This window comes from Neolamprologus brichardi, chromosome 18, assembly GCF_056152115.1.
Source record: "Neolamprologus brichardi isolate AB-2024 chromosome 18, ASM5615211v1, whole genome shotgun sequence".
Taxonomy (NCBI): domain Eukaryota; kingdom Metazoa; phylum Chordata; class Actinopteri; order Cichliformes; family Cichlidae; genus Neolamprologus; species Neolamprologus brichardi.
This window is the reverse complement of record NC_142121.1, coordinates 19,416,078-19,537,973: the sequence shown is the minus strand read 5'-3', so window position 1 is coordinate 19,537,973 and position 121,896 is coordinate 19,416,078. Positions and strand designations below refer to the sequence as shown.

The 121,896-nt window shown below is 40.7% G+C and overlaps 5 protein-coding genes and 2 long non-coding RNA genes across 9 annotated transcripts; 4 read left to right on the top strand and 3 right to left on the bottom strand.

Moving 5' to 3' along the window:
• The first annotated feature begins 373 nt into the window (after nucleotides 1-373).
• Nucleotides 374-18,918, top strand: mapre2 (microtubule-associated protein, RP/EB family, member 2). 2 transcript variants are annotated; one of them, XM_006786376.3, is made up of 7 exons: nucleotides 374-461; nucleotides 12,511-12,638; nucleotides 13,903-14,048; nucleotides 14,174-14,390; nucleotides 14,630-14,775; nucleotides 17,209-17,367; nucleotides 17,508-18,918. In XM_006786376.3, the coding sequence occupies exons 2-7, from the start codon at nucleotides 12,518-12,520 to the stop codon at nucleotides 17,604-17,606; spliced, it is 888 nt and encodes a 295-aa protein (XP_006786439.1). In that variant the 5' UTR covers nucleotides 374-461; nucleotides 12,511-12,517; the 3' UTR covers nucleotides 17,607-18,918. The 2 variants fall into 2 exon arrangements, with proteins under 2 accessions (XP_006786439.1, XP_006786438.1); XM_006786375.2 differs by lacking the exon at nucleotides 374-461 and adding an exon at nucleotides 9,322-9,624.
• Nucleotides 18,919-23,831: 4,913 nt separating this feature from the next.
• On the top strand, nucleotides 23,832-66,227 carry spidr (scaffold protein involved in DNA repair). Its single transcript, XM_087831366.1, has 20 exons — nucleotides 23,832-24,007; nucleotides 24,333-24,494; nucleotides 24,590-24,653; nucleotides 25,712-25,918; nucleotides 27,244-27,383; nucleotides 31,098-31,333; nucleotides 31,974-32,083; nucleotides 35,051-35,270; nucleotides 41,170-41,374; nucleotides 42,989-43,218; nucleotides 52,770-52,928; nucleotides 56,082-56,169; nucleotides 57,318-57,458; nucleotides 57,551-57,610; nucleotides 58,144-58,342; nucleotides 61,161-61,346; nucleotides 62,454-62,547; nucleotides 62,630-62,744; nucleotides 65,205-65,261; nucleotides 65,729-66,227. The coding sequence occupies exons 1-20, from the start codon at nucleotides 23,993-23,995 to the stop codon at nucleotides 65,846-65,848; spliced, it is 2,808 nt and encodes a 935-aa protein (XP_087687492.1). The 5' UTR covers nucleotides 23,832-23,992; the 3' UTR covers nucleotides 65,849-66,227.
• LOC148097738 (uncharacterized) lies at nucleotides 42,484-52,984 on the bottom strand. The gene is made up of 2 exons (XR_015716752.1): nucleotides 52,761-52,984; nucleotides 42,484-43,196 (listed from the first exon to the last, which is right to left on the bottom strand). It is a non-coding gene; the product is annotated as an uncharacterized LOC148097738 (long non-coding RNA).
• Nucleotides 66,228-66,323: 96 nt separating the features above from the next.
• cebpd (CCAAT enhancer binding protein delta) lies at nucleotides 66,324-67,792 on the bottom strand. Its single transcript, XM_006786374.3, has one exon. The coding sequence runs from the start codon at nucleotides 67,539-67,541 to the stop codon at nucleotides 66,660-66,662; it is 882 nt and encodes a 293-aa protein (XP_006786437.1). The 5' UTR covers nucleotides 67,542-67,792; the 3' UTR covers nucleotides 66,324-66,659.
• Nucleotides 67,793-73,561: 5,769 nt separating this feature from the next.
• mcm4 (minichromosome maintenance complex component 4) lies at nucleotides 73,562-80,701 on the top strand. Of its 2 annotated transcripts, none has more exons than XM_006786372.3 (17): nucleotides 73,562-73,631; nucleotides 74,391-74,459; nucleotides 74,552-74,710; nucleotides 74,795-74,958; nucleotides 75,042-75,143; nucleotides 75,236-75,331; nucleotides 75,498-75,593; nucleotides 76,089-76,227; nucleotides 76,329-76,549; nucleotides 76,668-76,788; nucleotides 77,023-77,282; nucleotides 77,519-77,884; nucleotides 77,982-78,109; nucleotides 78,253-78,460; nucleotides 78,562-78,790; nucleotides 79,044-79,177; nucleotides 79,452-80,701. In XM_006786372.3, the coding sequence occupies exons 2-17, from the start codon at nucleotides 74,396-74,398 to the stop codon at nucleotides 79,545-79,547; spliced, it is 2,583 nt and encodes an 860-aa protein (XP_006786435.1). In that variant the 5' UTR covers nucleotides 73,562-73,631; nucleotides 74,391-74,395; the 3' UTR covers nucleotides 79,548-80,701. The 2 variants fall into 2 exon arrangements, with proteins under 2 accessions (XP_006786435.1, XP_006786436.1); XM_006786373.2 differs by having other exon boundaries at nucleotides 73,582-73,631; nucleotides 74,394-74,459.
• A 3,335-nt stretch (nucleotides 80,702-84,036) lies between these two features.
• ube2v2 (ubiquitin-conjugating enzyme E2 variant 2) lies at nucleotides 84,037-90,673 on the top strand. Its single transcript, XM_006786371.3, has 4 exons — nucleotides 84,037-84,121; nucleotides 89,240-89,388; nucleotides 89,478-89,603; nucleotides 89,792-90,673. The coding sequence occupies exons 1-4, from the start codon at nucleotides 84,106-84,108 to the stop codon at nucleotides 89,936-89,938; spliced, it is 438 nt and encodes a 145-aa protein (XP_006786434.1). The 5' UTR covers nucleotides 84,037-84,105; the 3' UTR covers nucleotides 89,939-90,673.
• A 3,699-nt stretch (nucleotides 90,674-94,372) lies between these two features.
• Nucleotides 94,373-95,731, bottom strand: LOC148097737 (uncharacterized). Its single transcript, XR_015716834.1, has 3 exons — nucleotides 95,302-95,731; nucleotides 95,108-95,158; nucleotides 94,373-94,763 (listed from the first exon to the last, which is right to left on the bottom strand). It is a non-coding gene; the product is annotated as an uncharacterized LOC148097737 (long non-coding RNA).
• Between the last annotated feature and the right edge of the window lie 26,165 nt (nucleotides 95,732-121,896).

Here is a 121,896-nt window from a genome sequence, read left to right as displayed (position 1 = left end):
AACAAACAAACACCGAAATGTATGTACATAGAGTGCAGTAGGTGTGGTAATGTGTACAGATAAATACAGCCAGTATTTATCCTGTGTGGGTGTTGTTCATTTTGAGATCTTTCATTCGTATTATTTTACATATTTATTTTATAAACGGTGGTGTTCAGCTGCGTGCATCTTCAGATGGACGATTTGCATTTTCCTGGAGTAAAAGTGAAGTGACACGAGGCGACAGGACAGAAAGCTGTCTGATTGTTGTGAACGATCAACGCATCACAACTCGATTGGTCAAAATCATGACAGAGGTCGGCGACGCACCAATCAGCAGAAAGAGCGATGAGACGCTGTCCATTCAGCTCTCCGCTCGCACTTCACCGTCTTACGAGAATGGGCGTTTGAGGGTGGGGTGACTCAGCCGGAAAACAGCCTTTTTTTTTAACACCTTGTAACCTGCGGATCGGAGTTCACTGGTGAGTGAGATTTGCTTTTACTGAACATTTTCACTGTGGAATTTGAATTGAAACGTGCAACGGCGAAAATCAAAGCAGAAATATGAACGTATTTAAGCGGCGGTCGCTGTTTTGTACGGTGATGTTGCCCGGGGTCAGGACATACGTCGGCTGTCACAGCACTGTCAAAGTAATGGCAGGAGGAAATATTAGCCAACTGTAACTTGACGGTTAGCCGGAGAAGATGTAATACTGTATTTATAAGTCACGTCTACATTCGTAAAAGTCTGTTTGATAGCATTAGCTTGCTTTTCCAGTCAGTCTGTCATTTCTAATACAAAGTTGAGTTAGCTTCATTTACGAGACTTGGTGCAGCAGCTAGCTGCTCGGTGGCGGTGGAGGCGCTTAAAAAATCTCAGAAAAGAGGAGCACTGTTTGGTGTTTTCCCTCATCAGCAACCACAGCTAAAAGAAGGGGCAGAAGAAATGAAGAAGGGGTCACCATAGACTAGTGTCACCTTTTGTCTTGGGTGCAGATAATGCCCTTTCTAAATGCCAAATGAAAACTTTCTTTCTAAAGTAGCGGGTTAACAATCTCTCAGGTCTAAGGAAAAGACTCCTCGCAGTCTAACAGGGTTTTTCTCCCTTAATATCATCCTAACCCGTTTTTTCTGGAGATCATAACCTCTACAACCTGCAGCTCGGATTAACAGAGGTGCATTTGGGATCCTCTACCAAAGGTTGGTTAGCTCTTAGTGGGGAAAGGGCAAGCACAACTCTGCCTGATGCTTCACAGCCCAGTGTTGACTCATTGCAGGCTAACGTATAGCAACACTTACTGTAAGAGCATCATCTTCCAGATGTGGGCTGACATGCTACCCCACCCTTACAAACCCTCAGCAAGCAGCATTCACAAGACAAAAAAAGCTCTCGGCTGTCTGGCTGCTCCCTTACACTTAAAGACTTTTTATGTTAAAAAAAAAAAAATTATTCACTTATTGCTCTATATATGACGTACTGTGTAGGAATGTGGGGAAACACAAGGCGGGCAGTCTTTTTACTATTAAAAAAGCCATATGAATGATAACAAACTCTATGACTAGTCAGTAAATCCATTATTTATTCAATTAAATACACAGAAATTCAAAGATTATATTAGATTAGACTATAACATAGTTTAAATGATATACAAAGCATGCAATCCACAATTACCACTTAATATCCAGAAGCTGTTTAAAATGAGGGATAACAAACACAAATGACGAGGTATGATGAGGATTATTCAGTTTAGTGTGAAGATGCTTTAAGTACTGAGAGTTTATCTGTAGCTGGATTTGACATGAGCGATTTATTTCTTTTTCTTGTTTAGTTGCGATTCTTTTTAAAATGTTCCTTTTTTTTTTGCTGATTTTAGGTGTTCCAAAAGTCTTACCTTTAACCTATACCCTTTTGGATTTCTCATTAATTTCTTGTCATATAAATAAACTGAATAAAGATAAAGAATTTGCAGCCTAAATGCGTTTTTACTCATAGTCTTACTCAAGTCTGACTCAACTAACATATTATTAGGTTAGTAAAACATGAGTTAACTTATAGTTGTACTCCTACAATTACATGAATGAATGTTAAATGGTCACCATATTTCCACTCTCAGTATTCCTTGTCTTACCCTATTTAAAACTATATCAAGGGATTATATAAGATTGCTGTTTCTCAAGATTACATTATGTGACACATAATTTGATTGATGTGTATCCTTTCATTTTAGTGTTAGGGTACATCCATACTAAAAACTATGCTTTAGTTTTTAAAACATGTAATTTTTCCTAATCTGTCTGCATCCACACAGCTTAAAGAGACCATTTTAAAAAAAGCTTCTGACACACTTTTAGTTGGAAAACTCCAGCATTGGATATTTTAGTCCAAACATGCTGATGCTTTTTGTAAAGGGATGACTATGTATGATTGGGTCTTTTAAAATTAAGCCAAAACAATCTAGCAAAGCTCACAAACCTTTTATTTCTACCGTCCCATTGCCATGACTTAATCAAGCATTGTCGCTGTTACTTATCCACAGTTTTGGTCAGAAGTTTACATACACTCATCGTGGGCAGGAATATCATGGCAATTTGTGATTTCTTTGAACTGTTCTTTTTCCAAGGTGGAATTATTGCACACCATACATCTTTAATGACTTAAAAAAAAACAAAATTAGGTGCACAAGTTTGAATTTATTTTAGATTTACTCTAATCCACACAGCCTCAAACATATATATGTACACCCACACTAATGATTTGTTTAAATGTCTCTTAGCAAAAGCATCTAAACCAGATGCTTTTGGTAGCCATCAACAACCTTCAGTACCACTTATGAAAAGATTTGAGTGAGTGAATATTTGTGAGCCTGTATATATACTTTGATCCTGTGTGAATTAGAAAAAATGTGCACTTTACGCTTCCCTGTTCCTGATCCTTTTTTATTTTTATAACCTACCATACAGTGTTTTAGCATCTAATAGGCGTTCATGTTAATGGATCTACTCTACTTTTTATTTCAGTCAATAACTATAAGTGTGTTGTTTTTTTTTGTAATGTAGTGGTAAGTATCAGCTACCTGCCTCAGATTGCGATGATACTGTACATTTCAAAATGTTGGTCAAATGGCACTTGGACATTTTGTGCTCTTGTGTTTCACTCTTTAAGAGAATCTTTATTTCAATTTCTTTTTGTCAAGTGCAGCATGGACGAACATCCCTCTGCAGTTGAAGTAAGCAGTAATAGAACCAGAGGATGTGTGTGTTTATATTTCGTTCTTAGGGCTTTACAAGCTGACCATATATTTAGAAAAAGCTATGCATGCTCCACCTCTTCAGGCCCTTCAGATTGGGAAGTGATACATTTATTCCTGTGACAGCCTAGAGTTAACATTAACCCACCCACCTTGCAGTGACACGGTATGGTGGGGGTACAGTTTCTGGCCACTGGGACGAGCGCACTTTCCTGTTTTCATGCCTTCCCTGAAGTTTGACCATGACATGCTTTCACTGTGTGCTGCTGCCAGACACAAAGCAGACCTCTGTGCCTGTGTTGTGCCCAGTGTGCTACGGTATGGCTGTCACTTGTCAGTCTGAAAGGGCTTCTAGCGTTACCATAGCGGAAAAGTAGCATTGCATGCCTGTGGCTGGCAGTGGAAGTGTCTGCAATTCAGTCATTAATGAGATTAGTCTTGGTTATGCCTTGTGTTCAGCTCTGCAGGAATTTGTGTAGACTACTACACAAAGACTACTTTTGACCCAGCAGAGCAGTGGTGTCAAATTCATTTCAGTTTTGCGGGCTGCTTGCATTTGAGTTTGCTCTCAAATGAGCTGAGCCCAGTAAAACCAACGACTAGAAATGTGGGCTTAGTTCTTAATATCTCATTTAAAATAAAATAAAAAAAAACCTCACACCAAATATATTCAGTAAATTAACAAATAATGAAGTGCAGCCTCAGTCTTTATGAAAAATAAGAACAAACTCAGCTTTCCACACTTAGTTTACTGCCATGACATAGTAATGAACTTTTTTGTACTCTTTAATGACTAATTGGAAGTATCGATGACTTCTTTACATTTTGGACCCTTGGGTGTTCCCTGTGCTGGATGTTTGACACCCTTACAGAAGAAGAAGAGGGAATGTCTTTCAGGGTGACCACACAAGATTCCCAAGTCAAATTAGAGATTAATATTATGCATACTGTTCACTGCCTTGATTTATTTCCGTTACCTCCATCTGAGTGATTCAAATGGAAAAAAATAGGACTCATAGTGTAAATTATGGGGCCTTTATCAGGGCCTTCAAATTATGTTGAAGGCCCTGATTTATACTGATGTGGACATTTGTAAGGGGGTAAAAACTGATCACAGAAGGAGAAAACAACATACACCTAAAGCAATAAAACTGTCAGGAGAAACTGCTGTAAGACCTACCTGTCCTGTCCTGTGTTCTGGGCCAGAAATGTACACATCCTTCAGCAAGTGACATTTTTGTCATTTGTTTGGGAAGAGTTAGCGGGTGCTTTCCAAGCTAACAAACTGACTGCACCCCCTGGGTAGTACAGCCTTCAATGCCTCAGCTGCTTCTCCAACAGAGATGGATTTTTTACATATAAACAACTATTGGCTGTGTATGTCTGTAAAATACAAACTGGAAAAGTTGATGTCCACAGCCTTCAGCAGATGACATAAAAGAAAAAAGAATTTGAAACAGAAAACAGATTTGTTTTCTTTTTGTTGTTGTTGTTGTTGTTTTGATTGTATTAAAGCTGTTTGCTAGTGGAGCAAGAAAGATAGGTGTTATATTCAAAAGCGCTTTCATCACCTGGCAGTATAATGAAAAAAAGAACTAATGAAATTTCAGATGATAGAGAACAGATGACTATTTTCTGCACATGTAAGCACAAGTGTTCTTTTTAAACTTTGACTTGCCCTTTGGTATCTCTTGGATACAAAAAACGTTAAAAGCTGTTGTCCTATATCATTTCATAACTAAGTTAATAAAACTCTGTATATTCACTGGCCACTTGCACCATGCTAGTACAGGATTGGATCTCCTTTTGCTTTCAAAACTCTGGAGTTTGAGCTTTGTGACATAGTGTGTTATCTGTTGGAAGCAGCCATTAGAAGATTGGTACACTGTGGTCATAAAGGGATGGACGGGGTCAGCAGCAGTACTGAAGCAGGCTGTGGCATTTAAACAATCCTCAGTTGGTACTCAGGAGCCCAAAGTGTGCCACGACAATATCCCAAAAACGGGTTAAACCACTGATGCAATGCTGGATGGCTCTATGGTTTTGTTTTTTTACACCGAACTCTGACCCTACCATCTAAATGTTGCAACAGAAATTGAAACTCATCAGACTAGGTAACATTTTTCCAATCTTCTGTTGTCCCATTTTGGTGACTGAATTGTAACCTCAGTTTGCCTTTTTGAGTCTGACCATTCTCTTGTGATCTCTGGTATCACTGAGGCATTTTCAGACAATGAGCTTTTCTTTTTCTGACCATTTATTTAGTCTATAAACTCTAGAGACTGTTATGTTGGGAGTTGATTACATTGCCTTTCCTTCCCATTCTCAACTTTTTGAAATTCAGCAGGTCGCCTTGACCCTGTCTGCATGCCTAAATGCATCGAGCTGCTGCTGTGTAATGATCTGATTAGAAATTTATGTTAATGAGTAGTAGGTGTACCTAATGTAGTGGCCTGTGAGTGTATATATGGGGCAATTAAAAAAGAAAGTCCTTATATTTATACTGAAAATTGTATTATCAAAAGACAAGAAGTGAATAAAACTGGACTATATATATCGTTTTCCATTTTTAAAACATAGATCTAGAGTTAAATTTATTGATTTATAACTGTGACCTCAACTTTGGCCTGATGGTGGCACCAGAGTTCTATTTAAGAGTTTCAGCTGAGCACAAAGACTGTTGACTCTGAATTGTGAGCATTTGACATTAGAAGCAGTATTGTTGATTTTGACAGAAAATTGTTGGCCCCTGCAGCAGAGTGAGTGTTGACTTGAGGATCAAATTCCAGTAAATAAGCCCTGCTAATGTTTAACGGAAGTTGCTCCCTTACATTGCAGGCCAAAAACATGCTGACATGAAAAAGTCCAGTCGCCTCAGGTGTGAGTTTACCTTTGGACCGATGATGGTGGTGAATAGATCGTAGGATAGACCTCAAAATCTGTACCTGTATTTCTTGCACCATCACCGTTTAAGTTTACATGTAAACTGTAAAGGCCTGTCTTCAGACTCAAATAGCAATTAGGTCTTCTAAATAAAGGAGTGGCAGAGAAAATATAAGAAACAGTAGGAAAGAAATCAAGGCAATAGAACAGAATAGCAGAAATGCTTCATCTTTGTCCTCTGAACATAGTTTGTGCATAAAATCCCTGCATCTTTGCTTAAATGTTTTCAGCAGGTAGCGTAGTCCCCTGCTGTTATAAAACTTTTCATCATCCCTGTTAAATACCATCATGTGTACTATTGCATTCTTGATTACTAACCATAAAAGGCTGGACTGACTCTGCTATTTTGATATTATCAGATTAATACTAATTTGCACAAATCCTTATTATTCTTATAGTGTAAAAAAGAAATTCATTTTTAAAATCAATACAAAAAATTAGTTACATTTATTTATATAATGCCTTTTACAGACATAAAAGTTACAAAGCGCTGTACAACAACTAAAACCAATAGAGAGTGACTCACACTTGCGTTTAAACTATATAGAGCTCACTTTTTAGACCTTATTTCTGTGTCCCATTTCACTGTGGTTGCCCAGCAGTGATAAAAGCAACACAAAACAAAGCAGTTTAACACCAACACATTGGTAACACAAACAGAAGAGAGCTTAGCAACCACAGGACTGTTGTTTGCGCTTAAACCACAGACCCGTGCATACTGATTTATGATGTTCATGTGGTTAATAATTGCATCTATTACACACATTTTATACATTTTAACGTATGTTACAGCTGAATTATAAACTGATTAATTGGTTTGCTGTTGAACAGAAAATTAATCTGTAAATGTTGAAATTGGGAATGGACCTATTCTCAAATTATGGTTGATGCTGATTTATCATATTTGTTCGTATAGTCTTGTTTGTTATTCATTTCCCCTTTTGTGTCAGGCAATCAAATAATAACAAAATAATACAAAATAACAGTTTTAAAGGCTTTACATCCTTTTTATTACACTGTCTTTAACTACATATCCAGCTTAAAAATGCAGTGATACAGCTGCCAATGCCAAATATAATCTTAGTTTATTTTAGTAGGCAACACTATGGACTAATATGTTGATGCAAAGCTAGTAAAAGCTAAAATTGCAAAAGGAATGCTTTTTCCACTTTCTCAAAGAAAACTACTTGTCATAATTGTTAATATACTGCTGTTTGTCTTGGATTTCATGACATTTGAAGACACCACTTGCATTTTGGGTAATGGTTATAATGCACTGATATATAAAGGCCAGTATTTGTCCTTGTGGCTTGTATCAGCGTATCAGTGATTGAGGTGGTGTGTTTATATTTTGTGTCATATCAGTTTTTGATGGCTAAATGATTTAAAAAAAATGTACTAAAGAGCTAGAAAAGTATAAGCAAGGAAGCAATTTATTTATATAGCACTTTCAGAACAACTCCCAGCTGAACACGAAGTGCTGTACACTTGACATGCCAGAAATGATACATTGAATAAGTTAAAATAAATAAATAAATAAATGAATAAATAAAGATAAAAAATAAGATGATAATTAAAATTACATTTAAAATAATAAAATACCCTGGCTTTCACTGTATGACCACTAGGGTGGACTCCAGCCCCCCTGTGACCCCAAATTAGGTTAGCGGTTTAGAACATGGATGGATTGCTTTGTTTCTCTGGAACAAAGGTGAAATGACTATCGTCAATGACATAATTTTGATTTTCACATTAGCTTCACAATTGGTACATCCCAAATAATGGTGATATTTTTTATTTTATTTTACTGATTGGACATTTTGTGATTATAAGTAGATTCCTCGGATCATTTAAAAAGTAAAATAAAATGGATTCTTGTTCTCGGTTGATTTACTGGTGATGATGCTGAGTAATTGATGTTGATTAGATCGATAGTTTGCATACATGCATCATGGTCATGAGGGTTATGCTAATTTGTAGCTTTTAAAGATTCATTTGAGCTGTTCTTTTTCCATGGTGGAATTGTTGTAAACCATTAATCTTAAATGACTTTTAAAAAGTTTTGTGAACTGGTTTGAACTTATTTTGGATTTACTCTAATCTGCAGACCCTCAAAAAAATTTTGGTAGTCATCAACAAACTTCTGACATAACTCTGGCTGGATATTTGAACACTTCTTACGAGAATTGGTAGAGTTGTTGGTTTCGTGGCACAGACCCAGCTTTAAGTGTAGTGCATACATTTTCAATGGCATTGAGGTTTGGGTTTTGGAAGTCTATTCAAGTCTATTTTAGGTGAAGTTGTACAATTTGGAGATAGTCTTCCTTCATTATTCTGCCCACTTTGTGCAATATACCAGTACCACTGGACATGATGCCCCAGAACATAATGCTACCACTACCATATTTTTAAAAAATGTATCCTGTACAGTATTTCCACCCTGGAAAAAGAACAACTCAAAGAAATCATTAAAAGTTAACTTGATATTCATGCCCATGATGAGCATGTGTAAACTTCTGACTGAAATTCAAGATGTTTTGGTGTTCCAATAAAGTAAAATCCCCAGGACTGTTTATTGGGGTTTAATCAACTCAAACAAAAATGGTCAAAAACTAACAGGAAATGCATACACTTATGTTAGTAAGGTAACAGACTCTTTGCTTTAACTGTATGCGCACAGTCCCCCCTCCCCACGGGCCCATATTGAGCCAACAAAGCAACCTCTGATTTTCATGGACACAATTTAATTGATTCAATCATGTGGTTAGTAATCAAAACAGCATTTTATCACACACCATGAATGGACGTGATTTCATCATCAACACTACTGGGTATCGTTTGCCTACATCTGCTTTAATACCAATCAGCTATCTGATGATCTAAATCAAGGTGAAGTGGGTGTGCTGCGTCTTCCCTTTAATCCCATCCCTTCTTTTTAGCTGATTGGTTGTCGCCTCTGAGTTTTTTTTTGTTTTGTTTTTTTTCTTCTTTTAATAAATCCCCTCGCCGCATCTCAAAAAGCGACGAGCATCACACATCGATCTGACCTCCCCGGCGATACTTTTCAGCACTCAAGTAATCAATGAAATTTTGGTGTACTGAAATAGCCCACCATAGGGAAAACCGGCAGCCAACCCCGCGAGTCACGTGGTACAGGGAGCAGCAACGTCATTAGGGCAGAGATTTGTGAGGAATAAGCAGACAGAAGGAGAGAGAGCCCCGGAGGTGCGGCACTTTCTTAGCATTTTGCATCGTTCCTCTTGCTTTTTTTCCCTCGTCCCCCCTCGGCCAGAGAGAGAACAGAGTTTCTGTTCAACATTTTAGAGACCCAAATGCCCGGTCCCACCCAAGCCCTTTCCCCAAATGGAGAGAATAACAACGACATCGTCCAGGACAACGGAACCAACATCATTCCTTACAGGAAAAATACAGTGCGAGGAGAGCGCGCCTACAGGTAAACCAGTGAAATGTCGCATTTGGTTTAATGTCAGGAAAAGAAAATCACACCGCTGCAGACCCCCCCAAAAAACCCGCAATCCGGCCTCCTCCTCTTCTTCGGCGTTTTCCTCCCTGCACCCATCCGCTTTTTCCCCCCACTCACCAATCACACTCCCCTGTCATGTTAGCCCTCTGTACCCGACACTGTGTCGTAAATCGCTCTTAAGTTAGCTTAAACCCTCCCCCTGCTTCTCCAGTAGCACCCGAAACCACTGCTGGGACTAGCATGTAACGCTGTCAACTGTTTTATTGTATTAAGTGGTGCGCAATGGCACAGGCACGTTTTTTGGAGGAGTAGGTCCAGCTTGTCAGATGACAGGACTACACAGACAGCTCCTCCTGTTCCTCCTCCTGCTGCTGCTGCTAGAATATTCCCATCGTGACTTGACACTCCGCAGCTACTGAATCCCCCCACCGCCATTAATATGTGTCTGGGTGATGTTGTACTGTGGGTGTCTGTAAGGGGGGGACCCTCTATTAAGACTTGCCGCACAAGCCCGGTTTCTTCTTATTGAATTGAAGCATCAAGCCCAGCCCTGGTGTCGGCAGGCTATCCCTGCAAGGCTAACAAAGCATGCTAAGCGGCGCATACATCCGCTTTGTTGACATGGAGAGGGGCTGGCCCAGTTTCCTTCCTAGAGCCGAGGCTCTGCTGCTGCTGCAGTGGTCTGATAACCCAACTTTAACGCTGAATGGTTGGGGTTATTATTATGCTGCATAACCTGGTGTCTGTTTGAGGGGGATGATTTGGCACCATATTATCGCGGTTATAAAACCACCAGATGGGTGTTTCTTTTAATGCAGCTGTTCTTGTCTGTGAAATGTTGTAAAAATTAGAATCAGTATTGAGATCAGCTCGACTTCTTGCATTGAGGACTGTAGACCTGCTAACAGTCTTTGGAGAAGTGAGATTGTGGGTTTTAGAGAAGGCCTCAAGGCAAAAACAGCAGTCAGTGAGAAAATAAATGCTTTATCTTGCATTCCTTGCTGTTGGAAGTCAATATTGTAGTTGAATTTAGGTTTTTTAATTCATTGCACAGCTTTGCTCCTTGCACAGGAACATTATAAAGCTGCAGTAATATGTGCAATGACATATTTGCATGTTTATATATTACTGATTGTGTTTTAAAGAGCTCATTTCCATTATTATGATGCTCTGTTGCAATTCTCTGAATGATCATTTTTTCATATTTCAGATATTCTCAGGTGGGATGTCCACTCATGTGCAGACTTTCCTTCCACAGTGTCTCACTCTAAGAGTTAACAAATGAATTAGGAAGAAATAACTGTTTTGTTGACTTCTTTTAAATGTGTAGCTTAAGGGTCAAAGTTTGAGTTTACTGATGTATCTTTGGCACATTGCATGCTTTCAGTATGCACACTGCAAGTAGAGCAGGTGCCCTGAGGCCTCCAAAGTCACAGTTTTGCAATCGGATCAAATCTAATCAGCCTTTGCAACAGCTTCTATCTGCTCCGCTGTGCAGGAAAAGTCAAATTAAAAGATCCCTTTTTCATCCTGCAATGTATTATAAGTATCTACAGGAGATCATCACCTCACTCAGTCATTCATTTGGTTAAAAAAAACTGCTCAGATATTTTAAGGAGCTTGGAAATAAAGGGACTGGACTTCTTAAAGACATTTCACCTCTCATCCGAGAAGCCTTTTCAGTTCTAAAACCAAAAGGCGGAGAGTCCCTATTCAGATATGACTGTTTCTCAAAGTGTATAGCAAAGAACTGTTTATGCTGAGATAATTGAATCTGCTTTGAGTTTGCAGACAAAGTTACCCCCACAAACCCAGGGTAATTTCTTGAATTTATTGCTGTGCTTTTGTCCCGTGTTCCACCGCTGTGTGGTTATTTTAATGTGACTTAACTTGTTAAGCAAATAGTCTTGCATACAGAGATCATTTTGCCAAAGATAACATTGATTCGTGCCAGATTTCAATCTCCAAGCCCAAACTTGTATTTCCAGTATCAAACTGTGATCTTATTTCCACCTCTACTGCTTTGTGTTATAGTTTGCCTAACAGTCTATGACAGACTGTTAGGGAGGGCTTTGGACTCTGTGTGTCACACCTGAGGACGATAATGCGAACATTAATATTGTTGACATGTAGCAGCCAGGGGTCGGGTGGCATTGGGGGGGTTCAGAGTATGTTTTATGCTGCTGGGCTTCTTTGCGGGTCAGTCTGGGCATGTGGAGAAATGCTAAAGATCAACTCACGTGCTATGTCTAGATGCAGTCTCACTGTTTGGTTTCCAGGCTGAAGATTTTATTTAAGAGATTATACCAATCTGTATAGTTTAACTGATTGGGCTAAACATGAGCAAAGCAGTTAGGATTTGTTTGGCCAGTAGTTGTTCTAATTAACCAACATTAACTGTCCAGCAGCTCTTTTTTTGTGGCCTTTTTTAGATTTTAAAGTCTTGAGACATAATTTTAATGTATTTCATGTGAAAAGGAAATGTGATTTAGATCTAGTCTTTGTGTTTTGAAATAATTTAAGCTGGGCTGTTTTATTGTATATTGAATAGTCAACTGAATTTGCATTAGTATAAACTGTTTATTGATGGTTTTTGTGTATTACCAATTCTTATTTCACTTTCCAAGGGACTGCAGATAGCTGAGTCTCTGAGAAGACTTTTTAAAAAAAAAAAAAAAAAATACATCGTCTCACAGTAAATAGCAGCCCCTTGTCACCATGTCTTAAAATCTTAACCTATTTGAGAAGTTGTCCCATTTTTGAAGACCAACAAACTGACTTGAGACAGAAAGAAATAGGACTTCTATCACAGCAACCTAGCTTTTGTTTTTCAGTGTTGTTTCCTTTCTATTGCAGTTGGGGGATGGCGGTCAACGTATACTCTACCTCAATAACCCAGGAGACTATGAGCAGGCATGACATTACTGCCTGGGTTAACGATATCCTCTGCCTAAACTACACGAAAGTGGAGCAGCTCTCCTCAGGTGAGAACAGACGGACCTTTAAAAAGAAAGGAAAAAAAAACTTGTTCATCTCTCTCGCTTCAGCTCATCCTCTTCCTTCCTCCTCCTGTGCCCGAGTCGCTGTCTGAAATGGGGGGTGTGTGTTTTTAGTGGTTGGTCTTCGCCTGAATAGCTTTCGGTGTAAGCTGGCGGTTAAAGCAACCTGTGGAAACATGTTCACCTCTCCCTGGAAGAGAGTTGTCTATAAATAAACTCTGCCGTGTGCTCTCCTGCTGTGACCAAGTAATCCAATTTCAATCACCCTCTGCCTACACAAACACATGCACACCCACCTCCTTTTCTCAGGGTGTGGTTTGGTTTAGATGGTTTTTCTCATGAGCTCCTTGGTTGGGTTCATGTGAGCTTTACCTAAGGTTGAACTGGTGTCCTCTTTTCAAATGGATCGCTAAACTTCAGTTAATGTGAGCCATGTTAACGTGAACGCTCATTAATATTTGTCTTTTTAAAGAAATGAGGTCAAGGATCTGGACAAGCCTCACATGTACAAAGGCAGGCATAAAAAAAAGAATCCTAGACTGTGTGCAATAACATAAGATGTACTTTATTTATCTCCAAACTTTGTGAATGCTTTTGTTACAGCAGCTAAAATTTAAGATTAAACACTGCCTTTAAGAAAATGGGTTTATAGTATATAGATCAATAAGATAAAATGTGGTCATTCAGGAGGAAATCTGAGTACAGCTGCTACTCCTCTGAACAAGTTGAGGTGGTTCACCTAGGATGACTCCTAGGTGAAGTGTTTTGTACATATCTTGCTAGCAGGACAGACCCAAGACAGGCTGGAAACATAAAATAATAGGTAATATAATATAACAAAGTAAATATCTCAAATTTAACCAAGAAAAGAAAAAAAAAAGCTGGCTAAACGTAGTAACAACACAGTAAATATCAAATCACATTCAAGTGACTCCGTATAACAGTGCAGTGCAATAAAGTTGCTTATTGTACACAGTTTTAAGTGTTGTGACTGCAGAGTTTATTTAAGCTGTTAACATGGGAGAACAGATGATTCGCTGCCCGACAGATGTGTGTATTTAAAGAGTTATTGCACGAGTAGAAAAGATTTCCTGTAACTGTGGCAGCACAATCAGTCTGTTAGAGAGTAAGTGGTGTAGAGTGTGGTCAGGATTATTCACGGCATGTTTTTCAGTGTTCTGCTCTCCACCCCCCCTTACATAATTATTCTTGTGGTGCTTAACTATTTTTATTATTAATAATTCTTTAGGAGCTGCTTATTGCCAGTTCATGGATCTGCTCTTCCCTGGCTGCATCAGTCTTAAGAAGGTCAAGTTTCAAGCTAAACTAGAACACGAGTACATTCACAATTTCAAACTGCTGCAGGCATCCTTCAAAAGGATGAACGTGGACAAGGTGAGTGTCCTGAATATCTTTTACCTTTGTTTTTTTTTTTGTTTTGTTTTGTTTTGTTTTTTTCACCTCGTTTTACTGTTCGGGGGTTTTAACAGAGTCTTTTTTTTTTTTTCTTTTTTCTTCAGATTATTCCTGTGGAGAAACTGGTCAAAGGCAGATTTCAGGACAATCTCGATTTCATCCAGTGGTTTAAGAAATTCTTTGACGCCAATTACGACGGCAAAGATTACGACCCAGTTGCAGCCAGGCAGGGTCAGGATGCCATCCCCCCGCCTGATCCCGGTGAGCAAATCTTCAACCTGCCAAAGAAGTCTCACCATGCAGCCAGTTCTCCTACCGCAGGTAAGATTCAACTGATGAATAAAACAAAATGAAGGTTATAAATTATGCATGTATGCTTACTTTTATTTGCACATTTTTTTTTGACACCTTTGCACTGGATGTATATGGTATCAAATGGCTAGACTGTTACTTTTCCTGTTCATATATCAGCTCCTGTGATTATTGGGTCTGATTTGTCAAGTTTACACTCAGATATGGTGACAAGCGACTCTTTATTCATAAATATTTCTTCGCTGCAGGAGCATCCAGGTCGAGCTCTACTACTCCTAAGTCTTCAACGCCAACATCCAGACCCTCGTCCGCCAAAAAGATCCCCGCATCCGTGTCAACTCCTGCCAAAGGAGAGAAAGAACTGGAAGCACAAGTCACGCATCTTACTGAGCAGGTACGTCTGTGTAAAGCTCAATTGTGAGTTGTTGTTTTTTTTTTAATTTTTAATTTTTTATAAACCTTTCAGCTGTAAACGGCTGGTAGGGCGATAACAATACCGTAACGGGTGGCGGCATGGACATCCATTTGTGAATGTGATAACTTGAAAGTGAGGAAATGTAGGATTTTGAAAGTGATAACACAGGTGTATCTATTTAAAATCTTGGATGAGTTTGAATCTCAGTGACCTCAAGGTCAGAAGTCAAGTTTTCTAAAAATCTTTTGAATGCAATAACTAAGTAGGAAGTCACCTAGCATTTTTAAAATTGTTACTCAATGTTATTGTGACTCAAATAACTGGATCCTAATTTATTAACATCATAGAATGATAGACTGTAGAATTTATTCTATGTTTATCTAAGGGCCAGTTTATGCTCACTGCTCTCACCAAATGACAGAAGTGATGTCACTTGCAGTAAGGCATGGCATGTTTTGGCATTTTTTTCGGCCAGCCGTGCACCTTTTCGGATGTTTGCTATTGCAGCCTCAGCTATTTAAAAAAATTGACAGGCTTGAGGCAAGGTTGTCTATATGGGCATATATATGACACATGTATGCAGGAGCGCAGGGATTCCCATATGGTACAGAACTCATGGAGCAGCTGAAGAAGATCGCAAAAAGACAAAAGCGCCACAGTGACGAGTAGAAATGGACGTAGCTGTGCAATATCAGCACATCGGTGTGAGACGTGACCAGTGCGGCGAGCATAACTAGGGTTGAAGACTCTGTCTCTGTCAGGCTGTCAGCCAGCTTCCCTGCACTGAATCTCCCATATGTTACTACGGTGATCACTGTGTAAATCAGCCTGCATGAAGCTGCAGAGACACACAACCACTAATCAATGTGAATTATATTTGATGTGTCATAATCAGTTGCACTAATGGAAAACTGCCCGTCACAGTTGGCATCGTGTTGGAGTTGATGTGAAACTGAGTCTGAATTTACTATGTATATATTTTTGAATGGAACTAAATTTGAAAGACGGAGTCATTTCATGTTGAAGTACAGTCGTTAAGTGCAGGAGTTTTGACACATTTTTCACTCCAAATGGCCCAGATTTGTATTACTTGGTCAAATATTACAGGTCGGTAAGTAAACTGTCTTTTCTCTTTGATAAGATATAGTTTTATCTTCAGTTGTCTGCATGTTGTCCCTCCAGGCTTTAACTATTTGGTCGTGTTTGTGGTCCAATGTAAAATTGGTTGGTTGGCCCTCACTGAATCAGGTTGGTAATCAGTGTGGGCGAATGACAGAATAAAATTGCTGTTTTCTAGCTTCCTGGCATGGTCCTCACTGACACTGATTCGTGTTCCTCCGTCCACTGGATTAAAATGGAGGGTCGTCTCTTCATTTACTCGTTGCCATGGTGAATCCTGGTATTGGAGCTCCATTGATGATGGCTGTTCTTCTGCTACACATACGCTTGACTGAGAGAGAACATACTCAGAAATGATTCAATAATAACTAATAGCTGTGATCAACTTCTGTGGCACTCAAAACTCAAACTGAGTTTGTTAAACCTGCTTTGTGGAACATGACCAAAGTCGCCCCCTGCTGGCTGTAAGAAAGGGTGCAGATTTAAGGCACTTGTACATTTCACTTTTCAGACCTGGAGCTACATCTATCTTTTATATACAGTCTGTGTCAAATTAGGAGTCAGACCTAAATCCACTTCTTACTCTGGATAGACTAATGGTTCCTTAGAAAGCTGGTATAGCAATAGGCTGTGATTGATGTTACACCTGACACATCATATTTGGAGATTCAAAGTACTATAGATTTAAAATCTTAGCAGACATTCAACTTGTTTCCAGATATTAAAAATAGCACTGAGGCATTTTAAAGGCACTGTATGTGGTTGGGTTAAAAAAAAAAAAACTGTGCATACAAAGCTGCTAAATGCTTTGTGGATATTGTGTAGTTGTTCCACTCTGAGATCCAAAATGTTGCTGGCTGCATTACATTTGGTACAGTACATGTCAGATTCAAGCCAAGGATTAAACTAAGAAGAAGCGGGCTTGGAGCTCTTGTGCAGTGACCACAAGCCAGAAAATGCTGCCAGGCAGCATTTGATTTAATTATTTATTTATTTTTATGTACATTTGTTAAGCAGAAACTGGTGAATAGAAGACAAAGACTTAACTGATCGGTAGATCCTTTACTGATATAATGATTGCATTCAATCATTCAGAGCTGCTCTAGTGCTCAAATCACATGTAACTGAAGACAACTTGTATCAATTAAACAGTTTATCTTGAGTCGTTTTCTTAGAAAGAATCATCCGGATCAGTTTTAATCAGCTTTGTCTTTCTCCTCTGCTTATCTTTTAACGTTGGGAGTCTGTTCAGAGTTTGTGTGTTTTGAAATGCTTGAACATTTATTTTTGCAGGTGAACACACTAAAGTTGGCACTGGAAGGAGTGGAGAAGGAGCGAGACTACTACTTCAGCAAGCTGCGAGAGGTGGAGCTGCTCTGTCAGGAACAGGGGGAGGAAAACGCCCCATTTGTCGATCGGCTAATGGAGATCCTGTACGCCTCCGATGAGCAGGTCAGTCTGGGCCTTTAGATTGATCCGAGCAGGATTCGGGGCTCCACGTGCTCATTCTTTGTTGAGGAAATCATGTGGATTTAATTCAGTGTTTGTGTGCAGTCACATGCGCTTGCCTCAACTCTCGCTTTCTTTTTTAGGAACGAGGGGAGCTAGCTGAGGGCGACGGACAGGAAGTGGACCAGCAAGCCCACGAAGAGGTGCCAGACGATCAGCAGGAGGAGCAGGATGAATACTGACTGCCATCATCCTTCACCGCAGTTACACCCCACTCTCTCTTTATTTTATTTTTTTTAATTTAATTTTTTTGACTATGTGAGAACTGTTACAGGATTTTCATTTGTCCTCATTTTTATTTTTCATCCTCTCCGAAACTGAGCACATGAAGAAGCCTCCTGAAAGAAGCACCATCACAGGTTTTTGTTTGGGTTTTTTTTGTACCCCTCTGCTCACTGTTCAATGTTTCTTGTGACTTTTGGTGAACTGCTGTGGCGGGTTTGTGGCAATGACCTCCACCAGCGGACAAGCTCAGACCATCAGAGGACTGTGTGGGCGCAAAGTCAATTCAAATCCTGCAGTAGATGTGATGAAATGCTGAAGTTTAGACAGGTAACCACTACCTGTCAGTGCAAGTGTTAGACTCCCTGCTATTTTTATTTTTTTCATATCAACAATATTAATCATAAGAATGCAATAAGCAAAGCCCTGGAAGGGCTCGTAGTAGCTCTTATTTAACCTCCTTCCATATGTTGCACTGACATTTGACTTCGTATTGGACAATCTGTCCATAGACCCTCACCGTATTTATTATTGTTGTTGTTATTAAGACTTAGGAATAGTGCAAGGATCTGAATTGCATCCTCGTGAAGGAGGATAATAAAATGTAGTTAAATCCCAACTGTATGACTGTGTCACAGCTGTCATTACAAATTACAAGATTTCAGATAATCAGTGTGCTCGGCTTAGCGTTTGTTCCCACCACACAAGGTGGCTTTAGTGATAGAGATTTAAACCGTAAACATAGGGAAGGAAGAAACATCATTGTGGAGTAGTCTTATGATGAAGCAGCAGTTTTAAGTTGTAAACCTCCGCTGGAACTGTTGGGATATTTTTTATTATTATTTTTTTTAATCACAGGTCTTAGGGAGATGTCAGTTCACTGAGCAATTTGTTACACTATATTCCAGTAAGTACATTGTATACCCTTTCTTAATATTGCATTTACTAATATTGAACTGGGCAGTGCACCACGATGCTTTAGTCATATATTATTGTGTAAATGAAAAAGAATGTAAACATGTACTGTCAATAATTAATGAATGGTAAATGTTTTGTTTTCTTTTTTTTATGTCCCACTCATTATGCATTCCCCGACAAAAAATCGTGTTGCATGTTTGCATTTTATTTGTGAATAACTTGACCTGCTTTTTACATATTTAATAAAAAAATTTAAAAAAAACATGTTAAGTGAGCTTTTGTATGTTTAACCTGCTCTTTGAAAGATGTTGAGATTCGAATGGATTTGCTGTAATAAAAATCACCTTTTGAGTCCACGGGAGGTTGTTGTCCGTCAATCCATTTTCTTCCACTTATTCGGGGCCGGGTCGCAGGGCAGCCATCTAAGCACACTAGAGGCGAAACTATGAAACAGGAAGTGAGAACATAACTACAACAAGAACTAAAGATGCCAGTATACTGAAGAATATATAAAGATTATGAATGACAAAAAAAAGTCCCAGTCATATCCAGTATCATCACAGAATGACCCTAAATTCATTTAGCATGGCCTGAGATTTAATTTATTCTGTAGCTGATTTCAGACAGAAGGAATTACAAATTAAATTTTATCTTCATTTTCTAAATTAATCTGGGGCTTTAAGGGGACAGGTAGAAGGTACAGGACTTCTTTACATCTGTTCGGCTGGCACTGAGCTTTGTTCTTCAACTCTTCTTCAGTTTCTTTTTGGAGGGGTTTCTGCCTCTTTTCGAGGCTTCAACTCTTCTGGGAAAGGGTTTCCACAAGTTTTAGGAATGTTTATGGGAATTTTTGATCATCCTTCCAGAAGCACATTTGTCAGATCAGATATTTCCTGAGAAGGCCTTGATCACAGTCTCTGCTCTAAATCATCCCAAAGCTGTACTATCGGGTTGAGGTCAGGACACTGTGCAGGCCAGTCAAGTTCTTCCACACCCAGAATGCCAGAAGTGGGATTCATCCTTCCAGAGAACATGTCTCCAATGCTCTAGAGTCCAGGGGTGACGTGCTTTACACCACTACATCCATCGCTTTGCATTGTGCTTGGTAACTAAAGCTTGGATGTAGCTGCTTGGTCATGGAAACCCATTTCATGAACCTCTCTGCACACTGTTATTGAGCTAATCTGAAGGTCACATTAAGTTTGGAGGTCAGGAGTTATTGGCACTGTAGAAAGTTGGCGACTTCTGCCCACTATACCCCTCAGCATCCTCTGACCCTGTTCTGTGATTTGGACGTGACCTGTCACTTAATGGCTTAGTTGTCATCTAACCTAATCCCTCCCACTTTGTTACATTACCAGGTGGCATCCTATCATGGTACTACGCTGGAATTTACTAAGCTCTTGACGACTCTTTCACAAATGTTTGCAGAAGCAGTTTGCATGCCTAGGTGTTTGACTTTACACACCTGTGTCTACGGAAGTGATTGGAACACAGCGAGTGAGTGAATACTTTGGGCAATATAGTGTATCTAGTACAGCATTTATAGTTTGTTTTAACCAGCAACCAAAAAAACCTCTTTCTATATTATCATTTATTAGATTTACTACAAACCATTTTTTCCCCTTTGCCTTCAACAAGTCAAATGTTCTTGAGAAAATCACAAACATCTATTTATTTCATTTTCTGTTTAGTTTTATTTTCCAATTAAGATGCAATTTATGTGAACAACTTAGAGTGTCCAAAAAGTGCAAGGCAAAGACCTCACAGTATTAGGGAGGAAATTGACAATCAGACAAATGTTATCTTTCCAGTGTGTCACCTAGGACCACCAAGGACTAGGTGGGAACAGTGGGAAGGAAAAACTCCCTTTTACAGAAAGAAACCCCTGGCAGAACCAGGGTCAGTAAGGGGTGGTCATCTGCTGCAGCCTATGCATGTATTTTGAAAAGAGGGTTGTAACTTCACATGTAAATAAATATTTCCTTGTCTCTGTTATTCAGTGGTTATGCAGCAGGCGACTGTCTTCCTTAAACCACAAAACATGGAAGAGAAGATTCTTGAGTTGATTTTTTGAGCTGTGCTTTTAAGGCCTCCAAAATGCCTGGAACGACAGTCACATCATTGTTTCAAGCACATATTTTGATCCAAATTTGTGACACAGTTCTTTGTAGATTTGGATGTGCTAATTTTTTTTTTACAGTATTTGGTACCGTAACTCAATTCTTCTACAATCCTCTCCTTCACATAAGTCACTATTTGATGAAAAAATATGTTTGCAACTGATGTGTAGGTTTTGCTAGCAGTGTGACAGACTAATTTTGCAAGACACACAGTTAGAAAAGTCTGGTCAACTCAACATTTCGTAGTCGAACATCCCAAGGAATTAGCTCCCTCTGTTGTTGAGGTCTCTGCACAGTCCTGCTCAAGATTTTTTACTTCAGTGATGCAAAAATCAAGATTGTGGCCATGCAAAGTTTCGCAAGCTATGACTCATTTCATTTCTGTCATAATTTTCAAGCTCATATGGAGCCCTGGATCCTATCACATTCTTATTGTGTAAAAAGAACCTTTCACACAATAAAGCATAGTATTTAAACCAAAATTTGTGATGGAATGTTCAGTTGCAGAAAAAAAAGTGTTTAGATATTTTACTTAAAGTAGGTTAATAGTTCAGAGGTTGTACATTGTAATATATATGAAGTAAAATGACAGTTTTTAGAATCATATACAGTGGGGCAAAAAAGTATTTAGTCAGCCACCGATTGTGCAAGTTCCCCCACTTAAAATGATGACAGAGGTCAGTAATTTGCACCAGAGGTACACTTCAACTGTGAGAGACAGAATGTGAAAAAAAAACCGATGAATTCACATGGTAGGATTTGTAAAGAATTTATTCGTAAATCAGGGTGGAAAATAAGTATTTGGTCACCTCAAACAAGGAAAATCCCTGGCTCTCACAGACCTGTAACATCTTCTGTAAGAAGCTTTTCTGTCCCCCACTCGTTACCTGTATGAATGGCACCTGTTTGACCTCATCATCTGTATAAAAGACACCTGTCCACAGCCTCAACCAGTCAGACTCCAAACTCCGCCATGGCCAAGACCAAAGAGCTTTCGAAGGACACCAGGAAAAGAATTGTAGACCTGCACCAGACTGGGAAGAGTGAATCTACAATAGGGAAGCAGCTTGGTGTGAAAAAATCAACTGTGGGAGCAATCATCAGAAAATGGAAGACATACAAGACCACTGATAATCTCCCTCGATCTGGGGCTCCACGCAAGATCTCATCCCGTGGGGTCAAAATGATCATGAGAACGGTGAGCAAAGATCCCAGAACCACACGGGGGGACCTGGTGAATGACCTGCAGAGAGCTGGGACCAAAGTAACAAAGGTCACCATCAGTAACACACTACAACGGCAGGGAATCAAATCCCGCAGTGCCAGACGTGTTCCGCTGCTGAAGCCAGTGCATGTCCAGGCCCGTCTGAAGTTTGCCAGAGAGCACATGGATGATACAGCAGAGGATTGGGAGAATGTCATGTGGTCAGATGAAACCAAAGTAGAACTTTTTGGTATAAACTCAACTCGTCGTGTTTGGAGGAAGAAGAATACTGAGTTGCATCCCAAGAACACCATACCTACTGTGAAGCATGGGGGTGGAAACATCATGCTATGGGGCTGTTTTTCTGCCAAGGGGACAGGACGACTGATCCGTGTTAAGGACAGAATGAATGGGGCCAAGTATCGTGAGATTTTGAGCCAAAACCTCCTTCCATCAGTGAGAACTTTGAAGATGAAACGAGGCTGGGTCTTCCAACATGACAATGATCCAAAACACACCGCCCGGGCAACAAAGGAGTGGCTCCGTAAGAAGCATTTGAAAGTCCTGGAGTGGCCTAGCCAGTCTCCAGACCTCAACCCCATAGAAAATCTGTGGCGGGAGTTGAAAGTCCGTGTTGCTCGGCGACAGCCCCAAAACATCACTGCTCTTGAGAAGATCTGCATGGAGGAATGGGCCAAAATACCAGCTACTGTGTGTGCAAACCTGGTAAAGACCTATAGTAAACGTTTGACCTCTGTTATTGCCAACAAAGGTTATGTTACAAAGTATTGAGTTGTATTTTTGTTATTGACCAAATACTTATTTTCCACCCTGATTTACGAATAAATTCTTTACAAATCCTACCATGTGAATTCATGGATTTTTTTTTCACATTCTGTCTCTCACAGTTGAAGTGTACCTCTGGTGCAAATTACTGACCTCTGTCATCATTTTAAGTGGGGGAACTTGCACAATCGGTGGCTGACTAAATACTTTTTTGCCCCACTGTACATGACGTCATTGGATAACAGTTACTGATTTATTGCTGTCTATGTCTTTTTCATGTTACAGCTATTGATAATTTTAACTATTTATATGTTGCTTAGTAGCTTGAGTTATAATAATCCACTTAATTTTCGGAATAATACATAACTAAAGCATTTTAAAAAGTAGTAAGAAGTAGAAGAGTAAGAAGTGCAATAATTGGATTCAAAATGGGAGTGGTTGTAGCTCAGAAGGTAGAGCAGGTCATCTACTACTTGGAAGGTTGGTGGTTTGCTGGTTGCTCTATTCTGCACGCCAGATATCCTTGGACAAGATATTTATCCCAAGTTGCTTTCCGATGCATCCATCGGAGTGTGAATATATGTGAAAGTGCTTAAGTGTTTGTATGTAGGTCTGGGCTACTCTAACATTCTTTGTATGAATGGGAGAATGAGGCATAAAGGGCATTGAATGCTTGGGTAGGGAAGAAAAGCTTGAAAAGCTTAAAGACTTTTAAACGGTTATTGTTATTATTAAAGAGAAGGTCCCTTTGCTTCCCTGCAAAAAGGAGAAATGCATTAAAGAGGCTTCCAACATAGATTCCAATTCCAATTAATAATAACAATAACAACAACAACAACAACAATAATAATAATAATAATAACAGTGTGATATGACTCTTTATAAAGAGTAGTAACTTGGCCTGTATATTTACTGTAGTAATGATTTTTGGACTTTTACCTGTATCAGTAGAATAATATACCCTTTGGTACGTATTTAAACTTGTGCAGTTCAGCCTAGTGCAGAAAAGCAAACTCAAGAAGAAAACTGTATTAAGAGTTTGAAGAAAAGTGAATCAATCTAAATTTTACAGGCATAATTGAGTGATTTGGTGTGAGAATCTCACCCATATCCGCCTCCGGTCCACGCTGGTGAGTTATGAAACGCACCTCCAGATTGGGTAAGCGCCACTAGTTTGTGCTTAGCAAACTAGTGAGGGAGGAAACACCGGTAACTTCACAAAGATGGGTTCAAGATATATTATATTGCTAATGACGCTTTGGGGACACGCACACAGACCACTTCAGTAACTCTGCATTGACTGTTTTTTTTCTCAATGAGTTCCAGGAAGGTAAGAAGTATGGTAACTAGCTAGCCAGTTAATGCTACTCAGTGGAGTATAGCTAGTTAGCTTTAGCAGCCCATGTTATCCGGTTTTGCCCGCCCACAGCGGAAAGGGGTTTACCAGCCAGGCTTGTGTTGCTAGAATCATATTTTAACTATTAATAACAGCAAATATAGCCACTGTCATTTGTAATTCGGTTGTCAGAGTAAATACAGGTGAAATTATCATTAAAGCCTCCAGCAGGGTTATTTTAGCAAAAACCGTTAAAGGCTTTTAAAAAAATTATTATTATTAAGCTAACCCCTTTTACTTCTTCACTAATTTTCTGCAGCGTAAAAGGTACTCCAGGGACATAAAGTGCGTTTTCTTTCCCGATGATATCCAAAATGCTCTCGCGAAAGTGGGCAGGGAACCCTCTTCGCTCTCTTCCCTTTCATCCGCTAAGAGCTGGGAGAAGTGTGGAGACAGTTTTTTGGATAGTCCGGTGACAAAGGTGATAAAGATCAACAGCTTTCCGTCCATCTCTTAGCATTATCACCCTGCTACTCCAACTGTGTTCATACTGTGGATTTCTATTTTTTGTTGCAGATCATTCCGTCTTCAGGAAGAAAACTATCTACTCTGAAGAAGCTGAAACAGTTGTCTGCTGCAGGTATCTTGCTCAGTTTGCTGGCCTTTCTTGCTATGGTCCATCTCAGACTTTTCTATCTTCTATCTAACGTCACAACTTTTGATACTCTGTAAGTACCTCATACTTAAGTGTACAGTGCTGTTCACAAGTCAGGGCCCACTCATTTCTTTTAAGTTTGTTAGGAAAATGGGAAATATGTACAGCAGTTATAAAATCATTAGTCTGTGGCAACAGACTAATAGCTTCTTATAATAGCTGTCCGAAGCTTTCCAGAGGAAATGATGTTTCAGAGGGCTTTTACTTTGTAATGCACAGTTAGACTGGATGACAGTGTGAGGGTGTATCCTATTACTCCAGGGCAATTACTAAGTAGAAACAGAAGGTTTCCTTATCATATTTTTCTGAAGCTTTCCAGATGAAAAAGAGCTCATATATGCCATTCCTTTTACTTTGAAATACAAAATCATACTTTTGTGTTACTGACTGGAAAACACTTTAGGGGTGTGTGCTCTTAATCTAAATCGAAATTAGTCTGTGGAAACGGTGAATTTCTTGTACGTCTTTTAAAATGTAAATGTTTAAAAAGGGTTATTAATATATTTGTCATATTTGCATATTTTTAGTTGTCATTTGAAATTTACTTTTCATATTGATTTCTGCATCATTGCTTATTTAATGAATCATTACATCATTAATGACAGATTAAATGTACTGGTCAATCTTGAAATCACCTTCACCTGAAAATCACTTTTAAGTGGGTTTTTCTTAACGTGATACCTAGTATATGCGCACATAACACAAAACATGGGGCATGCTTGATTTATTGTAATTATTAAAACATGTGCAAACCTAAATGGAAATAGTATCTGAGGCAAAAACAGAGTTTGTACAATACTAACAAGCTAGAAAGTCAGTATTTATACAGCCACCTTTATTTTTCAGCACAGCCACAACTGTTATAGGCCAGCTTTCTTGTAATTTCTTCAATAGTCTTCAGAAGTAAGTCTCCAGTTTTAACAAGCACCTCATAGTGATTCAATTCGAACATTGCATTGTCCCCTTCTGCATGTGTTTCCCAGTTCAGAGCAGTTCCCCTCACCGTGAGGAGGACCCAGTGAACATTGCATGGAGCTCCAGTGACTCTGAGCAGCCTGTTGATGAGACCCAGGAGCAGCATCCATCCAGAGTTACTGCACAGAGGCAGCAGCAGTGTAACAGTCGAGGGAGACCCACAGCTTCCACTCAGTCTTACAGCAGAGCACTGCTCATGCTCAGCACTGATAAAGGTATAAAATTAAGTTGTGACTTGCTGAGGGAGAAATTTTACATTTCAGGTTATTCTAACTGAAGTTCACCTTTAAAAAGATCTTCAAACATTTCTTTTTTTTGTCAATTTTTTAACGACAAAACAAATAGTTTCTGACCTTTGGAGATGCTTTATGGTCAAACTAGCACCTTCTTTGTTTTAGTCTTTATGACAAAAAAAGCATATGTCGGTGTACTATCAGTCTTCTTCATTTACAGTTACTTTTTTTATAGTTTGCCATTTTTAGAAGCTCAAAATGAATTGGACAAACCAACATAACATTTAAATGTAAAGGTAGTTCTTAATATTTAGATGAAAATCCTTTATAGTCCGTGACTGAGTACTAGAACCCATGGACTTTACTAAATGCTGTGTTTCCTCCCTTGAGATGTTCTGGTAGGCCTTTACTGCAGTCACCTTCAGTTGCTGTTCGTTTGTGGTTTTCTCTGCCTTCAGCTTTTTTTATTTAATAACTGAAAAGCGTCCCTTATTCAGTCGAGATCAGGTGACAACCATTTCTTTGCTCTTGGATTGCTATTGCAGTATGTTTTGGGTCATTATCAAGGTCAAGTCAGGTGGCTTCATTGTCATTCCAATCTTTTGCAGTGGTACAGCACACAGTGGAACGAGACAATGTTCCTCCAAGACCATGGTGCTATAAATGACATATAACAGACAATCAACACAGGACTACATAAAGTGCAAAAATTGTCAAAAAACACAACAAAAACAGTGCAACACCAGAGAGAACAGAACGATACAGACACAACAGTGCAATTGAAATGTGCAAAAGAGTGAATATTGTGCAAAAAGTGAAAGCACGTCTTTATTGTAAACTTTAACTCCTTGAGAAAGTTGTCTTCTGTTGTTTTCCAGCTCCGTTGGTGTTGCTGAGCTGATCAGTGCATTCCTGCTTTCCAAGAATGGGCTAGTTGGACTAAGTGTACTATTGGCTATAATTCGTGACTAGTTAATGCACCACTTTCGTTAAACCCCTTGTGGCCTTCAATCAGATTTTCATTATTTAACCTACTGTGCTGGTGTACAGATGCAAATCTACAAAAAAAAATGCTTATTGTCTGTAATGCTGGGTAATACAGTAAATTAACTAATTTCTTAGAAAGCTTAACTGTTCCTTTAACTCAGTCTACTTTGTGGTCCATTTCCAGATTTTTCTCAGTAAAAGCAATTGACTTAAGGTTATAAACTTCTGTTATATATTAACAGCTCAGTTATCTCTATAGCCTGATAAACGCCATAAGATAAAATTTACAGCACTAGCACAGCTCTTTCTTTCATTCCTAGATGACCTTCCCGTTATTGACACAGACAGCGATCTGGGTGATGAGTCTCAGGAAGATGTTGAAAAGCACAGTGGGCAACAAATCTCAGACTGTGATTCCTCTGAAGAGAAGCCAAATGACTTCCCTTCTAAAACTGAAGATGTAAGTAAACATTAAACTATCTGTGCCGTGAAAGTGTTTTTTTTTTTTTTTTTAAACACCTGCATAATGAGGCACACTGATCTGTAGATCAGTGCTGTTTGTGTTAGGGGACACTAGGTGGGGCTATAAGCCTTCCTAAGCTCTTACTAACTTAGTCCAGTATATTACCAACTGTGTTTCTAATTATCAGCTGACTGCCAGTTGATGCATTTGTCTAAGAAGTGCTCATCTGTGTGTTTTAACAACTTTTCTGGCGTCCTGCTGGAGAATACTGTTCGCTGCTAATCTGATGGCTTTGTTTGCAGCTGTAGCAGATGCTGCATGAAAGCCTGTGTTCTTGCAAGATACTATGTAGATATTATATTTTAGTGTTTGTGTCAAAGTTGTTGGGTTTTTTTCCCAGTAATTTTTTGTTCAGTTTGTTGCAGTTGAATGTTTAGCCTTGAAACCACTAGGTGGAGCATTGTCTCAGCCATGTTTTGATGTCCTAAGAAGGCCCCATAGGCTCAAACCAGAGTAGTTTCTAGATTCAGGTTGTGTTCTGTCAAAGTTCAGAAGCTGAGCCAGCAGTAAAACACAGGTTTAATGTGAAGGGCAAAGTAGATCTGAACACTGGGGCTAATTTATGCGTGACGTGAAACTCACAAAAAAAGCACCTGCCTCTCTTTAAGTACAATATGTAAAGAATTGCATAGTTTCCACTCGTGTTATTTATAGAAATAAAAACACTGTAGAGCTGCGACACAGAGAAAATGGAAATTATTGAGTAATATTTGAACCTTTCAGGTTTACAAATGTGCAGATTTGCGCTCCTTTTTTGTACTTTGTCAAGTAAAGTAAATTAAATATTTTTGAAGTGTTTGTTCTTTTTTTCTTAAAGCCAAAACACAAAACATAATTCATGCAAACTGAACCATCAGATTCAATGGTGTAATGAAAGATCACCCCCCCCCCCCACACACACACACACACACACACTGGCTCGACTGCTCCCGCTCACAAGCCATTCAGAGGTACTGTTTGTTGAAGGCAGGGCTGGCATGGTGAGAATGTACAAGGAGTGGTGACAGTGTTTAGCTCATAGACCACACACATACAGTTTAGTTGTTAGAGCACATATTCCAATTTAAAAAACAAAAAGATCAGCAGGTTGTGGCAAAACTGAATGAATGCGGTTGACTAGATAGCGGTTTGTGAGAACACCGTTGAACACGAGGATGGGTCAGATTGAAGCCGGTGATCATTTGTCTCGGTACTGGTATAGCCTCTGCCTGCCGCTTACGCTCCTTTATTGAGGCTGCAAAAAGCACTAACTCGATATATCGAGAGGAAGCCTGACGAGAGATTAACATCAGTCCCGCAGACCCCAGCTACTTCCTCTTGTCACACTTATAATTTGCTGTTATCAGCTCTTTGGGGTCAAAAAAATATAAGATCAACAAACAGGAGGCTTGTGGTCAGAGGGCCTCTAGAAAGAAGCCTTTAGAGTCCTACTTTTATAGTTTAATATAGTCGCACTGAAATATGTGCACGGGGTAGTTTTGGCAGATCAAATGTTACATATTTGAAAGTAATAGTACGTAGCTTTCTTGCATCCGATTATCAGTGTGATTAAATTTAGTATATGCACAGTAAATATTGACTTAATTAGAATATCAGAATGTTCTGGCCTATTTGGACTTTTTATTTGCTGCCCGGAAAGCTCACTTACACATTTCCAATTGTAAATCAAACCGGATCTAACAGGATACGGGAGGGGGAGGGGGGAAGGATCCTAATCCTAGGCAAAATTTACTATTCCAGATAAACGCATGGCTGAGTCACTTAATGTGCCCCTGCCAGATTTCTGTGTTTTTGTACTAGCCGCTAAGAGAGGACAGGTGGAGCTGTATAGGCGACTCCGTGCTTCAAGGCCAAAGGGGATGGCTGCTTCCCAGATGAAGTGTGTTGCTCGGTCCGACACCCACCGACATCGGCGCTTAAAGGGTCAACCACCCACACCACATAAGAGCTCGAGAAGGGCTATAAACAACTTTTTTACTACTGTTTGTTCAGGAGAACTTGAGTGAGTGGAAGAGGCTGCGTAGAGCTGTGTACTTATAATGCTTTCAGTGCTGGTGAAAACATTTTTGAGCCGGGGCCAGGAACATAGTGTTCCTTTTTCTCTGTAGCTGGTTGGAGTGTGACGTCTGCTGGCACGCTGCCTAGCAGGGTCAAGTTGACTCAAAGAAGAGAGCATATTGGCTGACAGGGCCTGGTATGCTGGTCTTGTCTGCACATGACAGGAACTCAGGTTTCTAGTGGATTTTTCCATGAGAACAGATTCCTTCAGGTGTAGCCAGCAATGATACAGCAAGAAAGATTGTTTAGTGCACTAATTTGACAATTAATCAGCCTGACTGCATGTCGGTGTATCATCCTCTTGATTTTTGATATTGATTTTATTGTTTTTATTAATCATTAAGTACTCATGAATATGTTACAGATGGATGAACCATTTTAAAAGCCTTACTTTTTGCCTTTATATATACTATACACACTTACACTTTTATAGGGATTGGTGCTCCTATTGTTGAAATGAGTGTATAAGCAATAAGCTTCTAACTTCTGATTGCTTTAAAAACTGTTTCAGACAGTTTTTCTATTTCAGCTCTGTACAGGGAGAGGATATCCTGGTCATTAACGCAGCAGCCTCACTCACCTGCTGACACCTTCTGTTTACAAGGGTTAGCCAATCAGAAGAAAGGGGAAGGAATTTAACACTAGGAGGGTCATTTTGACCCCAGTAACAACAGCAGTAATAGCAAAGGCATCATTTCTTGAAGAAGTTAGGTTGTTAATTTTCATCTAAATTTTTATAATATTAAGGAAGATTTGACAAAATACATATTTAAGATTCATTTTAAGGGGTTTTATTAGTTTTATTAATGATTTACAGCATTTTCTTACAGAATGTGAAATAAAAATACACATTAGAATAAATGTAAATGAGATTGAACAGCTGATTGCCTACATTTTAAAATTAACCTCACAGGTAGCTGTGCTCTGGATTTACTTTACTTGCTCTGCACAGCCAGCAACCTGCCCTGTTCGGTCACACAGTCCCCGCTCTGCTCCAACTCATCATGTGCCCAGCAATAATTATTCATGTGTTATCTAACTACAGTCCCTCTCTATATGTATTTATCAGTCACATCTACCTAGCTGTAACTCGTTTTGTGGCAGGCTTTACACCCAACCTCACAATGTGTGTAAAGCAATCATGTTTCTAAGCAACATGCTGTGCTGCAGTAGTGGTTTTACATTACATAACATTTCGGCTTTGGTAAAAGTTGTCCTAATTCTTTTGATCGCCCACACCCCAAAATTGAGTATTTGATGAATAAGCCAATTTTTGAAAATATGAGATGATTGAGTTTTAATTTAACAAACCTACAGGATTTTTAAAATACCAAGGGGCTCAAAATGAACCCTTGGCAGTTTCTAGTATGAAGTTTTTTGAGAGGTTGCACCAAGACAAATAAGGGTTACTTTGAGATGTAAATCATTCAGAGCGTGTTTAGAGTCCTAGAATAAAAATGTGGAGCTGGATGTCAGCATATAACATACAGTTGCATTTGACTGCAAGTTGAGCATTTTTAACGTTTTCATTCAAGAATGTCAAACTACAAAATTACAACTGTTCTTCCCATCAAATGCTCACTTTGTTCCCAGGTTAAAGAGCTTGAGATCTCAGGGTATGTATCTGATGGAGAGGATATTGGCAGCCCAGTGACTTCAAGCAGACTGGACTCTGAGATCTTTCATCTCCAAACTGGTGAGGGCAGCAAAAAGTCAATCAGCAACTGGGTGAGATCTGCTCAGGCGATGCTGCAAACGCCCCAGAAACCAGTCAATATACAACCCAAGACTCCAGAAGACTCTGCCAAAAAGAGAAGAAAGTTTCAAAGGTGTGACTTTTGTTCCAGTCCACTGTTTTTAAATGCCTAGTACCTCTGCTGATACACAGCATATGAGCGTATCATATTACTGCACCGAATTTAGTTTTATAGAAGTTTGATATCAGTCAAGTTACATAACATTAACCTCACACAGTTGAGCCTTCAAAATTATCATAAAGTTATGTCAGTGACGCTCAAGAAACCGCACTGGTCTTTGCAGCCTTCATGGAGTTAGAGTTTCTGCAGGATGGTGTTAATTTTAATAAAAATTGCACCTGAGCGTATAATATGTGTGATAGTGCATTGCTTCACAATACGAACAAACAAAGCAAGATGTATTGCTTGCAGCCAGGTGATAGACAGACTTTGGTGACAATGTTTCCACGGCAGAACTGATGATGAAAGGGACACCTGGTGGCACAATGTGGGTGCTAAATGTCGTTTGCAATCTCTAAGCCCACCAAATCTGACAGATGGCTTTCTGTAGTCTTTGACAGCTGGTTCTGTGCATCAGAAAATCTTTTACTTCACTTTGAAATAAACATTTCTGCTTGTGCGTTGGTTAGACTGCTTGTGCTCTGTGAGTTTATCACATTACATCATCTACCTCTGTGGGGGTGGGGGGCGTGCGTGTGTGTGTTTTTCGCAGTGGAGGTCTGGCAGAAAGGCTGAATCGACTTCAGTGCAGGCAGAGGTCAGCTATCAGCTTCTGGAAGCACCAGTCCGTGTCTGATTCCTCGGCAGCAACAACCACAACAGGTGATCCACGTCACACGAGTCCTCTGCCAGATCACACCAGGATCATGCACACATAAACCTGTGAATCATCACTTAAAGTTTAACAGTGAACTTTGATTTGTGAGTGGGATGAAGCCTGGCTGAAAGGTGTGATTTTTTTTTTTTTACCATACATGTGATTGTACTTAGGGGCCACGCTGAGGAAATGCTGGCTGAACTGTGAACTCGACATGTAGGTGACAGGAAGCTGCTTGCCTACCTTTTTTTTTTTTTTTCCTTTCCGCGGCGTACCAAACCACTTGCATTGTCTTGTTGTTAAGTATCTCCTCGTAATAGGACACGAGCATTGACTCAGAGGTGACAGTTGATTGTGGAAAATGAAAACGCCCACCTGATCTAACTTAGAGTTTGTGGTCAGTCGATGGTTTGACTAGCGTAACGAGCTACGAAGATGGGTTGAAATGTAGGAGTTTATTTTGACTTGACCTGGTTTCGAAGTCTAATCAATATTTGATCTTTCTTTTGTCTTTTTTGCACAAAGACTTTTGTTTGTTTAGTCTTTTCAACCCATTAACGTCACATGGCTGACATCAGGATTTTTTTAAATATAAAAAAAATATATCTTTTGGTGCAAAATGTTCTTTTTCCGGAACATTTTTCACAATTTAATCTGCTACACTCAACCCGCAAACTCCAGGCCAAACAGTCGCCATGGAATCAATGGTTCAAATCACCAATTAAGTAGCATTAAAAGTCATGTTTTCAGCCTCATACAAAGGCAGTTTTGGTCTCTCTGAATAATTTCCTTCATTATAATATATATGGGAGTGAACTTCTTTCTGACTCATACATTTGGATATTAATAAGGCTCAGAGTTCACAGAATGGCCAATTTGACTGACACTTGTGAAGACACACACATGCAGAGGGTCTCTGTCTCCTAGGCCTCTCTGCTAATTTGGACCTGGTTTGCACCTCTCCACCACGTTTGTGTAGTTGGTGCCTTTCGGAGCATTTTAATGGCATTTATCTGGTAAATGCTACGCTGTGTGGTAGAGTTCAGCCGAGGAGTTTGTGCTTCTGTTTTGTTGAGTGAAATTCTGGCATTTTAAGCAAGATTTAGCAGGTTATGGATGCAGGTTGCTAAAGCCTCAGTCACATAGGCCTAGACACTTGTCTGCGATGCCCTTGAAACTTCTGGTCAAAAGGAGAAAAAAAGTGCATTCCCGACTCATTGCGAGTGTTTCTTGGAGGTTGCTGTCGGTTGCTAGGTGAACCTGGTCACGAAGACGGTACTGCATTAAAAAACCTTCTTGTGATTGCTTTTGTTGCCCATGTTTTGCATGACACACATCGAATTTCTCTGTAGACAGTGCTAGCTAGCTGCTGAGCAATAGTGAAAACTGAAAAAGTGCAACGCAAACTGGAAATGGAGAATGTTCGTGAAACTAACACGTTTTAAAAGGTGCTACTTTCACTTTTAAGGCAAACAGTCTGTTCCCGGTTTGCGTCGCACTTTTTACAAATTTCACCGCCATTCACTCAGTAGTTGGCAAGGGTTTGCAGATAAGTTGGTGGCTTCCATATAAACTAGGGTTTCGACTGTGGAAATCAGCTTGTGAATAAAACATTAATTTTGAGGCCTCAGAATGGGGTTAGACTTTAAGTTAGCAGTGTCGCTAAAGTTGTTGTTGTTGTCCTTTTGCTGTCCCCCCAACCCCCAACCACACACAGAATATTGATGCCCCTCCCCGTGCCTGGTTCTCCTTTAGGTGCTTTCCTGTTGAAAATGATTTTTTTCCTTCCCATTGTTGCCAAGTACTTGATCATAGATGGTTGTCCAATTATTGGGGTCTTCTCTCTATTATTGTAGAATCCTTACTTTACAGTGTAAAGTGCCTTGAGGCAACCGTTGTTGTGAATTGGTGCTAATTAAATAAAATTGAATTACAGTAATTCGAAGGAACATGTCTGTCATTTGCTTAAGTCCAGTGAAGCCTGCCAGCCCTAACTGATAACTTAGGACTCCATATTTTCATCTGAATATGATAACGTTGTCCAAAACCAGGCAGTGACTTGACATTGGTTTCGTTTATATTTTGGTGAACACATAATTACCAATAACAACACTGATGCAGACCGGATCGCCCTGTTCTGTGACATCTGATTGTGATGGTGTGCGACTTATCTACGGTTAATTTAATTCAGTTTTATTTATATAGAGCCAAATCACAATAACAGCCACCTCAAGGCGCTTTATATTGTAAGATAAATACCCCACAATAAAACAAGTATGCAGATGTTGAGTTGTTTCCTAAAATATTGAATTTGCAGGTCAAGAGGAGGACTCGAGTACTCTCTCGGTTTTGGCGTGCTGCCTGGTGTTATTGTAATGATTTTGTTATTTGGGATCTCAATGCACAGAGCACAAATGAACCACTTAACATTCATGTTTGGACAAATGCTTGTTAAAACCTAATACCTCTCCAGCAGTGTCCTTGATCTGATTTATTCGTATCATATTAAAATTCCCCCTCTGGCCACTTACCTACACACACACAATGAGCTGCATTGACTTTGCCCCTTCTCTTCTGCAATTTTAACAATTCAATGCAATCAAGTTTTCACACTTCGCTTTCATGATGCCAAGTCTCCCTCCTATCTCGCTTTGGTTTACAGCTGCAGGGCATCGTTGTGATTTGCTCTTCTTAAGTATCTCTGTGGACTTTATAGTTCACGCCAAGCAATCAGCATTGTGGTGAAATTCCAAATATTTGTGCAGTCATCCATTGGGATTTACTGCGTCTCATATCCAGCTCAGGCTGAGTCACTAACAGCTTTACAGATATGCAGTGCAAGTTGTTGTGATGCTAAAAAAGAATTTCATAATGCATAATGAGTCCCACAGAGAGCATGAGTACACTGTGTACACAGACACACACACACAAGCATTAAACATCTGTGTTGTTGTTGTTGCTCTGATCTCCAGTGGACAGGGCTGGCGTGCTGGTGCTCGAGGTGCTGGAGGTTCATGAGGAGTGCAGCATGCAGTTGGCGCACTGCGAGCACCACCAACCCCCCGGAGACGGCCACCAACACATTAACCCGGTCTCTGAGGAGAGCGCTCGTATGTTGGTGTTATTCAACAGAGAGACAGCTGCACAGCTGATTCCTGCACCCAGTGACATCATCCACATATATCCACCATGGTGAGCAGATGGTGCACAGGGCACACTTTTAAAGCTGACCCCTTTCATTATTTTCTGTTACAAAGTTATAGTTACATATTAAACATGGCTTAAGTTTCAAAAGTTCAGTGTATATAAGAATAATTCCAGTGAGCCAAAACCTTGGACTGCAGGTGGCTCCAGTTTTTTCTACTTTTAGCTCTCTGTGATGTCACTGAGAGCAGATATTCCTACTATGGTGGTATCAGTCAGAAAACAAGCATAGAGAACTCTCTTAGCTGCTGTTCAAACATGAGGGACAGCCATTCAGAAGAAAGCTGGGCCTTACCCAGAACTAAACAGCTCATTTTATTTTTTAAGATATTTATTTTTGGGTTATTTGACAGTTCAGGAGTGAAGAAGTAGACAAAAAAGAATGGGAGAAAATACGCAGCAAAGTGCTGCAGGTTGGACTCGAACCCAAGCTGCTACATTTCAACCTTAAGAAATATGATCGCCTGTTCAACCAGGGAGCTAAACCAGTGCCCAAACAACTTGTTTTAAAAAGAAGACAAGCTGAGGCCCACTAACACACCAGAGTTCAGTATAAGATGAATAAGGTTTAATTTGAACTGTGAATAATGCAGAGTTTGTTTATTTATATTTTTTCTGGTGTTAATAGTTCTGTGCTGTGAGCAGCTGTAAGCAGCGTTTTATTTTTCCACTGCGCCACTTAAACTGATAGTGAAGATGTGCTCAGTCTGTGGTTAACACATCATAGTTACTTTAACTGCTCCACAAAAAAGCACCACATTTACCAGTGGAAAGCTTTTAGTGTTTACATCAGCTGTGACTTCTCTGATGCACCTGAAAATGCAGCACTGAAGTGTGAAATATGGCTGATTTGTGATGGTACAAACAAGGAGACCGAGCTGAAACTAAACTTCAGACCACAAATATTCAGAGAGAACCGACAAAGTATTAAGAGCTTAAAATGGGCAGATAGTTTACATTGGTAAAGACAAGGAAGTAAACTGGTACAGTTGGCCTTGACCAGCCCTGCTACTTAGTGTCTTTGTACAGATAAAGGCAAGGTGTGGGGGAAGACATGTAAGACATGTACACTTGTGAATACAAGATGATCCTATTGTGTCAAAACCACCAGTTTGCAGCCATTGTTATGATGTGCAAAGGTCAAAAATACAGTAAAGAGAATTAACTCTGGACCAAATTTTGAGGAAGGATTTTTTTTTAAAGTTTAATAATTTTATGTTATTTTATGATTTAAAATAACAATGAATGGGTTTTTAAATGTTTAATGTCCTAATTGTTTTTTAAACTCTTATATTATTAGGCACATGTGGTTGAATTTGGGCATGTGGTGCAGGAGGGTACTTGGTTAAATTTAGAGGTCCCATTAAAATGTCAAAAAATGCAGAGAAGAAGAAATTCCTCACACTGAGAAGCAGATGGTCAAACGACAGAAGAAAAACCTCTGTTTTATTTTTTTTTATGGAATAATGGATGAATTGTATCTGCTGTAATAGGCACGTAATTAAATTTTAAGAATTAGAGCATTTTTGCTGTTAATGTCTAAAATAGCACTGGGACTGGGTGACACATTTGGGGAGTTATATCGGTCAGTGAAACCATTTTTTTCCCCTATCTTTGGTTTTCTTTCTAAATCATCTCTTGGCCGACACTCAAAACCTACAGAGCAAAATACACTGTTGCGGGCAATTACTCAATGCACGAGTGACACAGTACATGCAGGGCAAGGAGCTCAGAAGACATTGAATAGGAGGTTTGCTGGAAGTTGCACGCCTAAAATCTTTCAAGTTGTACAATCACGTGTTTTTAAGTGTAAAAACTTGGTGTTCTCATTTTACAATAGTAAATACTCGAGAGCCAGATGTGAAGAGCAGTGCCTCACATGGGGGGATTGTTTTTGGGATTGTTTGGGAGTTGGAGCGAGGTAGCGGTTGACTCCAGCTGTTGGGAGTTTGGGTTGATCTGGAATATCCAAGCTGGCGGAAGCGCAGGGGCCTCCTCAGCGCTCTGACGTCACAAACAGCTCCAGGGAATGCTTCGCATTCCTCTTCCTGGCAGTAGTTAGGTCATTTCCAGCAAGCCGGGGAAAAAACACAGTAGGATTATTTTCTGGAGCATTTGGGAGTAGAGAGTGGAGGGAGCCAGAGGCCTGAGATTGAAAACACATGGTGGTTTGAGAGGATCTCTGGCTTTAGCGCCTCTCCTTTCCTGTTTTATTCTCTTCAGCCACAACCGTTTACTGCTTCAAAGCATTATTTTTGCGTGTATCTTAAACTCTTTTTCTGTTTATGTGTGGGGTTGACAGTTTAAATCAATCAGTATTCTGCCTGTATAAAAGCACATCATTACAGCAAGAAAAAGTGGATGTTCTCTGAGTCTAATGTTAACAGCTACAGGCCAGGCCAAAGTGGAAAAAAAAAAAAAACAGAAATTAGATGAGCAGCCTGTCTGGTAAAATTCTTCTTATCAGTTTCCTGTGTGACACTTGAGGGGTTAACCACCCCCATAATTCCTGCAACGAGTAGTTTGACTCCTCCCACCTCCCACGCCTTGTTTTAAGTGGGCCAAGGCCCGAGCGGAAATACCTGCAGGGATTATTCACTTACAAGCTGTGATGCAAGCAGTCAGTGCCGCTCCTTAACCTGGCTACCTGTCTGATGATGACAACTGCCCACTCACCTGTTCACAATGGATCATGCTTCCTGTAAGGGTGTTGTTCATGTGATTATGAACAGCACGTTCTGCTCTGCTAAGATTAGAGTACGGCTTTTACAGATTGTTGTTGTGATCTCTTGTCAGATAACGATCGCTGAGGCTTAATCATTGCTTGTCTTGTGCTTGTTTAGTTTTGTTGTTTTTTTTAAGGTTGGCAAAATTCAGCTGTGGTGGAAAAAAAACTAATCTCATCATCAGAGTCAGTAAACAAGGTACCGTCGTTCTAAAAACACCACACTTCAGGTTGAAAGTCCTGCATTCAGAAGTTTTATTTGTATAAAAGCACTGGCAAACATTATTTAAGGTATTTAGAACATAGTGCAAATTTATTTAAAGTACACCAGAAATACTTACACTCATTCAAACCACACAGGAATTGGTTTAAATGCTGCTGAACGACAAAAAGAAGAAACCAGATATTCAGATAACGATACTATTGTATTAATGCATTAAAATGTAAGTATTATTTTAATATTGTAGATCATATAACTCCTTTATTTTTGGTAACATTGCATCATGTACTATGTACTGACATTTCAATTTAATTCAGGTCAATTCAGTTTTATTTATATGGTGCCAAATCATAAAAACAGTTGCCTCAAGGTGCTTTATAATGCAAGAGAAAAACCTACAGGTTTAGAGATACAACTTCAACACTCAAGCGCTGTTCACTCCACTGTGAGCAAACAACTGGTGACGGTGGGAAGGAAGAACTCCCTTTTAACAGGAAGAGACCTCTGGCAGGACCAAGCTCAGGGAGGCACAGCAATCTTCTACAACTAGTTGAAGTGAGGAAAAAGGAGACCATAGGGAGATGAAGACAAAACACAAACCACTGAAAAGAGAAGACACAATTTCATCATATGCAGTAGTGATATATTAAAAAAAATTAGGCAGGGGAGACACAGTGCGTCACAGGAAGTAAATAACAGTAGCAGCATAGCTAGGGGTCCTTCAGGTTTGCAAGATACAACTCTAACTATCACAAAGGAAAGGGTTAAACTTGACCTTAAAAGTAGCAAGTGTCTTTTTCATGAATCCAAACTGGGAGCTGGTTCCACAGGATAGGATCCTGATAGCTATGAACTCTGTGAACCTGTTAGTCTACAGTCTGAGACTAAAATGCTCTGTTAAGATAAAATTACAATATAAGGTCTTTAAAATATCACAGAGATTTCATGGTAGTGGTTATTTTAAGTGGAGACCACCAGAACTCTGCACAATATCTTACTCTTAATCCTACAGTTTTGATTTAGCATTAAAAGCTGTAGACTGGGGGCAATTTTTGTTCATAAAGCTAGCATAGTGTGTCTTGTGTCATAATTTTATGCCACTATGAACTCATATGCTTGTGACACAGCACCTCTGTCTTCTCAGGTGCAACAAACTGCCCTGCTGATAAGCATCTTGCTTTATTAGCCCACTGCTTGGCTGGAAAGCAGAGGAAACACTAGTCTGCACTGTCAAGTGATACTGAATCCAAACAAGTTGAGGCTGTAGTAGAAAATATCCCCTGTGCAGGGTCTCTGGCCCCAAAAAGTCTACTATCCTTTGTTTTATGATATAGAGCCACCAAGAAAGGAAAAACTTATTTTCATATATGTGTACTTGATATATACCTGCCATTAAGAGGATAGATTATTTTGCAGTGGATGAGTCACAGATGTCTCCACCTGCACTGGTAAAAACCCATTACTGGATTTTCTCCATAGTCATTGTGTAGTTGGTAGTCTTGCATGACCAAAAATGAAGACAAAAATGCTCCAGGGGATGGAAACAATGCCAGTAACAGTATGTACAGTCCAGCGCAATCAGGAACAACACTGTGGCAGGAACTCATACCTGTGTGGTTTAGCTTTTTTTTTTTTTTCCTTCTTCTTCTTCTTTTGCTGTCAAAGATGGCTCTACTTTACAGCTACAGTCTGTTTAATAAAGACATGTGGAAGTAGACAAGTGGAAAATATTAGAAACACTCATCAGTACTATACAGTAAGGACTATAAAAAAAATAAAGCCTCCAAACTGACCAGCAAATAAAGTAGTTCCTGTAAATCCAGCACTCTCAAAGTCTGAACTCTTTAAGGTCACATTAGACTCCCTTTCATTAAATGTGGGTGCACATAAACCGTGCGAATCTAATAATTTGGCTTATAAATTCTTTCCCACGGTGTTTTCATTATATGTCTAAACAAATAGTCCCCCCCCCCTCCACACTTATCTGCGTGTTTAAGTATCACCACACGTCTTGGGCGAGCTGCAACATGCACAGAGGTTCCAGTCACAGAGTGCATTTGGCTATGACTCAGCGATAAGCCATCATCACGGTATTATCAATGTTACATGTGGAAAAAGTCGTAATTTATACTTACCAACAACACAGTGCTATATAATTACTGTTATCCTACTTTTTTTTTTTTTTTTTGAGCTGTCAGGCCTGGTGCCACTCAGATGGGCCGTATTTATGTCAATGAGCCACTTAGGTTTTAAAGGAGTGGTTCAGCATCTCTGTGCCACTTACAGATGAGTGAAATCTAAGCTGATAACAGTAAAAAATTAAAGCGAGATCAGCACGTCAGGTCACACATACACACACTTTGAGTTTGATTTTTCATCAGTTCACTCTCAGGCTTGTTGACTGTGACGACTGAAGTATTTTTCCACACATGACATCACATTTGGAAAGTATTCTCACCCGCATCCCCCAGATTGAGCACTGCGACATGTAATTACTTGGAAATTTTGTCTTTCACTAGGTAAAGTAAAAGAGGACGCATGCATCCGTTGCGTTCTTCTCTCGTCTAGGAGGAGGTTAACGTATTTGAACTTGTACTTTGTGCTGGGTGGTACGCAGCGAACAGACCTGTGGAGGTGGCTGGTACCTTATCTGAGTTTGACATTCAAAAAGTTCTCGAGCTAGCAGCCCCCACCCCTCTACGTTTATGCAACAGCCTCTTCCATTTAATTCACAATCTGACTGTTTTCAAGTGTTATCAAGACAATCATAACATAAAGCTGTTCATCTTTGCCCTTCAACTTTATAGATGTTTATTTCATGCAATATTAAAATACTCAAACCCCGTGGTTCCTTTTATTAAGAACCAGCATAAGAAACGCTCAAACAGCTGCTATACCAGATTTGCCTTGAATCTAAACTTGATGAACTTTACTTGTTGCAGGCAGCACCTTTCTGTTGAGGGCTTCAGCTGTCCTATTATTCTCAACACACACTTCAGCAAGAAGGTCTTCTGTGCTTCCAAATCGGCCAATGCGTCTATTCCTAGAGGCCCAGTCTTTGCAGAAAGGCGCATGCCGTATTATTTGGGAAAAACATTCGGAGTGCTGGATGCATGCAGGACCACAGAGGAGAGCAATGGGAAGCAGGTGTGTGTGTTTTATCGCCTTTACAGTCAAGTGTGTAACATTTTATTTCAATTCAAAATGTAAAGTACTTGTTGACATAAAGAGGAAGGCGTTTAGGAGATTATACAAACCGTATTATGCCTCTAAAACTCCTGTCATCAGTTTACGAAAATGACTGCACTTTATGATTATGTGTGTAGTAGGTTTCTACTGGCTGTAAGGTTTCTGCTCAGGTTTAGTCAATATGTATAAACACAAAACACTCTGAGGCTTGCATCAATGTTTTTTATGACTTTATAATTATGAAATCAACACAGAAAGAGTGTTGTTTTTTCCCCAGGTTTAATCATGCTCACAGATCTCAGATATAAACAATAAATGGTCTCAGTTGGATGCGGAATCACTCTATTCTGCTGCTGTAGCAATCAGAAGTGATTGATATATGTATATGTTTGATTCACTGAGTGAGTTTTAATAGCAGTACTTTCATGAAGTTTAGTTGATCAACTAAAAAGAGAACATTTAGCTGTTTTCTCCTTTATGGAGCTAAGAAAGGCAGAAATTGTAGTTCTCCTTTACCTGTGAAGGATCATACACTGCATGGATAAAAGTGACACAGGTGTATAAAGTTCATGCAGTCTGCCTTTACAAACACTGACGCTGAGTGAATTCAAGGATGATACTGTAATAGGATGCCTTTGTTACAGTGAGTCAGTTTGTGAGATTTCCAAGATATTCCACAATCAGCTGTAAGTGGTATTGTTACGGAGTGGAAGTGTTTAAAAACCACAGCAACTCAGCCAAGAAGTGCCAAACCACGTAACATTATAAAGTGAGGTTACCGCGTGCTGAGACATATAGTGTGTTTAAAACAAATTAAATAAATAAAAAAGACCCACTATCCGCAGAGCTGCTTGCCTCCTCTGACATTAACATCAGCACAAAAAACTGTGTGCCACACAGCATTTCCATTGGCCAACCTCCGCCTGTGAAATGTGTAGGTGGCCCAGTACTTTTGCCCATATAGCTTTTATAGTCTTTTTTCATTTCTTTGTCTGCGTGTTTTAAGAACAGTGTAAACTGGCCATGTTCGTCTGTGTATTTATGTATTGTTTATGCATTTATCTTAAAAAAAAAAAAGTCTTAATTATTTAAAAACACAAACAACCTTAAAGTCTAGGAGCTTATTGCACTCTCTTCCAACAAAGATGTGTCTTATATTCATACTTGAATGTATTGGTGAGTGTCATATAGTGCATTTCTAATACTAAGACTTGCCTGCATTTTTTTAACGTCTTTTAAAAATATCTCTAAATATCAAATAATCTATTGATTATCTTATCAGTGAATGAATTGTTTGCTTATCACTAACTTCCAGATTCAATACATGTATTGTTTTATCCAGTTAACTTTGATTTTAAGCTCAGTAAGAAATCCAGATGTTCATTCATTCATTCATTCATATCTGAGATGTTGAGACAAGTGACAGTTGACTGTTTATACCTACAAACTTATCAAAGTACTTATCAGCGTAATCTTCTACCAGTTAGCTGACTGATTAAATCACCTATTCAGCTCTGAGAAGTCATACTTTGGGGCGATGTGAGGTTATTTTCTTGCTTTTCTCTGTTACAGGTTGCTCAGTGCAGTTTGGGGCCTTCTGGAGTTTTGACAAGATACTGCGTCTCTCTCCTGGAAGCTATCGAAGGTCTCGGCCAGGCTGGCTCTGTGGAGCAAGATGTAGAGGTGGTTGTGCAGAGAGTTTACTCCATCCCCATTGCTGACTGCTCTCCTGTGTCCATCCTCAAACCAAGACTTCCCCTCAGGTCCTCTACAGCTCCTCCTGCAGAGAAAGGCAAAACAAGGTATTGTTGGGCGAGCTCATAATTGGGATCCCAGGGAGGCCTTTTGGTTTGTCACTTGAAGCCAGAAACAGCTGGGAAAAATGAATCGTATTTTATCTGCTGTGAGAGCTCTGCCCCAATTGAGATTATTCTTTTTGTTCAAATTTCATGCTAGTTTCTTTGCTCTCGGGCTTTGCATGCTTCTCCTCGGTGGCACGATGTGTCTCAGCGGTCGAGCTATTGTTCACAGCACAGCAGGCCCCACAAAGTGCTCACGCTGTCTCCAGCCATATGGCATTGCTTGACAAAGGACACAAACATTTCTAATTGAATCCAGCCCCTCTGTGAATGGTTCTGGCCAATTCTCAGGAAAGACAGCATGATGTTTTCAGAATCTCGTGCACCAGCAAGTCTGAGTTGAATTGTTGCCCGTTCGCACTCCTCTGGGTGGAGCAGCTTTGTAGCAGTTTTTTTTTCTTACCTTAATAAGGGGAAACCAAAGTGTTTTTCCTTCACATGTTAAAACATAATTCCTCTTGGTACTGCAGAAAATGTATGGTCATAAACAAATGAGGCAGATTTGTTTTTCCTTCATTTAATCAGCAAATAATTTAAGAATCTTTTTATTCATTTGTTGTTGTTTTTTTTAAGACAAAACATTAACTGTTACACCGTGTGTCGCCTGTCAGTCATTTATCTGCAGTCTTCAGAATCTGCTTATGGACTCTGCTGTTTCGGTAAAATAGCCTAGTATCCTCTAGCATTCATTGACCAAAAGAGTTGCACAGTATAACCCAGTTTGCCATGTTTCCCCCTAGAGAGGCGTTCAAGCAACAACCTGATCAGATACCTGCACCACTTTTTCTGGCTTTTTTCCACCAGAAAGGTGCAGGGATTCCTCTTCCGACTGGGGATTTTTCACCAGGAAATCTATGTCCTATTATGTTGGAACCACTGCACCCAAGAAATGTAATTACACATTTGGTCGATGCTGCCCACGACTGTTGTGATGGGCCTCATTAGTATCATTGACTCCTCTTGTCCTGTATATTTCAGGTTCCTCTTTAAACACAGTTTTTAAATTCATCAGTGACAGAATAACAATCATGGCCTTAATAATAAGGGATCATAATTATAGCATCAATTTTCCCATAATGCACAAGCGTCAATTCTGGCAAAGATGTTGGCAAATTGTGCGTGTTATGCCATAGGCTCTATAACGATTCCTCCCTGTCTAAATCAGGCCTGAGTCTGAATGTGATCCCTTTAGTCACAAGCTCATGGCTGTGGGTAAGAGTAAGCCTCTGGATAGACTTTCTTTCATCACAATGACAGACTAGTACAACTGTAATCCAGCTGCCAAGCTCCAGGTCCTGTCTGCCCTCAGTGATAAATAAGACTGTGAGCCCTAAAACTAACAGAAAAATAAATAAATAATGCACCTAATTGGCTCAGGTGAGGAATTTCTTCTCCCTTGTAATTCACTCCCATCCTACCTGAAAATGCATATAGCTGTCCTTACTTTTTTTGTTTTGTTTTTTTGTAGGTATTATTATTTAAATCATTGTGAAACTGTTTCTCTGGCAGATATTTGCTATTTTTAGTCATTGTAATACTACAGAAGGGCTGTATGTGGATCGTAAGGGCCCAGAACTTACAGTTTGTTCACATGTTTTTGTATTTCCACTTCTGAGTTGTTATGTGGTCTGTGAAAACGATGGGAAACTGACAACCGTGTGGTCTTCTACTGTGAAGTGTATCTGAAAGGCGGTTTGCCCTCCTGGGCTCTGCAGAGTCACCCACCTATGACATTGTAGACAACTGTTTTATATAATAAAAGCCACCTAACTAGACTGCTTTTAATTTGAAAAGGCCGTATTGAGTTTGAACTGTAATATACCAAGGGCACTTGTTGATGAAGTTCCAGCTTTGTGTTCTTGTGTTCAGTGTAATCATTAGCCTTTTCTAACCCTAATCAAATAGTTTGATTGTCTAAACTCAAAGAAAGAATTTTGAAAAAAAAAAAGCAACTGAAGTGTTAAAGTAATTCCAAAGAAAGTATAAAAACGATGTGTGGGAAGTGAGCTGCGGTCTCTGGTATGAGAGGAGTAATTACTTACGTCACCCCGACTAGGCTCCAAATATATGGACATATTTTGTCCTTTTAGACCTGGAACAGCATCACTTTGTGTAGCTGGATGTGAATGATTAGCTATGACACCAACAATAAAATAGTAAATGAAGAAAGGAAGAAATCAAGTTCCAGGAACATAAATCTGATTACTTTTCGTAGGTATTTCATGGTCTGCCTTGAGACTTTCTACATGTTTATGATCCTCTGACAGTATGGATCATGTTTCCGTAGACTGAGTCATTGGCTCATTAAAGTTTATTTGCTGTAAACAGGATTATGGGAGCATAATACTTGTCCACTAAGGATGGAAAGTAGCTTTTCTTTCCCGTTTGATTCTGATTAATGCACCAAATCGTTCGCTTCCACTTTGCTGAGCATCACCAGTAAGTCATGTGAGCGAGGTACAGGTCTCTCCTTCAGCCATGACCAAGTGGTAGCTGCTCAGTCTCACGTCTACTAGCGTTTCTTTGTAGACGTGTTTGAAGCCACCCATAAAATTTAAAACAAAAATCCTTCAAGCTTTGTTTTTGTTTCCAACAATGCCTGAGGTAAATATTTGTCTCCTCAGTTACCAAAGGTCCTACTTTGTATGTAGCGCTGCATACGAGTGCGGCAGCAAATGACGCAGATGAGAGTGCCGAGACTGAACCAAAACAGTGAAGTTGCAATGAAATGAAACATGCTCGAATGCTCAGCAGAGCTGTGGTTTACTACCAGGGATGAGTAATGAATCTGTGGATTTGCCACACATAAAATGCAGGTTTGTTTCCACTTCAGATACAAGAAAATCTGTTTTTTGTTGTTTCATACATGCTAAATTATCAAAAATCCTCCAGTCTTACTGAAATGACTTGTTCGTGTGGTCTTGTAGTAGTTAACAAATCAGTAAGTGCTACATTTGAAGCAAATCCAGTAAGTATGACCTTCAGTTGCCTTGGCCTTCCCCAGGCGTGTTGTTTTTGTCCTTTTGCTGAGTAATAAAAGCAGCGGTTTCTCCAAGCAGAGGGACCCGAGGGACCATCGGCGGTAAGGGGAGGAGAACCCCGGTCAGCTGACAGGCTACATGAGCTGCGGTTGTAACATGACACTCCTGCCATGCTGCTTCTGTGGCTGGTAAACAAATGAGCTGCCCTCTGACCGGAAACACTCTTACCCTTTCCTCAGTTTCTCTCTGGCTCGACAAGATTCAGCAGCCTCGGGTTTGTAGTGAAAGGATGAAGGTGGGGCTGAGGTTAGCAGTCGATCACGAGGGTTCAAGTTTAGAATATCAGGATGACTCAGCCGCCTTTATTGTGACAGATGTGAACATGGTACACAAAGTTTATTTTGTTTTCCAGCCGTTCCTGAATTTAATTTATTGTTATTATTACTATTTATTTATTTATTTTTGATAACATGGGCAAGCTTTGCATCACTTTGATCACTTGTATGTCTTTTTATGAGAGTCTTTGCTTTGCATTGCTGCTCAGAAGTAACATCATGTGCTACAATCTGTTGCTTGTGTTATTTTTTTCAGAATACATGGCTGCTTTGCGGAGAGCGGTGTAGTTTACTTCGCAGCCCACTGGGCTCATTCTGTGTAAACACGAGGACAGTTTGTACCTCTCATGTTGTGTCCCTGGCCTCTATGACTCACTCGCCTGGTCAGCGCTCTTATTTGATCCTTTTGTTGCTTAGCCACTGTGTGTGTTAAAACACGAGGGAGACGGGCCAGTATGATATTTATGCCTGAAGAAGATGTTAAGTTCCCGTAAATTTGGGATGGAATAAACAAGGAGATTAACTGTTTGCAGGAAGTGGAGAGAGACTGGTTGTTTTTTCTTTTTTTCCTTCTTTTTTTCTTCGTTGAGCAGGAACACAATGTGCTGCAGGGATCCTGTTACAAACGTGTTTATCACTCTGCCTGCAGTGATTGGTGGGCAGCACATAGGAAGGAATCCCGCCTGTCCGCCCCCCGCCAATGAGGCCTCTCTGCTGTATTCTTAATGTGTGGGACTTTAACTTGGTGTTTTTCCAAGTAATGTGAATGTGCGCTGGCTTCCATGCGTTCGCAGTGTGACTGAAAGAGTTCATATGTGTGTAAGCACAGACCCAGTGGATCGCACTTCCTGGAAGAAAACCTGAGTTGCTGAGAATTCTGTGATCGCTCACAAAAACAAATTCCTGAAAATGGCCTGTAACTAAAACTGGCCAGTGACTGAGGATATTTTTTTCTTCTTTTTTTTTGTGGGAGTGAGGGGAGTGAGGAAGTAGGTCTTTGAACAGCTAAAAGGGCTGACAGAGGGGGGAGGTAGTTGTTTATGACAAGCCAGCACCACAACAAGTCCCGTCACCCATTTCTCTCCAGTCTGTCAGGTGTCCTATCAAGTTTCATGCTTCAAGACTGAACATGCTCTACGAAAAGTAAAAGTGTATTTACACCAAGCAAGACTCTACCAGCTGTATTTATATTTTAGGAAAGGTCAGATGTTGATTTGTTGACAATGTCGGGCTTGTTTTGATAAAATGCAGCTTTTTTTAATCACCCATGCTTTGTGCTGTTAGTAACTGTGGTTTTAAATGATAAATTTGTTTCTTTTATTTAAATGAAAATACTAAATACTTTGTGCTATAGACCTCCAAAGCTATTAGTGAGTGCATAAGAATCACAACAAGCTGTGATTTACATTTCTAATGTCTGATGTTCTATTGAGTATTTATCAGTAGCAAATATGCTGTAATAAATACTTAATAGAACATTAGAAATGTGTATTAACGAACTAAAAGATTTTCAATGTGAACTTTATTTACTCCTGGTTTAGAAAAACTGCAATTTATGTCCTTTAAGAAAATAATCGTTTGGATCAGTGAAATATGAACACCAGGCTTGGTCAGGTCTGGACAAACAGAAAAGCATTGTTACTTTTGCACTTGTTCATGGGGTTTGTCAACCAACAAACAAACATGCAAAAAAATACAGCCAGCCTGTTTTCTCAAGATATTAAAAACGTTTAAAGTTGAGCCAGTTGTATTACTAACATATGTAAATGATATAATCAAGCAAACCATTTAATAGTTATTAGAGAACGAATTCCCAAGTGCTAATGATATGTTTAACAGTCAAGTTTTTGTTTTATCATAAAAAATACTTCATCCTGTATTTAAGCAAATGACTGATAAGTCGTCCATTTATCTAAAATACCTCGCAGTTTGTGGATTCACATACTCGAATGAGAAGATTTGCTGCTTTGCTCTGTTTTCTATAACTCTGATTCGAGGTTTAGTTATTGGTTGATCAAAATACACAATATGTTAGGGGCATACGAGGCCACCTACACATTACACCTACAGGAGCTGCTTTGCCATGGAAATCCATGCCACAAAGCCCCTAGTGCGAACTTAATGCTGATGTTATTGAGTCAATAACTTTTACCTCCTTTATCACATGCTGACCGACTTCTGTTAGTCAGCACTGGAGAGCCTTCTGCCCTACTGCTGTATGGTGTGGTTCACCGAGAGGACCTGCAACAGGTGGTGAGGAAGGCAGAAAGTGTTATCAGTGGAACTCTACACTCCTTTGGTAATAGTCACACTAGGCCACTGCGAGGGAAAGCCATTTGTATCCTAATGGATCACACCCACTAAAGACATCACCTATTCTTCCCGTCGCCCTCTGGGACCAGATTCTGAACAATGAAGTCCAAAACCAACAAAGTAACAGTTTTTTTTTTCCCATTAGCAGTAAGAAGCATAGCCCCTTTTCCTCTCTGATGGTGTTTTCTAACCTATAGTTCATTTTCTTTGGTTAGTTATTTTTTCCCCGTGGTTTGGTTTGTTTTCACACAGAGAAAAATCCCAGCGAACCAAAATGTGTTTCTACAAACTACATGAGAATGTTCAGTCCACTTATTGGCCAGATGTGTCTGGGGTGGGAGCATCAAAAGTAAATACAGCAAGAAGGTGCTGTGTTCTGGGCTACTGGAGAATTTACTTTTATTTTACTGCTAGCTGCTTGCCCGTACAGACCTTGCCACATTTATAGTACCTTGCCACATCCCGGAATATAAAGCATAGGTGTCTACGGGAAGGTTATTCGGTCAAACTTGCAACCAATTGGTAGTTGATTTGGATAGAGGTCGGGTCCTGTTCACTTCATAATTGAATCACTCTGGAGTTAATTTGGAACCACATCAAGACCACTTCCTCCAAAGTTGTTTCGGTGCAGTTGTTTTGGTCTGTACCAGAGTACAATCACTGCACTGTGTTCAATCTGCACAAACAAAGTGCATCAAGGGTATGATTTAAACTGACTGAACACCAGAGGTGTGAAAACACCCGAAGACTGGTGTAAGATCTGGAAGTTCAGTTTTAAACATGCTACCCTCAGATCTTGCAGTGTCACATCCAACTACACCCCAAAGGGTCATAGTATCATTGCGCATGTCAGAGGTGAAGTTGCTCAGTAGGACAATGGAGTGACCAGAGATTGGGAAGGTATAGGTCTACAGAACGGGTGGCCCCTGTGACCCGACCACCAGACACTCTCGTGCACGCCTCTGTCCTGGGCCTGGCTCCTGGATTGGGCAAGGTACCACGATCCATTGTTTTGTTTCTTTTAACTCCATAAAAATCACCTTGCCCGCCTATTAACTTAAAACAAATAGGCATTTGGAGATCCTACCAGGTTGACCCCAGCAACATACCTCATAGGATTACTAGGACACATAAAATGCTTTGCTATAGTGGGGATTCATGTGGGAGTCTGTGCTATTTTATGCACTTTGTAACTCTGCTCTGTGACTTTCTGTGGTGTAACACTTTGTGGCTGACTTGCCTAAATGCTTCTACTTCAGAATTTGAAAAGGTGCAAATGGTTGCACTTTACAGTAATATAAGTTCTAGCTGAGGGTGGAGTATCTAGGGGGGAAGACATATCACAAACAGACTTGCTGCAATGGCAGCATCCTATTGCAGAACTACACTCAAATTTAGAGAGCTCTTTAAAACGATCAATTTTTCTACAAATGTTTGTAAAGGCAGACTGCATGGCTACGTGCTGGATTTGTTACATCGGTGGCAATAGGACTGAAAACAAGGTTCAGACAAGGTGTGGCTGTATATTTAAAAAAAACAAAAGAAAACTGGTTAATCAAGTTATAGTGTTAGTAGTAGTCCATGCTTCCTCCAGCTGTAGTCAATATAGATATATATATATATAAATGTGTTTTTAAACATTACTGTGTTTTGGAAGAATTTTAAAGTTTTGTCTTTGACTTGCTGGCTGTTCCTTTCTCTGATAAACATCATGTATAAAATGAGCAGGGGTTCATTTACTGTGCTATACAGGCTGAACTTCTGCACTCATGTTTACAGCTTTGTAAGCGAAAAAAAAAAAACCCCCAGAGAGGGCAGCATTTGTCTCGGTCTGGTGTGTCAAAAATAACTTGTTAATTTAACAAAGTGTTGTATATGTCTGATTTGGGATTTTAGATTAAGCAAACAACTGAAAATAATCTTGGTTAAATCTTTGGCTTATACCACCGAGAGTCATGTCTGGAATGATATTTAGATATCTATTTCCAGGTCCTTCAAAACAAACACAGACAGAACCCAAGTATAGCAACAGAAAACATTCGTAGGCCCAATCAGTCGGTTAAAAACAGTCTCAAAACTTTCCTCTGTCTGTTGTATGCACATGCATCCACATGCATTATGGACAGTCCTCCCTTTTCCCTTGTTTTTCTTCCTCCTCCTCCTCCTTCTCTTCTTCTCTGGCTGTTGCTTGTCTAACCAGGGAATATAAACTCTCCTGTTTACTCTCAGGGCTGGTACAGGGCTGTGTCTGGGCTTGACTGGGAGAGATAGTGGAGCCTGTAGCAGTTCAAGCTCTTCGCTAAATGGGAGCAGCAGAGTGCAGGCATACACAGCAGTTCACTGCCTCATAACTTTGTATGCCAAAGGTCTTCTGTGTCAGCGGCAACCTGTCAAACCAGCCACCAGCATTAACAGTCATAAATCTCAGGACTAATCCTGAACTACATGGGTGTAAATAAAAATGTATTTCTTTTAAAGGGAATAAGAAAATATGTTACACTAATATTTTCAACACAAACACTTGTGCTAAACCATTTATTTTGACATTATTTATTGATCAGTTAATTTGCATTTACAATCAACCCATGTAACAAGCCAGTAGTTGCTGCTGAGTTTGATTAAAGTAATCCTGTTGTTAGAGAATAACAAACCCTGACAAGTATTTGGTGGAAAATGCTTGTAATTATCTGCTTCTTTTGAAAAATCCATCTATATAACGTGTAAACATACATTTAAAGGATATTGCGTGAAGTTTTGAGGTGCAAAATAGCAACGCTGTTTAAATGGTTCTGGTTTTGTGTGTACTGTTCACCTTTTAAAGACACATGTTAAATATAAATCTTAAATATATCTGGAGTTTGGAAGGTGGTAAATGGTGTCCCAAAAAAACACACCAACATGCTGTGGAAAGCAGTTTAAATAAACTGCTTCTAGCATATATATCATGGCCATATAGTCTGTTTATAAATATTTGGGTCTGTTCACGCTAAATGCAAATGAACTAAACTATGGTTACATTTAAAAGTCTGCAGAGATGCAAATTCATGCCAGTTATGTGTGATAAAATTTGTCAACTAGGCAGAAAAATTTGCTTCATGCTGGTCCCGAAGGCCTGTCAGTGATTCTCTTGATATTAACAAAAGTTAGAAATGGAGGACAAACCTATTGTAGGCATCTGTGGCCAGCTAGAGGTGAACGACTGAACCTTACGTTAATGCAGAGAGTCCTGAAAGAAAAGTGACTTCTTAGGAGGTCCTGAAAAAATACCGTCATTTGATTCAAGCTGTCAGGTATACTTCACTTCATCCTCTGAGGGTGTTATGACAAATATTTATAGTTTTCTATAAATCTCTGACCACCGACAAGAGTCAAATGCACTTATCCTCCTTATACCACATTGTTTATGTATCTGTTACAATACGTATCCAGTTTCAAATGAAAAAGTGAGGTCAGCATTTAAGAAATAAGCCCTGTAAGCCCAAAGCTTAGGCTCCAGACTGCTCTGTTTTTTCTCCTCTTGGCTAAGTCACCTAGGTCAGACATCACCTAAATGTTCACCTCAGGGACACAACTCTGTTACCACTCCCCTACAGTTCAAACCTTCTGTCTGTGGTGGTCAACCAATCAGAAGAAAGCAGGGTTAAGGGGAGAGAAGCAAGAACGGCTTGTTTAAGATAGAAAATGAACCTTAGATTTCTTTTTACTCTATTCAGTCAAAAAAGGAGTCTGAAATAAGCATAGCACTTACAAGGAATAATTATTATAATTAAATACGTATCTTCAAGGTTATAGAAGGAGAGTCACAACTTTAAAAAAAAAGTGATTTACTTAATATGTTAATAGTTAATCACTTAACTTTTCCCAGGTTGTGTGTGCTCGTCCAGGACAGCTACGGGATGTTCAGTGTGGTCCAGCTGCAACTCCTGCCCTGTGAGGATGACCTCAGCCGGTACTGCCAGATGTGGCAGGGGAAGACCTGCATGCTGAGAGGCATTAAAGTGGTACAGCGGGTCACACGAGAAAGGTGAGACCCATATCTTCCGCTTCTCTTTGTGATATTGTAATATTATACAGTTCTAATCGCATAATCACCCTGCATTAAGAACTATGTAATCCAGAGTCCCCCTTCCCCTTTCTTCGCCCTCACCACCTGTGCTGTCATTTGGTTTTAACAGGATACACAATAATAGCGCATTAAAAAAGAGCACAAACACACGCACACACAAAGTCCTCTTTGCCTTTTTATCTACATTTCAGTTCCCAGAAATTGGGGGAAGTTCGTGCTATGACTGATACCAATCTTGCTTCACAGGTTATCTTCTCAGTCTTTAGCCATCAGGGACAAACTGCCCTGGGTGGATGCTTGTGATAGACAAGTCCTTTTAAGAAGTGTTTGTAAAGTAGCCTGGGGACCATGTGTGCTGTGCTCAGTGACTCTCCAGTATGCTTATCTTTGAATGTCCTGATTTTTAAAAGCATTAACAACCACATTTACAATACAGTGAGAACTGGCAGTGCTATGGCTTTGAACAAGATTATGTTGTTCTGCCAGCAGTGTGACTGTGTTTACATGTAAAGTGATACTGAGGTGCATACTCGCTTTTCCTCGTGAGTTCCATAGTCAAGATCCCAGATTAGTAGCAGTTAGAAGAACTGACATGGGTGCATTTAGACACCGACTGAGGGTATGTTTACATCCTTGGTATTTTCAGTGCCATCGCAGCCTATAATTTCCCCAGAGGGTGTCTGTGGCGAGACTCTGATGGATGGGCTATCTTCAGAGGTGCACATTGACCATCTTATTAGCTCAAGTGGCAAAACACGTGAGGTTGAGTTAAATCAGGCATGTGTTTCTGAGAAATTGTGACTACTGGACTTCTAAGCATATCCTAGAAATCATACCGTATTATGTGTTCCCTTATTATTTTTGTCATTTGTTGCAATGGTAGCTGCTCATATTAATCGTGGTCAGAGTATGTACGAGTAAATGAGGTGGATCAGACTCAGCTTCAGACAGTTTGTTTAACTCTTTGCTCTGTGTGATGTCAGTAAGGGTGGATATGCCTAATATGGTCTTCTCAGGAACACAGCTCTGCAGCCCCACCCACCTGCTGTTCAAACCTTCTGTTTGCGAGGAACAGGCTTAAGCAGTTAGCTTAAAAACACTATCTGAAACAGCATGTTTCAGATAGTGAATGACCTGAAGGTCTCCCCAAGACCCAGCATGAGATGAATAGGGATTGTTTTGGACTATGAATCATGGAGTGATACTCTTAGTCTTTATATCCCCTAAAAAGGAATTTACAGTCTCTCACAACAAGACGTGCTCTCCACCCATGTCTGTTCATAGTGTGTCTTAAAGATGTGAAACGTTGAAGTGGGATAGATTTGTACACCCAGAACCAAAAACCTAACATTCAGACAGACCATAAATCCACATTAAAGCAAACTAATTAACACCTCTGAGATAACAAGACTGCAAGAAGTCACTGCTGCTGATAAATAGAGAACAATTTTTTTGTATTTGTATTTGAACATCAACTCATGCTCACTTGGTTGTAGTTACTTCATAGTGTCATACACCAGTTATATGGCAGATCTTGGTTTGATCTTTTTTTGGCCAAACCAGAAATATCTGAAATTGTTGGAGATCAGTTAAATCTGCTGCTCGCGTTTCAGCTAGCAAACATATTGCTGTCTTGCCAGTTGTTCCATGAGAAGTTTAACACAACTCTCGTGTCTGTACATTAAATATCAGGCTACATGTAGCAGGGCTGTATGTCAACATAACGACACTTGTTTTAGGTGTCTTTTAGTTGTTTTAGGCTATCAGATTTCCTCCTGTCTTTATCGTAGCCCGAGCTAACTTGATGTTATTTTAGAGACAGATATGTGAGTGTCAATAAGCCCTTCTCACCGAACAATGGTTGAACTATTCTGTTACAGTATCAGCCTGGCATGTGAGCCGTATGGGTTGTCATTAAGGAAATGATTGATTGATCGTGGGTTTTGGGTTTTTTTTTGGAGATTTGCCAACAAAATCAAATAGAAAATGTGTAATGATTAGTCATCACCCACTAACAAAAGAGATTTAAGTATCACTAACAACAGACTGCGGTGGCCATTGCCACTCGTTGCATTCAGATGCGTGTGCTTAACTTTTGTTAAACTAAGTATTCAAAGGCAGCATTAAAATCACCTCGTCCTGAATGAGACCTGTTAGCTTGTCATTACTCATCCTTGAGCAGTCCTCACTGGACTCGACTGGGCTGCAGAACCAGTTCCACACAAAGAAACTCTGTGATTAGAGGCTGACTAACAGGTTGTTAACCACTGGGTGATATGACAGCTCACACATGCACAAGTTGGCAGCTCTCACCTAAGCAGAACTCAGAAAGGGCTTCTTAGAAGAGAGACAAAAGAGCGGGAGACTGACGTGATATGCTGGAGTTGCAACTTGCTGTTATTCCCCCGTTTGTAATTATTGAGTCCTTACTTGGAGTTTGACGTCACTTAAACATCATAAAAGCACATCCAGTTTGATCCTGCTCCAGTCTGTCATTCCGGTGATTAAGACTGCGGTGAGAAATGGCAAATGTCAGTCATCAGGGCTTAAAGTCACGGACAATTCATGTCACTTGTAATTGGTTTTCCAAACCTTGTTATTTTTGTGCCACAATAATATCATAATTTGCATAGGGTGTGAATGTTTCCCAGCCTTTAACCTGCCAGTAAGAAGCAGTTTCAGCATGGTTCTCCTCTCTGCCAGCCCGAGCATGCTCACTGTTAATTCTAGGTGCTGTTAGGACAAGCTCTGTTTTAGCAGAAAACTGTTTCAGTGGAAGTGAAACTGGCTGTGAAAGCTCTCCATCTCACTTATTCACTAGTTTCACCTCCCCATCCCCCCATCCCCGTGCCCCTCTTTTCACATTTTCTCTCTCCCCCAAAAAGTTCATTCAGTTCATCTGGTCTTAGTGTTTTCAGCAACCTTATAAACCCTAAAGAAACCTGCATTCAGCTGACACCAAAGAAGTCACTTGGATGAGTGATAAAACATTTCTCCCACTGAAAACACAACATCCACATAACAGAAGCAACTTTTTGTTGATTACCTGGATGATTGAGCATACATCAAGGTATTTTTTTTCTCTCTCTCTCTCTTTTGTCTCACTCCCAGGAGCTCCAGGCTTTTCAGCTTGATAGACAGCCTGTGGCCCCCAGCGATGCCTCTCAAGGATCATGGAGACTCACTTAGTATGCCAAGTGTAAGTCCTCACTGTAGAGATAATTCAGCTGAGCCCTATAACAGGAGCTGAAACCAGATTTAACCTGCTGATAGTTTTGTATTCAGCTGATGAGTTGTTAAGCCTTTAAAATGGCCCAAGGCAGCATTTAAAACTTGTGATTGAAATGTCTATTTTTTTTTTTTTTTTTTATTCAGATCCCAAACAAAATCATTAGCACTGTAGTAAAATAATTTCTAAACCAATTTTTGTTTATTTTGCAATTCTTTCTTCCCAAGTACAATCCTTTTTTTTAAATTCGGTGATCAGAAATTAGATGAAATATTTCCCTCCAATAAAGCAGGAACAACAGGACGTGGACTGACCATGCTTACGTTGCGAGACAAACTAATAATGAATGAATTCAGCTACTGTTGCAGCCCTAATTAATTACACATATGTTCAGTTTGCATTGTTATACAACACAGAAAGAAATCCCCGAAAACTGTGACAACTGAAACGCAACAGGAATAAAACTGCTTTTATATAAACTGTGAATTTAGTTGACATCCTGATAACCAAATTGAACTTTGAACTTCTTTCCTCCTCATGCTCGCTCATTCAGAGATGTGATCTATAAGTTGGCAACAACCAGCTGATGTTTTCTTCCAGCATACGTGAAACCTGCGGTAGAGATTTTGGTGAAAAGTTTAGCAACTTGTTTAACTGCATTTGTTTCATCCTTGCTCACAGCACTTTTAGCACAGATAAAATCACCCTTCTTAACCCCACCCACTGACTAAACTCTGCTTGGTCATTATTGAACACACCACCCGACCTGCCTGAATCACATATCAAATTTGAGATGTGGGCGGTGGTTCACAGAGCTCTGGAACCACTTTGAGTTTGCAGTTTTCTCTTATTTCCAGCTTTTTCTTGCAATAAAACAAGAATGTAGCATTGCTGAAGAGTCAAACGGATCATTTTAACAAAGGGGAAGTCAGCATAGAGCAGCTTAATTAAATTAGATGAAACCATGAAAACGTCAAAAAGAGTAATCCACACTACCAATTTCCGAAATGTGTTTTCATTCATCTCCTTTGGTCTCAGTGTGTAGAGCTCTCAGGGCCGTGTGAAGGCAGTAGACTGCTGAGAACGCTCTGTGACTTAGCCGTGTCCTGTGTCCACAGGAAAGCCGACCTTTGGCTCCAGCTCCGAGTTTCTGCTACCTGCTGTCAGGCCAGGAGAGCTCAGTGGAGCCCACCGAGGATCAGACTGCTTCACTGCTTTACCTTCACCCTGCACAACGTACCTTACGAGACATACTGCAGGTGAACAGTTTCTCAGAGCACGCACACAGAAATCTTCAGCAGATTGAGATAAGTTATCTTCAGCAGATTGATTCGAACCTTCTCTTTTTCAGAGCGAGACGAAAACCTGCCGCTGCACTTTTATTGCCACTGTTTTATACAAGAGAATGCAGGTATTGTATCTTTATTGTCACGCCACAAAAAGAGCAATTTAATTGAACCTCTGTTAAAGAACAGAGCAAACACTCTGCCCTCTGGAGCGCCGCAGTCTTCCTGTTGAGATCATTTGAACTAACGTGCTGATAAGCTCTGACGTAGAGTTCATATCGCCCGGTCTATGACAGCCTGTGCGAGGCCTCGCTGTTCTTCACCATTGATTGGTGAAACCTTTAAACTTTGACCAAGATGAGATAACAGCTCAGATCAAAGTGGTGGACTTTGCCATGCACTCACCGCACTGAAACACAGATATTTAACTTTTTAGTGTTCTCGCACTCCTTCAGCAGCATTGTTTGTTGATTGATTCCTCTTTTCGTAGCTCTTTTCAGGCAATTCTTCTACAGAAGTGATAAATACCATCTGATTTCTGCTTTGTAAGCTATGTTGTGTCATGTTTCCTTTAATTGGCCTCTTTCTAGGTCATTTGGGTTTCCACGTAATTCCCTGCCTGTGTTCTTTATTGTCTTTGTCTCTGTTTCTTCTGCAGAACACTGATGTAGGCCAGGGTGAGGTTTGGTTGGTGCTCACCGACCCGAGTCTACAGGAGGAGCAGTCAGAGAGGCCGTGCAGGCGCACTGTGCCTCTGTGTGTGAACACTTCCTGTGTGCTCACTTCCTCCGTCCTCAAAACACTAAACTCTCCCGCTGTCTGTCGCCTGTCGTTCAGCGATGCCATCAAAGACCACGGTAGAGCTTTATGTAAACCATTCGAGCATTAACAGTGGCCTCATGTGTGCAAAAGTCACTCTGACAACGAGGGAAAGCAAAAGAGCTGCATTTAAAATTGTGTTCATGACTAAATCAAAACTGGGATCATCAGCTTAATAAACTTAGAGTGTTGTAGCACTGGTAGGTATAAAATAAAACGTCTATGGTTACAAATTTTCTGATATGTTACACTGTTAAACTGCTATATGACTGTTTGAGGTGGTATTCAGTAGTTCCCAACCACATGGATGGACCCCAACAAAGGTCATACATCAAAGCAGCTGCTATACAAATACCTTTTTTAGGGCAGATGATGTTGATAACCTTTCATTTCAGACATATAAAACAACAATTTATACATATACACATCTAGACAGATGCCTGTTTATACAAGTACGCATACAGATGTTTACACATATGTGCTCAAACAAAATCTAAATAACCAATCATCAAGTTTGAAATAGAAAAGGAAGAAGTATGTTCATGGTTATTAATCCCTGAGGTCTGAGAAAAATGGCAGGAGGCGGGGCTTAATATACTAAGATTTTGATTTGGAGTGACCAGGATGCATGGGAATAAAAATGACAACTCAGCTTGAGAAAAAAGTTGCTTGGAGAAGAGTTAGAGAAGCAGGGCTGAGATGGTTTGGACAGCTTTGTACAGATGGATATATTGGATAAAGGATGTTGAGGATGGAGGTGCCAGGAAGCCAGTAGGTGCCTACTGCAGGGCACAGCCATCAGGCCTAATGACTGCAAACATGAGTTTGGTCTGAGGACCTGAGCGCTGTGAATAAAGCAGTGGATAAATAGAAAGGTTAAAGCAGGTGAGAAGTTTAGAGGTGAAATGTTTCTGGTGAAACTGATAACAGCACACAGACATTTAAAGCTTTAACTAGGAAAGTGTAAGTACCTCAAAATTGTAGTTTGAGGATTTTGTTTTAAATTTCAATCAGGCACAGTTCCCATCACTGTAGTTGTTGTAGCTCTGTACTTATTTTTGCACTCTCCTTCTCTTGTGTGGGAAAAGTTGCACAAACAGTTGTATGCCGTTACAAAAAGTGTGAGCTTCCTGAATCTTTCCAGATGTTTTTATGATTTTTTTTGTTATTTTTTTCTTTTTTTATTGGACAACTTGTTGGCTGACTTAATGTCTATCAGTTCATCTGCACACACTGGTTTGTTTTCATGTGCGAGGCAGTGTTGTTGGAAACAGCTTAAAGTAACGGTCACACAAGCACACGCCTCTTTTAACTGCAGAGATACTCGAGTAGAGCCCAAGAATAAAAATATGGAAATGATTCCTTACATACTATTTATCCTAGTGGCAGATTCGTAGGATCAAAATACAGGTGAATTTCACACATTGCTGATCTCTCAACAGCAGATGTGCACAAGCTCACCTTTCTGAAAGCATCTGAATGTAGTGGTCACTCTGGAACAAACAGATGCTCTGTGTTTATGTTCAATCAGACATTAAAAAATACATTTTATTATTGTAAAAGTCACATTTGTTGGAAAGCTCCGGAGGGCTCAGAGTAGTTGCTCCCAGAGGGAGTCCTCGTTTCCAGAAATTTAGCCAATGTCAGCATGATTCACAGCTGGTATGGGAAATGTGACGAGATGAGGCTGCCGGGGTTTGAGCTGCAAGAATTATACTAAAAAAAAGTGTTTTTCTTCATTTTGTTTTACAGAAGTTAGTCACTAGTTTTCAGTATTTATACAGTTATGTCCATAAGTTTCAGACTGTGACACATTTCTTATTTATTTTTTTAATTTCACCTAATCAAGATGTGATCAAAGTGCAAACATTCGGCTTTAATTTGAGGGGATTTCCATTACTGTTTCAAAATTTCAGTCATTTTTTTTATTCATAGTAACCCATGTTCATAGCCTCAAAGTCCATTGTTACCAACTAGCATAATTTTAAATATCAGGGTTGTTTTAATACTTGGTTGAGAATCCTTTGTAGTGACTTCCTGAAGTCTAGAAACCATGGACCCATAGACCTCCTTTGAGTTTTGTGTTTCCTCATTTGCTCTATTAGGGGTTTAATGCAGCCGCCTTCAGTTGCTGCTCGTTTGTGGGTCTCTCTGCGTTCAGTTTTATAACTGAATAGCATATTTCATTGGGTTGAGATCAGGTGATGGCTTGAGAAACGCTTAGGGTTGCTTTTAGAGTTTGCTCTGGGTCATTATCTTTCTGTGAATCTGAGCAGAGAGTATAGATATGTAAACATCAGAGTTCATCCTGTTACTTCTATTATCAGTCACATCATCAAAACTCTTATCTGCTTGTATTTGTTGTGGAAAAATTAGAAAATGGGACTCACCTAATGTTGAAAATGGCACAAAACTGCTTGTCAACCAAGAGTCTAATTAATTTTGAGCCTTTAAGGGGGATGAAGTATAAAATTGGCTGCAATTCCTGACCAGTTATTCTAATACATTTGGTTAACTGCTCATATTAAAACTGAAAAGCTGCGCTTTATTTACATCGAATTGCATTTTATTTAAAAGTCTTTGTGGTGGTGAACAGAGGAAAAGTTTAAAACACGTCATTGCCCAGAAACTTATGAACCTAACCGTACTTGCACTACATTATATTTTATTTTTTTTACTTCTGCATGGCCAGCTGAAGCCCACCTGTAAATTCAGCCATCAGAAGCATGCGGTGCTTCCTGTTTTCCCTTGGCAGTTTCTACTTGGTAGTTTCTACATCTTTACCACAGTAGCAGTTTTAAGACTAGAACTTGTTCTTTCAATGTGATATTTCATTTTTGGCATTTGCACCTCCAGGTGTCCTTCTCTGCGCAGAGCAGTCAGTTATTCAGGTGTGCTCCGACAGTTGCCTCGAGTCCACAAAAAGGCCAGAATTACTTTTGCAGTCGCTGCCTGAGCCCCAGGCGAAGACCCTGCCCCAGCCTGCGAGACTGGATCCACTGAGTCTGGAGACCACACCCAACTCCCTCTGCACTCTCACAGGTCTGCTTCTGCCTTTCACTCGATTCCGTGCTTTTCCATTTAGCTCAATTCCTGGAGAACATGCCAAGTGTGTGCTTACAGCGCAAGAAGAGGCTTTGGTGTGGATGCAGGAGTTTGCACTCTGTTTGTTAGTCACTGTCCTCAGGTTGCAATTGTAAAGGATTTTTTTGCAAACAAAACATGAAAAATGACTGGATTCTTGTCCATTCCTGTTACATTTTTTCACTAAACCGCCTGCCTCCCCCGAAGCTTTAAACTTCTGGTGACAATGAGTTACAGTTTGAGGGAACGTTGGCATTTTCCCTCAGTTGTTTTTTGTGCACACAAGCAGTCTTGCTGCTTTTAGGGATTTATAATGTTTGCTAACACCAGTTATGATCGCCACCAGCTGCCACATCTGAAACATAAATGATAAACTACCCGTATGAGTTCTAATTAAAGTATATATCAACTAATTAAATTTACTGCCACCAACCTCACTTACTTTGGTTAAACATCCTTGCTTTGAAGCTTTCTTTCTTTGTTCTTCTCCAATTATGTAAATGTGGTGTATTATAGAGCTGCTTCAAGCAGATAATAATCTACATCTGCTGATTTCATGTCAGCATGGAGGGCAAAAATCACACTGTGTTCTGGCCTCTGTTGCTCTACATGTTTGGTCAGATGGCTGAATGAAAATAAAACAAGCTTGTGTCTTGCACTCACACCTTCTGGAAATCACCAGTGGAAAAAAAAGGCCCAAAATGGAAAGTACAAGAAGCTATTATCAGGTTTGAATTTAGTATCCTGTGTAAGGATACAAAGTCGTGGGGCTGCAACTGTGGTTGTCAAGTGTGATGATGTTTAGGCAGGGAGTGCGTCTTTGCTGCATTTATCATGACAATCTCAGATAAAAATTGAAAGGGATGTGTTTATCGCTTACACCCTGTCACCAGCATGCACACATTTTCAAGCTTGTGCGTCGAACATTTATCGCTGTTCCTTTGGCTAAAAATATCAAGAAATGAAAAAGAACCGGTTAAAAACAGAAACTAAAGTCTTGCAGAGCTGTGCAGCATGCATGAATGTCCCCCCTGTCATTTTTAATGGTTTTGTTTCTGTCTGCAGGCATGGTTGTCGGTGTGGATGAGAGCACGGCGTACTCGTGGCCTGCCTGTAATCTTTGTGGAAGTGACAACTTAGAGCTTTCAGCTGAAAGACCGTAGGTCCTCACAATTAAGCAAACTAGCTTCATGTTTGTCATCCTGGCAGAAGTATCACATTATATTTGTGTTTTTCTGCAGTCAGAAGTTCCACTGTGTTTCTTGTAAGTCTGCCGTGGATAAGCCGCACACAAAGACTCAGCTGGAAGTCTTCCTGACTTCTTCTTCATTAAGTAACTGCACCATGAAGGTGAAGGTGAGAACAGCATCACAGTCACAAAATCCAAGTGTTTCAGGGCTGTACTTAAAAGAATAGTGTAATATTTAAAAAATATATTGGTTATTACTACTTCACATTTTATGTTTCTGTGATGGTAAATCAACACAGCCTGATGAATTTTGCGACTTCTCAGAGAAGTCCACTGTGCCAGCTCCAAGTTTCTGACAGATTTCTAAAAACATTGGCGTTTTCTTGTTTTTGTGACAGGTGCTCTAATGAATTTGTTAAGCACTGTACTTCTTTGCCCCGTTAGATAAGAAGATCACTACCACTCGTGCATGACAGAACAACCTGAAGACAGTTAGCTTAGCATCAGCCTGGCTCTGAACTAATGCTACAGTCACACAAGGGAAAAGAGTGATAGGTGTGCAAGCACTCACAGTCAGTTGCCTTCTTCTTCAAAGCAGCTTTTGTTCTTCAAGATGGTGATAAAGCAACAATTAGACCAATTCAGTCTGATGTGAGTTTGCAACTGAATATGATCAAGTTGGCCACTGCATGCACTTTCTTTGTGGTAATATGGTGATTAACCTCAAATGCTTCGATTCAGATTTCAGCCAGAAGCTCATAACCAACTGCAAAATAATAAAGGTGCGTGGTAACCCTGCCATAAAAAGATATAACGAGAATACAACCAGTTGAGCTCACCAATGCATATTGCAATATCAGCAACCTTTGGACTGCAAGGCGATTGCACAGATCGCCTGGTGGGAGGCAACCTGTCTCAAAACAATCACAATTTTGACTCGCACTGACTGCAGTCACTCCTACACAGATTGGCGAAGGTTTGCTAATAATTGTTCATTTATAAACACTGACTGCCAGCATGTTGCAATAAATTTGAGTTGGTGCACATCAATGAATGCAACTCATCTTCTTTGCAGTTGGGGACTTGACTCAGCTGCTGCCAACTGGTTGTACTCTGGTTATCTTATTTTATAGCAGGTTAACAAGCACTCATGTCATTTTACAGTCAGTTATTTGTAAATATTTTGTATTAGTTTTAAGTAGTTATGTGAATTTCTGTGCACGTAGACATCAACGGATTTGCATTTTTCAGTTGTTTATAACAGTTAATGATTGTATTACCACAAATGAATTGCATGCAGTGGCCAAGGAGTAGTTGGCTGCAACCACTTGAAATCGGTCTCCAACAGGAAAAAAAATTTAATGCAGTCACCAGGCAACCATGAGTTTTAACTAGTTGCAAGGAGGTTGAGTCGTAAGTGAATCCACCTACCAGGCCACTGATTTAGACAGATTATCTGGTCTGTTCATTCCACACAAACCTGAGATTTGAAAAGACAGTTCAGTATTTTACAGGGAATGATGTGCTACGGTTCTTCCGGTTTGGGACAGTAACTTTCTGGTCAATATCTGTAATATGAAGTCTTTCAAAAAGGAGAAATTCAGTCCCCCAACAGAAAAGTCCCTCTGTAGCAGTCAGCAGTTGTTGTTGCCCACCATAAGACGGCCACTTCCTCAAATTTTTGTCTTTTATATTCTTTAATGCTATGACAGCAACAGAGCTACAACAGCAGTCATATTAAATCTGATACTGAAAGCACTTCCTCATCCGATTGCCAGATTAGAAATTAGAAACATTTATGACCACTTATCGCAGAAACACTTTTTTTAATGTGAAAATTGGTGTCACTTTTTGTCCAAGTCTGCGTAATGACACGTAGGATTAAAATGGTAATGTAGATATCCTCTTTAGTGACTTCTCTTATTCTCTGAACAGCAGATCATCAGATATAAAGTGTTAATTATTCTCCTGAACCATGCCACAAACCGCAGCATTTGTAGCCCAAGCTACTTTGCAATGCCCAACCTTAGCTGGACCTTCAAAGTACAGAAAAACTGAGCTACACGTGCACAAAATATAATCAGAAAGGTCCTTTGGACAGAGACAGGTAGCTATTTGCACTGCACAAACAAGTGAAAAGTTAATCTAGCCTAGCCTCATATTGACTACACAGGTGTGACAGCGATAAGAAGGTAAATGAGTGGATGTTTTAGGTGCTGAGATTTTTTTTAAAGTGTTTATTAAATAACAGAATTTAGAATAGATCAGGTGTCCATCCTTGAGGACAGTGGATCATCCCGCGCTGCCTTGGCCTTCTTTTACAGCGAGACTCATAAAGATAAAAACCACATTCTGCACATTTAAAGGCTGAGCACATCTGCATAAAGATATTTTATTGTGGAAAAGCTGGTGTGTGACTTTGCAATCAGAAAGCTAAGCAAGCCAAACTGATAAAGTTATCAGAGTTGTTCTTATCGAACGGCTGATACGTTAACCCTTGAGAGCTGTCACCAAGCGGAGGGCACAGTGCGCTGGTGCAGCATTGGTTTTGGATTTACTGCACTGAGGTGATGATTAAAAAGTCATTACTGTGTCCACGTCTTCTTTTTTTTTTTTTTTTAAATCAGCTGCAGCAGAGGACGATCATGACCATCCTGAATGCTGCAGAGGTGGAAGGGGGTGAGGTAGGTGTGCTTATCAAGCTGTTACATAACTCTGAGCTCATCTGAAGAGCAGATTGATCTTTTGTCAATATGTCATGAGTCAGCATTATTTAAGTTTTCTCTGCTGAGTTGAAAAAACAAAACAAAAAACGTGCTGTTCATTGATATGTTTGAAGGAATTCGTTTCCAAAATATTGGCACACTCTTTTTCCCGGCCTGATTATCATTTTTTGGCTTTTACTAACCTCAAGATGCTCTGGTGCTGTTGGAGCTATTTTTAACATACAAATGCAACGCGCGCTTTCAGACTTAGATCACCAGAATTACTGCTGAGCCAGAGTGCAGAGGTCAGGGGGCTTAAGGATGCTTGCATATTCCTGTCAAACTTTTTTTTTGATGTATGGGAGATATAGGAGGGAGCTATTTTAAGTGTTGATTGCTTTCTGAACGCTCTAACACTGCCAAGTGATTTAACATCGCTGTTTCAGTTCCCAGGATACGATGTGGAGGCTGTGTTGGGAAAAGAGGTGGGCCCCATCCCCGTTTACGTCCGAGTCATCACTAGGAAGCCTGCCCTGTGGATGGGCCTGGAAGAAATCTGCCTCTGATGCTGTCAGGGCAAGGAACTAATGAGATCAATCCTCAGGCTTCAGCTGGCTCCAAGGATCTGCACGCTGGGCCTCGGTCCGAGCCAGCTTATCCTCCTCCCTCCCTCTGAAGGCCTCCCTGACAGCTTGAGGCTCTGCTGAAGGGAACAGGCTGTGAAGAGACAAGGTCCTGTTTGTGTTAATGATATGTGATCTAACCAGCCAGGGGTTGACAGCCCAAGGGTAGAGCAGTGGCATGCAGGCTGTCAAAAGGAGCCCACGTGGGTTCATTAACTTCAGATTTCTGGCTTTAAATGTTGTCTTTTTTTAAACGTTTTCATCCTTTCTGTGTCTGTGTTTAAGATTAATTCGCTTTGTATCAATAAAAGGCTCATTTTTGCTGACCTTACTTTCTGTTTCCTGTCCCACTTCTTGTGTCAGTTTCCTCAAGCATAAATCATGACATACAAAGATTACCCACAGACCAGGCAGTTCTGCAATTTTTCCAGCAATGTTTTTATTACAGATAACATAAAAACAAACTTTTCAAGGTTTCATACAAACTATATAAAAGATCATGCTCTGGCTCTTATAGAAAGTTTGGAATTATAAAAAAAAAAAAGTACCATATCAGGTATAACAACACATAAATGCAGTGGTAAAATAATTTAATACAGAGGAAAAATCCCACAAAAATATGGCAGCATTATATTTTCCAGTGCCATTATGGTAAGCTTAATACATCTGGTACAGATGGTAAGAAAAACAAAAAAACAAGTGTCTGTTGAGGTATGTCTCTTGAAAGTTCAGTTCAAAGCAGCTCGAGAATTTGTCACCGGCTCTCTGCACTCGTGGAGCCCGCAAAGCTGGAGCTGGGCATCTGCTTGAAGAACTCTCTGAGGCCGGTGAGTTCTCTGGTTAGCTGCTCGATGGTTTTGTGAAGCCTGTCGTTCTCGGCGCTCAGTTCAATCAGTTTCTGTTGCATCTCCATGTTGCGCCTTTTGGCTTTGTCCCTGCTTTTCCTGACTGCAATGTTATTCCTCTCTCGCCTCTGTCGGTACTCAAAGCTGAACCTGTCCACCGCCTTCTTCCCCCTTTCCCTGCCCAGCTTACGCGGCGAGGATTTGGCCGAGCTGACGGCGGAGACTGGCTCCGGGGTGGTCGGCGGGGTCGGTTGCCCCGTGGGGAGGCTGACGGAGGTCTGCGCGCAGGTCTCGATCTGGGAAGGCAGGGATGAAGACATGTCGCTGTCACTCCAATCGGACTCTTGCTTGATGGGTGCGCTGAAGGCGCTCTTCCCCAGCGCGCCGTCCGTCTTCCTCTCTGCTGTGTAGGCGTTTGACAGCTGCTGCATGCCGCCGGGCAGACCGGAGCTTTGCATGTTGTAGATATCCGCCTTCTCCTGCTTGACGGTGTTGAACAGGTCGAGGAAGAGCTCATCGTTGCACAGCTCCAAGTTTGGCACGGTTGTCATGGACTCGATGTACTGGCTGAAGTCGATGGCGCTTTCGTCGTCGTACATGGCGGGGGTGGTGCTCAGCTCCACCATGGTGCCGTCCTCCGCCGGGCCGTCGCTCCTGTTGCCCGGCTTGCAGACCCCCTGCTGCGGACCCCCCAGCTTGGTGCTCTCGTAGAAGTTAGCAGTCTCCATGGACCAGCTCATGTTGCATTGTGGAGACACGCAGTGCGAGTCCAGGCTGTATATGTCACACATGAACCCTGCTGACTTGTCCCACGTGGGTTTTAGAGAGAAAATAAACTTTTTTCTTATAGAGATACCCCTCAGGTGTGACAGCTCTGCAGCGCGATAATCCTGCTGCGGCTTCTCTTTCTGCGCAGGCGCTTTTCTCCCTTTTTGCGATATTAAAAACTTTTTGGCTTTTTATCCCTGGGTGCTGACTGTCAGGCTCCCGTCCCCTTCAACCCCAACACACCTCTTGTCACTTCTCTGAAGCAGCTCTACTTTCGCGCAGTGTTTTGTATCGTCTGCACCAGCTGACGTCACACACGCCGCCCTTTCACGAGCCAGTCAAGTCCAGAAGGCTGTCACGTGGTGCACCGTAACTTCCCATTTGAGGAGCGAGGGGCGTGCTGCTCGTGCCACCCACTTCTTACTATGATCGTATGAATGGTGCAGAGTTGTTTACATAGTGAAGGCTCGGCTCTGGCTGTTTGGGAACAGCACTCGTTTCACAGCAGGGATAAAAAGTGGCGCAGGAAGTGCTCAGAATATTACTGAAGTATAAGAAGCAAGAAAAATACTCCATAGCATGTTAAAAAATACTGCAAGTACCCGGACACTGTAATTAAAGTATTTAATGAAAGTAACAATACATAATATCAATATTAATATCATGTATGATTGGATTCTTAATTGATGCTTTATTTTTATAGTAAAGCTCAGTTTAGCTACTATTTATAATGTTGAGTGGTTTAATAATAGGTAATAACAGTGTAAAAGTGGGAGAAATTTCACTGAAACAAACAATCTTACAGTCCTATTTTTCTCTAGTTAGCTTTAAATGGACTTTCATAATAGTTCAGATTCATAGTTCAGTTTTTATGCCACGTCATTTCTAATTTGAGATTAAGTTTCGATTCTGGGATCAAGTTAACAAAAGGTGCTATAGAGGAGGGGAAACCAGCAGAAACCGACGGCCACATGCTGTCTTCCTTACACCCATTTATCCTACAGACATTCATTCACAATCTGCAGTGGCAGTAGTTATATGCTGTTACATCATAAAGATGTGTGGCAACTCATGTAACAATTATTTGAAACTACAAGGGGGAGCACACGTCTCTAATCACTTTTCAAAAGTTGAGTCAACTTTCTGACACAAACCAGTTCCCAGCAGCTCTCAGAGTCAGCGCTGGTTTGGAGCTAAACATGCTTCAAATAGTTTTACATTGTAAAGCACTCATTCAGCTCTTATAGTGAACGAGAAAGCCTCGAATTAGATGTGCCGAAACTTTTAAAGCTTTTTTTTTTTCAACTGTCTCTACATATATAGATATATTTTGAATAGTATCCATAAATCAAATATCTACTGCGATACTTCTGGGAATTGTTCCAATGTTTTCCGCTTTGGAAGTTTGCAGTATTTGTCCTCTCGCATTGGCCTTTCTGAAATGGAAACAGTGCCACACGCTGGTCACCGTTTGCACCCGCAGATATTTTTAAGTAACACTTATTGTCACCCTCACACACTCTTAGTCCCAGAAACAGTCCCTTCATGGTGCTTTATATTGTAAGATAAAGAACCCATAATAATACACAAGTAATCTGATGAGCAAGCACTTGGCAACAGTGGGAAGGAAAAAAACCCTTTTAACGGCAGGGAGACAGGATAAAAGACATGCTGTAGAAGAGTGACAGAGATTGATAATAACTGCTGAGTAAATGCAGAGTAGTGTGTAAACACATAGTGAGTTAAAAAGGTGAGTGACGAAGAAACATGCAGTGCATCATGGGAAGCTCCCAGTGGTCTAAACCCATTACAACATAACTAAGGGAGGATTCAGGATCACTTGATCCAGCCCTAACTATATGCTTTATCAAAGAAAATTTGTAAGCCTAATCTTAAAAGCAGAGAGGCCAAATCCAAACTGGGAGGTACTTCCATAGAAGAGGAGCCTGAAACCGGAAGGCTCTACCTCCCATTCTACTTTTGAATATCCTAGAAACAAATGAGCCAGCAGCGTGAGAACAAAGGGCTCTATTGGTGATTCAGTACCATGACATCTCTAAGATAAGATGGGCTCTGATTCTTAAAGAGGATGTATGTGAGGAGAGGGATTTTAAATTAGATTCTGGATTCAAGAATTGTGAAAAAGTATTGAGTCTCTCCACACTTCTTCATAGTTTGCTAGGAAAATGGGAAATCACACTTGTGGTAATTTACTGAAATGTGAAAGCATAAATGGAATACAGCATATAAGAAAAAACAAAGTTTGTACAATTCTAACAGGCTTGAAAGTCGACATTTGGTATCACCACCTTTATTCCTCAACACAGCGTTCACTCTCTTGGCCGGCTTTCAGGTATAGTTCTCCAGGCTTCCTGGAGGACATTCAAAGCTCTTCTTTGGATGTTGGCTGACTTCTGTTCTGTCCTCTGTTGAGATGATCCCACACTGCTTCAATGATGTTGAGGTCCAGGTTCTGGGAAGGCCAGTCCATGACTGATAGTGTTTCCTTGTGTGTTTGTCTGTGAGCTATGCTTTTACTGCATTGGCAGTGTGTTTGGGATCATTAGGGTAATGATGAAAATCAAGCCATTGCTAATCAGGTGCTTGCCAGATGGTGTTGTATGGGGGATCAAAATCTGACAGAAATTTTCTACTTAGATAATTCTGTCACTTTTCACAAGATTTCCGACACCACTGACTGAAAGAGCCTCCACTGTGTTTTACAGATAACTGCAGAGACTCACTCTTGTAGCTCTCTGCTGACCTCTACTGATGATTTGAAACAAATCGTTAATATTTGCTAATATTTGCTGCATCTACTTGCACAAGCTAAGAACTGGATTTTCAGTCCAGTTCTTGTGTACTTTGGCATACCTCAGCCTTTTCTCCCCGTTTCCCTTCCTCAAGAATGGCTTCTTGACAGCCACCCTTTCACTGAGAAAGCTTCTGACGAGCCATCAGTGAACAGTAGATGGATCAACTGAAGAGCTGGATCTCTCAGGTCCTGTGTTAGGTCTTTTTCTCTATTTCAGGACTTAACTTTGAGAAACTCTTCACCTGATATAGATATTCCTTAGGCCTTCCATTTCTCCTTTTGTCCTCCACTCGTCCAGTTTCCTCAGATTTTTTGAAGGACGCATTGCACACCGCAGGGTTTTCAGCTTATAGTTCTTTATGAATCACATTGTCAAGCTATGTTATTTTTCATAGATTAAATTAAACAAATGGGAAGAAATTAGACAAGCTACTTTTAACAAAGTGCTTAAAGATACAACTGAAAATTTAATCTTTACTAAGTTGTCTGTTATATGTAGGCACGACACTCGTTCATCTCTTGAATTCGGGTTGTTTTTTTCCACGCATGAATGATTCATAGATCAGTGTGAAGAGGCTTAACAAACAAACAAAAAGTATTCCTCTGAAAATGTTCAAGTACAAAGACGGGACTTAAATGATAAATGGGGTGGTAGTTTTATATCACCTTCCTACTCAGTTGAGCGATCAAAGCATCTTCAATTGCAACTTGCATTCACCCAACCAGACCCACATTCATACAGCCCTTTTATCTATACCTGAGCATTTTCCAACATTCACAAACACACTCACACTGAGTGTGCTTGTGAATCTTGGAAAATGTGAATGTTGTTGGGGGCAGCTTGAGGTTCAGTCTCTGCAGGATGGAGGAGGCAGGGATTGATTTACCAGCCTTCCGAGAGGTAAATGACCTAATCTACCACCTCAGCCAGAGCCACCTGTGTTGTTTTAGAAAACAAATACCACAGAAGGCAAGGAGATGTGTTGGTCTGTCCTATTCTGCTCTGTCTTACTTTTGGGCTTGTTAAGGGTTTCCCACCCAGGAGGAAGGCACCACAAGGCAGTGGCCAACTCAAACAGCTGGTACAACTACAGGCGCCGACCAGTGCTTACCATCCCCACCAGACTGTCCACAGGAATGGCATCTCCAATGAGCAAACTGTGGTCATGATGTACGATAACTTGACTCAAAATGAGGTGAACCTCAAACCCAGGATTACTGAGAATAACTGAAAAAGTAGCCCAGATACAAAGAAAAACCTTCGCTGACTTTCAGAAAGCCTGGAGAAATGCTGCTCCAGACCACTTTAAAATGCTTGGATCCTTGGAGGGGAAAAAAGGATTGAGAGATGACTTGAGAGGTTTACATAGTATTGTAGGTGGCAAAGTCATTCTTGAAGTTGGACAAACATTTGGTCTTCTTACTTTTCAAATATCTCTGTTCAGGATTCTTTTGAAAGGGGGAAGAGTGGCATTCAAAGCTCTGAAATTGTGAGTGAAAGTTTGTTTCGTTCAGGTGATTGTGGAGCAAAATCCTCAACTTTACACTTTAGTGTGCAAGTACTTCTCGTAGAGTTTGAGGTGTTTCTAGGGTCGTTATTTTGCTGCATGTTGTACAAACCAGAGGGTGGGGCATGTCTCTGAAGAATGGAGTTCTGCCTCTCCTTGGTCAGGGTGGAGCTGATTCAGTGCAGAGTACACCACCTGTTTCACTGTGGGTGAAGCAGATCAAAGCTACATGAATGCATCTGAATCTGAATCCTTCTCTACATCCACGAGTCTCAACTGTGGTCAGAAGTTTGCATACGCTCATCATGGGCATTGATGTCATGGTGAATTTGAGTTTTTTAATGATTTCTGAGTTGTTCATTTTCCAGGGTCCAATGTATATATACAGACTCAGATATACTATACATCCCTACTAATATTTGGTCAAATGTCAAGTTGCATCTCACCCAGATGCTTTTGGTAGCCATCAATGATTCTCTGTTGGTCAGCATTGTCTCTGATGCTGGTGTAAAAATCTCTTTACTGTGGGCAGTAATGCTGGCAGGCTTGACGTTTAGTGGTTTCTGGGTTGTTCCTGAAAATCTTAACCAATTTCCTTTAATCTGGGGGTGACAATTAAGGGTTTTCTTCTAGACCTTGGTGAACTGACACATCTGAATAACCCATACTTATTTACAATAGTTTGAACTGATGATCCTGGAATCTGCAGTTGTTTAGAAATGGCTCCAAGAAGCCTTCACAACTTGTGCAAATCTGCAAATCTCATTCTTGGACTTTCACTGAGTTCCTTGGACTTTCCTATTGTTCTGAGTATTGGTCAATCCAATGAGTGCTGTTAAATACATCAATTTAATGCTGGGAGAGATGAACTACTTATAGTCGATCATAATCAACAATGGGAAATTAATACGCCCTTTCCTTGTTGAGTAAAAAGACACTGCAGAACCTTCAGCACCAGTTATAAAAAGATTTAAGTGATTGCATGTGGAGCCATTAAAGAGTTGTGCTGTACAATCATTCAACACAGGGGGAAAAATCAGTTAAAGAAATCATTAAAAACCCCAAATCATCATAACAGTCATGGCCACAATGAGTGTACAGAAACTTCTGTTCATTACTGTGAACACAGAAATGTGGGATGCGCTGGACCTCATACTGAGAGCTGTTTCTTCTCACCCACTGGCATACATGAGTACCTCTACCTGTAGTGAAAACCAGTACAACCACCGCTGTAACATAACCGGGTGAACATACATCCTACATGTAGAGTAGGAAAAGAGGGTGAATAGTATTTCCCGGTTAGCTTCTGCTGTTGTATTAATTCAAATGTTACATCTTTACATCCGTAGGCTGTCACGGATTTGCTGTCATTTTGTGTTTGGGAGGCGCTTTCACACTCGCGTGTCGTTTGCGTCGTTACAATAAAGATTAGGGCAGGGGCAAAAAAAGTCCCTTACTGCTGGGCCAAACCAAATCGATTGAGGGTTTGATGGAGCACATGAGCGCACAGGAAACGCAGATCTTATTCGACATATCAAAAATTAAAAATAAAAGTTCAATAATTTATTTATTTCCTATTTAATCTGTTTGTTTATTGAGTCTACAAGATGCTAAACTGAAGCCGGATACGTAAACGCTGAACAGGAACCCCCCTTTTTTGGTGAAGGGATCGACCGGAAAGAAAAGAAAGACAATCCCAGCCTCTCATTGGCCCAAAGTTCCCCGCGAAAATAACGTCACCCGCAGTTTCGCGCCACATCTTCTCCGCTCGGACGTATACACAAGAAGAGGTAAGAAGAGACATATATAATGATAGTTTTTAGGTTATTACATCTGTAGTTTTGGTGGTTTCGTGAAAGCGTGACACGCTAATCAGGTTGACTTAAACGTGCACGAAGGTGTTTTGTTGTTTTACGCTGACGTTTAATGTTAATCGAAGTTAAATCGTCGCAGCCGAGGATCAGCTTATTGTGTGCTCTGCAGCCACATGTCAAATGGAGGTCGAGGGTTTAATGCAGTTAGTGCTTTAGTGAAAATAAGACACGCAGTGTAGCACATCAGCGCGCCGGAAGTGTTATTTGTATAGTTAAGTGAATTTTCGTGCTGTTTAACTGATATCTGGAAGCGATTCAAGCACGCATTCATAACATAGATCCAAGTACCAAATGTAAGGAAAAAGAGTTGGTTTGTTTCATGTCCCAACCTTGGATATTAAAGACTAATTGTTACACAGGTTATTTGTGCTACATCAAATATTACCTCATTGCATGTAAATGTAACCGGGCTGTTAACGAGGCAGCGAAAGGCAGGCTGCTCAGTTTATATCCATCTCATGTCATTTTCTCCACAAAGCTGAAAAAAGATCTAATAAAACAAAAAGAAAATAGTTAAAGTTTTTCAGCCAGCCACATATGTGAATGTCAGTTTTCTAAATGCTCAGTCAAACTTGAAGCCATCACCATCAGTGATGTCCCACAGCCAGAGCGACAGTATGTAACAAGTGTTATTACATTTCCGTTACTGAGTGTCACCTTTTGTTGATTTCCCAGCAGCAATGTCTTCTCCAGCTTCAACCCCTGGTGGCCGTAAGCGTGGAAGGAACACCAATCCACCCACACGTAAGTTCCCCACCTGCTCCATCCTTTTGCATATGGACCTGTGATTGTATGATGACCGTTGCCTACTTTTCTTTGTGTCTGTGCGACTTTAGCCAGCAGTGAGGACCCCACCTCGCCTCCCTCTCAGCGGCGCAGAGGTCAGGACTCCTCCACCGGGGACCTGATGCCGATGCCCACCTCCCCAGCCACGGACATGCTCAGTCCTGCAGCACCCCAGGACACGTCTCTGCTCTCCAGCCCCCGGCCTTCAGGTATGACGTGTTTGAGTTATTGTGGTCTTGTGGACTCAAGTTTGGATTCTTAGATTGTTTTATAAATCTGCCTCCTTTTAACAGTGCCTCCTAACGAGGTGGACATGAGCTCCCCCTTGATGTACGGGACTCCCAGCTCCAGGATTGAGGGAACCCCACGGAGCGGAGTGCGGGGCACACCAGCCAGGCAGCGTCCTGATCTGGGATCGGTCAGGAAGGCTCCCCAAGTTGATCTTCACTCTGAGCCGGTCAGTAACCTTGTGTTTGTCATGTATTGAGCTCACATGAAGCCTGAACCCTCAGAAGTTAACTATTCACTATCTTCTCTCAGCCGAGCACAGATGGCGCCGTGGCCAGCGAGTCGAACGCCGGGCAGAGGCTGGTGATCTGGGGGACTGATGTGAATGTCGGCACCTGCAAGGAAAAGTTTCAGGTATGAAGCCGAGTCAGCTAGATCCCATAATAAATGTCCTGTAGGGAGTCCATGAGTTAACATTGGCATGCTTCGCGTTTCGCTGCTTCCAGAGGTTTCTCCAGAGGTTTGTTGACCCGACCTCCACTGAAGATGAGAACGCTGGTCTGGACCTGAACGAGCCGTTATACATGCAGAAGCTGGAGGAGGTGCAATTTTTATTGTTTGTTGCTCCAAACGTTTTTAAGTCAGACTCGCACTGCACGATGGTGTTTCTGAATGATGAACAACAGCCAAGAAATGAGAGAATACAGGAGGAGGTGATTGCGCGGGATTGTATTCAAAGACGTAATGTCACTGTTTCTCGTCCCACAGATCAGCGTCGTCGGCGATCCTGTGATGAACGTGAACTGCCGCCACGTGCAGTCCTTTGATGCAGAACTTTACAGACAGCTCACCTGCTACCCACAGGTAAAGCTCGCTTCATCTGCCATCATTTGTTTATTTTTTTTCATTGCTATTGTTTTCATTACGTCATTCGGTGTATTCGTGAGTACGGATTAAACAGAGGATGAAAACTTGAGCCCCTGATGAGTGAAATGGCGGCCTTCTGATTTTTATAATGAAGTAATGCCATACAGCGATGTCTTGAATAAATACAAATAAAATAAGTGGATGCAAATGCAAAGGGAGAAGTGATGTGAAATGTGACGCAAACAAGATTATATAGAAAACAAATGGATAGGTGAATGAATCCAAAGACAAATACAGAAGCAAATTTTGCTTTTTGTTCTATGAAGAATTTATTTAATTTTTTATTGTTATATCTATAATATCTATCTAAAATATTATTAGTCACTTTATCCACAGGACCACTGGCATCTGCACTCTGTTAAAGATCGTTCCCTGTTTCCGTTTCTGTGGAATTTGGCTGCGTATTAATGGAGTTAACTATGTCGGTTTCAGGAAGTCATCCCAACTTTTGACATGGCGGTCAACGAGCTTTTCTTCGAGCGTTTCCCCGACTCTTTCCTTGAGTATCAGATCCAAGTACGCCCCTACAACGCCGTGAAAACCAAAAGCATGAGGAGCCTGAACCCAGAAGGTTTGAACTGACGTCACACTTGTTACGGGAACCATGTTGTCTTTTGTTTTTTGTAAACAGTGAGGTGTCAGCTTCTGCGTGCTTCTGTGTTTCTTCCACAGACATCGATCAGCTGATCACCATCAGCGGCATGGTGATCCGCACCTCGCAGCTCATCCCTGAGATGCAGGAGGCGTTCTTCCAGTGCCAGGTGTGCGCCTACAGCACCCGCGTGGAGGTGGATCGCGGGCGCATCGCCGAGCCGGCTGTGTGTCGCCACTGCAACACCACCCACAGCCTGGCGTTGATTCACAATCGCTCCGTCTTCTCAGACAAACAGATGGTGAGAGTTTGCTCATAGTCAGCGACACCTTATCTCCAAATACACGGGTGGTAATCGCCGATGTGTTGCTGCGGAGGTCATGGCGTCTGTTTGTTTACCGTCCTTCCTTTTGCAACAGATAAAAATTCAGGAATCTCCTGAAGACATGCCGGCCGGTCAGACGCCTCACACGACTATCGTTTACGCTCACAACGATCTAGTTGATAAAGTGCAGCCAGGAGACAGGGTGAACATCACTGGTGAGATTTCTTTAATATCTTGGTAATAATAATTTCATGATGACCTGTATGAAGAGTAAAAGATGGGGCTGAAAATGGAAGCAAGAGCTGAGCTGCAATATTTCTAATGACCAGCAGGGGGCAGCTCCTGGCTGCAGAAAGTCATCAGGTGGATTTAAAGTGTTTGGCATGAAATTAAAGTCGTTGAAGGTCACGTTGTGGTCGGATCACTAACAGCCTTCGTCGTCTGTGCAGGTATCTACAGAGCCGTCCCAATGCGGGTTAACCCACGCCAGAGCAACGTGAAGTCGGTTTACAAGACTCACATAGATGCCATCCACTTCCGCAAGACAGACGAAAAGCGCCTGCACGGTTTGGACGAAGAGGCCGAGCAGAAGCTCTTCACCGAAGACCGCGTGCAGACCCTGAAGGAGCTCGCAGCCAAGCCGGACGTCTACGAACGCCTCTCCTCTGCCCTTGCACCGAGCATCTACGAACATGAAGACATCAAAAAGGTAAGACCAAAGGCTACTTGTTAAGGTGGAAACACTTGGCTATCACATAGCCAAAAAGGCCCACAACAGCCATGCCATCTTTCCTGCATATCGGTCACTCTGCTGCAGCTTTTAAAAAAAGAACATTTTAAGCAGAGGTGAAATGTAGAAATGCCCTAATAAAAGTTTTGGTTGAAGATGAATTTAGATTAAAGTTGTGATTTGATTGTGTCTCTTTCTCCGTCTCCTGGTACCAGGGCATCTTACTCCAGCTGTTTGGGGGCACTCGAAAGGACTTCAGTCAGACCGGCCGCGGGAACTTCCGTGCCGAGGTGAACATCCTGCTTTGCGGGGACCCCGGCACCAGCAAGTCCCAGCTGCTGCAGTACGTCTACAACCTGGTGCCCCGCGGCCAGTACACCTCAGGAAAGGGCTCCAGCGCTGTGGGTCTGACCGCCTATGTGATGAAGGACCCAGAGACCAGGCAGCTGGTGCTGCAGACCGGCGCGCTGGTCCTGAGCGACAACGGCATCTGCTGCATCGACGAGTTCGACAAGATGAGCGACAACACGCGCTCCGTGCTGCACGAGGTCATGGAGCAGCAGACCCTCTCCATTGCAAAGGTATAGGTCACCACATTTAATACGTAATCGTTTGGAAGTACGCAAACGGAAGGAGCTTTCGGTCTCACTGCGTTTGTGCTTTTCTTCGTGCCCTCAGGCTGGAATAATCTGCCAGCTGAACGCCCGCACCGCCGTGCTGGCTGCTGCCAACCCAGTGGAATCCCAGTGGAACCCCAAAAAGACCACAATCGAGAACATCCAGTTGCCTCACACTCTCCTGTCCAGGTGAACATCACTGCATTGAAACTCCCGATGCACACACCTCTGTTTTGATCACGCTAAAGCAGCAGCGAGCGGCTCAGAAGTAACAGATCCACATGTTACTGTGTTGCAAACTAAACTTAACTTTGTGTTTGTTGCGCCGTCAGATTCGACCTCATTTTCCTGATGCTGGATCCCCAGGATGAGGCTTACGACCGCAGGCTGGCTCACCACCTGGTGTCTCTCTACTACCAGACCGAGGAGCAGATGGAGGAAGAGTTCCTGGACATGGCCGTGCTGAAGGACTACATCGCGTACGCGCGAACGTACATCAGCCCAAGACTGAGCGAAGAAGCCAGCCAGGCCCTCATTGAGGTCTGTGGAAACTCTCAGTGGCTTAATTGAACCCTTTTAGCAAACATTTCAGTCAATTCTTAGAGTTCTATGCAGCTGACCTTGTTTATGTTCATCCGCAGGCCTACGTTGACATGAGAAAGATAGGCAGCGGCCGTGGGATGGTGTCCGCCTACCCCAGACAGCTGGAGTCCCTGATCCGCTTGGCAGAGGCCCACGCCAAGGTACGCTTCTCCGAGAAAGTGGAGACCATTGACGTGGAGGAGGCCAAGCGGCTGCACCGAGAGGCCTTGAAACAGTCGGCCACAGATCCTAGAACAGGATTTGTAGACATCTCTATTCTGACAACAGGTACGGAAGACAATGAAAGTATTTGTAGAGGTGCTGACATGTAAATTAAAGATGCACTTTATGAGGGTCAGGCTCATTTTACAATGGGCTTGCTTTGAAATACTAGTTCCATTTTCTCCATTGTGAAGGTGCCACTTGGGCTTTTCTGGCGTCTTTATAGGACAACTTTTTAACCCCAGATTAATTATGCAAATAATCTTTAGGTTCAGTCCTGCAGTTGCATTTCAATGCATTGTTCTTCGCTTGATTACAGGCATGAGCGCCACAGCACGCAAGCGCAAGGAGGAGGTAGCCCAGGCCCTGAAGAAGCTGATCCAGGCCAAAGGGAAGACGCCAGCCATGAAATACCAGCAGCTGCTCGATGACCTCAGAGGACAGTCTGAAACTGTGAGTGTTTTAAATCTTTATTTTTATTAAGCCAGCAGCTCAAATATCAGTTTGATTTCAGCTCTTCAGATGGCGATCGCTATGACCGTAGCGTGGCACTCGTTCCTCATTAGACTGAACAAAAGCCAAGCTCTAACATTTCTGTCTGTATCCTCTGAAATATCACAAAATTCAGCCAGAGTAGCCATCGACACGTTTGCACTCTTTGAGTATTTGCTGCACTTTTGCATCACTTCCTCTCTAATGGCTTCCTCCCGTCTTGCCCCGTTTGCAGGCGATTACTAAGGAGCTGTTCGACGAGGCGTTGCGAGCTCTGGCTGACGAGGATTACTTGACAGTCACTGGAAAGACTGTTCGTCTCCTTGCTTGAGGCACACCCTGCAATTATGTACAGTCCTTAATTTTAAACCCTATCCCATGTCGACTTCTTTACTCGTGCTGTAAAAAAACGTATTTGTATAACCGAACCAGCATGTGCTGAATATCTGGGTGTATTAGATGTTTATAGGACCCCAGATTGGTAATTCAGAAGGACCCAATGACTCATTAAACGCTGGTTTCCTGTTGCAGTTTTTATAGGAATGTGTAAAAACTGCATCCAGTGTTGAAATATTTGAAAGTACTTATTTTCTTTGTTAACTTGTTTTGTGCTGTGATTAAAAAGCTCTTTGGATAACTTGTACATTATAATCGCAGACTTTGTCTTTAAGAAACTGTTAAAGCAAGCTTGAACTTATTTTGTGTTTTTTCTTTTGGATTGAGTAGCTCATGTTGACTATTTGTTTATAGAGAATAAATAAAATGATGTTCACTAAAGGTTTCTTACTTCTGACCTGCATATTTCACCAGTTTCTCTATGTTAAGTTGTTTGCTAGCTGTATCATTTATGTGGAAGAGCCTACTGCTGACTTGACTGGGTAAATCTTGGTAGTAAATGGACTGAGATTTGTTCCAGTATCCTGGCCAAAGATGCTTCTGACGTGCAGGTGAGCCAGTGATTAATCATTGAAACAAGGCAGGGTGGATCCAAGTTTTCATATTTACACTGATACTGACCCCATCATCCAAGTCACATGTCAGAAACTGACTTATTAGATGTTTTTCCAATTTAATTTCTTTCTTATTGTACCTGACGTGGTCTTCTGCTATAGCCCATGGGTCTGGAGATGCTCTTCTGCATACCTCAGTTGTAAGGAGTGATCATTTAAGTTATTGTTGCCTTCCTATTAGTTCAAAGCTGTCTCCTCTGGCATCAACAAGGTATTTTTACCCAGAGAACTGCATATTTTCTCTTCTGGACCATTCTCTGTACACTCTACAGATGGCTGTGTGGGGAAATGCTCGTAATCAGCAGTTTTTGAAACAGTACTAACAACCACACCACATTACAAGTCACTTGAGGCATCTCTCTTCCTTGTTCTGATGATCAGTGTGTGGCCACTCTACACAGTAATGCAGTTTTCCTCCATTATGTAACAAGTGATAAAAGTATACAGAGACTTATTATGAACCATTAAATAATGACATCTCGTCATGTGTCTACTTGTCTATGAATGTCTCCACTACCAAACCTGTTTTATCATTTAACAATGTAGGGCTCGAGCAGAGGAAATGCAAATGTTGAAAGCATTTCACTGCTGCATGAATAATTGAGTATGGTTTAAAAAGACTTCAAAAATATACTCTCCGAGTTTCCCAGACATTTCCCAGTAGGTCAAGGCCCAAGGTCAGAATTGAGGTCAAAGGGTCAAAATCATAATTTCATTTTAATTTCACTTTCATACTTTGATTATTCAGAAGAGTCCAATTTAATCAAAACTAGATGGCTAGTTCAGAAAGAATGGCTATTTTATGTCATTTCTTTGCCAAAGTTCAAAGGTCAAAATGTGTGATAGTCATCTCTGCTTTCAATTAAGAACCTTTGGTCTTGGTAGCATTGTGTCATATCATCAAAACTAGAACCAACCAACCATTTTTCCATTTATCTTGACCCAAACGTAGTCAGAATAAATGTAGTCAGACTCTATCTGTCCCAGTGTTCAGCGTACTGTTGCTTTTGTGCTCCCTGGCACTTTGGTGCAGTCCTTCACTCACACTGGCTTAGCTCAATATCTGTCATCACAAGTGTGAAGCAATCGGAGCCATGAATTTAAAAAAAAGTTAGTTTGACCTACTCAGCAGGGGGTGGGGGGCTTTGAAGTGGTAAAACATGAGCGCGAGACCCCGCTGTCGTATAAAATCATGCCTAAACGGACGTGCCAAGCGGCTCTTTTGTGTGGCTTTATCTCAGATTATGGCGGAAACCCCGGAGTTTGTACACCTGCAGCTGGAGCCAGAATGATGTGTTGCTATAGCAACTACAGCTACATGGCAGCAATCAGAGTCAGCGATGAGAGTGGGTGACTTGACCAGCTACATCCACCATTTTGTCTCATCTGTGACCACACTTCATCTGCTTCCCAAATGCTTCTGCTGCACATCCTCCAGCAGTTAATCTCTGGCCTGATTATACATGTATGAAGTAGGTTTTTTGCTATTGTATTTTTATTGTAGTCTAATTTTATCAGGTCTGACATTAGCCAAATAAATGGATAGGATATTGGAAGGAGAAAAACCTTTAATCCAGATCTGTAAGCTTAAATTATCCAATAACCCGACCACTGAAAAGATGCAGTAAAGCCAGATGTGTCTCGAATCTCTCAGATCTCTGCTCTTGATAGCTTAACTGTTTCTTTCCTTCTGACAGTGCAACCTGCATAAATTCTGGACCTGGAATAGACACCTGTATTATCCACAAAAGTGTGTTTAAAGTTTCAAAAATAAAATAAATCTTTTGTTTTGTGAAATATCTGACCCTTCTCATCCTGTTTTAAATGTAACTGAACTCTACAAATCAGCAGACGAGGTTTTGTCTAAGAAGGTCAAAAGCCCGACAATTTGGGAGATGCTCGTTTAATTTTGAACGGTGACGTGTGACGTGTGCAAAATCCTAACCTGCCGAGCTGTCAGCTGCCACCAGGCTGAAATTGACCAGAAAAAGATGATAGTTTTTGTCGGTCATAATGTCCAAAGTATGGGGGTATGATAGAAAACTAATACAGCCTGCACATATTTATATTAAATCTGTTAGTAAAGTTGTTAAGGCTCTAATCCTAATCAAAAAGAAGTACCTAACACTAACCTTGGAGGAAAAAAACATAACTAAGCACACATCCACATCCACCTGCAGCTGACGCTCCATGTTAGTGATACCAAAAGACAAATACAATCAGCGTCTGACAAAACTGCATGTGGTGAATCCCTGGTGTGAGAGGCAGTACATCCTGTGAAGGAGGATCACGTAGTTCCTCTCAGTGTGTTGCTGCTCCTTTAAAAAGCTGCACTGACTTAGTCTTAACTTTCATTTCAGCATGATGGCGCAGTGGTTAGCACTGCTGCCTCACAATAAAGGGTTTGAATGCATTGGCTGGCTGGGGCCGCTTTGTGTGGAGTTTCCATGATCCCCATTCCTGCATGGCTTCCTCTCACAGTCCAAACACATGGAGTTTGGACTGTGACCAGTTAGGTTAACTCATGACTCTAAATCAACTTTGTAAATGATTGTATGTCTGCGTGTTGTCTCGTGAGTCCTGCCACTGCTTTGGTTTGCAAACTCCAGCTGTCCCCCTCTTTTATATGCTGAATGTAAAAACACTTCCACAAATGTCGGTGCAACCCCGTGTTAAAGCTCCTCAACCCAGCTGATAGAGCAGAGAAGAGAGGACCATCCTTTAACATAGCAGACTGATTGCCAAGGCACGTGCAGGAGAATTGGAAATTGAACCGCGGTGGCCTCTCCCAAACTGATATCTCTAAAATTGAAGAAGTTTCACAAGAATGGATTTGTAATTTTTATTATTTATTCTTGCATTTAAGCAAGAATAAAACCCATCAATTCAGTCATCAAATTGTGTTCAGGGGTTCAGACATGACCCAGGCATGGTCTTAAGGCTTTCCTGGGACTCGTTAATGCCCCAGTTTGCCAAGGATGGTACCAAGCAAGTTAAAGGCCTACTGTAAGAGCACAGAATCTGAACCACACAAAGCAAGTTAACAAATAAATGCAGGCGTCTTCTGACAGAACACAAAGGCTCGTCTCACATTTGCCAAAAAAAAAACCCATGGTGACTATTCCCAAGACCTTTGAGGAAATGTTATGTGGACTGATGAGACAAAAGCTGAACTTCTGGGAAGCTTTTGTTACATTTTCTTTGTTACAAACTAACAAAGAAAATAACATCACACTAACAGTCAAACATGGTGGTGGTAGTGTGATGGTCTGGGGCTACTATGGTACTTCCGAAACAACGCTACTAAAAAAGCCTGGAGGAGACTGTTCAGTCATCTGTTTGTCCCCCGAAGCTCAAGTGTACTTGGATTATGCAGCAGGATGAAGATCTGAATGAAGGTTTTGGAGTGACCAAGTCCAGATTTGGCATGATGTTAAACAGGCTGTTTATACATGAAAACCTTACAGTATGGCTAAATTAAAACAATTCTGCAAAGAATAGTGGGCCAGAATTCCTCCATAGCAATGTCAAAGACTCATTACCAGTAACTACAAATGCTTGGTTGCAGTTCTTACTGCCTAGGGTGCCACAACCAGTTACCAGGATTAAGTCCAGGCAGGTTTGGGTAACTTTGTAACCTTAATGAATGGAATCATCATTTAAAAACTACTTTTTATTTGCTGTGTTTACCTTCGTCTAACACTGAAATTAGTTTGACGATATGAAACATGAAAGAATGGAACGAGAGTGAGAGTGGACAGGTGCGAACAGCCTGTCAGCAGCGTGTAATGCCGCTCTCCGCCGGTGTGATGCTGCTCGCCCGATTTTTAACCGCCGTGATGTCACACATCTGTGTGCTTCTGGACTCGGCTGAAGAAGATGGCGGCCTCCTCAGGTTTGTGTGTCTTCAAACTAACATATACAGCGACGCAATGTGCGGCACAAGTCGAGGCCTCGATGTTATTTCAGTCACGACACTGAGACTTTTTACTTAGGAGAGAGGTTTATGAAATCGCTTTGATTTGTAATTTACTGCAGTCGATGAAGCAGTGAGCCTCACGGGAGCCATCTATGTCACGGAACTGGTGTGTTGGCTAACCCTAGCTATATAGCGAAGGAGTGACTAGCTGGCCCCGTGAGTTAGCTGAAATAGCTTAAGGTGGCCTTCACTGTGGCCCATACGGACACCGTGCATGTGAAACAAACGTTAGCTATAGAAACCCAGTATAAATTTTTGATTTGGTGTGTAGGTTTCTGTTAATATGTGTGTTGCAAACAACCATAGATGGCATTAGCTAGTGAAGCTAACTTAGCGACTAGAATATTCCAGCACCGCGCGGCACTCACTCCCATTTTGTCCAGCTAGCTTGATCGGAATATTCTTATCGCATATGAACGTCGTAAACGCGTATTTTATGTGGTTAAATAGCAACAAAAGCACAATAACCGAACAGTTAAACATGCTTTATGAGAAATTTTGTATAGCTTCTCCATGAAGCATCGCACACGGCAGTACACATAATGGTATCGGAAATGTTTTAATGTGGGGAGCAGTTCCGCCTCTGCTTTCATTAGCACGCTGCTCGCTATTGTTGTGACACGCTTAACGCCTTTGTTTAACCCGTTTTCCATTAGGTAAAAAATGTATTGTATTTACACGAGGTGGGTATTTGCAGTTGTAGGGCGGGGAAGATAGTCGAGCACCAGATCGATTAACTACAACCGCTGTAGTGGGCACGCTTTGTTTCAGCAAGTAGTCGGGGCCCGTGCTTGCCTTCAGCGCCCTAACAGGAAGCGTGGCTTTTCAAACTTGCAAAATAAACGCCCCGAACGACAAATTAATAATAGCAAGTCGCAGCAAACGGCTTTTACTTTTTGTGCAGATCTTAAGCAACCATAACGGAGACGAAACGGCAAAAGGGAGCGAAGTAGAGAAAGTAAGAAGTTCGTAATCGAAACTGAGAAGTTGGCGCGACCTGCCGATTCATTTTTAACCTAGTTTAAGATTTAAGTTACCCCATTTAACGACACACATGTGGGGATGTGGGGAGCTGTTTAGGTTTCTTCCAGTCGAGTTCTTAATTTGAGTTGCAGCAATACCTTTAACCGTCACTGCAACTGATAATACTTGTCAAACAGGCGAGGGCAACAAAACTAGCATTCAGTTTGGACAGTGATGAATGTGGCGAACACACTCATTACTAAGCCGATCCTTTATTCTGTGGCCTTTGCACCAAACTGACACGATAGACCAACAGTCACCAACTCGGCTCTGTGTGCTGTTGTGGAGACCAGCTGATGAATCAGTCTGCTGATATTAACCAGTCGCATTTGTGTCCGTATCTATGTGTTAATGAATAATCTTTAATTAGCAATACAGACAAAAATGCTGGTAACTGGTTTAGAGCCTCTTCTTTTGCTCCTCTTGACTGTTTTTAGCACAGCTGACATTTCAAGATCGCTCCTGTGCTCTATTACTTAATCTTTCTTTCACTTAAACTTTACCCTGGTGTGTGTATATGTAGATAATATTGACTGATAAATCAGTATTTTACATTTTTAATTGCTGAATTTTTGCAAACAAACAAACAAAGTATGTTTTGTGACCAAAACCTTGCACTTAATGGCTCATCTTCCATTTGAAAAACAGACCATTACTAGAAAACGCAAACAACAAATTTCCCATTGGGAATTTATTTTCTTTCACAGAGCTAAAACTTTGTAATTAGCTAAGTATTTACAGAAAGGTATAAATAATTTTTGTTTAATAAAACAAATTGCACAAAAAAAGCCGTTCACAGTGAATATAAATGTAATGTAAAGTCTTGCTTTTTTCCTCGTCTTACATTAGAATTTCTGAGCATCTTTTGACGATCTTCAACTCCGTTATTAGTCAAATAACTTGTCATTTATTTTCTCAATCAGTTATAATGTTGCTATTACAGACTAGGGCTGTTCGATATAACGATATATATTGGATGACGATATAAAAACGTCAATCGTTTCATTTTACGCTATCGTTTGTTTCGTGGTGTTGCAAAATAAACTGTTTACGGCAATATTTTTTTCATCGTTTTGATGGTCACTGTAGTGGCTATATTAATTTCTTAAAGTTCTCTCTTTCTCTTATATTTAATATAACCACACTACAGATGGACAAGCGTCTGTTTTTATGCGTTGTTGTTAGCAACAACGACACGTGTCCGCTTATTTATTTTCCACATAGACATTTCACAATAAAGCTCAGGATCCTGTTGAGACTTTTCAAAATAAACTGAATCACGTGAAAGAGTATGTAGAGTATTTACGGATGAGAAGCGAAAAAGAGCCGTCAGCTGCTAAAAAACATAAACCTTAGACTCAAACGTTAGAACAGGCTTTTCCCCGCAGCACACCGTGTAATAAATACTCACAAAGAAAACGGCGGCTGTTACAACTTATGTCTAAAAATGTATAGTTTCATGCATCGGTTAAAACATTCAACCCCAGGTACGCGACGCCCAGCTGGAAACACTTCACGCAAGTCGAGCTGCCCGAGATTCACCGAATTTTCAGAAAATGTAAAATTTTTGTGGTTTATATCGTTATCGGGACAATAGATGTCTTATATCAGGATATGAGATTTTGGTCATATCGCACAGCCCTATTACAGACAGCCCTGTTGACATCGGTGTCTCTGCAATGACTGAAATCTTTCAACAGTTTCTAGGGAGCAGAGACATTTTAAGAGTCAGCCATTTCAGTCTCGGATGAAGGGCTGATATTTTTTTTCTTTAAAACTTATCTCTGAAGTCTGACCATGAGGTGAAATGAAAGATTACATTTCTTCGCCTTCCGCTCCAGGCATGTGGTCTTTTTTTTTCTTTCTTTTTCTTTTTCTTTTTTTTTTTTAAGAGAAAATAGCTCCCTTCACTTCCCTTTCTGCTGGTTTGTCTTTAGGATCTTACTTATGAATACCAGTAGTTTCACGTAAGCACAGCCACCGCTCCTGTAAGAAGTTCATCATTTACAGTCCGCTGAGTGCCTGTCAGGCTATGTGTTTAATGCCAACTTATCAGCCCCCCTACGAATACCCTCCTCCCTGAGCAGCCAAACATTGGGATGAAGAGTTTTGAGCGATGTTCTCATCGGCCTGGATATTAAGACGCTGGTCATAAGATGGATTTTACTCTGAATCAGGCGTTAAAAATCAGCAGTATAGGCCCATGTGCTTCAGCTCTCCTGACCATTTCCAAACAGCTGTCAAAGCGCAGATATATTTCAAGCTTCAGTGTTAACGCGGCATCGCATGTCTTCAGCGAGTGACTTCTGATCATGGTATCAAATTCGAGGCACAGAAGGTGAACGTAACATACTGTGAGCCGCGGTCTGCCGAGCTATTTCTTGTATCAGCTTGTCCCGTTTTACGCACATTTAACTGCTTCACTCTTGTGCATGGATTGCATGTTTTGATCCGAAGTGTGAAGTCAAATTTTCATGAAACACTAGCAGCGGAAAAAAGCAGACCGCAGATTATCAGAGTGGCTGCTGAATATTTTCCTGCCGGTCAGCTAATTGTTTCAGCTTCGTGCACCGTACCAATTAATTTGCCATATATTCAGTCAGGCAATTGATCTTTTGACCTGTAGATTGTCATACAGTGAAAATTGTTTTCAGATCGACATTTTAAAACTGTTTTGTCAACAAAAGTGATTTGCATACAAGCAGCAAAAGGCAAATTCAGACTGGTAGGATTTTCAGTAGGTGGCAGATGTTTCATAACAAAATGCAGCTTTCCCATAAAACCAGGTGATCATTATAGCTCTAAACCAGCTGTTATGAACACATCTGTTTATACTTTATGAATATTTTAGTTTTTTCTTTAGTTACAAGTCTCGTGAAAGCTAAACTTATAGAAAACAATGACTTCATTGAGCCTCACTACTCTGTTTGCTCTCCTGTTAGCGATTCCTAGTCTTAAGATCACTGGCTCCTGAGGATATAAGTGTGATAAACGATCCAGTTATGCATGCAGCAAGCCTTAATATTAGTCAGATAATACGTTACTGCAAAAGGCACCAATGCTGTGGAGAGTTTTAGTTTAATGACTCTGAAGTAGTGGATGAGGCCTGGCGACGCTGATTGGCTCTGGACATCTGTCATTTAGAGCAGCCACGCCGCTATCGCTCAGGCTATTGTTCAGGATACCTCGGAACTCTGATGTTCGACTTGGGAATAACGTCACTCCGGAGTTAATGCGTTCCTGAAAAAGCGAGGAAAAACGGGGACGTCCAACTCCAATTTTCGAGTCTCATATCTCAAAATTCTTGTCTTTTTGACTCAAAATCTGAGTACATTTTTTAGGCAATGACCTTAAATTTTGTCTTATGCGCGACTATTTATTTTTAAATAGTGGAAATTAGTTTCTGTACTTGAAGTATCCAGTTGGATGAGTTATAAAAATTTGTCCCTTGACGTCTCACTGTAGTGGTTTTGTAGCTGTCGCTAGGGCTTGTTCTAGGCAGTAGTTGCCTGGGTAACCCTCCACGTTATTTGACACTCTGTCATACGTCAGTGAGTAGTATCATTCGTCCTCGCTGGTAGACAGTGTTTATTAAAAAAAAAAAAAGAGTTGCTGATGTAACTCGGGAATGTACATTTCACTTTGCTAGCAGTTATTTTGCCTGTCATTGGCTGACGTTGCTGAATGTCATTGACTTCATGTGGCCTCTGGTTGCCACATAGTTGCTTCTTTTGACACAACTTTATTGCGTTGGCTGATGTGTTTTTGCTGTTCACAGATGGTACGATGAAGAGCTGAAAGATTCAATGGGGATTTTGTGTTAGTCTAAGTAAAATAGCCCAAGAAAACGAATGCCATCGACCAATAGACAAATTATTTTAGGTCCTGTTATCAGCCGAGAGTTTCATAATCTCTTCAACCCATTAAAGAATGGCTAGTTTTTGTCTTTTTTGGCCATGCAAACACCTTTAAATCGATCCTCGTATTCTCTTCGTTCCTCTGTTATTTTAGGAGTTAAAGTCCCACGCAATTTTCGCTTGTTGGAAGAGCTTGAAGAGGGCCAGAAGGGCGAAGGCGACGGCACAGTCAGCTGGGGCCTGGAGGATGACGAAGACATGACTCTCACACGATGGACAGGCATGATCATCGGACCAGCGAGAGTAAGCACGGGAAACTCGTGAATGAACACACTGCCCGCTATTCATATTAGACACCGTAACCAAAGCCATTCTGCTCTTTTCTTCCTCAGACCAATTACGAGAACAGGATATACAGTCTGAAAGTGGAATGTGGACCTAGATACCCAGAGACAGCGCCGACCGTTAGATTTGTAACAAAAATTAGCATGAATGGGATAAATAATTCCAACGGGACGGTGAGTGTCATCACAGATCTGTCAAGGTTATGTATGGCTTTCGCTATCTTCTCTATCATTTCGGGAGTTGTGAAATTGTTTCGCAGCTTTGTGATGCTCGGATACGAGCCGTGCAATAACTCACTGTCAGCAGTCTTGTCACAATGACTGATTCTGTTTGTTCTTTTTCCTCCCCTTTTGTCTCGCAGGTGGATTCACGTAGCATACCAATATTAGCAAAATGGCAGAATTCTTATACCATTAAAATTGTTCTTCAAGAGTTAAGGCGTCTAATGATGTCCAAAGAAAATATGAAGCTTCCACAACCACCAGAAGGACAGACCTACAGCACTTAATCGTAATGGATTGTTTCGACCCTCTGTCTTAAACCTTACTCTCTTAGAAATATTGTGTAAAATCATCAAGAGGCTCACTTCGCACATCAACAGTATCGTCTGCAAGAGCAAGATTGGACTTTCTTATTACATAGCTCATTCAAAAAAATGGAAAAAAGTCCCTGCAGTTAAGCACTGAATAGATAGTAAAAAGACTACAAGACCACACTTATCTGCCTATAATAAAGTTTCTTTGACAATGACTTTTCTGTTTTGACCGGTTCCAGCTTGAGTAGGCTTGAAGAGGGAAGCATGATGCCACATTGAGGTTGTACCAGAGTCCCAGTACTTTTGTTTAAATGGCTTGAAGTAAAAGGCAAGATTGGGGGGAAGGGGGTGTATGAAGGCATGTTCTGTAACTAATACCTAGTCAAAGAGAAGCCACATTTTTGAGATGTTAGTAAAATTTAGCAGGTTCTTTGAAATATCATGCAGATCGCTGAATATTGAATACTGTGGCTGTAGTCTAAAAGTAGTGTCACAAGGTAAGAAAGATTTTTTTTTTATAAATATATATAAATATATATATATCTGTATTTGACACGATACCAATATGTTTCTGTTCTGCGGCTCTTTGACATGTAACAGACGTTGAAGCCTGTTCGGTTCTGAAACCCTTGCATTTAACTTCTAGTGGAAATGGCAGGTGTATGAATTTGTGATTTTTCTCAAATTAAATCACTGTCTGCAAAAAAAGGCTCATCGTGTATTTGACTCCCACACCTAGTTTTTTTAAAAAAAAATTTCCACCAGAGGGCCCTGCCAGACAAATAGACTTCCTCTAAACAGCCGGATACATACACAGTTCGTGGATTATGCCGTGGGAAAGCCGGTTCAAACCACGCTGCAGTCACTTGTGCCAGTTAGAATAATAAAAAGCTTTTTATCTGTTCTGAGAAGCAGAAGCAAGGTTTCCTCTGTGCAGCTGTGGGATTAGTCGTAAAGTTTAATAAACCAAATGAGCGTATCAGAGTGTTTAAAGAAGATGCTGTGATCATCTACGCTCACAGGCCTCTTTATTAGGCTGCTTGTTAATTCAAATATTTAATCAGCAGCTTGGTGCTATTAGGAGATGAGGTCGAGAGGACCTGAAGTTTCAAACAGCATCACAATCGGGAGGAAAAGTCATTTCAGTTTAAATGTGACATGGTGATTGGTAGTTCAGAAACTGCTGAACTACTGGCAGTTTCCTGCAAAATCATCTGTGGGGTTTACAGAGAATGGTCTGAAGAAGAAAATTTCCAATGAGCTGCTGTTCTCTGGGTGAAAACAACTCGTTAATGTCAGAGGAGAAGGGCCAGGCTGTTTTGAGCTGATGGGAAGGCAGCAGTTACTCAAGGTATGCAGAAGAGGGTCTTTGAAGGCACAACATGTCAAACCTTGTAGCAGATGGACTCGTGAAGCAGAAGATCACGGTGGGTGTCACTCCTGTAATGTAAGAGCAGGAAGCCAAGGCCACAGTTGACAGACTCACCAAAACTGGACAACTGGAAATGCCTGGCCTAATGAGTTTCAACTGCTGCTTCAATAATCAGATGATGGTGTCAGAAACAACATGAAAGCATGCATCCATCCTGCCCTGTAGCAATGACTCAGGCTGATAGTGGTGTAATGGTGTGAGGGATATTATCTTGGTGCACTTTTGGCTTCACAGTACCAACCATGCATCTTTTAAACGCCACAGCCCATCTCATTATTGCTGCTGACCGCGCCCATCTGTGTGACCACAGTGTACACATCTTCTGATGGTTGTTTCCAGCAGGACCATGTCACAAAGCTCAGATCATCTCACTGGTTTCTTGAACATGACGACGAATGACCTTCACTGTCACCAGATCTCAACCCAATAGAGCAAATCTGCTGCAACTGTGCAACGTATCATGCTAATATGAACCAAAACCTCTGAGGAAAGTTTCAGCACCTTGTTGAATCTATGCCACAAAGAATTAAGGCACCTGTGAAGGTGAAAGTTGGCCTGACCTGGTACTAACAATGTAGGACTAATGAAGTGGCCAGTGAGTGTATACAAAGCAGATTAAGTTTATCTGTCAAACTGCAGTGAGGTGTCTGAATCTTAATATTGAAACTTTAATTACCAGGAAGATTGAATAAGACTGCAGCCTTTATTCCTCTGAGGGTGTTGGGTTGTGAAAGAAGGGTTAACACTGCAGTTTGCATTATTTCTGCTGAATTAAATTCCCACAATCAACAAGAAGCAGGCTGAACGTGTTTTGAAAGGATTAATATTGGCCCGTTCACACAAAGTTACATCCCAGTGAAAATGACATTTAATGTCTTCATAACTCTTCCTTTATGTGGAGGTGAGACACTTGGCAAGGCCACTTTTCTAAATTACCATAGCTCTTTATTAATCAGGCCCCAAGTGAGCGTGTGACCTCTAAAAATGATGAGCAGTGGTCCTAGATCGACCTGTGTGACCTCCCAGCTGTATATCTCCTTCGCTGTGGCCTGTGGGCAGCTCGTCTCGTCTCGGGGCTGAGATGAATGCACACCTGTCTGCCACGTCTGCAGCTTGTTAAATAGCTGGTAAAACCCTGCCTTTTGACTTAAGTCACATGTTAAATAAATACGCTACTTAAAAAAACAGGTGAACTGAATGTGAATAGAATTACAAAGGAATCTTTTAATTACATGGCAGGAAATTACACATTTGCATAATTGAGAAAGCGTCATTTATAGAAAAACAAGACATGATTGAGTAACTTGTTTCCTAATTTGTTTGCAAAGAATAAGCTTTTATGTGTGTCTGTGTGTGTCTGTGTGCTTGGCCACACTGTGTCCTCTCAAATCAGAGCTCTGTCCCCTAGAGGGCGCTCCAAACTCACGTATGTCCCTAGCAGTGCCCTGAGAAGGGACTTGTGTTTAGAGGACATGGCTCGTCTGAAAAGGCAGCTCTACAGCGATGCTTCCAGGCTCCATTTGTGCATGCTGTCATTACTTTTTAGAAACATGATGTGTTTTACTTTGCTCAGGGAGCTGAAACCCTGCTGCTGTGCAGAAGCTCCTAGCTGGTGTCCCCATGTGTCTTTATAAAAGGAGCTGAGGTTGTGCACATTTAACTAGCATTTCTACTATAAAGCCAATGGATATCTGAAAGCTGGCAAATGTTCCTGTTTCGACTTGGTGTGCGTGCATGTGGGTGTGAGATGAGTCAGCGTTTGCTGCGGAGGATGACCTCGCTCATCCTCAGTCTGTGCAAGACGGGATTTGACTTTCTGGATGTGACAGTTAGTGTATGGGCCTAGCCTCCATCAGCTATACTCTCCCTGCTTGTTGTTTTGTTTGTTTTCCTCCCTCTTGTCCCCTCGGAAGTCATGAATATGAAATCAGAAGTGGCTTGTGTTGCAGCCAGTTCACTCAGCGGCTCAGCCATCCCATATATATAAAAGGCAGAGCCCCAGGTTACACAGGCTTAGTCCTTTATTCACCACATGAATTTTCAGAGTAGACTTCTCTGAACCACTTTTTTCTTTTTTTAGGGGGAATCTCATTTGAATGGAAGTAGGAAATCCTTGCTTGACTATTTAACCTCCAGTCCCAACAGACTAATCTGAATTTCAGACTCAGGCACCTGCACAAAAGCACCATCTGAAGCAGCACTGGAAGCCAACTGAGCTTATTACACTTGTACCAACCGTGCTATTTTAGTTTCTTTTTAAGGTGCCATCCCGGCAAAAATAAAGAGTTATATTGCTCTGGGTTGAAGGGGACTCGAGCCACAAAGCCGCAGAGAGCTGTTCAGTGATCTAAGATGGGAAGGAATGCGGTGAGGAGGACATACGTCTCGTCTGCCGGCAGACTGCTGGAACCAGGCCTCTGCTCCCAGAGCTCTCACCTTTTGCCCCGAGGGGCCAAAAGGGCGCGTCTTGTGTCTGTTGATACTGTAAAAAGCTTTGTCTTCTTTATGTCCACTAAAAAGAGACTGTCCGTCTTCCTGGGCAACCCTACTTGTTCCCCATGCACTTACATTTTGAGTCTTAAAGCGAAGAGCGCCTTTCTAATCTGCATTATTCAGGGTAACCTCATACTCCCAACAGTCCCCTGCAATTAAGTCATAAATATCTATAGTATCTGCAGCTAACAGATATTGGCTTTTTGCAAATAGAATAGAATAGAATAGAATTCAACTTTATTGTCATTGCACATGTCACAGGTACAGGGCAACGAAATGCAGTTTGCATCCATCCAGAAGTGCTTTAGCCATGATATAGATATATTACAATATATATTAGCAATAATATAGATATGTAAGTATATTACAGAAATGGGTATGTATTATGGTATGTAATATGTACACGGTATGAAGTATGTTATGGATATGCTATAACTATAAGTATGTACAGGCTGTAGTGAGTACAAGCTATGAACAGGATATAAATATGAAAAAAATGTACCCATGTGTAGAAATTATTCATGTGTTTCACTAATGCAGAATGTCAGATTTCTCTAAAATATTGATATTGGCGTCAGACACATTTTAGATTTTGCACTGAGGTTCTTTGAACACGTGTTGTACCATCCATCGTCTTCCGCTTATCCAAAGTCGGGTCTTGGTGGCAGCAGCCTAAGCAGGGTATTCCAGACATCCTACTTCCCAGCCACACGTTCCAGTTCCTCCCTGGAACATTCCAAGGTGATCCCAGGCCAGACGAGATATATCATTTGGCCCAGAAAACCTCCTACCCAGATGCCCGACCCACCTTAACTGGCTCCTTTGAACGTGCAGAATATCATAGATCCTGCATGATGAGAACCAGAGGATCACCTGTGAATATGAAGAACAGCACTTTGTAAAATTGTAGAAAACTGCATCCTCTGAGACCTTGACCCATTTAGCAACATGTTGACTAACTTATTCCAAGCTAACCTGCTTCAGTTAAGTTTTATTGTAATTTGTAGCACCCTGAATCAAAATCCTGTATGTGATTCTGATTTTTCTCTATTTTGGTCGCCACCTGGTGCTGAGGGAATCCTATATAGACTCTACAATTTCCAGTCTCATGTTAGCTTAAGTTATCTGGACAAAAGGGCAGAGTGCTAAGATATCAGCTAATGTTTACTGACTCCACAAACAGTAACAGACTAAGAAAAGACTAAAATCTTACTCACAAAAACTGAAGCATTGATTCCTTGGATGGACCGCACAAAACATCAAGTCCACTGAAAAAAGGCAGCAACAGCACAGTTCAGTGAAGCAAACGTGAGGTCACCTCAGCCACCAGTTGCCTGTTCACAGGCACCCCTATCATTTAAAGCTCTTGCTCCTGTATCTAGATGAATGAGCTATAAAAGCTGTACCTCACCTAGAGTTGTTTTGATAGTGTAAACTATCCACAGAGTCCATGCTTTTTATCCTGCGTTCCATTTGAAGTGGGATGGTGGAAATTTTTATCTGGAAAGGGCCCACAAGGCAGATATCTCACTCAAGAAGTTGAAGAAGCCACGCCAACCCCAACTTTGCAATCCAAGATGGCAGCAGTGAGCATGAGCAGTAAAACTGCAAAACTTGTAATCTGTACTACCACTGTATTGTGTTTGTGACTCAGTAAACAAGTCACACACAGAAAACAGGCCAGGCTCTATCTGTGAACGTGCTGCTGCAGCACTTTTAGGTGTAAAAACACTGGCATTGCTTTGTGCTTGTTGTATTGCTGGTGATAGCTGAGTGTCTGCCTTGCTTGGAGGAGAACAAAGTGCATTTTTCCAACTATTACTGTAGTTTATCTGTGCATTATATAAAAAGAAATAAACTCATTGTAAAAGTAAAATAAAATAGGATGAAGGTTAGAAGACAAAAGAGACGCACTAAGACACCACCCTTCTAAATATCAACACAGGCAACAGTAAGAATTTATTCAGTTCAATTCAATTTTGTTTATATAACACCACATGACAACAATCAGCTCAAGAGACTTTATATTGTAAGGTAAAGACCCTACAATAATAGAAAGCAATGAGACGACCCCCTGTGAGAAAGCGCTTGGCGATATTGGGAAGGAATATCGCCACCCCTTTTAACTTGAAGAAGCTTTTGGCAAAATCAGGATCAGGCAGGGACGCTGTCTGTAGCGACCGGTTGGGAGTGAGATGAGGGAGACAGGACGAAAGACACACTGTGGAAGAGAGCTTTTAAATTAAAAGAACCAACAAAATTACATTTAGATAAGACATATGTTGACAAACAAATAAAATATGATTTAAAAAGTGTTTAATTGTAAACATTTTTGGATGTTTCTTAAACAGCGATAATGTAGCTACTGATTTAATGATGTAGGTAAACTGTTCCAGGGAGATGGCCTTCTCTATTTATGCATGGTGACTAAGGGAAGTCCTTAGAATATCTTCTGTAATACGAATCTCTGTGGAAAGCTTAAAGTAGTTCTAGAAAATACCGGGCAGGTGTAAAAATTACAGGTGTATCTATACACAACACACACAATAGACATGAAATAGCGATAAAAGCTTCTGGAACAAGGTTAACTGGAGAGATGTGACACCCAGCTGTGACTTCTGTATAGTGGATGTTTAAACATGGCACTTTGTGGAGGTTGACTCACTTTTGAAGTCAGCCTCAAGTGGCCACTAGAGGAAATGCAGGTTTTTGCACTTTAAGCTCCTCAGGTTGCTTCTTGGAAATATGACACTGCGAAGCTGCCAGACCTTCCACTGGGATCAGCAGCACTGATCGGGTCTCATATCGACTTTTATCCAAGCTTTTTGCCCTGCTGTGGCTAAAACAAACACATGTGTCATGAAAATAAAACAGCCAGCTTAATCAGGCTTTTTTTCTTCTTCTCTTGCACCTTTTAATCACAAACAGGTGGATAGTCGCAGCAACCCTAAACGAGAAAATTCAACTTCCTTTATCAATTAAGTTATATTTTCTTAGGTGGGAAGAAGGAGTCCGGTTGTTCACCTCCTCCTGGGCCACAGCTACCTCACCCCATCTAACAAACAGAGGATTTAATGTGGAACAGAGTTTTGCATCCAAACATTAAACAGATTCAAATAATACATTTAAATGGTGGCAGAGAATGGGGTAAAAAACACAGTGACATTGCTCGCATAAGCTAATCAAACACACACAGACAGTATTTGGGGGCTTGGAAACGTGTGTGCATAAGTGTTTAAGTGCTGTACTTACAGTGAGATAAATGAACGCTCCCACTCTTGCTGTGAGAACGGAGACAGATTGGAACCACATGTCTTGTTGCACTGCTCCCTGGGCTATTGACATGCACTTCACACAGCCGTCCACATTCGGATGCAACGCCGCCGCCGAGAGCTCGAGGTCATTTCTATGCTCGCTGATGTCGAGAGAGACTCGCAGAGTGACAGCCTGCAGTTTATAGGGAAGCTTTGATTTGAATCTGCCGTCAGCGTATGATGTATGGACGTACGCTATCGGGAACATGAATTTAAAAGTCAAGCCAAGTGTGTTGCTCGTAAGTGAACAACCTCATCGCGGGTCAAAGTGACACAGAACAGGGCTTCTTACAAAATGTTGCAAAAAGCAGGAAGGAGGGAGGGGTGGGGGGAAGAGAAAATGACCAAATCGTCTGTCTGTGTACTCACTGCATTCCAGGTTATTTATACAGAGTGAAAAAAAGAAAAAAAAACTGTGTAGACTTCATGTCTCTGCTTGGTGAGAACTATTAAATTACTGGTGGATGTTTTTAATTACTTCACATAAATGTTGGAACACAACACTTCTCCAGTGTTTTGAGGAGGAGGGGGGAGGGGGGGGGGGTCCGTAATGTCTCACATGTTTAGGGAAGCACTGGTTTGCACTTAATCATGGTGGTCCCTGTGTGATTCTGACGCTGGAAATGTGGCTTTGTGAGAGAAAAGTGAGCATTCCTTCTGCTGGCGCAAGGGAGAGGAAATGGGTAATAAAACCAGGGGGAAAAAAAAAGGCCTCGGCGGCGTGCTGGAGCCAGTGATTCTGGGATCCACTTAATTGCTCTTAAATGAAAAAGATTTTTGGCTTCCCGTTCGCTGTGTTTAAAGAAAAGTCAAATCAAATCCCCACATGTATACCAGCCAGGCAGTGACTTCTCATCCAGCAGTATGAGCGCTAATCCCTCTTTTTTTTAATTTTATTTCAGCACTGCCATCGGTAATATTATTATTAATATTGAGAAAGCTGCTGTTCACAGGCAGCAGATGCCAAAAGGAGGCAGTAATTCAGCTCTGATGCTCATTTACGGAGGCCAGAGAAGTCACTGGGGAAAGAGGATATCAATACTAGTTTGCCGAAGGTTTTTATCTTGGCGCCTTTTCAGGCTTCTTCCTGACAGATATAACAACAAATAACTGTCTTTGCTTTAAGTTCGGTGAGGGCCAAGGTTTTGTTCTTTACTATTTAATGGCTTTGGAGAAGGAGAAGTCATTTTACTTAAAGCTGCTGCTAGGAAAGAGCTTTGTTGCAGGAAATAAAAGTGCAGATTGAGCAGCAAGTTGTACTTTAAGTATTAAAAGGCTAAATATTCATTAAGTAGCTGGCTGTAAGTGTTATAAAATTGGGTTATTATTGCCAGGGCATCACTATGCATGCAGTATTCTGTGTTTTAGGCAATCCGGTGCAGTTTATTAAGACATTTCTGACTCTAAATCATAATGTCTACATGTAATTATCCACAAGTGCACTTGTTTTTACCAGTGAGCATGAGCTTTGTCACCGATTTCCTAATGCTGTGTCATTTTTTTTCTCCCTTACAAGAGCATGACCTCCTGCCGAGTTTAACATTTTATCGTGTTTTTTTCCATCGCTGGCCATTTCTGTTTCGGAGCGTGATGGCCGCGTGTGAAGTTGCCACTCAGAGAGCCATTAGGGCCTGAAGTGCCACGCTAAGCTGTCATGTCGTGTCAGCTGCTCCTTTTGTACTCATTAATTGTTGAGAGAAGTGTGTCACATCCTGTCAGGCTGACTGCTGGTGTCCCTCTGGTCACCCCTCAATGCCCGGTGCCCGCTGATGCTATTGTGGCAGCGCTGGCCACAGAGAAGAGGAGATGTGGCCCTGCAGGATGTGAGACAATACTGGGAAGGAAGAGGAGGGAATCCCGGAGCTGTGTGCAGAAGCCCGGTCAGCCGGGTGTCTGTGAGAGCACTCCCCTGTGACACCCTCCAACCCCACTTCCCCGGAGGATAGACTTTGTCATCCTCTGCATTTTGCATGGCCAAGGAACGAGACTACAGATTGCTTCTTGTCCAGCTACTCTGCGGTATTATTCATTTTTAATTTAGGTGTTCCCATCATTTGGTTGGCTTCAGAAGCTTTATTTAAATGCCCGTATTTAGCATTTATACGCAACATTGAACCTCTTAACAAGTGGTTTATGACACTAATGTAGACCGAGGACAATGGACATATTGACTCACACTTCCTACACTTGCTACAATTCATGGTTTTGTTATTAATAGAGGTAGGCCCATGCTGGCTTTATGATTTGGCCCAAAACTATAAGTTTAATGTGTTTAAAATGAGATATTTGTAGCATCCAGGTTCATTTATGATAATAATTTTTGAAAAACTCCCTTTCCAGTTTACTTACATCAGCAGAGGGAGCAAAGTAGAAATGGTACTTTATATGTTTTTAGACTTAAAATTAGCAGAAACCTCTGGTGCTAAAATACGAAGCCAACATAGAGGTGCAGTTTCTCAAATGACCACTTGAGGCTGACTCCAAAAGTAAGTCCATCCCCACAGACTCGAGGCAGAAATGAAAGCCACTTTTGCTAGCCAATTTCACAATTCCTGACATTTCATAGTTGTGGAATCGGAAAGATTTCATGGGACTCACAGGTTTGCAAAGGTGCATTTGAACAAACCAAAATATTTCTGTAACAGTGTCCTTTGGATTAGGATTCAACTTTATTGTCATTACACATGCATGAATACAGGGTGACGAAATACATTTGGAAAGATGAGACCAAACCGGAAATGTTTGACTATAATGCAAAGCACCATGTTTGGAGAAAAATTAACACTGCATATCAGCACAAACACCTCAGTGGTGGAGGGGCGATGATTCAGGCACCTTCAGGCATCTCACTGAAATGGTGTGGGGGGACCTTAAGACAGCATAAACAAATGACCAAGGATATCACTGAACTGAAGCAGTGTTGTAAAGAAGAGTGGGCCAAAGTTCCTCCAAAACCACCTGAGTGACTGGCTCTGTAAGCGCTTTAATCATGGGGTGTACTTAGTTTTTCACAGGCCTGAATAACTTTCTTTTTGTCAAAGTGAAAGCTTGCTTTTTCGCCTGACTGTATGTGAGGTGAATTTGTGAACAGCTCTGGGTGAAAAGTGCATAATCTGCCTTTACTCTGAGGAGTCAGCTGTTTCTAGAGTAAGTGCATTTTGTTTAAATCCTGTTTTTCACAACTCTAAACCAGGATTCCTTATGATGTAACAGACAATTATGAATGCATCTTGCTAACCAAGCTAGCCACAGCTAGAAATACTTGCTAATACAACACCTTATGCCCATGTAGTAAATATTTGCATAAAATGATCATAAAAATAAATAGGGTGGTTAAATGAATGCTGATAGTTGAAGTCAAGACTTTTTTTGTTCCTCTCGATACGTGAAATCCGAACGACATTTAAATCCATACTGAAATGTAGCTTAATTTATGTCAGTGACCCTTTGTGAACATGTTAAAGCAGCAGCGATTACGTGTGAGTTTCTCGTGTTTCCACAACCTGTTTCGTCACCTATAACACCGCTTCAAGATACAAGCAGTGACCGTGTTCGTCTGACTGAAAACAGGCCGTTACAGTGGCCGAGCTAAGCTATTACAGATCACTGCGCATGAATCAGCGCTCAAGCAGTGATAGACTACATGGCACGGATGGGGAATTAATGAAGAAGAATCTGGTGTCGTGATGTGGTTGCAAATTGCTCCTGCTGAGTGGCTGAAATGCAGTCGCACAATAAAAAAAAATAAAAAAATAAAAAAATGCAAGCCCGACCTTTTAAGGTTCTGCCTCTGGCCACTTGAAAACGTGTCTCTCGACCACAAAAGATGATGCACTGGGTTGCACTACAGACAAGCGGGGGAGCAAAAAAGATGTCCAAATATTTCCATGGCTCCTGTGGCCTTCTGCTTGCATAGTCCTGGCATGAGCTCATCGGTGTGCGGCTAGTTTGTGCTCCCTCAGCACAGTTCTTTCCCAGTCTGTAAGTATCAATGTCAGTGCTAACTAGGCATTGACAAAGTCCTCTGTGCTCCCTTTCCCACTCCCCTCCAGACTGTGGCTCCACTTGGTATTGAGGCTAGAGGTCTTCATAAAGGCAGATTATATCGTTGCGTTACCTAATAGTGAAAAGTGCAGGTCAACTTCTCAGGATTTACTTAATATCTGGTACACTTTACTCAATAGTGGCTATTCTCAGCCAGTGTTCTGGAGGACAGCCACATTTATCCTCAATCGGAATAAAGCGTGCATGCTTTGTGGTTTGCGATGTCTTTTTAAGTGAGCTTACTGTACAAAATTGTTTTTTCTTTCATTCCTCCCAAGTAGTTATTTTTGCAAGATCTGATCCAAGTGGAAAGAGCAGTCACAAAATGTTTAGAGGACCCTCTTTTGGGGGAATAATCATTCTTCTCGACTGCAGTTCAAATCTCCCAGAGAGCCACTCTCTTGTGGTATTTAACCAATGAATAAATTGACATGAAATGTATTCCTGATAATGCAAACATCGGGAACCGGGGAGCCAGAAATAACTCTCCCAGGCAAGATGTGGAAGAGATTAAGACTGAACCAAAGAAATAAGTGAGTGGAGGCAGGAGGTTGGAAAATGAGATGGAGGAGGAGGAGGTGAGGAGATGGTGTCTGCACGGGTGAACGTACGTATGTGTGCGCAGGGTGAGAGGTGGGTGGGGGGAGACTGAGCCGAGAAGCGAGAACTTAGCCGAGGGGGGTGGGGGGTGGGGTGGGGGGGCCCTGTGAAAAGGAACTCATAAAAGTCACATTTGTTGGTGATGCATGAGGAAGTGAAGCCAGCTTTGGCACATGTGTCTGTGGTGCTAAATTAACTGTTAACACAAATAATCAAAGTGCAGGGCCCATTGAGCACTGGCGCCAGTGAAATGAGGGGGAGAGGCTGGCTCACTTCTCTCTGAGAAGTCGCAGCAGACTAGTGGTGAGCTAGCAGGTGGAGGTCTACCAGGGGGCTTTCACAGGATGGAAGTGCTTACAAAACAGGCCAGCCGGCTCACTGACAGAGGAAAGCACCGCCGCACTCCCGCTTTCCAGCTATTGTGTGGAAGCGTGCTTCTCTTTTTAGATCTTTCTTTGTGAAGTCTGACATCTCAGAGTACTGGAGGACATGGCACCAGCAATTACCTCCATGACTGACTGATGGTAATTAAATGCCACTGTTGTAACCTTGAGAATTTTATTATTATTTTTATATCACAACCTTTCTGGGCAGCACACAGGAATACGGTGACTCACTGGTTAGCATTGTTGCCTTACAGTAAGAGTGTCCCAAGCTCTGGTGAGCTGTTGCAAGTTTTCTCCGTACTTGCACAAGTTTCCTCCCACCGCCGAAAAACCTGCCAGGATAACCTGATAGCTTTAATAGCTCAGGAGAAAAGAGATTATTTATCTCAATGGTTTTACTCTCAGAGCGAGTATATAATATTGACGTTGCCACTGTGATGTAACACATTGGTTGACAAAGTCTTTTTTCCAACCCTCGAGCTGAATGTTTTTGCCGTCACAGTCTTGATGTTTTGAAAGCGGACGTGATAAGCAAAAGGTGGATCTAACTGCACACTCGTTGGCTAAACACTTGTCAATCACAAATTATTACCCAGTCAGCACACCCTCCATTAGAATAACCAAAGTTTACAAAATGAACTCGAAACTAGTACCAAAGTCCATGACCTCAGTAAAGATTTACCTAATGACTTCATGGTGGGGCAGGGCAATATGGCCCAAAATATTTATCACATTATATATTTGAAAATTTGCAATAACGATATAACTGATGATATAATTGAAGCGAGACAAAATACTTTACAACCCCACAACTTTATTAGTGCAAAAAAACCCCATGAGTGTATTCTCCCTTAAACAAGCAGCTGTTTTATGTGCATTAAAGCTGTATAAAAATTTAACAGTGCAAATGCAAATTCCTTGCTGTTTAACCAACAGGCATTTCCAGTGGAAATTGGCCAACATATCCTGAGCATAACCATGTATAATATCACCTTTGGTGAGGGCTTTTTTCTCACTGACTTCCACTGAGGTTTGCCATGTGACATCATGGGCATCTGCCATATTGGACGTGATACAACCTCTTGTTGCTAGGGAAAGCCATGTATTCTCCGACTGGTTGTCAGTGGTTCCTGGAGGTCGCTGGCTCTCACTGGGGGACATTGGTTGCAAAGAAGTTCCTGCACTGCTGCACCAAAAACCTCCTAGTGATTGCTATTGTTGCATGTAGTTTTTGTTGTTTGTCTATAAACACTTGCTAACTACTAGCTCAACAGCAGTACAATTTGAAAAAGAGCGACACAAACCAGAATTGGAGAAGGTTCAACTTCAAAGTACACGTTGTGCTTCAATGCTGCAGCCATCCTGCTTCAGAAGGTGCAACTTCTTTACTTTGACGGTAAACATTTCCAGTTTGCGTTGCACTTTTCAAAGTTCAAATACTGCTCAGACAAATGTGTCACTTCCATTCAAACTACGACCACAACAATATGCTAACAGCCAAATCAGTCACAAGGAGGTTTTTGCCAACAGGTTGGTTGGGAAATGCATACTTTTCTCCCGTGACAGGTGGTTGTCAGGGGGCCACTGATGAGTCTGTGTGACTGGGGCTAGAAATAATTTTCAAAGCTACCCTTCACAACCAGATGGGGAATACAAATGTATCCTTATTGACCGCTGGGTGTCAGGCTCTCTAAGCCTGCGTGACTGCGGCCTTGTTCACTTGATCCTACACCGTCGCTGTGATTGTGACACGTCCAAAACGGTGGGCAAGTTAACGTCCGTTGGTTAGTGGTCCTGTGTCTACAAAACCTCAATAAGACCAAATGCCTTTTGGGAAACCAGAGGAATAGTTGCTCCTGGTGGCCATTAAACAGATTGCAGGTTTCAAGGACTTCACTTTTCAGACCTGGAAGATACGTTGGTCTTTTATTCTTTGTATTTTCAATTTTTGGTTAAATAAAGGTTGAAAAAATATGTCTAAAGGAAGCAAGCTGTGGTAGCACTGTGACGACCACATGGCTACAAAACTGCTCGCACCACTGATGATGAAATGCTATAATGAGAATCCACAAACTCACGGGCATAATATACCTCTTATAATTGGTATCTGTGTGATTTTTTACACTTTTTTAATGTATGAAGCTTTATGGTGGATATATGTAGCAGCGGGCACAATGACACTATTACATCATCTCAGCTGGTGAGAGGCTCATAACGTGAGCACAGTCCCGTTAGCTTAATTGCTGTTAACACTCCTGTGCACATGCTTCCTTGATAAGCCGCCCAAACTCCATGTTTTAATTAGGAATAAGCACCCTGGGGTGTTATTCAGTTTTGACAAAAATATTCACATTTGTAGAGTTTTTTTTAGTTTTTTTTTATGTGGAATGACTAAAATAGAAAATATGGTTTACAAACAGAGATGGTTCATGGAGGTAGTGAAGGAGAACACGCAAAGGGTTGGTGTGACAGAGGAGGATGGTAGGGATAGGGTAAGATGAAGCCAGATGATCTGCTGCTGCGACCCCCAAAGGGAGCAGCAGACAGAAGAAGAAGAACAGGAAATGCCAACGAAGGGTCATAACAGTCCAGGGCCCAGATGCATGCAGCTCATTTCATGACTAAAACTGAGGAGTGCATATGCATTCTTTTCTTCACGCTTATCAAGCTGTGCACGCATGCAGTCCTCTTTCATAAATCTCAATCAACCTGAATTTTTTAGGGATACGCACAAGCTTGTTTTCACCTGATGCAGAAACTCCCCTTTTTATCATTTGCATAAGAAACTGCTGATTGCACCTCAAGTTTTCACACAGGGCAAACGAGGCAACGTCAAAGAAGAAGCTTAATTGCACCGAATGTGGAACCAAAATGCTCACTGAAGAAGAAGCCGAGAAAAGAAAAGTATCTGGTGATCTCAGTTATAGATTAATTAGTAGGAAAACTCCTGGAGAAAAAAAATGCAGTCTAGTAAGTCAAGAATATGAAGATAGTCGGATTACAAACAAGAGACAACATCAGTTCACGCAAGAAAAGCAGACCATTACACATGGTGGCACTTAAATATAGCACTCCCACTTACCAATAAAAGAATGCTGTGCACACTTACTTACCTTCGATGCGATCTGCAAAAGGGTTAAACCCTAAATCCTAAAATGTGTTTTAAATGGTTTTAATGTTTTGGCAAATGACCTCCTGACACGAAAACAAGACTGGAGCCAGCAGCAGTTACGCATCTATGATAACATATTTTTTTTGTTATCATAAGTTTTGCTAAATTTCTACTTCTAAAATGTTCTTTTTTTGTCTTTGTATGTAGGTCTCAGTCTTTCACACATATATCAGTGAACACTGTACTCTGTATGGCTGTGTGTCAGCCAAATCTTTAAATGATGAATACATGAAAAGCAAAGGATTTGAATTGATAATCAATTGGAGATGTAAAATAGACCGTTAAATGGTTTTCTGCTCTTCATTATATACGTTTTATGAATTAAGTAACTGTGTTAAAGTGAGCAGATTAAGACAGAGCTCTGCCTCCAAAGTTATGAAGTCACACATGATACCTTTGATGTCTTTATGCAAGATTAAACAAATGAGCAGTGTTTAAATTTATGATTAAAAGGGCAATCTTTGTCTTTACAAGACCCCTTGAGCCATAGTTTTCTTCTTGCCAAAAACAGTCAAGTCATGAGGGGAAAATAAATACAACAATTTGGAAAAAGTAATACCCCACAGCTTTGTGACATCAGCACAAAAGAAGCATGGCCCCTGATGCTCTCCACTTCCCATGCAGCCCACAACTGGGCTGTAGACTGAGGTTGCCTGGCGCCACAGTCATCATGTGTGTCAGTCACTTGCAAAACTCACTGTTTTCCTTAGAGGATGAGCTAAGCTCCTCCTTTAGCCCTAACGATTTATTTTAGACTCCAGCGTCCAGAGACCCCCGTTCTTGAAATCCCAGTTTATCTTGGCCATGTTGTTTCAATATGAACCAATCAGCTTAGCCTCCAGTGGAATGTCCCCCGAGACTCGCTTTGGTTTCCCAATAGACCCATTCATTTTGAGGACACAAGTTTAACATCTGGTTTGTATTAGCGCGCCCTACAATAGCTCTCATCTTGGGCTCAGTCACACAGGAGGGACAGGAGGGTAATCAGCCCCTCACAAAGACACAAATGAAGAAACGACTGATTAGCTTTTATGAGTAAAGCTGACAACAAGATAACACAATGCAAATAGTTAGCTTCTTGCCAAAGAAGTGTGATACCATTAAAAATAAATATGTAACTAAGGCTAACTTAGCCTGGCATGGAAACAGGAGGAAACGGCTCGCCGAGCTCTGTCCAAAGATAACATAATCCATGTATGAGCACCTCTAAAGCTCACCAATTAACCCACTATATCATGTTTGTTAAATCCATATTAAAAAATCGAGCTGGAAAATGATCAAACAATTGAGATATGAGATGTTAATTACTGAGCTTTAAGCATGCTGATATAAAAATAAGTTTTGATCCTGAGCCAGGCTAGATCTCCACCCTGTTTACTTTCCAGACTTCCTGCTTAGTTAAGCTAACCAGCTGCTAGCTGGACCAGCTGCTAGCTGTGGCTTGATTTTTAAATCAAGCCACAAGATGGTGTTAATCTTATACAATGGTGTGATTGTTACGCTTCGGGTTTTATATATATTAATGTGATATCCATTCCATAAATAAGCTTTATGATAGATGGATTGTGTTGCCTTCATATAGAGTCAGGCCAAGGTGGAACCTCCCTCCAAGGTGGGAAAATGAAGCCAAAAGCCACTGAGGCTTATACATCTTCATGGCAAAGATTCAACAAGGTCTTGGAAACATTACTCAGAGGTTTTGGTCCATGTTGTCATGATAGTATCGAGTAGTTGCTGCAGAATTGTTGGCTGCACATCCCAAAGGTACTCCATTGGACTGAGTTATGCTGACTTTGGATGTCAAATAAGTACATAGAACTCATGGTCATGTTCAAAAAATCAGTTATCATGGTGGAGACATCCATCAGAAGACGGGTACAGTGTGGTCATAAAGAGGTTGTAGCAGAAATCAAGACTCTTCAGACCAGGCAAAGCCTGTTTTGTGAGCCTGTTCTTAGCTGACAGGAGTGGCCTTCTGTAGCCCATCTGATTCAAGGTTTCACAAGTGGTGAATTCTCAGATGCTCTTCTACACACTTTGGCTGTAATAAGTGGTTATTTGAGTTACTGTTGCCTTCCTATCAGCTCAAAACAATCCAGCCACTCTCCTCTGACCTCTAGCATAAACAAGACATTTTCTAGTGTGGGAAAATCAGACCACCAACACTGGCACCAACAACCATGCCAGAGTCACTAAAATCCCCCTCGTTGCCCATTCTGATACTCGGTTTGAAACAGTAGACCGTATTAACCATGTCTACATGCTTAAATGCATTCAGCTGCTGCCATGTGATTGACTTAATGACCAGTTGAACAGGTGTACCTAAGGAAGTTGCTGGTGAGTGCACATATGCACTAATTAGCAGGTAAGTGTGGTTAACCCCGCTTGCAAACAAGGCTAGTAAGGGTTAGTTGTTAACCTAGCACTCTCACATCAAAATACAAAGAAACATGGCCCAAAGACCAAACTAGATGCAACCTTTAGTTTGATAAAAATGAGCTCCTAGCTCTTTTCAGATATAAGAGTGCTGTAAGTTTTCCTCTTGAAAACACGTACTCCACCAAACTATTGTAGTACTTTATTCTCATTTATCATGTCTCCATGGTTTGTGGGCATGTAGTTGGATGTCTTGTGCTCAGTTTGGTTGACCTCCAAATGTGTGAAAATTAGGCTTTGCGCCATTGCAGAGTGCTGTGCGTACAAATCTCTGTGATACCAGTCACAGGACGCTTTAATACTCTTGGTAATTAGGCTCCACGTTCCAAGTGTGTCCAGATGTAGCATGGTGGGAGGTTTGTCCTCTGCAAGTACACCCGCTGAACCAGCAGGTGCACGTCTCAGGTAAAAGCTCCTGCTCCCAGCTGCTGATAACAGACCACTTTCCCTTCCTTCTCTTCTCCCCATCGTGAGGATGTCCTTCTCTCTGCCCCCCCTCTTCCTCTCCCTTTATCATCTGCACCAGCCTGGAGCGCAGTGCATTGAGGTGGCTGCCAAAATGCGTGCCAAATGAAGAGCAAGCATGGGAAGCAGGCAAGAGTGCTCTAAGTCTCTTATCTGGGGTGTTACTGAAATTTCTTTAAAGAAATAATTCATTTGAAGCAACCTTCAATTAGGCAGTGCACGTAGAAGTGTAGCTTTTTTGGCCGTGTTGTCGAAGCACTTTCACTATCTGCCTTATCATATAAGCATCTAAGAGAGGGGGAAAAAACTATTGTGTTTTAAATTAACCTCGTTGTTTCAACAAACTGCTTTTCTGTCTGGTGAAGTTCCTGTTTAACTTAATGGAGCCTTTGAACCTATGAAAATGAATTACAAGCTTGGGGGCTTACTGCTTATCTTTTTCACTGTCCATGTTGTCACTTAGTATTTATGAAACAACTCCCCCACCTTGTTTATGTCTGTTGCATTAGTATTTACACTGCTGCTTCTGTCTATTCTCACAATGGAAGCAACTTTGAGCCTTTTAGTTGTAACCAGAAACAGCTGTGATGGAAATTTACAGATAATATCAGAAAACAAAAACCCAAGTTTAAAACCACTCGAAAGAAATTCTCTTTTAGGTGACCGACTAACAATGAAATCAAAAGAACCACAAGAAAATTCACCTGAATGTGTCACAGGACAGCTCGTCATGACACACTTGCTCCAGTCTGCGTGAACGGGGTTAATCCAAATGCACACCTCACACAAGTTTCCAGATTCCTGATGTGGTATCATGTTTAATCATCCAGCACCACCACTGAGTGCTGCACACTCACCAGACTGAATGTATCATTGTGTTTTACGAGGTCCAGCAACTATGAGGTACACTATTATTAATTTCTCTCCTGTTGTGTCAAGGGAAAGAGGTGTAAATTCCCCATGATTATAATTACAACAGCATAGGTTTTGTTTGCTAATCATTTGTTATTTATTTTCTTTGTGTACTTACTTGCATATTTTTGACTTTTCTACATTAGCCTATTCTCTGTAATGGATTATTATTAATTAAATAGTATGAACAGGGGTTATATTGAAAAGAAGCTTAACATGTGATTAATAAATTATACCAGAAGACAACTGAACCACCCCCAGAAACACAAAATATATAGAACAATCACAACAAACTTAAGTTGGTGGATGGAAATATAGTTGTTAATATAATGAAAAACAATCATAGCCAGGTGCTAAAGTAGGATTTGACAGGTTAGAGAATCCTAAGATTGGAAATTGGAAAGAAATAAGTTGTATGATCATTTGAATCTGAGTTCCAGTACATGTTTGTGTATTTAAACAGCTGAACTGAACAAGACAAAAGCAGATGTTAAATCAGCAGCCATAGCTGATTTCAAAAGTCAAAATTTGGGGTTCATACGTTGAAATTTTGGTTTAATAACTCAAACTTTTGAGTTAGGTACTTGAAATTCATACTACTCAGGTAAGTCAAATTCTTTAGATAATAACTTGAAATTTTGAATTAACCTTTTCTTTTTTAGTGGTGGAAACAAGCTTCCATAGATTTTCAACCCACATAGGGTAAACAGCTAGTATGAAGGTGAGTGAATCTAATCAGCATCATCACCTCAAATTTGAATTACTGTCTGCTATCCTCAATGTAACCTTTCACTGACCATGAACACCATAGCCTGCTCTGCACCAGTCTGACATAATGCATTACTATAGACTTCACCTCAGTATTGCAAACTAACCAGTTTAGCCTCAACTCAACTGCCTCATGGGGCCTTTGAATAACACAAAATTAGTATGATTCAGTTTGCTTTAAAAGACATTTCACAACATGGAAAAACTATTTCAGCCACACATCACGCACATCATGTGATTAAAAAGCTCTAAATTATTTAGGAACTTTGAAATAATTCCTCCACTGTCATCTCTTTCTTACAACATCCTACTTATCTGAGGGTCAAGTAAAAGAACAAACAAACAAACAAAAAATGTAATGGTAACTTTCTGTCAGTACATTATCATTTTTTCCTCTGAAGTTTCTGTAAATGGTAAATTTCAATATGTGGTTAAAAAATCCTTAAAAATATTGTTAAAGAAAATTCTTTCATTTTAAAATAGTAAACTGTACCATATTTTTTATGGATTTTATTTTATTACTGTGAGGGGTGAGAAGACAAAAGTATGTATTGGGTGTGTAAGTGGAAGCACTTGATGATTAACGTATTTGACAGAATTAAGTGTTAACCTTCCTATCAGATGTAATTGTTTATTAAACGAGGATAGGCCAACTTTAACACCTGATTTTAGCCACAATAACAACTTAAAGCTAAATGCTAATGTTAGCTTGCTAATATACCAATAATAACAATGCTAACATGTGGCAGGTGAAGAATTTACCATATTTATTTTCTTTGTTTATTATGTTAACATGCTGACATTTGCTAACTGGCCCCAAACCGGGAAAAGGAGTGTTACAGTTTTTCCCACTGGGGAAGATGGACAAATGCATCAAACCTAATGATGATCATTTCAATATTTATTAAGAACTTTTACACACTAATTTCCTTCAGGAACCCACCGAGGTGTTACAGTTACAGTTTTTTCATTAGGTTAAATTTTTAGTTTGAAATTTTATTTGATTTTGACTTTTTTTGACCTGGAGGAGAGGCTGCTGGTGACATTCTATAGAGCCACCATAGAGAGCATCCTAACGTACGGCATAACAACATGGTATGCAGGGTGCTCAGTTGCAGACAGGAAAGTACTGCAGAGGGTCATCAAAACAGCCCAGAAGATCACTGGCTGCTCTCTGCCCAGCCTGGAGGCCATTGCAAACTCTCGGTACCTCAGCAGAGCTGGCAATATCATTAAGGACTACTCTCACCCCAGTAATCAACTGTTTGAACTATTACCATCAGGCCGACGGTACAGGTCACATAAAACCAGGACAAACAGATTCAGGGATAGCTTCTTTCCCAGAGCTATCACCGTAGTAAATAAGCACAAAACAATTGAGCCTGCTTAACTATACCATACTTGCCACTGTCACTATATTATGCTGCTATTCATACTATCATTATATGAATGTTGCTATTCTGTATATATCGTACTTATTATTGTTTGAGTACTTTTTTTTATTGTACTTTTTATATTTTATATTTATATTTATTATTGCATTTTGCACCAAGGGAGTGGCACTCCAATTTCATTGTACCTTGTACAATGACAATAAAGGCTATTCATTTTCATTTTCAAATTTAATTTCAGTCAATTTCCAGTGAGTTCTCTTGTTTTTTATTATTTGAAACATGTTTCTTTATTTTAGAAGTTTTATTAGTTGTCGTGTTAGGTGAAGTTCAGAGTGGGTATTGCCCCACAAACACAAAACCTTATGTCACATAGACATTCCAGTCTAAATAAACAAATGTACTTAAGCCCCCTGAAGCTTGTTGTTTTCAACCGCATGCACAAACACTAAAACAGAAGGGATCACAATTTTATTATACTTCACTTAGTTTTGTAAGCACACAAAGAAAAAACACGTTTTTCTGACATTTACTTCTGACATCTACTTTTAGTTTTTAGTTTAGCTGTAGTAACTATAATAACCTCAGTTGTTATACAGCAACAACATGATCCACAGAGTGTTGCCACGTTGCTAAAAAAAACAAACAATATTGTGAAGAAGTATGTATAATTATATATCACAATGCATATTATATGTTTATATGTTTTATATGTTCATATAAAACATATAATGCCTGAATGATGTACATCTGGACTTCCTCACTGTCTTGCTCCATATATGAGAGTGAATGTGAGGGTCACTTATTCACAGGCAGTAACTGTGTGTCATACTTCATATTAAATCCTGGCCATGCTCAAGCTGTGGCGTCTCTCTGAAGCCCAAACATTTCGACCTTTGACCTTCAGGGAGGTTTGGTTTACAGCCAATGTTAACAGTGCTGATAGCATGCTGAGAACCTGCCCATTTGATCCCAGAAACAGCCTGCTTGGGACTGTTTTACAACCAGCGTCTTCCACTTGATTATATCAGAAAGTTCATTTATAATCCTGTAGATAAGTATGCACATGTTTGGTCTCCTTTCATACAAATCCACACTAATGTCCAACCTTTAAACTAAAGTGTGTTTAACCAACAATAAAAACATGTGTCTTTATGTGTCTATATTAAAAAAAAAAAAAAACCCTGACACATAAAGTACACTTTTAAAAGTCAAGTTTAATTCAAAAGTCAGGAACAAGTTTGATATGTAAACTAGCAATTTTAGGTCACAGACTCTTTGTCCTATATACCAAAAGAGGATTTTTTTCTTTTTAATGCAGGCTGCTCTGTGGGAGTCTTTCTTGGATATCTCAGTGGTGGGTGATCTAGAGGCGACTCATTCTGCATATCAAAATGAGATTTACAATCCTCAAGATTCAGTTTCTTCACACTAGAGGCAAGTGCAGGTCAATTTACTGAAAAAAAATGGTTCAAGGAAGACAGAAATAGCTATTAGTGTTAAAGTTTGTTTCTCTTGGGCGTATAATAATTGTTATTTATTATACATTAATGTTATATTATTAATAAAAAACCTATCTAGCTTCAAAATAAACAATATTTCAAGAATAATTGTTGGTAATTTATTAATAAATGCACATGAGTTTTTATAGGTCATCAGAAATATAATATTTTTTTATGTTTTTAAAAAATCCAGTCCATAATCGTACATTTGGTAAGGGTCCTTGTTTGAAAAGCAATAAAACCAAACACAAAGGAATGTTGTACAACCCAGAAATGAGCCAGGAGATGACATTAAGAGCTTGTTAGAGCTATATAAAATTCTTGATTAATCATTAATAAACCTTTTATTACTTGATGCTTATAAAACCTGACACATGGTCACATGACTTCATGATGACAAAAGACTCTTTGATCTGTTTCAAGTCAATAACCTGACCGAAGTAATGGTGTAATACTTACTGTTTTATGATATGTATATAGTGTATAACTGATATAAAAGAGAATTAAAATAAACTGAATACAAGAATAAGCAACATGTTTCATTTACACTTATTTATTGGGTCCACCTTTTAGCACCTGGTTGGAAACCCTTTTATCTTATAATAAAGTATTTGAAACATTCCTCGGAAAATGTTATTGACATGAAAGCATCACAAAGTTGATGCAAATGGCATGATGGCTGCACATCTATGAGAAACCATCAGATCTCAAAGATGCTCTACTGGACTGTGATCTGTTAAAGGTGGAAGGCCATTTGAGTACTGAGAAACCAGTTTAAGATAATCTGAGCTTTGTGATATGCTGGAGGTAGCCATCATGAGATGGGCACACTGTGGTCATAAAGGGATTGATATGATTAGCAACAAAACTCAAGCAGGCGGTGGTGTTTAAACAATGTTTAGTTCAGTGCAGTCTGAGACATTTTTACTGGATGACTTTCATTTTTCTGACCATTCTGTGCAAATCCTAGAGATGCTTGTGTGGGAAAATCTCAGCAGACAGGCAGTTTCTGAAAACAACAACCACACCAGGTTCAAAGTAATTTAAATCACCTTCCTTCCCCATTCTACATGCCTAAATGCACTGAGTTGTGATTGGCTGATTAGATATTTGTTAATGAGCAGCTGAACCGATGCACCTAATAACGTGACCGGTGAGTGCATTTATCATTGTGACATTGCTTTTATGACATAATGCAGTGCAAACATTTTGAATGAAAATAAGTTTTATTTTTCTAAATTCTTTCCACAAACAAAAGCCAAATGTGGTTCTTATGAAAAGCCTCATTTGACAGTAATTGAATTTGGAAACTACTCTAATCACAACGTTTGCTGTTTAGCAGTTGACTGCAGCTGTTTTAAAATGATAAATGTATTAAAAGCTCTAGTTTGCTTTAGGAAATTGGTCAGCGAAATGCAAAGTATATGTGACTTCTACTGAATTGGCGAAATTATGCAAAAGCACCAGCGTGACCTTTTGAGTAAACCAGAGACGCAGTTTATTAAAAATGCAAAAGGTCAGTGAAAGTTACAAGATGTAGGTGTTACATGAACAGTCTCCTGCATGGAGACAACAGGCTTCCTGTGCCATGTGCTGAACATGTTTTAAACATATTGGGTTCATATTTGTGGATTTCTTCTTGTCACGCAGGTAATTACCAAAATATTATCCTGCAGTCTGCTCAGGTCCACTGAATAATTGCAGCTACTGATGCAACAAGTGAATGGAAACGAATAAATAAGAGCCTCATCAGCCACTGAAACAACAGCATATTTGGTCAGGGCCCAGTTCTGGTATTTTCTTACCCCACAGACTTTCAGCTTAATCCCTACACAGTTAACACTCAGTTTCAATTTGCTTTCAGGGTCATCTTCATGCCCTTAATTGAGAAGGAAACAACATTGTGCTGTTGGCTGAAACAAATGGGATGCAGCAATGTTTCAGAGTGAGTCTCGCTTTATAGACCATATGTCTTATTGATGACCCAAACTACCTAATCCCTCAATTTGATGTTCCAAACTTGAAATTGAGGGCACAGCAGATAGGTGTTATTTTAAAGCACTGCCTCCGAAATGATAGCAATTTTATATTACCAACATATAGGGCAGCTATTTCTAGGTCAAAACACCTCCTGGGTCAGACTGGAAACTGTCTATTTTAAAAAATACATCAATTTGAAGCAATAAATCATTTGAAGTCAAAACACAGAACACAGAAATAAGATCATAGTTCTCAAGCTTTTTTCACCTGTTGATATATAGAAAGAAATAACAGCAATTTTAAGACTGTGTTATTTTATATTAGCTAAAGCAGCACTTTGAGATTTATCACAGTTACAGATTTACACTGATCAGCCACAAAAATAAAAACACCTACCTGAGACGGCAAAGCAGCTCTCAGCCATCAATTAACTCATGCAAGTGCTTTCAGTGCAGCATTAACAAACATTAAGAAGAATCCTAACAGAGCATCACCTAAAGTTTGAATGCTTTCTTAAACCTATGTGGCAAAATCCATCTTTTTCCACCTATCTAGTTCAGGGTTACAAAGGAGCCAGAACCCATCTCAGCTGCATAGGGTGAGTCCCTGCACATATTCTCAAAGCACTACATCTATGCTAGTTTTTAAGAGCATGGTCCCATGATGTAAATTGGGGTTAGCAGCATGCAGACTAGAGCAGACGGGGATCGAACCACCAACCTCCCAACTAGTAGGGGAACTACTCTACCATCTGAGCTACAGCCACCCCTTTAAAAATGGGTTGCCTACCTACTGATTTCTAGATCATGTTGTGCAAATGCTAGGATACGCTTAAAGGACTGGTAGAGTCCATAGTTTCTGCTCTCACATTAGCTGCTCCACAAAATATCAAATAAAGCCATCAACGATAAGCTGCAGCCGTCTGGTCTCTGGATTTGTTAATGACCAGTCCGTATCTATAGCAGCTCATGTCTGTTACTAAAATACACTTTTTCATGACTTCTTATGCTTTAATGCGTGGCATGAAATTGACTAGATAGCTGAGCTGATATTTAGCAGCAACATTACTTAACTTTGCTGCTGCCTTTTGGTGGCGCCTACTAAAACAATCTGCATCCCAAATCTCAAGGAACCCATGAAGAGAAAATAATGGTGCCTTTCTGATCAAACAATACTTTCTGCGAATGAACCTAATAAGCTCTAAGTGTCCATTAAGATGGCTCCACATAAACTACCTCTTCCCGGACTCTTTTACTACACATTTATTTCCCAATTAGCAGTAATCCTCTGAATGGCTGGCATAGGATCTTGCTAGCCACTCTGGAATAGGCTACAATTAGACACATTGTGTTGTATTAGCATTGTGGAGCCTGAAGTCAGCCACTGTGAGGGCCAGTGTTTTATTTGTCACCTGGGAGCACTGCTCTGAGGCTGGGTCACAGCTCCGCACAGCAGGGACCCTGTAAATCGCCTGTTGTTGCCGCCTAGGCTGACCTGCAACAGGACTGCCATTCAACCGTCTTGTGAGGAATGTCTCCTGCACCAGAGGGGGGGCAGCTGAGCGGAAGTTACATGGTTTAAAGGGAACAGACGGATGAACCGTGTGCGGACAGTGTTTCCTTTGAACAGCCATTCAAAGAGTCCTTTGACAGAGACTTTGTCAGCTGATTACAAGTCCTTTGGCTGTTTTCTCTGATGTGAAGAAACACTTCAGCCTCACAGACACCGCAGTGTTATATTGACATTGTCTGCCTGTTTAGTCCACCAATCCAGTTAAGGATCAAAACTAATAACTTCTAATAATTTCTCCATTACTACTTCCTTCTGGAGAACTCCTCTACATCACTATATTTTGAGGAATGTTAAGGATGTTGTTGTTTTTCATAGCTTTGCCTCTATACTCAACAACAGTAGATTTTAAATCAGAGTCCACATGTGATTGTAGGATTTTTTCAGAGGCTCAAAATTAATTAGTCAATTAACTGAAAAGCAGCATCATGGCCAAACGAGGCCCGTTCTCTTGTTATTCATGACAAATCAAGTTGAAAATCAAGTGCCGAAGTAACATTTTGTAGTTGTTTATCAAAACTCTCAACATGAGGTTCAAAGAGATGTTGATCCAAGTGAAGGAGACAATTATCAGACTCAAAAGCCAAAATAAACCTTTCAGAGAGATAGAAAAAATGCTACAAGTGGCCAAATCAACAATTTTGGGCCAATTTTAAAAAGAATGAATGCACCGGCCAGCTCAGCAACACCGAAAGGCATGAAAGACCAAAAACTGATTGAACAGAGCTTCATGGAACAAATGGATAATGACCCGAAAGCAACCCAAGAGTTTCTCAATGCAAAGAAATTGGATATTTTTCAGTGGTGAAGTCAGTCACCTAATCTCAACCCAACTGAGCATGCTCTTCAGTTATTAAATACCAAACTGAAGGCAGAGAGCAGCTAAAGCAGCAACTAAAAGAAAAAAGCCTGGCAGAGTATCTCAAGGGAGGAAACAGCCTAGTTTGCTTACATTATTTTATTTTGCACTAGAAACTTTTCACAAAAACCAAAAACGAAAATTATTACGACCCTTGATGCTAATAGACAATTGCGTATTCTTTTTGCTGGGTAACAGGCTGCAGTCGTTTGTTGTAGTTTGCAACAAGTCTCACACATGTCTCCTAACCAATCCCAGCCCATTCTTCTTCTCAAGCTCTTAAGCTCCTCATAGTCCTGTCATAGTCTTGTGGCATGGACCTTGATCTTCGGTTCACCTCACTGGATTTCAGAGAGATTCAAGACGGGGTTTTCTGCAGGCCAGTCCTTAAGCTTTACTTTGGTCCTCTGGAGGCAGTCCTTCATGTATGTTTTGGAACATTGTCTTGTTGGAAGACAAAGCAATGATCCAGACCCAGTTTTGCTGCTCACTGTTTGAGGGTTTCTTTTAAAATCTTCACTTATTCTTCTTTCTTCATGAGTCCTTCCACCTTGATAGCAATCCCAATTCCAGATGCCCTGAAGCATCCCCGCAGCATAATACTACCACCACTGTGTTTCACTGTGGGGATGCTGTTCTTTGGGTTTTTTCTTGGCCTGCACCTTGCAGTTCATTCCTGTGCTGTCTTCTAGTGATTATCTTCTTGAGACTACAATTTCTGACTTGGCTAAGTCATTCAATTTTGTCTTGCCAGTTGTTCTTGGGTCTTTAGATACATCTCTCATTAGTTTTCTTTCCAAAGACATTTTTTGCTTCGTACCTCTGCCAGGCTTGTTCTGTACTGTGTCGCTCTCTTTGAATTTCTTGATGATGCTTCTCACTACAGTTCTTGACACTTGGAAATGCTGTGATATATGCTGTATATCCATCTCCTGCTTTGTGAGCAATTATTCTTCAATTATTCTTTTTCTCAAGTCAAAACTGATTTCTGTTGTTTTTGGCACGATCCTTTCTCGAGTGACAGCTCAAACGTTTGCTAAAGATTTTGTACTGCGTGTAAATTGGAAGACAAGACAAACCTGAAATTATCTAATTGAACTTTTAGGGAATTCAAAGTGGTTTGACTAACGCAAACTGTATTCAGGTCAGTGAAACTTAAAAAAAAATGAACCCTTTAACACCATATTTGACATGCAAGTGTTTGTGAGTTTTTTAAAACCTCTACATCATTTACCCCCAAAAAGCCTACATAAATTCCATGATACTTTTTTAAACATTAAATTGCAAATAAATAAATAAATAAAAATGCCGGATGTAGAAAATTTGGTCCAAATTAAAATCCATAAATAAAATGAATATTCAATTTCTTTTTTCAACTAATTTGTCAGAAGTTTCTGTAAACAATCCATTTTCAAAAGTTTTGCTAGTGATTTTTTTTCATGGTTTAGAGTCATGATTGATATATCAATCTACCCCAAATCTTCATAAATGGATGGTTTCGTGACATATACAGGTTCATTAAACCCTGATATGAGGGTATGCATGCATTGATTTAGACGAGAGGCATATATACAAATGTCTGCGTGCACAACACGTATTCATACAAGACAAACTTTAACCTGCTTCTAAATTCAAGTGCTGACTCAGTGCTCCCCCAACAATGTCTCATAAGGGTTTGAGTTAACAAATGAATAAAGTTCTCAGAGAAACAACTTTGTCAGAACTTGGTGGAATTATTCTAATGTTTTCACATTAAACAAATCCCCAGTGGGCCAACGAGTCAGAAGGAGGGAAAAATCTGCGGTGATTAAAAAAGGTCAGTCTGGATTTCTGGCTAAAGATGGAAAAATGGCGTTAAACACTCAGACTCAGACTCGCTTCAGCCAAAAGCATCAGGACTTGTGCGTCATCAAATTACCGCGAATGTTGCCAGTCTCAATTGTAGGGTAACATAATGAGTGTGCTTTGCTGTAATAATGAATAATTGCAATTCTAATAGCATGGCATATTTGTCTTCAGCTCTGTGGTGTTGCATCATACCACCCGCTGTTTTTCCCCCCTTTCATTCCAATGATTTCAGCTTATCAGCAAAGTTTCAGCCTACTGACACAAACATGCTCGGAGACTGCATTCACACGAGACAGCAAGTGTCACGAAACATTACAGCAGTTGTATGAGGCTGTGATTACATTCATCCTTCTGCAGAGCCACTATCATCAGCCCATTCTTCATTATTAAAGCGCAAATGATGGAAGAAACACTTGAGCGAGAATTTCTTAGTCAGTTGATTCGTGCCTCCAGCTACTGTAGCTGTGACTCTGAATAGCCTGTGACTGAAACACAATTAGCTGTAGCAGCAGGGGGCTGATCTTAACAATGCTGTTGTTTTCCTCTTGCCATTGCGGTTTTAGTTTTATGGCCATCCCAGGCACACGTTTTTGCCTCTGTTTTGCATTTACAAGGTAGACGCATTGTGATGTAAGGAGCAAATAAAGGTGGAGGGTTTAAAAAAATATGTATCTCATTTATTATTTAGTATATTTCAGCTGGTGGTGATGTGTGTCACCCTCAGGGGGACAAAATGTTCTATTTGCAGTTTCCGTCACGGGGAAAACTACAATTAACTTCAAGGTATGTTTTCAGTCACAGTCAGGTGTCAGATTCATGAATGCAGCCATAAGCAGCTCCAAGTGGCACGCTGGGGCAAACTTGTGTGGTTGTACCTGCGAGTGTGTGCGTGCTACGAGATAGAAACGCGCAAAGGATGAGGGAGGTGGTGGCAGGAGTGCGGCGCGGTGCAGTCAAGGATAGACCTCCAGTGTTTGTGCAGGGAGGGAGGCCAGCCAGCTCGGGTTCTGGGGGGACTGTGGGGCTCGTGGGTTGGCTGACGGGGGTGGGGCGGTGGGGGTTAGTGGTGGTGTTGGTGGCAGGCAGGAGGGTTTTCTAACCTAGAGACTGTAACTCATTGTAGCCTGACTCCACTGGCTTGGGTGGCAAAGTTCGTGAAGTCCTGGACATTCATCAACCTGCCGAGGAGGGCCGACTGACTGGAGCCAGGTCCTGTTTTCTTCCCCCCGTCTTCTCCCTCTCACCGTGTCAATGGGATCCAGTGCAACTGTGCCGAGGCAGCCGCCCTGAGGAGACAGACCCGGGTCAGTGCAAATAATCAGGCCTCTGACGCCTTGCCTCGTTACCGGGCAGGGAGGGGAGGGAACCCAAAGTTGAGTGTGGGGGATCCCAGAGGAAAGCTGGGACAGACTTTGGGCAGTGAGTCTGTCTTTCAAAGAGGAAAAGGTCATGATGTGGGCATTCCTACACAAGGACAACAACTGAGCAACAATTAAGATATGCACTCGGTATCCAGCAGCTTTGACGATTCATTACTTTGCAGTCACCCACGTTTGGTCTTGTACATGTAGATGTTAGAACGAGATTAGAAACATGGTTACGTAGTTATTCAATCTAGCTGCTGAAAGGAGATTTCTCTAGTCACCTAAACCCATAGATCCTATTAAAGAAATCGTTATTATAAATTTATATCATCCATTAATTCAAATCATTAATTCATAATTCATATAGCATTTTTTCAGAAAGTCTGCCTTTTGGGCACTTCTCTATCTATCTATCTATCTATCTATCTATCTATCTATCTATCTATCTATCTATCTATCTATCTATCTATCTATCTATCTATCTATCTAGCTGGATGCTCGATGAAACAGTAAGTAGAGAAAACGATCCATAAGCTAGAGAAAAAATCTAATTCTACAAGGACAGCAGCAGCACTGTGATTTTAAGTTTTGCCACAGATATTTAATTAGGTGATCAAAAACAAAATATTTTGTAACATATTTAAGCAATTTCAACAATAACAAGATTGCATTCCTACTAATTGTATATATCTTGCTTATGAGAAATTTGACTGAAGTTCTGCATCAAGAATGATATTAACCTCCTAAGACCCAAACTCTTCCACGGCATGCATTTTTAATTTCTCTTTGATATTTGGGCATATTGGGACCTGATGAATGTAAAAACAAAGAATTACCAGATTATTATTATTTTTTACCTGATTTTCGTTTCTAAGAAAAATGAGAGCCACATATAAGGATATTTGTTTAAAATTTCAATAGAACAGTGGCAGTATAATGTCCTCGTAAGTGGATATCAGGCCCTTGTTGAGCAAAAGTTAGTATTTTGGTCTAAATAACCCAAAATGTGATGTCCACATATGTGGACGCCAGGTCCTAGGAGGTTAAATGTCTTTAAAAATTATTTACTAGATTGCATCTGTTCATATCATTAAAGATGTGGAGCTGACCACTTACTGTCTGGCAAAACTTGGAGCGCACTGATCTTTGTTCTAAATTTCACAGTGAAAAGTTTGGTGTTAAATTTGCCATCAGCCCAAAATTACACAGCATACAGAAGCCATAACCCAGTCATCTGAGTGTACACAAACACGCTGATTGTTCTAATAAAGCTTTTACTCAGGTAATAGTCCAGACACAATCAGTGGCTTATCCACTTAATTCCTTTCATAGCTGTAGCCTTCTCATGCCTCACACTGCAGCGCGGCTGACCTTCACTAACATCAGGCGGGAGGAA

What these genes read in the sequence shown, in the direction of transcription:
- mapre2 (XM_006786375.2), top strand. Translation starts at nt 9,503, where the DNA reads ATGCCCGGTCCCACCCAAGCCCTTTCCCCAAATGGAGAGAATAACAAC. An exon ending in CGAGGAGAGCGCGCCTACAG is followed by an intron (nt 9,625 to 12,510) that starts GTAAACCAGTGA and finishes TTTCTATTGCAG; the next exon opens with TTGGGGGATGGCGGTCAACG. An exon ending in AGCCAGTTCTCCTACCGCAG is followed by an intron (nt 14,391 to 14,629) that starts GTAAGATTCAAC and finishes TCTTCGCTGCAG; the next exon opens with GAGCATCCAGGTCGAGCTCT.
- spidr (XM_087831366.1), top strand. An exon ending in CGATGCCATCAAAGACCACG is followed by an intron (nt 58,343 to 61,160) that starts GTAGAGCTTTAT and finishes TTGCACCTCCAG; the next exon opens with GTGTCCTTCTCTGCGCAGAG. An exon ending in ACTGCACCATGAAGGTGAAG is followed by an intron (nt 62,745 to 65,204) that starts GTGAGAACAGCA and finishes TTTTTAAATCAG; the next exon opens with CTGCAGCAGAGGACGATCAT.
- cebpd (XM_006786374.3), bottom strand. Translation starts at nt 67,541, where the DNA reads ATGTGTGACATATACAGCCTGGACTCGCACTGCGTGTCTCCACAATGC.
- mcm4 (XM_006786372.3), top strand. Translation starts at nt 74,396, where the DNA reads ATGTCTTCTCCAGCTTCAACCCCTGGTGGCCGTAAGCGTGGAAGGAAC. An exon ending in TTGATCTTCACTCTGAGCCG is followed by an intron (nt 74,959 to 75,041) that starts GTCAGTAACCTT and finishes ATCTTCTCTCAG; the next exon opens with CCGAGCACAGATGGCGCCGT. An exon ending in AGACCCTCTCCATTGCAAAG is followed by an intron (nt 77,885 to 77,981) that starts GTATAGGTCACC and finishes TCGTGCCCTCAG; the next exon opens with GCTGGAATAATCTGCCAGCT.
- ube2v2 (XM_006786371.3), top strand. An exon ending in TGATCATCGGACCAGCGAGA is followed by an intron (nt 89,389 to 89,477) that starts GTAAGCACGGGA and finishes TTTCTTCCTCAG; the next exon opens with ACCAATTACGAGAACAGGAT. An exon ending in TAAATAATTCCAACGGGACG is followed by an intron (nt 89,604 to 89,791) that starts GTGAGTGTCATC and finishes TTTGTCTCGCAG; the next exon opens with GTGGATTCACGTAGCATACC.